The sequence below is a fragment of the Nipponia nippon genome, unplaced genomic scaffold, assembly GCF_047370975.1.
Source record: "Nipponia nippon isolate SJK-2023a ecotype South Korea unplaced genomic scaffold, ASM4737097v1 scaffold_5, whole genome shotgun sequence".
Taxonomy (NCBI): domain Eukaryota; kingdom Metazoa; phylum Chordata; class Aves; order Pelecaniformes; family Threskiornithidae; genus Nipponia; species Nipponia nippon.
The window spans coordinates 90,894,299-91,006,702 of record NW_028262369.1 but is presented as its reverse complement, the minus strand read 5'-3'; the positions used below and the strand labels follow the sequence as shown (position 1 = coordinate 91,006,702).

The 112,404-nt window shown below is 39.1% G+C and overlaps 1 long non-coding RNA gene across 1 annotated transcript; it reads right to left on the bottom strand.

Moving 5' to 3' along the window:
• Positions 1–2,442: 2,442 nt before the first annotated feature.
• Positions 2,443–83,481, bottom strand: LOC148052384 (uncharacterized). Its single transcript, XR_015699317.1, has 3 exons — positions 83,343–83,481; positions 26,009–26,117; positions 2,443–2,559 (listed from the first exon to the last, which is right to left on the bottom strand). It is a non-coding gene; the product is annotated as an uncharacterized LOC148052384 (long non-coding RNA).
• Between the last annotated feature and the right edge of the window lie 28,923 nt (positions 83,482–112,404).

Genomic DNA, 112,404 nt, shown 5'->3' with positions numbered 1-112,404 from the left:
AGGCCCGGTGCCGTGAGAAGGCATGCATGCTGCCTGGCCATCCCCAGCCCTAGCAGCTAGGAGTCATAGGCGTTATTACTCAGTTAACGAATATAATGATGAATTAGTATAGTCAAACATGGTTACTTGCTATACTAACACCCTAATTCAAGATAATTTCAAATTAATGACATTTCAATGAACCATTTCCAAAATCAACAAAAATAAGACTCCTGGAAAAGGGAACCCTTCTGAATTGTGGTTATTTCACCATGTTTTGCAGATGCTTGCACAGAGGGAAAGGAACACATCCCCTGGCTTTGGAGGGGTTTCACCACAGAGTACATCTCACTGAAGATCTGGTCCATTATGGTGTGTTTTCTGTTTTCCTGAGCTTTTTCTTATGGGATGTTGTTGGTTGTTAGGTATGCCTAATATTACAGTATTAATTAGAGGTTCTCTACCAATGACTACTTCATCCCTCTCATATGCAGAGCTGATTAACTTCTAGGTATGCATTAAGCTAAAAGGCATATTAATTATCATTCTAACAATTTATGATTATATTATACATTAACAATAATATATTTAATTGCAGTAATCATGATGACATTGTGTGTGGGTGGCACTACAATTTAATACATTTATGTTTTTCAGCCGTAAGACTTATGATCTAGAGTTCAGCAACTCCTCTCCAATAATTGATGTAATTTTTGTGCTTTTCTTTAAAGGCAACTGCTAGCTATTCTGCAGGAATTCTTCAATTCACAAATGGAAGCTGCAAGTTTAAACTAAATTTCTTTTTCAGATAAGATTCCTACCACACACAGAGATGAAATAGGTCACTGAGTATAAACTGTGCAAGCTAAGAGAAAAAAACCAAAAACCTAAAAACATCCTTGCCGTTTATTCTTAGTCTACTGTATTTCTTTGATAGATCTTTCATGCAGTAAATGTTATTGATGTCTAGATATCTTATCTTGTTTCTGGCTTATTGTTACAATCTCTAGTCTTCCTCTGTCTAGCTGCAAAACTACCACAACATCCTACTAAAGGCATGCTTAAATGTTCGGTTGACCTAACATCAATACTTTTTGCTTCTGTTCCTCCTCCCACAAGATCTTCCTCTGATACAGTATTATTTAGAGACTCGCTGACTCTGTACCCAATCCTAATCCATCCTGTTCCATCTCCGAATGTAAAATACCACAGGCAGTATCTCAGCAGGCACAAGGACATTAAAGTTTGGTTCTCAGAAAAGTGAAGTATGCCATCAGTACCCAAATGCAGCACATACTTTTTTTTTTTTACAGTTAATAAAAAGATACTAAAAATGACAGGAATCATCATCTTCCTTTACAATGAATGTAAACCAGTTACATTTGCATTAAAAGTTCTCCTACATGCAATGGACAGATCTTCTAGCGGTGTCATCTCCCACCATTCTGATACGCAACTGCCCCCAGGAAGAACTAAAGGCAGATGTCCTGAATGCATAACACAAAGTTGAGACTGATTTCATGCATGTGAAGCCAGAAGCCAAATCCTGCCAACATTTTGTCCTTTCTCTCCATCGTACAGTCAGCTGTCCTTTCTAAGGCCCTTTAGAGACTCCACCTTACCTAACACATTTCGAGCCCTACCACTACTTCAAGTTCCTTTTTGCTTTTTTTCCTGCTGCTTCTCATAGTATTTATGTGCTTCATCATTTATAGATCACTACTGGAATTCAAACATGAATTATTTCATTATTTTTTGTGACAGCATACAGTCTGAGGGAAGCAGCTGAAGTTACCCAATGTGTCTAAAACAGTTTTCTAACAAAGTTCTTGTAAACAACATTAATCCAGTTCTTGTTAGAGCAGTTGTTTGAAACTATGTTTGCATGCACATACATTTGGTTTCTGTTCTACTGTCAGTACTGCTCTTTGCAAAAAGGTCACACACAACAAAACCATAATGATAATAGCATGTTATTGTTGCTTTCTATCTTCACTCCTAAGCAGAAAGGAATAAGTAACTATAATTTTTTTCCAGGCTTATATAAATCCTAACTACCTTGAGAAATTCTTGAAACAAGCCCATACAATTTAATAGACTTTTTTTTTTTCATTGCTGCAAAGAACTGCAGAAGCCCACACGCCCTACCATAGGGAGGATGTAATCCCATAGCCCAGAGTGGCTCAAAGCTGGCAGTCCTGTGCAGAGACCGCTAGACCCACTGGCAAGGGACTGAGCCAACAGCAGGGGTTGCAGGCAGAGCAGACCCTGCTCAGGAATGAGAGAAACCATCACTGGTGATGGTCTACAGGATCGTACACAGCAGGTTTATCACATTGTTAGTTAGCAGCTAAAAACACGATGGATCTACTGCAGTGCACGTAGCGTAAGAACAGCCAGACAATAAATCAGGAGGTCAGGATATAATCTTACCTGCACACTGCAACCTCTAAACCAGGGAGAAGACAGCATCTCATCTCTCAGAGGCCTGCAGGAGTTGATAAAGTCTATGATACCAGGATCTTATTCATGTATCTGGCCTTGTCAGATTCATCACACTCTTATCCTAAGTCAACCTGACTTTAGAAAAAAAAGTGAAAGTTATTTTTCTTAATGCTTATTCTTTAAAAATTTAAATTTTGTGGCTATCAATGAATATAAGATTAAGTTAAATACCTGATCCAACAAGAAATTTTTCCTGGCATTTATCTACTTAATACAAAAATAAATGTGTAGGTGTTTTTTTGAAATGAAAAATTACTCAGGTGCCTTAGAAGCGTACTTCTTTGGAAACATGTAAATGCCTATGTTAGCTTCAGAAATTCAATTCAATTCTTTAAGTCACTTGGGCACATTTGAAAATATTACCCTTGATCTAACTCTTGATAGAAAGATATTGTTGTTTTCATCAAACTACCTTGTTGAAATCAAACCTGCTAAGTTCTCCATTTTGATGAAAAAAGCTATTTTTCTCTGAAAAAAATATTTCAAATTAGTTTTCACTCGCTCGATCAAACACGCATTATGTGTATATTAAACACTTGCAATGCCAAAACAAAGACAACTTTAGTTAAGCATCACGTCTCAAAGTTTTCCATTTTAGAGGGTTATTATATACAGCCTTTCCCATACATATCACTCTCATTTAGTCATAATAATTCATCCATTTTCTATGTCTAATTTGAAGGAGACTGAGAATTTAGGCAGTTTAAATCTAAGTTTATTAGCAGATCCCTAGCAAAAGAATCCCTCTCCATATGAAGAGGTTATTGAGTAATTGGCCATCTCTGTTCAAGTCATTGAAATGATTGTTCTTTACAGTTATTACCCTGTGCTTTCAGTTTACATAATTTTTCCGTTTAATACAAGTAGTAGGTAATTTACCAAGTTGGCAAACAGCATTCTGATTAGCAAAAACATTTTGAGCTAAGACAAACCAAACACAATTATTAGTACAACCTTATTACGATGATAAATCTTTAGACAAAGTTCCGACAGGAGCCAGTAGCTTCTATATATGATACTAAATTTAATTACACCTAGACTATTAAATGAGAAAGACGAGGCTAGGCTGGGAGCTCGTGGTTTCTTTAAGCCAGCGCCCAAGAGAGTTGACAGGTATTAATCCTATCCTCCTAGTCTTCCTGCACAGGTTTGGTGAATGGTGAAAGAGGGGCTTTGAAGAGGACAGAAGGATGAAAGGGATCTGTTCCTGCACTGTAATTACAGCTCCCAGGGTATATCATTTAGCATACTTAGTATGCCTGGGATATGGGACCAAAGGCCCTCCCATAGCAGGGTGTAACTGGCTGTTGTGGGTCATGGTGAGACACAGACGTCTGCCCACTCCCAGGCACAACCCCATATACCCAAAGCTGCTCCTGAGCCAGTTCTGCATTGTGGCACATGTCACTCAGAGCACTAAGCAGACTCACATCAGCCATAAAATAACCCAAGACTGATTTTATAGAGTCCTCTGCTGAGCAGTTAGACTGCTAATACTGCCAGCCTAATGAACATGCATTTTAAAACTCTATATTGCATACCAGTTACCAGTGCTGTTGTAATCCTTGTCAGCCTTTTCTTCTAGCATGTTGCATTTCTGGTAGTGCAAAGCCAGAAAGACACAGCTCAAAGGTCTGTTCTGCTGAAGCAGATCCAAAGTGATCACCTAGCCCCAGGGCTTGGGTCACAAACCTTGGCACCATCTCAGACCTCTTTTCTCACATATGCTGCTACCTACAATAACATCCACCTTAAAATAATAAGCCAATTCTCTCAGATGTTTACACGTTTATTTTCAAAGACTTTGTGGCAATCAGATTCAGTAGTGACCTACTCTTGCTTTGCAATTATCTGCCGTAGACAGCGATAGCCCTGGCTCACCACAGTGGAGAACTAGGCAGGATCTCTTTTTCTGCTTATCTGAGTACCGTAGAGGCAAAGTGAACCAAATCCTGCCAGCCAGTAGTGGTGACTGATTTACCACAATCAAAGTATGAGCGACAAAATTATTTTCTGAGGAAAGAATATTGCAGATGGAACTCAATACACAACCTCAAGTAGTTCTGAAGTAGAGAAGATATGAATACCTAGGGCACTCACATCCTAAGTAACTGATGGAAGCCAAGGGCAAATATTTGAAAGAGAAAAGACACTTAGAACTTAAAACAAAAGCAAATGCAACCCATTATTGAGTTTACATCTGCACATATTCAAGCTTTATCTAGCTGGCATGTTAACTATACTGGGAAACTTAAGAACACATTTTATGGACCAAGAAGGTCTTTCTGATTGTCTAATGAAGTCAGTATCATTATACTCTTTCATTTCAGTGCATTCTTGGATCATGGGTGCTTTTTTATTTATTAATACACACTGATGGTTTCATAATGTAATATTTTTTCAAATAATCCAAAATAACACTCTGGATTTGTGCATAGTTGTAGTTTTCCATTAGTGAAAGAGTCACTGGTTGTGGACAGTATTTGCAAAACTGTCCCCGTTCTAACTGCTGCAGAGCATATAAATTATGATACTGTACTTTGTTGGAAATCAGTCACTACTGAAATTAACAACCTTCCTTATCACCTTACGCTTTTAGCTTATCACATCATTGACTAACTGCTTATAATGAGTAACACTCAAGGATTATTGTTACATATACAATTTACAGTAATTATTAGGTCACCGACAATGAAATGACTTATTAAAACTAATAGTGCATCTCTTTTTCTCCAGGTTCAATTTAAGGAACTTTGCCGCTCTCACTCCATTTTAAAGCGTCAATAAAGCTGTTTCCAAGTTGAAAATTCATTTTCATTTGTACATAGGTTATACATTTCAAAGGACAGAAACCCATTTCCGTATTAGCCACAAGAACAAAATGATTTGTCATTCACCCTCGAGTTTATTAAAAACAAAGTGCTTTTAATGTTGGATGAAGATGGATTAAAAACATACATTAGCTTCGAAATTAAAATGGAGTCATTTTATTTCTTTATTCTACAGTCTGAGGCAGCATACCATTAGAAGTGTAGAGTTTCAACAGATATTTTTGAATTGCAATTACTGCATTAAGAGGCAAATCTGGACTTCAAGCAATTAATGCATTAAGAGATGTATATAGACTATAGAGGTGGATATGGATAAAGGCTTAATTATAATGCCTTATTTTTCTTCTTTTTAAAAATATTACTGCAAAATACTCATTGAGAAACAATTTCCTAGACATCATTGATGTATTTTCCTGGTTTTCTACCCTGCATGAGAACACTAAAATCCCTAAAGTTACTATTTGGCAATAAGAATCGAAACATCTCCTTCTACAAAACCCCTTCGCAGGGTTGCCCACCAATAAACGTGCTCCTTCATGCATGTAATTCTTGAAACTTTCAACAGAAGTAGTTCTAGGTCCACTGTCTTTTGCTGCTGTCAATCCCCTCTAAGCATTCCCTCGAGACTTGCAACAGCTCCAGGAGAAACCATGACCACAGCTCCCACCTTAGGAAAGCTAATAGGCGTGAGGACACTTCAATGCCTCTGTCTCACCCTGTACCACGAATCTGCCTCTGTAGAGGTCAGCAACCCGAACCACCTTGCTTTCACTCTCTCTTCCTCTCAGTTGCCTTTAGCCATAGCTTCTAGAAGAGCACAAATGCTTTTCCTTGTCTAGGCTTCAACTAATTTGATAGTCCTCCTGCAACCCAGCAGGTCACCATGGGCTGCCGTAGCAGGGAACACCTACTGACTACCAGGACAGTTTATCCCACCATCCATCCTCCCCCAGAGATCTCTCCAGCTCTAAGGAGCCAACAGATAACTGCTCCCTGGCAGTAATTCCCACAGGTTCCCAAGAAGTCCAAGCCAGCTGGCTTGCCCTGAGAAACAATTCACATGAGCTGTGGTTGCCCTTCCTCCTCCTCCTGTCTATTGGCTTCTGGTCCCAGGCCCTTCCAGGATGGGCTGACGTATCCCACAGGAGCTAGAGATGTTTTATCTTAAAAAATAGTAATTAATCTGACACTAACAGACACAGGTGATAATTTTCATGCCTATGTTATTCTTATTTTCTCACACAAAGAAGAATATATAGGATCAGGATCATTATTTCTTGGCTATGGATTGATTATACAGACTAAAATGCAAGATAAGTCTTGCTTTCAAAACATATCATTATTTTTAGCCAATTGTATACACAAATTAAAGCAGAAGGAGCAGTTTAGTTTTAAACATGCCAAATAGTTCGCGTGTTTCAACACTGCATGGGAATGAGCCAGGTCAGTTTTTTTCTTCTACCATGGCCAAATCGCTTCTTAAAACTCAATAAATCAAGTCTGCTGTTTATAGGCAAGATCAGGCTGAGTAACTTTATTTTTGATACATCAAGGACGATGAAAAAATGGGAACATAACAGAACTATATAAAGTGCAAAGATGAGAACTGGGTCAGAAAGATATGCTGCGATCAGGGAGACTGCAGTCGGAGTGACGTGGTGGAGTAGGGGCATACAGAGAAGATGGTTCAAATGGGTTAGGCTGCAGATAGCGATTACCAGACACTGCTAGCCAAAACAAACTAGACAGTATTTGCATGGAATAGCACAATCTATGTTAGCACATAGGCACACATTCTGCAGGTGCAGAACCCCAAGAAATCTCATTTATTAGGTTTTTTTTAAAAAAAAAAAAAGAAAAATGACATGCTAGCTGAAGGTTGATGCGAGTTAGACTCTCTAATAGGTTGGGCAAACCCATGGAGGCTCTGTGCTCTTGCCTGGCAGGACACTAAGAACTGCCATCCTGGCTAAGACCAAAGTGAACACAATCCAGACTTGTGTTCCTTGACAAGCAATGAACAGAAACTGCTTAGGAAAAGAGCATAAGCAAGAGAGGATGGATAATGCCAGCATCCCCCCTCACATCCTCTGCCAAAAAGCAGTTAATAGATTTGCTGAATTAGAAATGTAAATAAGACTCATCATTTTAAAATAACAATTAATGGACTTATCCCTCACAAATTTATACAAACCTCCTCTCAAATATAAGAGTAATTTTGACTTTCAGAACACCTTGTTGTAGTAAGCTTAATGATTTAATTATTAATTTTCTTAGAAAAAAAATTACTTCCCATTTTTGGTCGTGAATCCGTGACTTAATTTCATTTTGTGTCCTTCCAATTACAAATCCATGCCCCAAAGTCTTTATAAACCTATGTATCTGTCACCTTCAGCTCTTCTGGAGCTGTCACCTTGTAAGGAGTGGGAACAGAGAGCCTGCAGTAACCTGACAGTGCCACACAAATAATCCTCACCCAGTTCCCTGAGATTACTACAGTTACATTGGGCGTAACAATTTGAATACCATTTCCTGAGAGGCCAACGTAAAAACTACGTTTAAGAACAAATTCTGGAGTCAAGTCCTGAGGGCACACAAATTGGAGCTGCTAAAGCAGTGTTTTTATAAATAGCCAATGAAGAATTTAGGAATTTTTTGCCATAAACTAGCTAATGTCAAAAGAAAAGGTTTTCTAAAACTTCGCTCACAAATATAGAGGAAAAAAGTGAATTGATGAACCTAATGCCAGTAAAGTGAGCAAGAAGCGTATGAACAGCAGCATAAGGCGCAGCTTACACTTCTTATAATCCCACAAAAACACCAAGCTGTTCAAAATGCTGTCTTTCAGTCGAACAAAAGCCAATTCTACTTTTATTCATCCTCATCACTATTCATTTTTAAGCACTTGGAATGAAAACAAACAAAATCCAATTATTCTTTCTGTTATGGTAGCACATAAGGCCCCCTACCAGGACTTTAATAGGTGAGGGACTCTTCAAACACAAAGGGAAGAGACCTCTGCCTTGAAGCTCTTACAAAATAAGGTGCCGAGAAATCCGACATGAAGGAGAAAAACAGAAAGTGAGACTACAGTCATCAGTTTTTTAGGTGCTTTTCACAGTGTTGGAAGCTATTTACTAACTCACAGCCATTCCTGTATATTCAGAACAGTCACTTCTGCTGCTGCCTATTTCAATAGGTAGCCATTGGCCTAAAATTTTTATTTTTATATGTGTGCATATATATATATATATGTATATATATATATGAGTCAGTTCATGCTTTTACTCTGGTCTACAAATAGTTTGCTTTCAGTAGTAGTTCTGTAAAAACTTACACTTGCTTGGTTGAAACAAGTCATGTGGTATTTCTTAACCAAGTGACCATAAGGACCAAGAGGGACTCTGAATCAGACAAGTGGGTCACAAGGTCATTCCCAGAGCATGTCCCTGCCCAGGTAGACCAAACACGTGGCCACATTAACCCTAACTTAAGGATATCATGGATTTAGAGACAGCATTCCTGATATCATATATATTAAAAAAAAAAAAAAATAATATCTTTTTGTGTCCAATGTTTAAAAAATCAAATACAATGCAAACACAAAGCAATAAAAGATGAAGTATGAAACTCAGCCAAAGTACATTACAGTGAGTGTAGCTGGACATCATAAAGAAGGACAAAGCCAGATCCAATAGGGCATTATACAACTTCTAATTAAACTACCATTTAAGAAAGACAACATTACTAATTTTTGATCTGAGATAGCACTTGCAAATTTAAGTAAATCCACTCAACTAAACTGCAAAAGTACTTCGAAGAGTCAGGCTGACTGATAAAATCAAGTGCTGTCAAGTGACCTGAAAAAAGGCAGACAGAAAATACCATAGTTAGACTTTTATTCTGAATTTGTCCATGAAGGCACATTCAAGGTTGCGATTCCCCTGTGCATCCACTATACTATTAACAGTTACAGCAGCATTACTGGCAAAATAGAATAGGAACTACAATTTCAGCAATACGTAAATCAGCAATGCAGCATTTGAAGCAAGTAGCTGTCAGAAACCTCTTTCACAGCCTCCTTCAGCATTTCTGTTATTGACTTCGTAAAACAGATGATGCCATCTAGTAGCCAGAGCGCTGTGATGTCCTTGTTTATGATTGCTCACATTGATTCCACACCATTTAGCACCTCTCTAGCCAGAGTGTAAGGAGATCAAAATATTTATATAAATATAATAATAGGCAGTCTCAGGGACAAATCTGGACAGTGTCTTTTGAGTCGTAGAAATTCATTGCAGTCAATAGAAGATAGCCAAACTCATCCTTTATTTTAGGACTCTTCAATCAATAACTTGCACCAAGAGTGAATTTGGACCAATACCTTTAGGTCTATGAATCAATTCTTTTTCTGTCAGGTGTGATTTGAAAAAAGGACTGAATCAAAGACCATGGGATCTAATCAACATCTTGAATTCTAATTGCTGTTATTCAAAAAGCTGAGGGAACAGGGCAATGGAATGTGGTTTGTACAATTGCCATGTGTTGCTTCCAGCAGGAGTGACAGTAGTACTTTGTATCCCATTTGACTACAAAAAAGAATTTCAGAATCTTTAACGCAAGACAACTGCAGTAGAGCCACTAATATTTAAGTTTCCTTTCTTGTATTTTCTGTGCAGTCAATGGAAAGTTGACTGTTTTGTATTAGGGTCAATAATTAAGTGTATTGAGAGCTTTATTGATTTCTCAACTGAATTTGCATTTTGCATCTTCCTAGCTTACCTTAGGAATCACAAAATGGGTAACAATTTTATTCCAAAATGCTTAAGACATGCGTGCATTATAATGTTAGTTGTTTCCTATGCAATCTATGCTTACGCTCAAGATTTGGAAAAGTTGAATCACTGTGAGGAAATACAGTCAAGCCTTTTATAACCAAATATGTACAACAACAAGTGTGCTTGGACAAATTCATGGAGCATACGCTGATCTCAGACTCTTTGGTTAATATTAGCATCTTCTGAATGGACTACAGTAGAAAATAAGATTTTACGGGCATTACCCATGAGACACCTAACTTTTACCAGCATCCTTAAGAAATTACAACAACTGAACAAAAGGTGAAGGAATGAGACACAGAACAACACAATTTACTGTAATTAATAATACGTTAATAGTATGCATTTCATAAACTCACTGAAGCAGGAGCTATTGCTTTATTCCTGGAATACAGTGCATACTGGGGCATTGTGTATTCAATGCACAATGGTAGGTATTGGTATGCAGTGCTGCAGCACTCCAGTTGGCAGGTGGCAGGCAATGAAGGGACAGATTACTATGGTCAGGTGAGCAACTTGCTCTTGCTCTTATTATAACCGTCACACCGCTAAGGTTTCTGCTCCCATGTCTAAAGCAACAGTTCTGTTCCTCTTTGCATGGACAGATATTCCCCCTCTGTCACTTCCAGGTAGCTGTTTTATTTGAAACAAACACATAAAGGGTTACACTAACCACTGAAACAGCAAATCTGGTCATGAGCAAAGCGTGTTCTTCTATATGCTATCCTGTTTTGTGTGTGTTTGGTTTTTTTTTTAGGGGAAAACAAATTAGTTCTCTAACACAGGAACCTAATTTTTTGATTGGGACTAAGACACAGATATATAGATGGTTTCAATTTGCTTCATTTACATCCATACTATCCTGTAACTCATTAATCAGTATTGCTAAGATAATTAGTGGAAAATCCATCATTTTATATTTAGAACTAATGATTGAAATGAGGGATCCTCCATTTCCCCTTCTCTAGTCTCTTGCTAACATCCTCCAGCTCCTTCATTCGTCATGCTTTTCAGCTCTTCTGTCCTTTTGTGACACTTTTGAAACTTTTCAATTGTATTTGTTCTTGGCACATTTCTTCTGGAAACAACTTCTAAATATATTTCTTTCAGCATATTCCAGCTAAGATAATAATTGCAGGTAGAACTACAATGTTTTTTTTGGGAGCCTTACAGCTACGCTGTTAACAGAAAATTACAAACCTAGAAATTGTAGATAAGAAAGTCTACACCAAGGACTTCCACCTGATTTTCTGAAATTCTCTTCAGAAAAGTAAAATGGAAGATATATTCATAAACTAACGACCAAGTTATGGCCATACATTAGATCTAGTGCAGAATAGGCTGTCTCCTGGGAAAGCAGACCTACAGTGCAGCAAAAGAGCCACAGCCTCACCCCCTGCAATGCTCATGCTTAAGAGCCATACTCAACTTCATTCTGTTATAGGAGATATGTGTATACAAGTACATGCACATAATATAATGTTCTTCATTTTTAAAGACATATGACAGATCTTCCTCATTACTTTATCAACTGCTTATGAACATGTAACACTTTTTTTCTTTAGATAATTAATAAGGCTCACGGCTATAAATTGACAAAGTTCATTTACTAGTCTGATTAACAGCCAATATTTATCAGACACTTAAATTTCTAAGGTGAATTGAATCATCCACTGATCTGTTTGCTGATAAGTGGGAATTAGACAAATTCTGATTTAAATGAGGAGCAGGCTGATCAATCAGAGGTGAAAATGATATTAAATGTTAATTACTATAACAAATTGATACAACAGTTTTCTAAGTCATGTATAGGACTGAAAATTTGATTCCTTTTGTGTGCAAGGCTTGAAGACGTTCATTAGCTAGCTTGAGAGAACACGGAAACACACACTTTGAAATCATTATTATAACCAGCCACTGTTCTTTCTAATGAAAAAACATTATGCTTGATGTAATTCTAATTACAGAATTATTGTATGCTTATATCACTATGCATTTTTACAGTACGCTAACAAAATGCAGTGTGCTACAGACTAGGAGTTTGTTCTGCAAATAATTACACACTCGAGTAACCTTCCTCTTAGGAGACGTTCCACTTCAATAGCTTTAATGAGACAGGTCATGTGAACAAAATTCCTCTTACATGTATTAGAAAATTTCTCTCCTTAGTATTTAACCTTTGGATTTGGTTTGGGGTTTTTTTGCACATCATTAGCTGTTTTGAATTTCTGTTTGGGAGGGTTCCCCCAAATTTTTTTTTTTTTCCTTTATTTAGCTTTGCCTGTTTTCAGTAAATCAGCACAGACAACAGTTCTGCTTGAAACAGAATTTCTGAAAGAAAAAGATATTTCATTGCCTTTGTATTTTAAAACAATATCCTATTTCACAGAAAACCAAAATAAAACAAATATTAATCCAGGGGAAAAAAAATGAAAACACAGAAGTCTGAAGTATCAAAAGATTAATACTTCATTTTTATAATAATGTTTCTTTTTATCATTTCTCATTACTAAAATATTTGATGTTAAAATTTCAGTTTCTTAACGTCTTTTATTAGATATATGGTTTCCACAAAGCTGGGCAACCTTGTGTTTTAACTATTCAGGACAAGCTGATGTCCTGATTTCCCTTTTGGCTTGACATCCAGCAGAGAACCAAGATCTGGAACACAACAGCTACTTTCACCTCTCTTTCCCCACTTGAGCCTATTTACTTCAGTACAGCAAGCATCCAGCAAACAATGAAAAATCCAGCTGCTATTCTCAGCATACAGCAGAATAAATCTTGAGGTTGCATTGAAAGTGACTAGACGTTATCCTTGAGTGAGTGAAGATTTATCAGGATGTGGTTGGGTACTTTAGCCCCCCTCTATCCTCCCAACATATGATTAAAGAGATGTGGTACGGTCGTGAGAGGTAGTTGTGAGCAGTGGCCACAGGGTTCAGCCAGAGACATGTCAAGTCTGCCCTGGTATTCAAACAAGACTGCTTCTGTATGGGAACAGCAGACTCAAACCTCTTAAAAAAAATATATATATTTGAGGACATGGCTCACGAAGTACATTTTCAATTTGGACTGGAATATACATCTTCTCTTTAATCAAGTCGCTCAAAACCTACATGTTGCCGCATTTCATAAATTGTTCACCATAACTTTTCCAAAATCCTTCCAGAAGGTCCAACCCTAGGTCTGAAATATTCTTGTACAACTCCAACTAAATTCAGTGGGATTTGAACACTTAAATCTCTGCAGAGACTATGATATTTATATTCTAACTAAATTCAACATTTATAATGTCAGGCTATTTATTTACTGTTGCCCATAAAGAACAGCACCCTAAAATCAGTGTAAGTTATCTTGTATTTCTGATGTTCGCTCCATTTTTGCTTAATTATGAAAATAACTTGTGCCATCAAGAATTCTGTTCATCTTTATTAAAGATTAACCAAAATTACAACTATAGAGAGAGAGATCAGACTTGCTGACCTGTGACAGAGTGCACTCATAGGGAAAATAAATACTAGTTTTAAATTATCATGTGTACATACAGTACAGGCTAATATTTTTACACAGCCTTGTATATTTATTTGTTTGAATGAACTTGAGCAGCACTTAGGGGCAGTTTATATTTACCTCCAAGATAAAACACCTGGGTCAGGCATTGCCAGAGGACCTACAATATTGTGGAAGGGTTACAACTGGGTTCACAGTGGACTACATGAAAAAAACAGAATTTTCCTTTTTCTCTGTCTGCCAAAGAGCAGAATTGATTTAGGGGTTCATGAAGTGCCAGCTACTAGATGCACCAAACCATAAGCAGACCTGGAGAGAACAGGAATTAGAAATAGCAAAGGCAAATCACGTATGGTTTGGGACTGAGAGGGAAAAGGAATGAACTGGCATTCAAAGCAGAATTACTGAATGGGGAGCCAGGTGCTGCAGCACTTCTCACTGGCAGAACTGAGGAAAAAGCTTCTGGGGACAAACTCAACAACATACTCAAGGAGGAGCACACAACTACCCAGAGACCTCTTACGACCACTGTAACACACAACCGTTAGCAGAGGTGTGAGAACACGACATACAATCTGGCAAAGGACAAAAAAAATGCTACGTTTCCTCTATACAATGGGGGCGGGGGGGGGGGCAGGCGCAGAACACAAAGTCATTTTTCCAGTCTTCACCAGCAGTGGTGCACAGGGAAACGCCTGCAGGATACCACCCAGGCAGGTCACAGAAGATTCCAGGGGTCTTCAGCTAGCAGACGAATTAGCAGCACAACAAATTTGAAATTATTTTCCTAAAGATCTTTTCTGAGCAAAGCAAATACTGGAGGATGGACTGCTATCTTCACACAAAACTTCATGGAGTTTCTGAGACTAAAAGCTAGAAGTTTTGGCCATGAAATATCAATCCATTTTCCAGGTGAAGAAAAGGCCTGAGGGGCCTTTATCAACCAGAAAAGGGGTTAATGTCTTCTGTGGACTAACTGGAACAACAAGGGACATTTTAAACTAATAGTATAAAGTCAAGCTGATAAAGGAAACAAATAAAGCACAGAGAAGTGCAAGATTTCATGAATGAGGCCAGCTGAAGCATGAAGAAAAGACAAGAAACACTTCAGTTATCACTGTATCAATGACAGGAATTTGCAAAACAAAGAAAGAGGAATTGGAAACTCACCAGTGGGAAGAAATTTCATATAATCAGCATTAGTGAAGCCAGATGGGATGGTTCACAGCATCACTGAAATGTTAAAAATCTTGTTTTATAGCCTGCTTAAGGGCAAACCGGGTGATAGAGGTGGAAGTGTATATTAAAGACATCATTACTTGTTTTACGGTTATTGATTACTGTGGAGTGTCTGGAATGAATACGTAGCAGTGTTTTCAGCAGCAACCTCCCAAAAGAGGAACTGGTGTAGTAAATGGGGCTGGAGAACAGGATAAGCATCTCCTTTAGCATCTACCTACAAAGACATGGAACAAAGCGTCTAATAGGGGGCTTCAATTTGAGCTGCCTGGCAAAGGTTACACGGGCCTTGTTTAAAATTTGTGCGAGTTACTAAAAGTTATGCTTGAGGACTGACATTAAAATGAAGCAACCTAGTATTAGTTACCTAGTATTACTTAACTCTATATGCAGCCACCTCCTGGTGGAAAGAAGCCATGCTTAATCATGGCACTGAGGTCTGAATTCACCTGGGGACAAGTCATCACAAAATACGATGCACGTGAGCAGAGGAAGGTAGAAAAACATGGCAAAATGTTAATAATTCAGCGGAGTCTGAAATACAGTTATTCCAAATGAAAGACATAAAAACTGATGGATTCTTTGTTTCTCCATGCTATCTTCACAAGATGGGAATTGTTTCTGAAAACTAATGGACTCCTACAAGGCATGCCATCTTTAAAGTATTGGACTTGGAGCAAGATAGAATGGAGGACACCACCGTTCTTTTCTGACCTTGGCTTACATCTATGGAAAATGTCAAAGTTCAGAGAGTTGTATAAAACAGCCATCAGATCCAAGACCCACATAGCAGATACAGTGGGTCAAGAAAGAGGACATGCTACTTTTCAGGTAGTCCCTACAAAAAGCAGGCACGGTCTTTCTAGACTCAATTTCACCATGGTCACTCGCATCACCCAGTTGCGCCCAACACAGAGCACCTCAGGGACTCGTTTTAAAGGTAGAATCCAGATCTGGGAGCAGAGTTCGGAAAAATACTCCATTTATTACCATGACATTGCATAGTCTAGTTTCATATGTTCATACCAGAAAATTTCTGATGTTAACATAAATCAGAGTTATACAGAATGCATTTGACAGACAGTTGCAATGTGTTCAGCTTTTCCAGTGTGTTTAATGACACATGTATTTGTGATTGTAACTGGAAAACTTATTTATCTAGTAGCTTGTTTTAATAAAGATATTCTCATTGGTTATATAGCCTACACAGAATTTATAAGCAGAAAGTAACTGATGAGAAAAGCTATAAGGTCTTATATATTGTCCTGAATTATACAACACCCCAAGGGAACTCACCATGTAAAGATTACTATGCACTATGAATAAGCACCCAACACAACACTTACACTTTGCATTTCAGATTTGATAATCATCATCATTGGAAGTCTTAGCTTCACCAGAAAAATGCATTGAGTTATACAGTTCAAACTTCTATGAAATCTGCTTGATAAAACGAATACATATTCCATCTAGTTTTCCAATATAGTCCCCACAGTGAAAACTCAAATATGGCATTGCATGAAAAATGTATTTTGTGCCTATACAGCAGAAGCCCTAAAACCTATTATTATTGATTTCTTCTGTTCAATAGAAGGAACTGAGTTACAGAATGACTCTTAACTGGAAACCACAATGTTACAGTTATTACTTTGAAGACAGCAGGTTTTGCTAAGCAAATATTACAGCAAAACCTAAACAACTCAAGCATGTCCTAGAAAGTTTATCTCCAAGGTTATTTTAAAATAATTCATTTTAAAACAGCAGAAAACACCCCATTTCAGTGTCAGCAATCATGATTGGGTACTCTGAAGGCAAAAAAATCAATTTCATTAGAATTTGGGTTGCTCACAAGCATTAAGTTCTAGGGTTTTTGCTCCTTTGTCAGTCCATCTCTGTTTGTTATCCCTGTAGTGATAACAATAGGAATTCCTTAAGGTATTTCTGTGGGATGCTGACTGACAAGACATGCACAGTCTTTCTCTCTGACCACTAACCCTTCTAGACAGAACACAAAAAAATTACAGGGTTGATATAGAATAGAATAGTTCAGTTGGAAGAGACCTACAACAATCATCTAGTCCAGCTGCCCTCCTTTTAACTCTCTGGCTCATGTGCTGTCAAGATGTAGTTGGAAACTGGAAACTATAATTGAGAACATCAAACTATACTGAAGTAGAGCAGGATAGAGCTAGGTTTGGTCTCTATGTGGCCTTACAACCATCACTGAGACTGAACCTTGAGGGACGCTGACCATCCCTTCTATGTTTGTACAGCCCCTGCCACTAACCTCTGCATCTATGTTATTAGGCTCCTCCCTAATAATACGACAAGAGGTATTTCCACATCTGTCCAAAGCAGAATATCAGCCCCTTAGATTAATTAAAGTCTGAGCAACAGGGCTGTATACCACACCTGAGGTGGCCAGAAAAGCTGCCATAGGAAGATGGTAACCTTTTGCTGGAGAAAGTTCTAATTGCAGGAAGGATTCCTTGAGTGGACTATCTATAACTATCTCTTACGAGTATGATTTTAGGAAGTGAATAGGAAAAATGTAATTCAATAAGCTGAAAACATCTAAAATGAGAAAAACACTTAAAATCTGCTTGAGACAGACTTTTTGTTTTACCCACATTTTTAAATGCCTTACAATCATAGAATCATTAAGGTTGGAAAAGACCCTTAAGATCACCGAGTCCAACCGTTAACCTAGCACTGCCAAGCCCACCACTAAACCATGGCCCTAAGCACCACATCTACACGGTTTTTAAATACCTCCAGGGATGGGGACTCAACCACTTCCCTGGACAGCCTGTTCCAATGCCTGACTACCCTTTCGGTGAACAAGTTTGTCCTAATGTCCAAACTAAACCTGCCCTGGTGCAGCTTGAGGCCTTTTCCTCTCATCCTATCACTTGTTACCTGGGAGAAGAGACCAACCCCCACCTCGCTACAGCCTCCTTTCAGGTAGTTGTAGAGAGCAATAAGGTCTCCCTTCAGCCTCCTCTTCTCCAGGCTAAACAACCCCAGCTCCCTCAGCTGCTCCTCATAAGACTTGTGCTCCAGACCCTTCACCAGCCTTGGTGCCCTTCTCTGGACACGCTCCAGCACCTCCATGTCCTTGTAGCGAGGGGCCCAAAACTGAACACAGCACTCAAGGTGCGGCCTTACCAGTGCAGAGTACAGGGGTGCTATCACTGTGGTCCTGCTGGCCACAATGTTTCTGATACAAGCCAGGATGCCATTGGCCTTCTTGGCCACCTGGACACACTGCTGGCTCATGTTCAGGCGGCCGTCAACCAACACCCCCAGGTCCTTTTCCGCCAAGCAGCTCTCCAGCTCCTCCTCCCCAGGCCTGTAGCATTGCATGGAAAACAAAGTCCTTGTCCTTGAAGTTGGAACAGAGGAGAGCAAATAAAAGAAAGAGGAGCAAGTGTTCTTAACTGAAATTACAAAAAGGGAGTTTAGGCAATGAGGAGATTAAATGACTCAAGATGAGGAAAAATGTCTGTGGTTTAGTAAGAAACTGTCATTTAAGATTTCCCAGGTCCTAAGCTGATGCTATAACTATATTCCATCTGTTGGAGCTTTTTGATAAATACAGAGTTTGAGAGGCTTAAAGCACTGGAGGTTATACTTAACTAACTAATCTGCCACAGCTTTATGCTGCTGCCATTTTAGATAAGGGAAATTAAGTGGAAATATAAGCATATTCAGATTTCCAAAGGGTACTTTGATGAGATTTCACATTCAAGATTGCTTAGCAAATTGGGAACCACCAGGTTAATTAGGACATTTGGCTCTATAGGCAATGGCTCAAGAGCAGGAAGGAATGCATTAGCAATTCAAAAAACACTGGAAAGTACAGGAATCATTTGAAAAACTCTAGAAAGTAACAAGAAAAAAAAAATACATAACAGGCCACATCAAGTTGTCAAGAGAAAAGCATTGAAGAAATGTTGTTTAGGTTTTTGTCAGGTTTTTTTTTTTTGGTGTTTTTTTTTTGTTTTGGTTTGGTTTGGGTTTTTTCCCCCCTATTATAACCTATAAAGGCCACATAGCTAGAGAAGTTTTGTAGCTTCACAGCTAGTGTAGCAGACCTGGTGGTCTCCTGTGGCAAAGAAGAATGGGTTGCCCCAGCTACCTCCCTCCCAAATCATAGGAGTAATAGGAGCAGTCTTGGAGCAGTCACCACTCTTTCTCTCTCCCAGGACAGTCATCTGAAAGAAATACCCAAGTGAGAGTACTAACAAATCCTTTAAGTGTACATATCACTGGTTCAGCATCAGTCTGGAAGGATATCAAGTGGGGTCCTCTGAGACTGGGACCTGTCCATTGCTTTCATTAATGACCTTGATGGCATAGTGGAGAACATAGTTATTAGATCTCCAGGTGGCACAAACTCATAACGGCTGTAAGCATGAAAGGCTAAAGATGAGGAAAGACAGAAAATTGACACATTGGGGAAGAGGTCAAAAATAAAGTACAAAATTCACTAAAGAAAGGTAAAAAACAATACATCAGAGAGATATGCATCTGTATGAAGTTGATGGGGAAGAGCTGCTTGATCACAGTGTTTTAGAAAAGGACTAATCATGGATGACAAGTGAGCATGAGTCACTAATACCATGCCATCGGGGTGGGGGGGGGGGGTAAGATGCATCATAGGAGGATGCTCTCCATCTTCACTGTGGATTACATGAAAGTAACAGGCTTGAACCACAGAAAGTAACTATTTAGGTTGGCCATCAGGAAAATGGTAGTGTAATTAGGACACAAAAATCAATAGTTTGAGATGCAGTCTCGTCATCAGTAGAAACGTAAGAACTAGTTACTCAGTCATTTCTTAGGAATGGCTGCTTCTTCGTCCAAGATTTAAGAAGAAAATAAGTTACAGAAGAGATCTGCCTTCCAACCTCATTTTCTCTGATTCAGTCAGGGTGGCCCACACAACTTACACAAGGTTTCTCTCCCCATTCCCTCCATATGGCCGGTGAGGAAAACCAGGCTTCTACAGGGGACAGCTTAGAGCCCTTTTAGGCCTTCACTCTGAAGCACTTTCCAAAAAGACTTTCTCACTCTTTTGACTACAAGAAGCCTGGAGAGATGAATTGTCTAATTTAGGACATTTAGGAAACACTTGAATTTAAGCAGTGTGAATCCTGCACTATGGCTCTACCTGGATCGAAAGGGTTTGTGTTTGTGGTACAGGAGTTAGCTAAGACCTCCATAACTCCTTTAGTATACTTCTAAACTATAAATTTGACAGAAGTTAACAGGGAAAAATAAAAGTTGTCACAACAAACAAAGATAAGAAACCATAAGCCTCACTGCTAGAGAACTCATCCCAAATCTACATGAACTACTGAATACTCTAGACAAAATACTAAGACCCAGACAGATTGTAAGTATCTTGGTAAATGGTGCAACAGAAGGAGAATGTAGTTCAGCGCAAATTAATTTAGAAGCAAACAACCAATCGCCCTATACGCTAATCAAAAAGGGTTTGAAAGGTCTTGTGAGAAAATAGTAACAACTGGTAGTCAAACACCCCATTGCAGTTTTGTTGGAGTTGCTGTGTTTTTAATAGTAGAAGAGTAGCACAGCTGTCAGATCCACAGCATCCTGGACATACCACTATTACTGGTTTAGCACCATATGACATCAAAACTTTACAGCCTCTGAAAAATATAAAGTGTGAAAGCTATTTAAAGGAGCTAGACATTTGGGGGGGGGGGGGGAAGAACCCTGGGCTGGCCTAACATGAAAGATGTATTTAAACAGTAAAAAAAAAAAAAATTTAAAAAGGTTAAAAGAAACAAAGTCAGATCATCAGATGGTGTCAACTGGCAGAACCCCATTGGCTTTAAAAGTAACTGCACTGATTTATGTTAATTGAGGATTTTTCTGGCCCTTAAAATACTCCATTAAGAAGTGTCAGTTCTTAAAAAGAAAGAAGGGCAACCTGTTAGCACTGGTCACTGTACAACATACATGGAAAACAAAAATTTGGAATATAACTGAAGCAAGAAAAATTAAAGATGTACCTGTTTGTTGACAAATACTGTTATAGTTACACTTTGATAACTAGACAGACAGAGCAGAGGAGGAAGAGGAAAAAAATATAGCCAAGAATATCAAGAAAAAAATCATGCAAAAATCCTACAAATATTTCCAAACTTAATACAAACTAAAATTATTTTATATGTTTAGATTTAAGTCAGCATGACTCAAATTTCTCCCTGCTTATTTGCTGGTATTATCAAATATCCACAGTATTGGTTTTATCTTCCTCTTACTGAATTTTACAGTAGAGTTTCTAGGGTCTCTAGTAAGAAGAGCTTATGCTGAACACATCTGAAAGGTATTCCCCTGGCAGAAAAAAAAAAAACTCTGTTTCCTAAGGGTATTCCTCACTTAGCATTTGTCATCCTCTTTTTGGAGCTCTATTCTCTTTTCTGCTGGGAAATACTTACTGCAGGCCAAGATCTTTCCATTCACGTTTATTACAAATACCAACAGACTGTGTTTATTTGCTATGGCGGCTCTTCTGAGATAATCCAAAAACAGAGAATAGGTTTTGGAAGAATAAATCTCTTTTGTTGCTAACCTATCAAAGAGAGTGTTTCCTGAATTACATATAAACACCTACTAGTACTTACTCTGTGCTTTGGACAGATACTATAAGTAAGGCATATTTGAATCTAGCTTTCTATGATCATTTTGCTCATACTATATTTCCAGTTGAATACCACTATATAACCATGTCCTTATGGCCCTTACTTTTTAAGCTATTTTCAACATTGTACAAATATTATAAATAATTTGATACTAAGAGATCAGATGAAATAGAGACATTTTCTTGCTATTATTAAAGGCCCACCAAAAGCAAAATACAAAGCTGTTGAAAGGAAATTCAACCTTTTCCTTTTCAAATGAATGAAGTGAATGTGGACTATGATCAAGAAAACCAATATTGCTGAGCTCCTACCTCCTCTACTTACACTGTACCTTTCATCCACCAGGGATAAAAGACAGCAAGGAAGACAGGTGCTCTTAGCACCATTTCACTGATAAAGAAACTAAGCAACAAGAGGACAGAAATTATTTGCACAAGTAGGGCAGAGCCAAACATTGACACTAATTTCTTCACTCCCAGCTTTATGCTGCATGATACTTATTTTCTATTTTCCTTTTTATTGTTTATTGCATCCTAAAGCTCCATTGCAGCACACTGGTGAAAATCAGGATACACCACTCCATGCTTATTAGGACTCCCAAGGCCATACAAATAGTTAGTAAGTTAGAAAAGACTTTAACCTTTAATTCATTGACTGCTAACCTAAGTAGATGCGTAGCTCTGGGACAGACTGACCTCAAATGTTTTAAAGAGTCTTTCATCCTTTTCTTTTTTTTTTTTTTTGTCCTTTGTTCTATCACCTCAGCCTGCCTTGGTGGATAGGATGACCCGCTATGGTAGACAAAAGAATGTCATTTTCTTGATCATGTCTTTTAAAATAGATTACATTTTTAAAAACTTAAAATACCCCAAACTAGCTAGATATAAGTCCCTTCCCATTTGTCCCATCCACTGTTTAGGTTTTTTTCCCCCCTTTGTTAAATTAATCCTGGCAGAAAGCCCTCTCTCCCCTAGAAAGTCTTTGTGCATAGAGAGATGCTTTTTGTCCTGGCCACCAACAGATATATGCAATCATATTAGGCTTCAAGCCACAGGACTTTATAAGCTATACAAGACATTTGCTATGCTTTTCATTTAATTTCCATCTAAGCTGAAGATCTTATTTGTCTTTCAGAGTAAATTCCATTGAAAAACATCTAGTTCCACCCAAAACAGGACTCCTGAGAGTCCTACATATCTGAAAGAAAAGAAATAGGGATATTTTTGTGCTTATGCAACCAAAGTGTCAATTCAGCATAAGAAAAGCATCTATCTGTGACAAGAAAGATTCCTATGTCTGATTTTATTCTCTATGCTCAGGAGTATCCAAAACACTAATCATAACTATCTCTGTATGAGCTGACAGACTGCAACAATGTTTGTCTCAGTTGATTACTTATCTTTGCCATGGTTCCTGTTACCTGTCGTCTTGACTCTGTCTGCCTTCCTTTCTTTTGAGAGTTTGAGATTTATCTTTTTTTCCTCCCAGAGTTACACTCACTACTGGGGTTTTGTTTGGGTTTTTGTTTGTGGGTTTTGTTTTGGTTTTTTTTTTTTTTAAAGAAGTCTTCAGAGCCTGAGAGCAGACATGTCCAAACCAGGCAAGGTGACAATTCAGAGTAACTATGTGGTCCACAGACAGACGAACTAACAAGACGTGGCTTTGATATTTTAGATATAACCAACAGCTTAAGACCAATAGGAGAACAACAGTTTAAGACTGATAGGAGAATTGCTGTGACAACCACCAAAACTCACCTGTCCAATTTCAAGATAAACCACAGTTTACACACAAAACAAATTTTCACAAAGTTTTATGCTCTATTTTTTTTTTTCCCTGCAGAGGAGGAGATATATCCAGAGGTGATGTTTTTGCTGACATCTGTTTTATTTATTTTTATTTGCATCTTTTGATCTTCAAAAAGAGAGGGAAGTAATACTCTGAATTCAAAAGCCACCCCAAGCGTTTTCTGTCTGGTCATGTCAGTGAGGACTTGCCCCAGGTGAGAAACTGATGTTGGCTGGAAGTCAGGTGTGGGTTCTGTGTGGCCCCATTTCAGCTACTGTTTACCTTGTTCCAGAACCTGGCACGAGTTTCTCTCTGCTGAATCTTTGCATTGCATTTTGCATGTGTTTCAAAACATTTTTGTGTATCTTGTATTATTTATTTGTCTACTCCAGGATTGAATGAGTCATTTATAATGAAATCCCACCAATGGGATTTCAGCTCCTTTTTTGTTTGCAAATTGCCTGTGAACAAGTTGCAGAAGCCTCCAACAGATTTATTATTCAAAAGTATTGACAATTTTTCATATGAGTAATTAATCAGATTTGCAAGCTGCTCACAAATATTTCACTGAAGTTATACATTCCCTGCTCTGCTGGTTAGTTTTAAAAGTTATATCATACTGCTTCTATTCTTATATTGGGTCTCTTAAGTATGGTAGACTCAACATCATCTAACTTGAAAATTATGCATCTAGTCATGAAAATAAATTCCAAATTATGTACTTGAACATCAAAATTGAAATCCACAGTTCAGAACTAGAATTCTCTCTCCACTTCAAAGCATGTTGCAGTATTTGAGCTTAATACCGTATTTCTGCTAATCTTCATGTTGCAGTGTTTCCACACCATCACAGAAAGCAGCTCCCAGAATTACGGGAATGTAGCGAGGGCAAAGTCATCTTAAAGTTTAAATGCATATGTACTATTTCTATTCTGTGCTATCTCTCACTTTGTTTCAACACCTAAGCAAGTATGTGGTGAATATGTAATTCATATCATTAAACTGTTTTTCCTCCTAAATGATTAATGACTATGTTAAACAGACACTTAATTTCCTTTTCTTAGAATATTTAGGAAGACTTTAAGCCACGTTTCAGTTCTCACAGCTATGTCAATCTGTTTTTTCTCAACTAACATCTTATCATTGTTAAATGTTGGCTAAAATCAGGCAATTTAATCTGTCACATGCCTTAAAATCACTGATTTTCTTAATTTAATTGTGAAAATCATCATGTTATGTTCAGTTATTTGCTCTTCGTAAAAGCTAAGCTTTTCATAAAATATCTTCATAACACTCAAGTAAAAGTAACAGCCAAAATATTAAGAACCCAGTTATTTTACCCAAAACAAAGAAAAGGTCACACATCTGAAAATAAGATATAGCTTCTATATCCTCTGACAAAAAGTGAAGTTTTTTCCTTCCCCAATAAAAACCAACCCACTCTTCACAGTAACAGAGGGCTACAAGCTGCAGCAGCTTCACACGCTGCCTTTGTGCTCTTCCAGTCTAATCTTATCTAGGTTTCCTCAAAGGCCCAGAGATTCACTATCAAATCACCACCATTAAGTTTCATGCAAGTGCAGTGTATCTCAGGCAGAAATAGCCTAGTTCGCCTCAAATCTTGATATTTTAGTTTAGGAGCTGTCAGTCTAGTTAATTCATTTATACATTTCCTAAATATTTTTAAACTCTGTTAAAGTCACACAATCAGCTTTATGAAAGCCACCTTCTTCTGTTCCATGGGGACAGCTTACACCTCAGCATCCTCAGCATTAAAAATACCACTACCAACATCCCTCCGATAGCTTCTCTGAATTTCAAACATCATTGACAGACCTTGTATTTTGGAAATAGAAGATGAATCCTCAGAAGACAACCACACAGCTTTCTCCTGCAGCACCTTAGTTGCAGTGGGAGTCTGAACTAGGAGGATCCTGACCTGTTAGAGCAGGTGTGTGCCAGACTGTTTTTTAATTTATCTGAAAGAGCTAGAGCAGGAATGCAAGGAGAAGAAAATAAGGCCAAACTCAGAATTAGTCCCACTGATAATTTTTGCAGTTCAGAGAAGATATAACAGAGGAGAAAGATCATTCTTCCTTCCACATAAATACTTTTAAATGTCTGGAAGCATTTCTTGCACATGATTGTAGGCAGTCTGGGGAGCCCATAAAAATAGAAGCTAGTCATGAATAATTTTCCAAATTGTACAAGGACAACGAAGATAGAGAATTAGGTTTAATAAGCACTACAAAGAGGTTCCTTCATAGAACAATAACTCTGATTATGATTGATAACATCTAATACCAGCAGAACTAATGAAATCCAGTTTCTCATACATTTGTATTCCTCGTTGCTACACAACCCCACAACATCAGACTCCACACTCTCCCCCCGCCGCAGCAGTACCCCATTTCCCCCTCCCCAGCCCACGTGGCCCCTGACACCCTTTCTACCCACGCAGCATCCTCTGATTTCACCAACAGACCCCATTTGCCAGCAGGGCAAGGGCGAAGCTGGCTCAGGGCTGTGCGAGAGCCATCGCTGCACACAGGCATGATCGGACCCCGGCCGCAGCCTCTCTGCGGGAGCAGTCCTTTCAGACTCTGCCACCCAACTGCCAAAACTTGGGGGAACTTACCTGTCTTTGAGACTCTTTCCTCCGTGTCAAAAATGGATGAGTGTTCAATGGTTACAGTCAGGAGGAAGAACAGAGCTGGTGATCAAATAAGCCTTGTTGTCTTAGGAAACTATTAAAAACAAAGAAAAAGTAGATATTAGCATTAAAAAAATGCCTAGATTTTGCAGCTCATTGTCCAAAATTTCAAATTGCATTGCTGAGCAGTACAAACATCAGAAGCATGGGAAAGTGACAACATTTTCAGAGCAGTAAGACCACCAAAAAGAAAAACAAAAAACAAACAAACAAACCAACCACAAAAACCAAGTTGGCCAAAATCAGAATAGCTATATTATGGTTGAAGTTATCCAACAGCTTCATAGCCAGCAGCTTATCAGGATGTGGAAATGAACAGATGTATAAGCAAAGAGTGAGTTTATGTGTGTCCATGCTCTAGAAAGCCAGGCTAGAGAGCAATCTAGTGCTTACTCAGAAGTGGAGCATGAGAAGAACTTACCAAAGACAACATGTAAAGGCTGAACAAATTGGACCCTGTTAGTCAATAGAGAAAATGAAATCTCCAGCATATTTCTTGTCTTAGGAGAGAGTATAACAAGATAGGATGATTAGAAGCTGGAATTCAGACTGAAAATAAAGCATAGATTTTTAAACCACTGGAGTAGTTATAGAAAAATATTTTTCCAAGAGATTGAGTAGGTTCTCCACCTTTTGAAATATTTAAATAATCAGTGGATTACTTTCAAACAGGTAATCTCTTATCCAGGAATGAGGTTGTGTGAGCTGGTACAATAGTCATTGCTTGGCATTATGTGCTACATGAAATTGGGATGATCACAGTCTGGCCTTCAGAACTTGAAATTTATTCATCTGTTGATACAGACACACATGAAACACATTTCTTTTGTTCCTTCTAGCATGAAAGATCAATACCTGTCATGAGATGCACTTATTTTGTTTGAAGAGTCAGAAATCCTATACAAGACAAAACAAAGATCATGGCATGGAAAACCAAACTTATCTGAGGCTTGGTTCTAATTGATAGTTACCCTAACAGAAATGCAGAAGGATGCACAGCTTGACTGGAAAACAGCTGAAATTGTTGAACAAGATGAGCAGGGGCACAACAGAAAACACACAAAGGGAATTCGTGTTCTGAAGCTTTTAATTTTTTTGCATATACACACCAGGAAAGCCAAACAGGAACTTCAGTGAAGACTAATTTCAACTAAAGTTTTGAAAAAGTGCTTAAGTGCTTTTTTTTTTTTTTTTTTAAGTCCAAATTTTGGGTGGTTCCCCTGCATCCTTAAATGGAAATAAAAATTATTTAACAAAAAGCCCAAAATTCATGTTTTATCTTTCCTTTTGAGGTTGTGATCCACACGTTTACCTTTTATTTCTTTTGCTGAAGTTATTTAAAACACAGGATGGGGGGTAGGGAAATTCCATTTTTGAGTGCCATTTTTCCCAACGAAATCAATTCAAGTAAGTATTAAATGCTGAAGGCAACACGTTTTCCCTGAAAGCAGCAAGAGGGGTGAGTTCACTGGACTGTATCAACCCTTCTGCTATGAAATCCAAACCTATGAAACCAACTCCCTGCAGAGCCCAAGATCACCAGGAGGAAGGTTCAGGGGACACCCAGACTGCAGACATAACTCAATCATGTTATTAGACAGGGGCTGTGTATTCTCCATCAAAGCACGGTGTGGAAATACATAAGACTGAATATAGAAGATTTCTTTGGGCCCCGGTAAATGCCAGCAATCCACTTCTAACGAGGGCCTTGGACCTTCTGCTCCTTCCTTCCCAAGCAAAGGTATTAGAGCACATTAAAGTAGGTTTCTGTGAAGATAGAGGTGTGAATTTGAATTCCCCCTCTGGATTTGGACCAGCATCTGCCCTTTCAAGATGATACACATGGAATTAATACCTGGTCATTCAGGCTAGGAAATCAAAACCATCACCGTATTGCTTTTTGCTGACTTTTGGGAGTGGCGAGTTCCTGACATTGCCCTGATGAGCCAGGACAGGCCTTTGACTTGACCATCACTTCCAGGATAACTCTCTTTCCTAAATACATCATGTTTTCTTCTGATTTCATATTAATTGGATCTAAAACCCTTACATAAAGTGATAATCAAAAAAGAAAACATACACACACACTACACATAGTGCAGCATTGGAAGATGGCATGCAAGCACGAGGGGAAAAAAAAAAAAAGCCATTTCCATGAATTAAGATTTCCAGCACTCAGTTATTTTCTTTGTATGAAGGAAAATAACATTTGTTCACTTAATTTCCGTAGTAACTATAGAGCAAAAAACCATCTTTGCTTAATGACATTTTTAAATCACTTAAGCCACTATTTTATTACTACCTGACAATTCAATTTGCTTAGAGAGTATTATTCCAATTTATACTCAGTATGCTGAATACAGTTTTAAAAAAAGCTTATTTCCCTTTTCTTCCCTATATTCTTATGTGTTGGTTATTTGTTTCTTTTTCTCTATTAGAAAATTAATAAAGGATTATTCCTTTTCAGTTATAGTCTATATGGTAATGTGAAAATTGTAGGCTTGGCAGAACTAAAAGGCCTGCAGTAAAAGAAAGCTAAGTGTTGCAATAGTGGGAGTAAATAATACAGTCTTTAGATGAAAAAGAAGCATCTTATTCAATTTGGACTGGTTAATAATTACATGTCTTAATACATTTTCAAGACAGAAATTCCCACTGAAGATCTGCACTAATATTAAGTTAGACAGCAACATAATAAACACTAGAAAAAAATAAAGAGCTTACAAGTGTGGATAACAATTTTGTAGATAAAAATTTCTGTATGTATTGTACAGCTGCACATGACTTCTGTTTCACTACAAGTATGTTACTAACTCTTAGCTGTAAGTAAAACAAAATGATTGTACAGTTATATCATTATAAGGATTAAGTTTTTTGATGAGATACACAAAGTTTATGTCAAGTAGTAATATGTTAAGAACCGCATCTGAACAACTGTAAGGCTTCTAACATCAGTTACAGGAACATTCCACATTTCTTCCAATCTCAGATAAAAACACTCCTTAAAAATACAATTTTTCATATGTGGTAAATAGCATGAAAAAGCTGAAGGACCACGGGCAGTGAAGACACATGTGAAACACATGCGAATGAAAAGCAGGTACGGTACCCAGCCATGCGCGTGGGGTTTCATAGCTCTGCCCTGGAGCTTCTCACAGAATTTGGGCATCAGGGTCCAGCCAGGCTAACAGTTCCTACCCTTCCCATTCCGGGAAACGACAGTGGATTTCTGCAGCCTGGCAGACAGAAATTTGCATGGTTGACTGTTTGCACAGTTGTTCCACTGAGAGGAAAAGTCATCATTGTTCTAGGAAGCACAGAAAAAGTAACATAAATTAAAATTTATATATATACACACACACATTTATGAGTGCTAAGACAGCAACTACTTTAGGGTAATTAAAATGCTTTGACTACTCATTGTTTCAGAAAAACAGCTAGGCAAGTTAATTCATCCTATCAAGTGCCAAATAATAACACAGAAACTTCTATTAAAATGTTATAGTATTGATTAATTTGCTAGTTCTAATTTCCACAGACAGGTTCTGTCGTGTGTACATATATTATTCCCCTAGACATTAGAAGAGGTAGATCCCACTCCTATTGATTTCATATCTGAGGCAAAACCCACTGAAGTAAAGATGACAACTAACTTATTCACTTCATGTAAATAAATATTCTACATGAAATTAATAGCCAAATTATATTTCTTTAAAATATCTGGTTATTACATCAAAATTGTTTCGTACCTCACTTCATATGTATAGGTCAATATTTTAACTTCGAGTTTTTCATCTTAATAACTAGCTATTACTGCATATTACAGATTTTTTTTTACTATAGCAGAATTACAGTAATTAACTTTGTACCAATTACCAGGGTGTATATTAATATTCATATACTTTTACAGAAAGAATTATCTTGAAATCTCTTAGCAGGGATGGTTAAAATGATTCATTAATGTTCTGCACAGGTTTCTTTTCTAATTCATTAAGAAAATATTAGCATAATCATGTGAAATTAATTTTCTTAAAAAGGTTGATATAAGCAAGGGATTAAGGGGACTGCTGCTAATAAAAGAAACATAGCTTGCACCATGCTCTTGGTCTCCAGAGGCTGACTATCATATTTGAGGTATTACTTGCCAGTGCACTTTGATAATGAAGAAGAAATCAGAGATAGATGGAGCCAGTTGAGCTGAGGATTTCATTTTCACATAAAAAAGGAAGTCTCATGCATCCTGTTCTTATATTTCTATTTTGTGAAGAGATAGAGAAAAAAACCCACATTACTCAACATGAACAAGAGGCTGAAAGAAAATAAAATGAAGCAATAGGCTACAGATGAGAAAAGCATCCAGAAAATGGAATACCTAATGACAATAAAAGGTGAAGAGAAAGTTCAGCAAAGAGAAGGAAAAGAGATCCAAATAGAAAGGACTAGAGAGTGAAAGTTAAACAGCCTCTCCAAAAAAAGTTTCAAGGAAAAAGAAAAACCAATCTCAATAACAAATGGCAGTGAGAGAGTAATAGACCTCATTCATAGGTTCACAGAAAAAGGCATTTTAAGTAGGAGGACATTAAGATATCTTGTGCTATAACCTGAAGTGCCTCTTGATAAGTCCCACTCTGGTGCACCCAGGGCGGGGAAGGGGAAAAAAAAAAAAATTGAGTTGTGGAGTCTACACTGAGTGAGAATAATGTCACCGAAAAAAAAAAAAAAAAAAAATCAGCAAAATGTGTGCTGTGAGCCAAGTCAAGGCTTTTTGTCAATACTACATTACATATGGCATTGCTATTCCATTTTCCTCATGGTGACTGTTCTTTCAAGTCAGCTTTTAGCTCCGTAACAAAACAGAGTTCAATAACACTCGAATGTGCTCCAGAGACAATAGAGAATCGGTCCTCTACCAAGAAAGGCAATAGAAGGTTTTTAATCTTCTTTGCGAGGACCATATCAGAGAAGTAGTTTGTAACTGAAGGGTATTCAAGGAGCTCATTATAAAGATATATAATTCTCCCCCTTGGGCTCTGTTCCTCACATCTGATCTCTGTCTGGAATAGGCCCTGGTGGACCACAAGGCAGCTCCTCACAGGATGGGAAGTCTCACACAAAGTGACATTGGAAATTGGATATTACATTGTCATTAATGACTTTCTGGCACTTGAGCCTGAGCTACCCCACCTTCATTCCCACAAACTCCTTAAACACACAGATTCCTCCTGAGTAGTTTTAGGGCTTTGGAATGCATAGGAGAAGATAAGCCAAGGATGTAGGGAGAGTTCAGATCATACAAATCTAGACCTGCAAAAGCATGTATGCTTTTGGGCTCCCCTTCGTCTCCAAAACATAACATTAAGCCTTTGGTTTCCTTCAGCAAGTGATTGCTTGCCTGGACGAGACAAGGCCGTGCAGAACTGCACATGTGGATGAACCTGCACAGTCTCAGACCACTTCAGTGCTCCTGGCAGCCTGCTCAGAGACGTACCAAAACTCCCAGAAACACACGTGTGCCTTCATAAGCAAAGCAAAACATGGGTATTGTGTAACGCATTGAGTGCTGTAGAAAGAAATACTCACAGAGGAAAATAAGGGTCCTTAATAGACCCGACTGGCTGTCATGACCTGAACACATGAGCTCGTTTGTCCATTAAACCTATTACCCAACTTCCAGCTATGCCAACTTACTTACCCCATTTTCACAAAAGTGCCATATTCAATACTAAACTAGTGGAAACAGATACAAAACAATCATTTTTATAATCCTTTTCAAAGTTACATAGCACCTGGATCTCTGAACCAAAAAAAGTGCACGTGGACTTAACTCTTTAGCTTTGACATCCTGAAAATTAATTTTTTCTAGTGTTGCTTTGTATCAGTGATGTAACAGTTAAGCCTTGGTACAACTTCCCTGTGCATTCCATTATTTGTTGTCACTGAAATTATTATTCTATGGCATATAATTTACTTGTGAAAGGTTGGACTATATATGTACATAAGTTCCACTGATTTATGACAGGCATCAATTAATTCTTATATATGCTCATATTATTCAATCTATTGATGTGAAAGGGTCATATCTCACTTTAAGCAGCAAATCTATACATATAGACAAGTAATGTAGTAGAGTAAGGACCCATGACATGACGGGGGCAGAGGGAAGAACACTGTTGGATAGATGAACCACTGAGAGAAGAGAGACAAAGAACAGTGGTGCAATTTATCCCTGCTCCACATTAATGTAATTTTAAAAATATTTTGCAAGTTTTTTTCTTGCCTTCTAAATGTTGCTTTAAGTCTACAGTCTTCCACTTTAAAAAAATTCTTTATTCTTAAATTTTAAAATTTCTTCTTTATTTATTGAAATAACAACATAATCACTCCCCCCTTCCTCTTAATCTCAACTTTTAATAATTTTTTCCCCTAAAAAGCATTAATTTAAAACCAATATTTGTAGGTATCAATTCAGGGCTAAAGGTATTTCTCCAAAAAGTTTATATGTCATATTTTATTGAACTTTTTCCTTTCTCCTATAACCTCAATATTCTGGTTATATCCACTACTAAGTGACATCATTAAACTCAGCGATTTTAGTTTTCTACCGTCCATATTTTTCTGTCATTTTAAGTAAACTACCTTTAACACAGAAAAAAAAAAAATAATTGCTTCCCCTAACTCATTTTCTCAATTTATCCTAATTACAAAGGCTTCTTAAAAACCTCATAACATTATTTCTCTTCTGAAGTTTTTTTTCATCCAGATAAAAGTCATTGACAGTAGAGCTGCCGTTCTGAAGGTTTTAGATTTATATGGATAATGTTCAGTTCAAACATATAACAAAGATCCTCATTCTTCTATTGACATCTCTGTTATTGATGGTTTCTGAATAAGGAAAGGGAATACACTTAAAATATATTCAAGGGCACCCTTCCATCTTTTTTCCACATGGTCTTTTCTCTTGTAATGCTTTTTTCTTACAACTTCACCTGCTTGCTGGTGGGAAAGTATTTTTACTGACATGAAAAATTCCTTTAACAAAGGAATGAAAACCACTTTCTGAAAGCTTTCAAATTATTATTGAAAGACCATCAACAGGAAAAGCTATGTAGATTACTTTTCCTCATTAATAAAATCAGAAAAAGTTAGGAAGACCTGTACATACCTCTTTTAAACACTTTTTCATGAAAGCGGGTTGTTTTGGGGTTTTTTTGTTTTGTTTTTTTTTTTTTAACGAACATTAGCTTCCTCCATTTTTATTAGCATGGTATTGCTTTTTGTCTCTGTTATAAAACTCAGGCTTTTAGCTTCACCTAATAACAGCGTTAGCAGGATTTCCATCCTAATTCATGATTCATTAGCTATTATTATATAGAGATTTATTTCAAATTGCTCTTGAAGAACTAGACAGCTTAAAAGGAAGGGGAAAAAAAAAAAAAAAAAAAACAAATCAAGTCCCGCATCACATACAGAAAGAAGGCATTTTCAAGCAGTCTTAAAGAATGAAGATTAGACTCCATTGCTGCACTGGCAAGTGGGCCAGGCAGCCACAGAGGTAATTTACTGTTAAGCCCTAAGCAGATCTAAACTTTTGTGTTACCTCTTTAAAGCCTTGTGAACACTTTAATTATAACCATTCTATGAATAAAATTGAAGCAAGTCAAAGGCAGGCTGTAGTTTTAAGGACAGGTTACATAAAGATAGCCTCACACTGCAAGGCACCACCATAACAATAAGCACTCAAAAAAAAAAAAAAAAAAAAGAAAAAATCAAGCCTTTCACATATGTAGGCATACATATATGCACATAAGGAAGAACATGAGTAATAAAGGGCCCAGCTTTACACAGAAGTGTTTGATGTTACATCAATATCCTGTAGCTATATGACTACTGTAGTCTATACATGCAGAAGGGTATCCAGCTATCTAAATATGCATAAAGATATAATGTCAGAGCTTACATACCACATTTCTTTGGCCACTGCCAAGAATGCTAGCAATGACAAGTAATGATAGTGAAATGCCAAGGATTTGGACTTTAGTCGCAGCACTCAGTGCTACTTAGTGCTCCTAGTGCTGTACAGAGCTCAAAGTGGTTTAGCATGCTTCATCCAGAATCAGAGAGTTATTGCATCCTTATCTCACATATTTGGAGAACAAAGACTTGTTTAGTGATTCTGGGCTTCGATTTGTTTGTTTTTACAAAAGCAGCACAAGGTGAAGGTGTTCGAGTTCTGTTAAAAATGCAAAAATACTGCATTTATCAAAGTACTCTTCACTGGTTACTATGGCTTTGCTGCATCTTGCTGAGCTTTGCAGAAGTCCCAGATGCCAAGTGATCCTGGGCTTCTGGTCTCTTAAGGTTTTCATTTATCTCACCTCTAAAGTTTTAAGTGACCACACTGAAGTGGTAGCATGAAAACAAGGGTAGTAAAACAACTCAATTAAATAATCCAGTCATATAGAGTTTTCTACAGATCTTCTATCTAGACTGCTCATTTTCCTCATTTATCAGCACCAATGCTTGAAAAATTGTGTTCATTCCCGTTCATCAACGCTTCTCTGACAACCTTTTAGCCAATTCTCATTTTAATCATCCTATTAATAACAGCAACCTGATTTCCATTTTTTATGTCAGCTATATCTATTCCCTTAAGAGTCTGAACAATTCTTCTTTTCTAACTTGTTATCTAGGGTCAATGCTTCGTGTTTATTAAGTCTTCTATGAAATCATGGTTCAGTGTCTCCTCACTCTCTCTGGAGGTTTTCTTTTTGCTGCACTATTTTCTCCCTCCTTCTCTACCGTTTTGCCACGATTTTTGTGGGTTGTTTTTTGGGTTTGTTTTTTTCTTAGTAGCGCACTTCATGCCACATCCTGTCTTTGAAGCCAGCTGATATCAGCTGCAGACACAGCCATCTTCATATAGCTGAAAATGCATTACACTGAAAATATAATCATGAAAATTATACTGGAAAGGGCTCCACCTAACTATATAACATTTAATAAACCAGACTATCAAGGGCATGCAAAAACCACCCTGTTTCAGAATGCATTCATTCAAACATTCCTCTCCAACATCAAATATTATATGCATCAACAACCAAATGCTCATTTGTGAGATCTTCAGCTGTTACAAAATGAAATAAGGAACATAAAGCTGTAAGATGTTTTGAAATTGTTATCCTCTACAAGATAGATGCCAAGAACAGGATACTGAGGATAGGCTGGCTTCTGTTTGGGTACTTTTAATAAATTTCAGCAGTGCCTGTGTACATAGTCAGTATTACCTAGCGAATTCCTAACTCGCATCCTACTCTACTGTGAAATACAAGCCCCTAGTATCTATCAGGAATAATATCTCTCTGTGTGCATAAGCTTATAGTATTGATTACAGAGAACTATTTAATTTATAATTAAGCATTTTTGTCTTAATAAATTACAGAAAACAAGTGACTTTTTCATGTGGAAGAACCCAAGAAATTTAGATAATAAATTAATACCAAAAGGTAAAATTCTATCAATGAATCAGACATTAGTTCAAGAGAAAACAAGAAATTCAAATTACAGCCTGGTTTTCAGTCTACAGAGGAGCTTGCTTTAAAAGCTGGTGTGAATTAAGCATGCAGAAAATACGTAATGAAAAACAAATAGATACTACTTTCTAAAACCAAAGATACGGACAGTAAAATGGCAACCTTTCCTAACAGCAGATTCTGGAGACTGGTGAAGTCTCACAGATACCGTGTGCCCAGCAAATGGATTGCATCAAATTCATCAAATACGTAATAGAATCATGATCCAGAAAAGTACTTTCTTGATTAAGTATTCCGTGAAATGATGCTAATGACAAAGGTTTCTCAATATACAGAAGTGTAGTAAAGGAGCAATTTGCTCATATGTCATTGTAGACAACCCAATTAAAATATCCATTTGATGTTCAGTAACAGGCAAAAAGCTAAAGATGTGAAGTTCTATTAAAAATGGATGAAAACAGCCTTGAAAAAAATAGAATTTTTACTTAGATTTCAGGTGCACTCTGACATTGAACTAGTGTCTGATTTTGGTTATCTTATTTCTAGAAACAGGGCCCTGGAGACGTTTCACTAGGGTAAAAGGTGAAAAGTAAAACTAAAAAAATAGAAGCCATTAGAAGAAAAAAAAAAAAAATACTAGAAACCAGACAACAAGCAGGCAAACACCAGGCAGGATACACATTTTTCCTCTCACGTGCTAAATAGAACTAGGCAGAACAATACATCTAAAAATAATGAAAGAATTTAAGTGTTGTATTGTTATATTGTGATTGTGACGAAATAACGACCCAAAGAAGTTTCAAAGAGGTGATTCGATATTTGTAAGAATATTAAGTACGTCATCCACAGTTAAATGAGCTTGAACAGAGACATTAACTACCATGCATCTAAAAATGAGCAACAGTGTAAATTAGTAGTTAGGCAGGCATGTTATTAGCATTATTTGAACGTATCACTACAGGAATTGTAAAGTGTAAAGCCAGAAGTAGGCACCTCTCATCATAAGGGCATAACTGTTGCTTCCTATAACATATCTGCACCCGGCAGGCACAGAATTTCTGCTCTTTTTCCAATATTCATCACCTCCCAGAACGCAGTAACAACATATCTTCCTATTTCTACTGTGTGTTACCACTACTAAATATTAACTATTATAAAGCACAGTGTTATCTCATTCAGCTTCTAGCCTGGAGACCTTTAGAAATATTCTGTATTAGGTCCTGCACACACCCACATGCATCCCAAAGCTGCTTGAAAGGCACATCGCTGCTGCTCACTGAAGCATCAATGGGTACCCACTTTACCTCTCAAGAGTAAGAGCTTTGTAGATCCTCAGGGCGTTTTTTGTTTGTTTGCTTGGGTTTTTTAATAATAAAGCAAAATATCCTGCAGTCAAACCCCTTCCCTCTTTGGAATTTCTACATAGGTTCTAAACCACTTTGCATCTCAAATGCAATAAGTATCCAAGCTCCTGAGTGGACTCAGGAACTCCTGCCTGCAAAATTACCCATTGCAGTATTTCTGCTACCTCCTTTTCACTCAACATTGTAAATCCACGTTGCTGTAAATTCAAGTTGGTGAGTTTGGTTTGGTTTGTTTTTTTATTTTATTTTTATTTTTTTGTATAAACCATGTGGCAATACAATCCACTGGAGACAAAAATAAGTGAGAAGCTAACTTGATCTCATCCAATGAATTGGACTGGAACTGCCACTTGAAAAATTTTGATTCTAGAAAGCTGAAGTTTCCTCATAAATGGCTACATGAGACACGTATGCTCGAACTTCTAATTCTTTTATTTGCAGCCATCACCTTGAACGGATAAATACAAACATGCAGAGGGACAGGTGGCTATGCAGCTGCAGATGTCACTATGAAATAGATATGATCAAGCTAGATTTAGTGATGACCCAGTAGGAAATGAATTAGAGATTATAAAGGGGATTGTAGGCATTTTTAACAATCTGAATGACATTTAAAATTGGTAAAATCTTTATGCAAATTTGTGCCACTTTCCAGCTTCAATAGAGTCATTTCATACCTATTTAAAACAATCTCAGAACATAACATTACCCCATTACCCCATTGTTCGTTTTCATGAAGTACAGGATAGTGTTATGGTTTATAGCAAGCCATTATAGATAACAGGACACAATTGCACTGCGCATTGTCATTACTGGAGACACCACATTTTGCAGTGCCATTGCTCACAGTAACGTATATCTGCTTACCAGAGACACCAGGACAGTGGCAATTTCTTTTTGCTATTTTTCCCTTCCTGTTTGTTAGCCTCACAATTTGTTATCAAGACACTTTTCAGCTGTTTACTTCTGAGCAGTTCATTCTTACAATATATGACATTACAAATAATTCAACTTCCCGTTGCATTATTACATCAGTGTGCAATAGAGAAGCGACACATGGCACATTGTAGGGTTATTAAATCACAGCACTATCTCCACAGCTGCCATAGACATGCAAACAAACATAACTTATTTTTCCCCCCCCTCTGTTTTTTCATTTACCCTCACATCTCCCTCCTCTTTCTACCTCACTTTACTGTGTTGTCTTTCTAACATAGATAGACAATGAAATAAATAACTCCAGAACAACATGTGTTATTTCTTATGGGTTACATTAATCTAAAGTGACATTATGGCAAAACCCTCACTGACTTCAGAGGTGCCAAGACAATTCTATTTGTCCCACAGACGTGCTCAGCCAACATTACATCACTAGGGTTTCCAGTATCCTCAAACATCTCAGTTTGCATCCTTGCAACAGCATCTAACCATTAGATCCTATACTCAGAGTTGCACTTAGCGTAAATCTAAAGCAATTCCAGACTCTAGCCCCCAGGTGGAAAAAAATATGTTTTTATAGAAAAGCTGGAGAGAGATTATCAACTAGTCTTAAACACTGGTACGGTTTCTTTTGGGGTATGCCTATGTGACACAGAGACGCCAAGATTGCTCTGATAATCAAGTTTGGGAACCAGCAGCAATATAGCAGCATTAGCCTTTAGACCCACTAATTAGCCTCCCTGAAAGTGGGATATATTAATTTGAGCAGAGCACTGTGAACTGGATCAGTCACGGCATTTCTATTTGGTTGTTGGCAGTTGTTGATGAAAGCAGTTTGTTTTTATCTGATGTCTGCTCCTTTGTAAAAACATTTTAGTTTTTGTTGGGGACCTATGGACAAGTATTTCCATTACCAAAACCTGCAGCTTGTTAGCCTTTTTGCCTTTAATCTCTTAAGAAAATGGAGAAAAGGGTTTTTAATCCATGCCTACATGTTCCCACAGATCAAGTTCAGGCAGACCAATACGGGAACAGACAGTAGAGGAAAGTTGATCGGGATTTTTTTTTGTTTTGTTTTGAGTTTGTGGGGTTTTTGTCACCAGCCCTTTAAAGATTGCTGCTTACACAAAATAGTGACCTGCAGTTTTCAGATATCAGTCTAAAACATATCACAAAATGAAACCCTCTGAAGAAAGCAGACTGAACAAATGCGCTGCAAGTGCCAGGTCACAAAAACTTGACCAGTTCTGACATACAGGATTTTTTTTTTTTTTCTCTTCCTAATCCTTTTCACCGGCAAGATCTTTTGCGATACATGAATTAAATTCAGTACTTTTGTAAAGGTAAAAAAGGATCATTTCTAAAATCTGTTCAACTTTCTTCTTTGCCTCTTTTGAATGGTGCACAAGAGAGCAACTGCATGGGCTCAAGCTTCCATTTAACATATTTTTGACATTTTGCTCCTCTGGTGGTATAAGGAAGGGCAGTCAGTTAACTTCACTGGAGCTCACAAAGGAAGAGATGTCAACAGAGCTTAGACCATTTCTTTAGAACTGACATCAGTCTTCAGAATGCCTGGGAGGAAGCCACATGAAGTATTTTCTCATATCATTTTTCTTATTATTTTATTTTTTAAATCCTTCAGTGTTCCCTGATGGACTTAGGGTTCATAATGCTGTATGTCAATTTATTTGATAAAGCTAACTCTCAGTGCTACTACAGATTATTTTAAACGCTGCCTTAAAATATTAAGTAGCAAATTGAGTCTGCACAAGGAAAAAAATTATCACCTAATCACAGTACCATTGAATTGCAGAAATTAGAGATGGAAAGGAACATTCACTCTATCTCCATGCCAGTGAAGGATTGCCCTCTAGAGCATACTTTCTACTTCTTTTTCACATCTAATTTTGAACTGTCTTACGTGATGGGTCTTTCACCACTTCTTATTCTTCTCTTCTGCATTCTGAATTTAGTGTCATGAAGCTTTATCATGGCATTCAGCCCACATTTTATTTTTCTTAATTTCAACCCATTACTCTCAGTTATACCCCTCTGTTCCTCTCCATAGTAATTCTTCACCATCATTGGTCTTTACCAAGCAAGTATTTCAAGATAGTTATCATGTCCTCTGCTCTATTTGCATATCCAGTCTAAATATATTGCAGTCCTAATATTGCCTTATAAATCAGATTCCTCCAGTCACTTATCTTTCTGGTTGCTCTCCTATAACTTGCCTCCAAACTGTGCACAGGCATGAGGTGGCACAGGCAAGGGCATGAATTTTGCCTTCAGGCTATGCTCAGCCTAAAGCCACCAAACCAAGTCCTGGTGTTATCTTACCAATCTCCAAGAAAAATGCAACTTTTGTTTTCGTTACTGTTCTCTGAGCCCTGTGTTTTAGCTTGTGACAGGAGAAGGTATGATGGACAACCTGCAGACAAGTGCTATGAAATGGTGGCAAGGATAAAGGGAAAGACGAAAGAATTTTGGTGGAATGGAAAGCAGCAATGCACAAGAGAGAAGATGGAAAAAAGAAAGAGGAATATAATCCTTTGTTAACATATTTGGTTTTTTTCATAGGCAAGGTATGGAAGAAGCAACAGATGATTGAAATATTGCTTTTAATAGTTATTACCGTAGTAAGTAGGACCAAATTTCCAACAGCATAACAGAAAAATAGTTGAAAGGTAAAACAGTAGTAGAGGGTGACAGAAGAGCAGTAGAGGCATGGATATCAGAGGTCCCTCGCTGGCTAAAAGATAGCTGGTGGGCAATGTAGTGAAGATCCCCTCTGAATCATGGTAACCCTTTGGTTTTCAGCGTCCTGAGGGATAATATTAGGAACTGATTAAATGAGGTCAAATACCTTTCTGAAAGCAATTATTTATTTTTTTAATTTCTTTTAATATGAACCCTTGTTGTACTGCTGTGCTCTACCTGAAAGAATTTGGCACTTGTTTTGTAGACAAATATCCTGTTCACTTTGAGTAAGCCATAAATTAACATGCATTCCTTTCATGAAGGATTGAATTTGTGGCAAACCCAGCCATCAATCTGGTCATCGGTAAATATGCTTTTTAGTGAATTAAATGTTAGCATCTTTAATTAAAAACAAGTTTATATCTGTTGGTACCAGTACACTTTCTCAAGTATGCTTTTTTTTTAATAATTTTTATTATTATTCTTATCACCTGAATTCACTGTTCTTTGGAGTGGAAAAATGTCCACTTAAATTGACAAAAACATTCACATACGTAATCAGATTTTAATCTAAAAAAAATAATCTTGTGTACAAAAGATCACGGGAGCTGGGTTTGGGAAAGTAGGGGGTTGCACAATTAGCAAGACTACTAGGGTAAGAAAAATAACAACCTTAATTGAAAGAGAAAGAAGAGACATCAGCTCAACGCACCAAGGCAGAAAACTCCCCAGCCTCAGGAAATGTTTGTGTTTGGTTTTTTTTTTTTTTTTTTTTCTCCTCTAGAGTGGCAAAACACAGCATTTCCACATAGCTGTGAAGCTTGGAATCAGACTCAGTTGAGATTAATAGCATCAAAGGGATATTATGTTTAAAAACTATAAATCTTAGAAGCATTTGCTGGCTAATTTCACTAGTCAACTTTGAAATCTCCACCAGTACCTCATTATGCCTTAGTTTACCCTCAGTAATACAGGTAGCACACACTCTTCCATCCTGCCTTTCAAAATAAAAACACTACAATACTATTTCTTCTGTAGAGTCAATTAACTTGGTACTAGTTATCACACTAAACCCTTGTTCCTAAGAACACATATGAGAGAATCCCAATTTTTCCAACTTCATCTTCTTACTCCCAACCTCACCACACATCCCTGCCTTTTCCTCTACACCGATTCAGACATTTAGGGCTAAGCTCCAGACAAAAACAGGAAAATGGTTTGGTTTAAACTCAGACCGGCCCCTTTTCTCGCAAGGTTTTTAAACCAGATTGTGGGACGCTATGTTCTGTCTGCGAAACAAACAGCTGAACTGAACAGCCTAGGGCTCAGAAGGGAAACCAAGAGAGATGAAGTTTTCCTAGCCCTACCAGACAATTGACTACAGTTTTTAGAAAAGTCTCAGAGGTTTCCAGCAGGACCCACCACTACATCCTGAGCAACAAGCTGGCAGGCTTAGAAGAGGCAAGGGTCAATGATCAAAATCTTAGAAACATTTCTTAAGTATCACATTACACTCCATTAAAGCTAGTAAGCACTTGGTAAATCGGTCAAATTTGTTGTTCTCCATTTTAATCCAGTTCACACTTCACTGTTAGGAAAAAGTGGGTATTTCTTTTCTACTATATATATTTTCATGAAACATTGTTTCTATTTTATATATGCAAGCATTAAGATTTCTTGCCTGACAAGAATATGCTGTATAGCTAGAGTGAATTTCAATATTGTCAGGTTTGATTTTTTCATTTTTAAACAAAAAATGAACACAGATTACTCCCTCTCTAAGTATTGTTCATGTCACTGTGTAAATCTGAAAATTACAAACACCACCTCTGGGTGTTAGACAGCCTTCCCCCTTATCTGTCCTGAAAAAAACATTTTGTAAAAGTCCAGAAATCTCACAGCTATTTAATGCCTTTGGTCCCTAAACAATAGTGATTGATTTTGTTTGGTCTGGCAAACACAAATTATCCCATAATCATTTTATCCTGCCAACCATGCTTCCATGCAGTTTAAGAAGAAAATTCAGTGATTGTAATGAAAAATGGAAAGGGCTGGAGGCAAATAAAAGATTTCTCTGCTGCAGAAAATGCATCTACTTTAATTATCTACACAGCCTAGGCTTGCTTTTTCTGTGAAAACAGAATGAATTTAGAAATAAAAGGGCTTTCCTTTCCCTTTAAACTTACCTCACAACTCTCCAGGGCTTTATTTCCTCATTTTTCCTGCTTTATGACAAAAGAAGACACAGACAACAGTGATGTTTCTTTCGTCTTTGTGGGTTTTTTTGTTGGGTTTTTTTTTGTTGTTGTTGGGTTGGGTTTTTTTAGGACATAAAATTATTTGAAAAGATGAAAAATGGAACATAGGATTCAAACCTTCAGACTCTTAAAAGAAGCTTTGATTGAGATAACATGATCAAGAGTAAAGGGATCACGCTAGGACAGGGTACGCTGATGGCCACAGAAGTTTATACATTTCTTAGGTGGCAGGCTGGTGCATTTTGCCAACAGGCTCAGGAGTCTAAAGACCAGGTCGGGATATCAAACAAATTTGGCTGTTGAACCTTATCAGGGACTGATGTCTTCTCCTCTACCATACAGCATATTCATCCTCTTGGAACAGAGGATACTTCCTAAATGAACTCCTACCAATTGCAGTGAATTAGGGCATTGCAAACAGGGCTGATGACGACTTCTCTCCCTGTACTACAGTATAACCATGCCTCCAACATCTGAATTACATAGCTTTAGTCTATGATATGGATTAAGTAGTCATTTGTAGCCTATGGTGTTACTGTAGGTGCTTTTGGCTACTACCAACTGATGGGAATGATGGTTTTCTTCACGCTAACATTCCTGGGAGGGAAGGACAATTCCTGGTAAACCCTGGTCAGGAGAAATCTTCCTCAGGAAAGTCAGAGCCTCTTACTTTCACCCCACCTTCAAGAACACATCACTTTTCCAAATATAAACAGGCAATGAGCTCGTAAAGGTATGGGAAATGGCACTAGGAGAGTGGGAGGAAAAAGAGCACACAGTTTCTGGTCAAGGTTGGAAATTCAGTCAGGAAGAAAGTCTGGGAGGAAGAAAAGGAGGGGGGGACAAAGGAGAAAGAGAAACACTGAAAAATAGCAAGCAGACTCTGCTGTTACATGTCACTACTGTCCTTCAGAGAATGAATGGGATTGAAAGAAAACAATAAAAATTCACCAAATCTATGGGAAACTGGACCAAAAAAAAGCAAAAAAAAGCAAAAAAAAAGCAGCATAGCAAACAGAAGGCTCAGGGAAAGCAATGAAATCCACAGGTTGTTCTTGTATGGGTTAATAGACCTAAATGTCAACATTTGAAGCATACTTTTGGGTGACAGGATAACTGACAAGGGACAGAGAGGTGTCTGTGGAAAGATGATAGACTGTCTTGAAACCATGTATATGGCGCTCTCAAAGTCTTGAGCTGGAAACATTGGCATGAAAACAAAGTAGATTCCTCCCTTTTTTCTTCCAAAGTTATTCTCAAAGTCTTACACAACTTCACAGATAAAGTGTTCCTTGAAAAATATTTTTCAGGGAATTTATTACTAGGGATGGAAAAATTGCTTGTGTTCACCTAATCTCATAGATTCCCCTTCTGTGTAAGTGCCTGCAACAAGGCTCTACAGGTGCCTTGGGTATTGGTGGAGAAATAGTCATGGGAAAACACCAGGCCAATGTGAAGAAAGTTTATGTTGAGAGACAACACATGAAAGACTCCCATGGACCAACAAGCTCAGGAGAGTAGCAGTCCTGTTGAATCCATGAAAACTGATAAACTCAGAATACTGAAACTTGGCCAGATCTGGACAAAACCATCAGCATGCCCCAACGTCAACAACAGGCTGTACAACATCCAGGACAAAGTGGTGTCTGTTGTGTGCACAGACTACAGGAACATACACATGGAGTAAAGCAAAGGGTATCTGAGCAAACAGCCAGGGAGCTGCAAGCTGTTACTACAACTAGGCTGAACGTGAAGTCAATGTGATGTGCAAATAGCTTTCTGCCTTTGATAACAGCTTTATTCTATTAAAAGTAGCTTAATAAAAGGTGTTCTAATAATACAGTTTCTGATCTACATCTCCACTCCCAGCAAAATCCCCCATTAGGGAAAAGGGAATTTCCAGCACTTATATTAAGTCCAGCTATAATCTTACTAGATTTTGATTCTTTTATGGTTCTCCAATTTCCTGTCAGCCAGATAACCCCCACAGCACTTCTCTGAAACAACAGAAGGGATATGCTTGCACTCACTGATAGTAATACATCATATTTAAGAAGCTTTGTTCAAAAGCAGAAGTAGCCATTTACAAGGAGTTATTGGATCTCTGTTCTTGAAGACCCCATAAGTTGGAAGGAAGCAAAACTTTAAGTGCAATAAATCTATCTTTAATGTCAATACAAAACTCATTGCTGTGGTCAACAGCATTTCAGAGGAGTTTTAGGAGGTTCGGAAGCAAAACATTCCCTGGAAGTTCCATCAAATGTAGCTGCTATGTCAAATCAGCAGTTTTGAAATGCTCTATTTGGGAAAATAGCAAACAGCTATGGTCCATCAGATTCTTCTGAGCAATTCAACCCGACAGTGATTCAGCACCCACTGTGACTTCAGCCAGCCTATTTCAAGCAGAGCCCCCTGCACTTTGCTTTCCCCCCCACCAGCCAAGCACGACTCCAGGATAGTCTGAGCACAAACACACTCCCTTTAGCTTATTATTTTCAGCTTATTAGATTATACAGTCAGCTATTAAGGACGGACAAATAAGCCAGTGTTGAGGAAGGGTGATCATATAGGTGTCACACAAATTTAACTCCTCTCTATATCAAGTCACCCTGCAAAAAAATCAGGAAATAATCTTTTTTAATTAGGGTTCTTTGGTTTTTCACTCCAGTTTACCCCACATGCTACATCAGCCCATCTTACCATCCAACTTTTAATTACCACAGTACTACACTTTTGCTTTTATAAACATCTAGAAACAAGCAGTTGCCCTGTAATATATTCTTAAGTGTTGGGGAGTCTCAGCTGCAGATCTCCTCCTTTAGGTATGCAGAAAGGCCTTTGAGGTAGCAGGCAAGTTTTAAGAAAGAACATCAGAAGGAACAGAAATAACTCCAGTGATGATGCTTTAAATCAGTCTTCTGCCTCTAGATCTATGAAACACTGGAGTCACATGTCAACACTCAAATCGCAGTTCAGTAGGTGGGAGGAATCTAAGTGCGTTTTGGAATCCTGATACTCCACCATTAGTTTTCTTTTAAGGTTAGGATAGAAAGTTGACAGTGCAATTAACCTTTCATTAAAATGGAAGCTTCAAAAGAAATGCGTCAAAACACAGAAAAATTTTGTTTTGTCTTAAACCCAAATATTTTAATGTTCCTTCAAATTATTTATATTAGTCTGCTGAAGTGAAAGTTGATCCAAAACTCATCTGCATTTTCATACAATATTTACTGACTGTGATGTGTTATTTTTTTTAAAGCATATTTCCTGTACAGTGATGGACAGTCATCTTACCCCCATCGTAGAACAAGCAGTAACAGCTTGGAAAAATGGAAGCTCTGAGATGCAGAAAATGCTTCCGTGAGGCAAGATAATAGGGTTATTAAATGCAATTCAACTTTTTAATCAACTGACAGTGTTCAGTTTCCAAATAAGTAAATAAGCTAATAGGGAGGAATTGATAAATCTGTAGATTTGACTTAAAAAAAAACCAAAACCAAACAACCCAAACACACAGCTAACCAGTTTACACACACAAAAAAAAAAAATCTGATGCATTCTACTCTCCTCTTTCCTCCTTTCCCGAAGGTTTTCTGCAGAACAGCCCCCCAGGTAATAACAGAGTGAAGAAGCGGGTATAACTTTCTCTTTCTAGATCACATTTTTACCATGTCTCAGAATATCAAGAAATCTATTTGGAACAGTATATGCCTCCCTCAGTAAAGCTCATCTAAAGCAATTCAAGAACTCATCAAGCAGCCAATATAAACAAACTACTGTAACACCCACATTGTGCTTTAAAACCCATGGGCAACTGCGCGGCTTCTAAGCAAGCTGCACTCGGTGGGTCAGTCGCTGATAACCCAGAGAGAAATGGCAGTAACTGCAATGCCTTGAGAGCACACATTGCCTCAGACCACAAAGCTGGCTCTATTTAACATATAATTTCCCAATGATAGGGTGTGGTGAAGAAACAAGAACATCTATTTCATTTCACTCACAGCCTGTAAGAAGGTGGCCCAAATGAAAGAAACAAGAGAGAAGAAAGACTTTTTGTAAGTAGTTTTCAGTCCTGCCAACAACAATATCCCTGTCTCTCCTGGTTTGAGAACAGGCTCCCTTGACATATCCAACCTACAAAGTGCAGTTCGGATGTTCACCCAGAAGCAAGCTCAAACCCTGACAGCAGAGCATGAAACATCTGAGCTGTGTCTCAGGATAGCAGTGACCTTCTGCCTCCTAAGCTCCCTTATGCACTGCCACAACCAGCACTTTCTTTGATAAGACCAGCCCATGGAAGCTGCCAAGTCTCTTATCAACTTAAGTTTAATGAAATTCCACCATCTGACCCAAAGCAAAATTAGCAAACTGAAGTCTAAGACTTGCTTTACTCTCTGGAGCTAGTTTATTTAGTTTGCCCAAGAGTTCACCATTATTCATTTTAAATCCCACCTCAGTGATGTCCAGAGTAACAGATCATGGGTAGCCCTTCCGTCTCACCACCAGCAGGACTGAAACCTACCCAAAAATACTTCTTTTTTTTTTTTTTTAAATGTCCTTGAGGGTCACAGCCCTTTCTCACAAAGAAACGCCTGCAAAAGGGAGAGCTGACTGTGCACCATCTCAATCCTGTGTCACTGAGAATCTTGTAACTGCATGGGATTTGACCACAGTTTAAACTGATAAATGTCACCTGAGAGCCTGGCTTTAAGTTGGCAGCACTCAGCCAAACTCTCTGACAGCAGCAAACAGACAGCAAGTGCTGCTACTTAATAAGGAGCTGTTAGCAGCTGGACAGCATCAAAGTTTCAGGCAATCTAAATAAATGGCTATTAGAGTTGCGATTTCTCCACTGAACGTAGCCAGAGTCCTTCCCCTTGCCCTAAACTTCTCTATTACCAAGTCCCACAAGCTGTTCTGATGAGAAACACCATGGACATTATGGGTGGGTACTGAGCATTTCATTTAAGTTTATTAGAAACAAAATGCAAACAGATTGAAGCCCACTGCAATTAAGCAGCAGCCACCTGCATCCTCTGAGCTCCTCAATTGCTCCCAAGCAGCTCAGCACACATCTTGGTGGAGCACGGAGTCCAGCAAGGCAGAACCCCGGGGCCTAACAACTGAATTATTCACAATTTTCCCAGGAAGGCTCCGAATACAATACTTCTCAGCAAGTACCTTTTCTAAAGATGACAAAGGTTACTTATGTTTCATCTTCCACGCTACTGAAGTTATCACCACCCTGCAGAGGCAAAATAAAGTGAACACTGCACTCCTTGAATGGGCACTGCATTTGCACAATGGTATCAGAGCTCAGAAAGACCCTGTGGTTTCTTGTATCCACCATCCTATATTTGTCCTTTGATGACAAAATATGCATCTCTCTAATGTTTCAAGGATGTTCCTTAGGGCACCATTATCACAGATACAGAGGATTATCAGAATAGTCTGTGACTTCATAGCTACACAACTGGAAAGATCTGCAGGAAAAGAAAATAATCGGGAAGGATATTAAGAGCAATATTGTACATCTACCCGTCTCTTCAAGAAGCATCTTTAAAGCCACCGATACCAAATTATTTGCTAGCCCACTGCTGCAGTTTGCTATGGGTGAGCTACTGCCTGGCTTGCGATCTCAGCTGGATGAATATTCCCCACTCTCAAGCCAAATAGCACAAAAGCAGTGGGCAGGAGCTGACAAACCAGAGGGCAGCGTACCCTGCTACAGTGCTGTGGGAGTTACTGCCTCTCACCTTTGCACTGGAGAGCAATTATCCTGTCGACTGGTGGAAGGTAACCTGCTTTTAGGGACAGCAAAACCAGAGAAAAAAAAAATAGACAGACTAACCACTGGCCTACAAGTGTAAAGTATTTTCAAGTATATTCAGCTAAAATACTGGATTAAAATTTTTTAAGAAACTGTCTACTGAGCAGGATTTATTTATTTATTTTTAATTCTTAAATAACTGAGGGCGTTAGTTCACACTTCCTAGCAAACTATCACATCTTGTTTAGATACCAACACAAAGATAAAGAAAATACGCATATTTGCCCACAGCTATGCATCAAATCCAACCATTTTAGTTCCTTTATGATTTATGAAAGGAGTCAGGCTTGGAAGAGGAGGGGGGAGAAAAAAAAAAAAAAAAGAAGAAAAACACACACCAAAAAATGACAAATACAACATTTGAAAAGATACAGTCTCAAAACTAAAGAAGACAAGAGGACAGAGAAGCAAGTTGCTGTGACCCACAACAGTTTTCACAGACCTAAGCTCCCAAGGGTTTAGCAGAATAGAAAAAGAAAGCGGCAGAAGTAACAAACAAAAGCCATTTCTGATTGTTGGCGACAATACAGGGGAACACAATCATGTTTTGCAGTGTTATTCTAATAAACAGACAATAAAAAGCAGTGAAATGTAGAGGTGGGACTGAATCCCATCTGCAAATGTAAATGCATTCAGATACCTCAGCTGTTCACAGCATTCGTATCCTCAACTCTAGTTTCCTCAAAAATGATAGTAGGGCGCCCTACCATGGAAGAAAAGACCATCAAGGACTATTAAATACAAAGCTACAATATAATCGCCAGCTCAGAAAGTCAAAACTGCAGATTGGCAGAAGCTAGAAGAGTACATCAGAGCTGTGGGTTTGATTTATGGCCGCACGCTTCTCCTAAGCATCTGCTGCTGGCAGCTGCTGATGGTGAGCGGTGGGGCTAGGCGGACCTTCCCTCTGCCCCGCTCTGGCTGTTCTCACTTCCCAGACTAGCTGAAGGGTCAGGTTTTGAATGGTGCCCCCAGCCCCCCAAAACATCATATGGGGGTGAGGAAGAGGATAGAGATACTTTTACAGAAGGAAGTGGAAGGGATGGTTGTTATGACCAAAAGAAAATATGGCATAGACAAAGAATGGTAGACAGGAAAATGAGACATGGATTTTTTTAGTAAAATCCATAGGAGGACACCTGAACACAATGCAATCCCTTCAAAGTAAGGGGTATTGACATGGAAATACCTGCCAGGGAGACACCAGAGGCATCTCTGACACAGTTAATACCGCCTTTGGTTATTCACGAGACCAACATGAAGCAAACCTGTTTCAATAAAGCTCTTACTGAGAAAGCAAATGGGAACAGATTTATTGTGATCTCGCAGTTGCTGTGATCTTGCAGAAGCAGGCAGTGTTTTCACAAGGACAGTTTTCATAAGGATTTATGACATTTCAGCACATCTTTCTTGGCATAAAGAAGAATTAGTCTTTTCAGAGTGAACAGCTATGAAAAGCAACCTGTGCATGAAAGCTTGCCATAGCAAGGACACGACAGACAGGAGTACTCAGCTCTCGGCTCCTACGCTTCCACCAAGTGCTCTCAGCAGAGCTTGAGGAAAATCCTTCAGTCTCTCACCAGTCACTGGATGACATCTTGAGGATGAGGAAAAATAAAATAATTCTTCACTTCTTCCTATCCCTAAGCATCTCTTCACAAGCGTGGAGAACACAGTGCTTCAGTGCTGTAAGTGAGCAAGAGCTTCTCCAAAACTAGAGCTGCTAAGTGATGTCCATAAAGAAGAGAAATTTAAAGATTTCCATTAAAAATCGTTTGTTATTTCCCACTCAAATGCACGTTTTCTACTTTAAGCTGCAGGTGTTGCTGTTAGCTGGAGACTACACACATGCACCAGGGATGAAACATATTTTTCTGCTTCCAATGATGTACAAACCAGGATTCAATTATAACGATACCTCCCACATGTACAAGGAGAAAAGCTCCTGAACAAGGTGTTCTGCTTAGTAATATTTAATTTCCACAGAACTGCAAACACAAGAGACCTGAATTATTATTAGGATTTCCATAACTCAGGCCAGTAAGTATTCATAATTAACTGCTGCCTTGAGTAATTGCCCACAAGAATCTCTGCTGCCATGAGCAAAGTAGAATCCACCCTAAAGAAATAATACAGTTGTTATCTTTAAGGTAAATGGAATTAGAAGTATTAAAAAAACACAAAACCAAAAACCCAAAAAACTACAACCATAACACAGGATCAAATACTTAAAATAGGTTCTCTTTCTTTTTTTCCCTCACCTTTTTTTCTCTGGCAATAAAAAAAAAATACTAGTCCATACAATATGAAAGCACATTATTTCTTTCAGAAAATGCAATGGAAATAGGTCATCATCCATAGGGGAGAAAAATCCCACCAAGCAAGTTCCTAGGTGTTTCTAGGACAGGGCCCAGTGTCAATAGACTTGGCCCCTTGCACAACAGCCAGTGCTGGAAACTGGGTTTTCTGCAGTCACAGGCTGTGAGTTCAGAAGAACCCTGCTACTTGCAAGGTGTAGGAAACCTTTTGTGATTGGAAAAGTCCTTTCTGACTGTGGAATACCACAGCAACTCAGTACAGCTCTGTGCTCCTCCAGACTCAGCAGTTTGAGTTATAGTCCTACACAACTATCCTAACTCAAGGATTAATTTAATGACTGCTTACATTTCATCATTTCATTAATTCCCTAGGGAGGGTAGGAACAGGGGGGGGGGGGATACTTGAGTCATCCAGCACTGGGAAGGGCAAACAGCCCCCATAAATAGAAGAAAAAACAAACAAACACCACCAAACCAACAACACACCACCAATATGCAACATAAGGAAAATCCTGTCTGGTATAACTACAGTAATGTGAATCGCAGCTACTGAATGGGAGAGGAGGGAGAAACTACTGCAGAAAGAAAGTGACTGATAACGGTGCCCGTGTCCAGCTCATCCTCAAAGTAAGCAGCAAAAGGCCAATACCATTTTGGGAGGCAGATAGAAGAGCATCATATGACTAAGTGCTCAGAGGAAAAAAAAACCCTCTTTGCACCAAATCCAGTCAATCAATGCTGAACCTCTACTGATCAGAGCAGCTGTGAAATGCTTCAAGAGCAGGTGTAATACTGAGACATCCTGGCAGCTCACCCTTTTAAACAAATCCACAGAGAAGTATAGCAAGGTACAGCCTAATCTTGCTAAGGCATTACAACCACATCCTACAGCAACAGGTACAACACAAAACAGGCAGTAATGACAACCTCCTTGGAGCAGAATGTTATCATTCAGTTATACATGTATCTATAGGACACAGTACCATGGGAACTGAAGAACCAGACTGGCAAAACTGTATCAAAGCTCACAGCAACCTATTCAGGTATAGAAGTTAAGATGGGCTCCACTTTAACACGATTTTTCTCTTCAAAAATGTTGTTGTTTCTGTTAAAAAATAAAAGAGCTTTTTGCTTCCAGAAAGTCTGCTGGCACAGTTCTGCTCTCTAGTTGAACCACAGCTTGTTTACTTTGTGGCGTCCTAGTCATGACTAGTTTTCCTCTCTTCTGTCCATCTACTTGGATTTCCTCTACATGAAAAAAGCAGAATGATCCATACCTAGGGTCTTAACTTAGAGCTGAGACATTGCCAAGGCACATACTAGGAACCAGGAACTGAGAAGCATCTCTGGGTCCCACACATTAGATTCAGTTTATATTTGTTACTGATCACGTATTCATGCACATACATGCAAAAAAAAAAAAAAAACCACCAAAAACAAGCAACATGCAAACTGAACTTCAGCTTGTTGAGTAAGCACAACTGATAATAGGGTGCTTAGGGTAAAGACTGTGTCATGGTTTAACCCCAGCTGGCAACTAAGCACCACACAGCCGCTCACTTACTCCCCTCACAGTGGGGTGCCAGGGAAGAGAGCTGGAAAGGTAAAAGCAAGAAAACTCATGGGTGGACATAAAGACAGTTTAATAGGCAAAGCAAAAGCTGCGCACACGAGCAAAGCAAAACAAGGAATCCATTCACTACTTCCCATCGGCAGCCAGGTGTTCAGCCATCCCCAGGAAAACAGGGCTCCATCACGCATAACTCTTACCTGGGAAGACAAACACCATCACTCCGAACATCCCAGCCCTTCCTTCTTCTTCCCCCAGCTTTATATGCTGAGCATGACTCCATATGGTATGGAATGTCCCTTTGGTCAGTTGGGATCAGCTGTCCCAGCTGTGTCCCCTCCCACCTTCTTGTGCACCCCCAGCCTCCTCACTGGTGGGGTGGGGTGAGAAGCAGAAAAGGCTTTGACTCTGTGTAAGCACTGCTCAGCAGGAACTAAAACATCCCTGTGTTATCAACATTGTTTTCAGCACAAATCCAAAGCATAGCCCCATACCAGCTGCTATGAAGAAAATTAACTCTACCCCAGCCAAAACCAGCACAGAATGGCAGGTTTCCATCCCAGGAGAGACCCAACACTCTTGGGAATACTAGAGCAGAGCAGAAATATTGCTACTGAATCAGTGTCAGGCAAGCAAAAAGATATCACTGAATATGAATAGGCAGAGTTTTATAGCCAATTGAAAAACACTAGGCAAGAAACTGATTTGACAAGAACCCCTTAATCAATAAGCCCTTCTATTACTTGGTCAAATTTCTGACTCAAATACTCTTATATGCACGCTGAACAACTCCAAACACTCCCCGAGACAAAATAAACCAAGAAAAAATTGTATGGGTCACTGTCCGTAAAGAGTCTCCACTTCATACATTTTACATAAACCTTGTGGTTTAGAGCTTGGAGAATTTCATGCATCTTGAAAGCTCGAAAGGTTTTTGCTGAATAATTATCATCTCAAAAGCACAGAGCCATCTCGATCACTATAGTCAAGACCTTGTCATGGTTTAACCCCAGCCAGCAACTAAGCACCACACAGCCACTCGCTTGCTCCCCCCTCCACCCAGTGGGATGGGGGAGAGAATCAGAAGAGTAAAAATGAGAAAACTTGTGGGTTGAGATAAGAACAGTTTAATAATTAAAGTAAAATAGTAATAATATTAAGAAAAAGAATATACAAAGCAAGTGATACACGATGCAATTGCTCACCACCCACCACCTGATGCCCAGCCAGTCCCCGAGCAGCAATCGCTGCCCCCCAGCCAACTCCCCCAGTTTCTATACTGAGCATGACGCCATACGGTATGGAACAGCCCTTTGGCCAGTCTGGGCCAGCTGTCCTGGCTGTGCCCCCTCCCAGCTTTTCATGCACCTGGCGGAGCATGGGAAGCTGAAAAGTCCTTGACCAGTGTAAGCACTGCTTAGCAACAACTAAAACAGTGTTATCAACATTATTCTCATCCTAAATCCAAAACACAGCACTATACCAGCTACTAGGAAGAAAACTAACTATCCCAATCAAAACCAGGACAGACCTTAAAAACTCAATTATTGCTTAGTTAAGGCAATTGGCTGACTATAACAGGACAAAGTTTGTTGTTTTGTTGTGCTTTGTTTGAAATGAAAAATTTCCTTTTACTTAAGTAGAAAGGTAGAAAATAAAAAGCATTCATAAACTGACTCAAATTCCAGTAGATCTTCATCTCCAGATTGCTGAATGATCTTCTCTCGAGTCACAGTAACTCAGACTGAGACACTTAACTGATTTCCCCCCCTTTCCAATATTTCAAAGGTAACCTCCAGAGTTCCTCATATGGAGCCAGCAGCTCAAGAGTGAGAGCTACTCTACCACAGGTAATGGGCCACTAGGGACTCAAATAGCAAAGCAAAGCAAAAAAAAAAAAAAAAAAAAAGAGCAAGGGGGAAAAAAAAGATTTATTTTTTTAAACTGTAAATGTAAGAGAAATATAAAGAAACAGATGTAGGGAGTGTGGGGAAAGCTGTGGAGATTCATCGCAAGAGCACTTAGAGCCAAGAGGAAGATACTTAAGAAGATATTAATCAAATCTCACTTCTTCCCTTCTGCAGTTAGCTTTCCTGAAGAAGGTTGCTGCTTTTTTTTTTTTTGTGTGTCCTTTGGTGCAAAAAGTTACCAAATACATACACTTTTTTTTTACAATAAATTTTGGAGTTTAGCAGTAAAGCTTCGCTGACATTTGAATCCTATTGTTTCTTTGTGGGAATTACCAATGAAGACCCAAACCCAGTTTCTAATGTGTAAAACAAACAGCATATTTGCATTTAAAAGATTAAAGTACTTTGGCCATTTTTGTATAATATAGGGGAGAAAAAGAACTTCACATCTCATACTCTAGGCAGTTTTCTTATTTCTACCAGCTATTCCATGGTGATTGTAAATGAGGGTTATATCTGAAGAATTTAAGATACAGACACACATAAATCTAAGTTTAACACTATGATCTATGGGGCCAATACAAAGAGGATGAACACTGATGGCACAATGGGATTAAGTACAGGTATGGTGTAAGCATCAGGTCCATCCACATATGGAGAATATTTGATGCCATGAAATAGCTTCAGAGAAAGTCTAGTTCAAAAATAAGAAGACAGAAATCACATCAAAAAAATGTTTGCACAGAACATTTGTCTGCATTCACTGTCTAATCAGGACAGGCACACACTGCCAAAACAACCACAAGAATAAAATTGAAGATAGTGCATCAACAGAGGAAGAAAGCAAACCTACAGCTATCCAAAGATAGGAAACCCATATATTATCCCTCTGTTGCATTTACCTTTCAATTTGAATGGGAAAGTACAGCCTTATGGTTTTTAGCAGTTTGTCCTATATGCAATTCTTATTTTCCAATGATTTTCTGTTGTAACCATACTTTGCGTGAAATAGCATACAATAGAAAATAATATGTATGCCCATTTTACTATCCCAAATTGGATTTCTGTGCCATTTCTTCTGATAGACCAGTTTTATTTCATCCCATCATTATTTTACCTTATCTGCTCTCAGTCTTCATTTTGTTTCAAGGAGAAACTCATCCTTATGCAGGAAAGCCAGCATATGATATATCCAACATTAAAAGCTCACTGACGCTTTATTTGGAGCACATAGTTCGCAGCACACGGATGAACTTCATCCTCAATAAACACTGAAGATTTCTGGCCAAATAAGGGAGAATACAGCATGCCAGTATTCAACATGTTTTCTTCAAAACAGAATCAGTGCTTCATTTCTGAAGTGATTTGTGGCCATATCCTATTCCTGACTTTCAATAACACCTGAGCGTTTTCTCAAACGAGAAAATAGCTGAGGTTACGATATTGTCTGTCAACCAGCTCCTGTCACAGAGTCAAAGGTACTGGCAATGTAAATTAGGCTCACATTGACTACTGGACCCTTTTTCAGGGGGAAAAAAAAAAAAAAAAAAAGACAGACAACTCTATGCCTCCAAAGCTTTGTCATGTAAACCAGGATATAATCACCTCCCCAATTGTTTGCTGTCACAAATACAATATATCTACCTTCTATGCTTAACCCAGCCCACAACTGACTCCAAAATTAAATTCTTTAGAGAAACCCAAGTATTTCTTCTTTGTAATTTTAAAAAAAGATTTCTGTGTATAGGGGAATATCTAAAAATATCTGCCTCCCTAAAATGAAGTGTGGTCAGGAGAGGAATCTGCAGAATATATGCATTCCTTCAGCCTAAAAATAATTGGAGCAGAGCAGTAAATGAGTACACCCCAGAACATCTTATATGTGGTCATTGGTGAAAGGACTGGACACTCCACAGAAATAAACTCATATTTTTCAAATTATTTCATTTCTCAAAGTGTTAATAATTAACTCGGTAATTAGGACAGTCACATACCAGGCTGTCTTTGGGGGGAGAAGTGTTCAGTTAATGTTATCAGAGCTGACTGCTCTATCCCTCCTGGTCTTGTTTACCTCCTTGCTCAAAACCATTGCATCCATGGAGGGGTTACTTAAGGTCAAGCAGCAGCCAACCTCTCAAGCTAAGAGAGTTAGCATCTCCATGGGATGCTCCAGGCTACCCCCTGCTCTGCACCGTATCCCCAAGCCAGCTCTCCTGTAAGACACACACATCCCCTGCTTCCCCTATGGCTTCCCAAGGGCTTCTTCAGACCATCTAGGCTTACCTCACTCAGGGATTCACCTGGGATTTTCTAATTTTAAAACGTATTTTCCTTTTTGAATACACAGTGGTATTTCCAAGCCTTGCCAAGCTGTTTCCTTTTTCTCCTCAACAAGAGGCAACACCTCTAAACCTGATATATGAACTGCAAACACAGTCTACCATGATGAGCTTGTACTGAACTTCAGGCTTATTAAATAACTCCTACCTCTTCAGTCAGTTACATTTAACCGCAAATACATCGTTCTCGGGGTTTTTTGTTTCATTTAGTCTTTTTTCTTTTTTCTGCTTTCTCATTATTTTAGTTTGATATGTAGCTTGACATCTTTTGTTATTCCCCGAGACCAGAAGGGGCATCTACAGACTTGCAAACTGAAAATGAATTTTATTAGGCTCAACAGGGAAAAGGCACCATAGGATTCATCATGGGTTTGTATCAGAGAGACTAATTGACAGCAGACTAAAGGCATTACACGGTTCTGATTTCATGATTCCCACCACAGCTCTGCAACCACTTCTTTCTTTTTTTCTTGGAAAGCAGAAAATAGTCATTAAATTCAGCACCAAGCAGTCAAAAGAAGGAGAGAACTAAGCATTTATATGAACCCACTTATTGCGAATATCTGTGCTAAACCACAGCAATTTCATGCAATGCAATAATTTAATAGCTACAGTAGAAAGGAGGAAAGAAGGGGTTCTTTAGTATTTGCAAAAAAATAATTATTACTTACTTTAAATATGAAAGAGTGTAAATGTACACAGACCAGAATTTACCAACTGTGTTCAAGCATTAATTTTAGTGGCAGGAAGGACATTGGGATTTAACCTCAGACATTTGAGAACAGTTTTGAGTAGGAGGTTAGACACAGTCACAGGAGCTTTTTTTATATATATATATATATATATATACACACTAGCCCGTTTCCTTATCTCTGCTCTGTCTCATTTGGAAATAATATTGTCTTCCACGAGTAAGTACATTAGTTCCTCCTGAAAGTCTCCCTGTTCCACATTCAATGCACACACACCAAATCACCTAACATGCAATGACAGCTGCCAAACTGCTCTTTCTTTTCTGAAAGATGGGACCTGTCTCCTATTTCAATCTGTTAAACCTCACAGTCACAGCACTCCTAATTATCCACAAATTATGGATCACCTTTTACATCAGCTAGATAAAGCAGTCACTGCAACTGCGGCCCTCCTCGGTGACTCTCGGCCATCCACCCAGTCCCAGCGGACGGGCCAGTTCTCTTCCTCTTAGCTTCTGTCAAAGCCATCAAGTGCACGCAACACAAGTGCTCAAAACTTGCTATCTAACTACTGTCCAGCCAACATTAAAAACTATTTTCTGGTTGGTTGGGGTGGCCAGTGGGTAGGGGTTGGGGTGGTTGGTTTTTGTTTGTTTTGGGTTTTGTTGGGGGTTTTTTTGTGTGAGGTTGGGGGGGGGGGGTATTTGCCTTTTTAAAAAAACCTCTCTCATAACAACAAAAATATTAACATGCCAGTTTCCTACAGAGATTGGGACATTCTCAACATCTAAAATTTTAATGCAATTTAGAAAAGTCTGTAACTCAAAGAGAAGGGTGGGAAGAGCAGAGAGTATAGATTAGAAAACATACTGAATACAGGCGTGTAGCACTGGGACACAAAAATCTAGGGCTTTTTTTTTTAAGCCAATTAAGCTGATAATTTGCCAACTTTATATTCTTGTCACTAAACCATATATAGTGTCAGGTGTCACAAATAGAGTCTCTCCCTTGCAAAAACACATCAGATAGAATAAAATAATTGCAAGTCATGTGTGTCGCTAACAAAGAGAGGAGAACCAGGAAAAAAAAGTAAAGTTCAATTGCATGCGACTTTGGCTTTTTTGGTAATTTTGAATTGTCAGTGTGATTGTAATGTGTATTTAGTTTGCAGTGCTTGTTGTTTTACATTAACATTACACTTCCAGGAATGTTAATGTAACATAGATGCAAGGTGGATATAAATATTTATGATGCTGTAGGAAACACACAACACTACTCCCATTACTATCTGCTGGGAGCAATGTATTATACACCTTGTCTATGAAAGTGTGCAGAATAGTCACACTGTGAGATGAACCAAGCAAGACTTAGGTATTACAGAATCCAAACCAATGCAATCATCACTAAACATCCAGAAGGACCTTGCCTTTCAATGCTGACACCTTCCTGAAAGGTCTAAAGGATATTTCCATAGCCTGCAGCTGTGATGCCCAGGGTCTCACTAACACAATGCTAGAGACAAGTATCACAGCACATCCAAAAAACTATTGACAATGGCCTTCTATTAAAATGGTTCATCAAGTCATGCCACTGTGGCTGGATCAATAAGGTGTAAACCAGTCAATTTTTCACACAAACGAGAAGTCAGTGTCACCTTCATGGAGGGACTTGGTCACACAGACAGACAGTCCAACGCTAAACCACCTCACAACAAATGGTGGCCTTTCAGGGATGACACATTTAAAATGAGGAACATTTGCTGTTAAGATAGCAAGAGCAATGACCGAAACCACACGGTGTACTAGTACTCTGTGATTAACTGTCGAGGGCAGAAAGCACAGAGGAAACATGCACATCCAAAAAGCCTACATAACACCTAAGAGGCCATGTGTCTTTCACAGCCTACTTGTTGCTTTGGATTTAAGGGCTGGAGAAGTTTCAATGAGAAATCTCCAGAAAGGGAATGAAGGAGAGCACAAGAACCATGTTGACTACTATTAGCTGGTCTTGGGGAAAAAAGTGCCTACTATTAAAAAGAACTATTTAGAATTCTCCATTTTTCTAACAGTTTTTGTTTCTCTGCATCTGTCACCAATATAATAATCATACTTGGAATGATAGCACATAAATATATGCTTTGAAGTTTTATTATTTCTCAGCACCATGAAACATCAACACCATTTACATGTTTATCCTGAATTGAAGCTATGCAAGCCATTTTGAACTGCTTAATATTTTATGTAGACAACAATTAAAAAAAAAAATCACAGAAATTCTTTTTGAGTACTGAAAGGCTCCACAGGACATGTGAAGCTGAGATTTTAGGCTATTTCAGAATAATTGCAGAAACAAATAACTGTCGCTTCCAGGAAGCATTTCACCAGTTACACAGCCATGACGGGCAAAGGCAGTCCTGTTCTTCCGAGTAGCTTCAATACCTCCCAGACAGAGTATACCTAAACAATAGCCACTGAGCGCAGGAGCACATGAGAAGATGAAAAGACCACCTGTTTGCCCATTAGGTACAAGGGAATGCTGCAAAACATATCATTTTAAAGAGAGCTTTCCACCTCCACAAAAATTAGGACAACTGCAATAGCTGTTATGCCACCGCTAGATACAGCAACACATCCAACTGTACAAGGACTTATTTGTCCAATTATTTAAAAAGGGAATTTTACTTTCAAGCTGCTTAACAGATATATTAACTGTTATTTAACAAATTAACAATATGATCAGGAATATCTGTGGCTGGCTACACTATATTTGATGGTGCCTGAAAGAGAAAAGTCAATAAATCGATTAAACATTAGCAGTAGGAAGTTGTCATTTTTTTTCCTCACTACAGAGATGCTTGTAAGCCTTACAGACTTTAGTGTGAATTTGATTTACTGAACAAAATTATGGCACAACAGGAATGTCAACCATATGAGCGAAGCGGACAGATGCAGCAGGTAGCATTAATAGCACTTAGTCTCAGCATTGTCTTAAGCTGGCAGACTTTATTTCAAGTGTCATGCATCTCACGCCACTTAATATTTCACAGCAACTCTATTTTTTTTTCCTCCATACTTCAGCACCAGTCATAAACCCTATTGGCATAAAAAGCCAAATGAAAACTACTTTTTATCCTTCTCTCTTGCAGCATGTATTTGATATGCAGCCCTCAATCAGACAGTGGGGCTCTTCTTGTTTGGATCAGATCAGATGAGCAAAGCATTCCTTTTTACAATTTGTTTAATCCAAAATTGAATGAAAATACATCTTTTTGTCATACAAGCAGTGATTTTGTGTGGGGAAATGCAACTGCAAAGGTTGATGGTGTGTCTATATGTGTAGGTTGATTAGATGAGGTTTTTTGTGTGCTCTGAACTCAAATAGTCTCTCTTCAGAGATCTCTGCTCAAGCTATCTATTAGTCACGGTTAAATGAGCAACAGTTTCAAATATACAGAAAACAGATACACTTAAGTCATAGAAATTCTGTGTGTGCAATGCTCAACACCAAACACAACAACAGAGGTTATCCAGAGCCAATGAAGCTTGGCTGAAGCTGTGGAAGGAGAAAGGGAGGCTCTCCTGCTCTCACCACAGCAGAGACACTGAACAGCAATCCCACCTTCCTGCTTGAGGCTTTGGGGCATTACAGATGGTCCCTTCAGAAGTAAGCATCATATTCTACAGATCACACTTTGGAAGCAGAGTTTGCACCACTATGGTTTAATTGTAAGATTTAATAACACACAGCATATCTGCTGCAGGGATTTCTGGTCACAGAGCTTTATATTTACACTTTGCTTCAGTGATTTCAGAACATAATCAAACTCCTGGTCTACAAAATTCAAGAATTGAGGTCCCAGAACATCTGTGCAACCTTTCTACTCTGTATCCCCTTTATCAAGCTGATCTTCCAAGCATGATACTTGATGCCCCTCACCATATATGAAATACCACAGGGTGTTGCTTGACAGCTACCAAACAGTTACTGCGATCCTCGGAGTTTTCATGGACCGTAAAATAGAAAGGATGAGTAAGGAGAAATAAATGTGATGTACCAGGATTTAAGAAAAAGAAAAAGGTCACATGTGTGGAAATGCAGCACTGTGAATTATAAAAAACTACAGCTCTCCTTTTAAAACACGGATTTTGTTTTTATACTTATACAGTTACAGGAAAAATAGTCGTAAATGGAATAATGATTTATATTCTACATAAATAGTTCTCCATAGAAGCCTAAATTTGAAAGATACCCCAACTAGACAGAGCAAACTTCTAGGGAATGAAAGGGACAATTTTGCATGCATTTATCACATGAAAGTGTGCAGAATATGGGGAAGATCAGTGATCACATATAGACAGCAATACATGTCATTAATCCTAATAATTCACGTAACTTTACCACATTTGTTTTCCCATCTTGGGGTGCTGGGAGAAGAATCTGGGTGAAATCCACCACCCCCATCCCCCAATGAAAACTCAGTTTCCCAAAATTATCATTTTCTCAGAGAAGTATTCTCAACCTATAACCGTCACTGTTGAAATGACTAGGAGGCACTGTTCAATTCAGCTACAGTGAAGAAAAAAAAACAACTTAGAAAAAAAGCTTAGACTTTACAGCACAGACACCGAGTCCAAATTTAAATCTCATTGTGGGCTTATCCTGAGAAGCACTCTCAAATTAGAAGCAGTACCTGGTGAATCAGACTAAGGAACCAGACATCACTCCTCCCTCAAGTGCCCTCCATCAGCAGATGTTTAATCATGACCATGTTATCCCACATGAATGCAGGTATTTGGAAGTCAGGAGGACTGCAGTTCTGGGATGCAAACATCCCCCTTCTCTCCAAGGTCTGGGCTTCCTTCCAACACCAAAACTTCGATTATTTGGTGGTTTTGACCAAGGCACTGGAGTGCATCAGTCTCTGTGTGTGCAGAAGCAGAAGTAGCCACAAGCAACCTGAGACATCCTTGCCCAGCCAGCAGCCTTCATCCCCACTCAGAACCAGCTGAAGGTGTTTCAGCATGATCTATCACGTACTTGCAATTTAAACAGTTGATGTTTCTCCAATACTGAGCAAACACACAGACATTGAAATACAAGAATATCCCGATAGACAAAAATTCTCTTAATTTGCACTAACTTTACTAATTCGAAAATGCTGGTTATGATTTCATAGTTAAAGCAAAGCTTAGCTTTACTTTCTTCCACCATGCTATGTAAAAAGAACAGTGTGTCCTCCCAAAACTGCAGCATAAATATCACAAAGTATTAAAAAATAAAAGTCTACAGTTAAATCTAGAGGGGACTGTGAAATTAAGTGCAATGACTAAGAGAAAGTAGCTGATATTTTCCTCTTCATGCTTTCTAGAAGTAAATCACATCAAACCCAACTGAAATTATTTTGTTGTTTGTCAGTATAAGCCAGAGCCAACAAGGCGCATTCAGAGCGACCGAACATAAACACAGTGCTGGTGTGAGAAGTGGACTGTCATGCTGCGTGGTGGCTCAGACTTTATACTCCCTGTGACCACTTCAGCCCAGCCGTGGTTTGGGAAGGAGACCAGGGTGGTAATCGTGTTCGCATGCTCTGGTGCGCCTCAAAGCTCCAAAGCATAGATTTAAAGAGTTGCTTGAAAAGAGAGAAGAAGGTACAGTAATGAAACTAGAGACCGAGAAAATCACAAGGTACAGGCTTTTCAGAAGCGCAGTGTGATGTATGTTTACAGAAGCCTCAAATGCCCTTTTTCATAACTCTGTTTATAGCTCATCTGTGTGCAGTAAGTCTTGACCAGAATTGGTCTTTGACACAGACTGTAAAATACAAATCTTAAAAGGACCCCATGGAAAATAAAAGTCAGTATCACGACAAAATGGATGATTTCTGATGTAATCTCTTTCCACTCGTGCCTTCCATATAAAGGAGATATGGAAAATATGTTTCCCACTATAGAAATTAAGAATTCTACTTCAATAAAAACGCATCTGGCTGCTATGATGTTGAAATAAGAGCTTATTAGTATTACTGTTGTTATTACTCTAGCTGCTCCCAAATGAACACACAGTCCTCCTTTTTAAAGGAGATCTTCCTGTGCTGCCTGTTTATTTGTCAAGCAGAGGGGCAGTCGTTAGAAAAGACGGTAGCGGCATCACAGCAACATACCAAAATATTACCATGAAGACAAGCTGAATGTGGCAAAGATGCTGCTGAACCATGTAGAGATAAATAGGTATTTTATCTGTTCCAGATATTTTGACACCAACACAGCTTGATGAAAGAGACATTTAAAAAGTAGTCTTCTACACCTAACAACTTCCATGACAGAGGAAGCTTGAATAGGAGAGGAAATACAAGTAATTTGTTTTCTGGGCTGTCAAGCCCTTTGTCTTGACCCAACAAACAACCTATTGATCTACTTCAAAGCACAAAGGGAACAGTAACTGTCATGATGGTATGACACAAACCAGATTTAAAAATAAAAAGAGAAAAGAAAAAATAGCTTGTTTATACTTTGGCAATTGTGCGCTCTGGCATTCCTCCTCCATCATTTCACACGCACTGGCGAAGGAGATGTGACATACCTGTCCCGTGTGGCAGTGCTCTCCTGGGTACCACTCAGAATCCCCTCTCCTCTGTCCCGTGAGCCTTCTTGCCCGTTTCCTCAAGGAGGACAGCACTGAGAAAACATAATAGTGCAGCTCACCATTTACCCAGGCAAGGCAATTCTCAGCCTGCTTTGGAGGATAAATGCCACAAGAAGGTGATGGTGCATGCTGTGAGCTCAGCCACATGTCTCCAGGAACAAGAATCTACACATACAATTCAATCCTTTCTGCTGGACATCTCCCAGTAATGGTCGGGGTACCACATTTTCTCTGCACTGCCAGCGAGCAGCACATCCACTTTATTTCCATTCCCCATCCCTCAGGGCTGGAATATCCACAACTTTCAGTCAAATCCAGATGTCTCTTTCCATCTGGCTTCCCTGCAATACAGACCAGCTTGGCCAGTGTCCTCACACCACCTGTCAGTGTTGCAGTAGTAGCTTCCCTAGACCTTCTCCAAGTCTATCTTCTTGAATAGCACCAGAAAAACTGCTCCCTCAAACACACTGGAAACAGCCACTTTATTTAAGACTAATCATATTTTCCTTCCTCGTTGAAAGAAACAGTCTAACAAACTTTTGGCTACCCTGCCTGACACATAAGGAGGGCTTCCACCCTAGCCAGTGCCCTGTGGGTGGTCCCATGCCACCCATAAGATCTGGCAGATGTGACCATACAAGAGAAGGCCTCCAGCACAAGGACCAGTTTCCAGCAGCAACAGTACAGGATGTAGAGAGTTACAACTCAGCACTGCTCAGAGCAAACTGAGAAAATAAACAACTGATGGTCCCAGAACAGGGCTCTGTGACCATTTTCGGCATTTAATGTGCAGCCAGTGGATTCAAGTCATAAGTATATTAAAATATCAATCTTCAGAAATCCTACAAGAGGCTGACGAGATAGGGTTGCAAGATTCAGATTTAATAACGCAGAGAAAGTTAGTGACAAAATCTAAATTAGGCGTCTCATTAGGGGTATTTGATGCCCCACACATATATCTGCTTCTTAACACTAAGCAGTGTCCACAAATAAAAATACTACCATAAAAGTCTCCACATGGTCCTTTCTTAAAGTTGGCTTATGTAATTCGTTACTAAATATTCAGGTGATAAATGTCAGAAAAACTGAGTTTAAGGAGAAGTGAATTATTTTGCATGTTGGCCTAATTCACCAAACAATATTAGTTAAACCCAGTGATTCTGGAGTTTTGTTTAGTTGCTGTTGTCATCATAATCTTTAATTTTTTTTTTTTTTAAATATTCAATGCATTTTGGTACTTACAAGCAAACTACCTTCCTCGATAGTTCAATCTTTTGATATTTGATAACAAAGATTTCACGTAGACTGCCTGGCATTTTTGCTCTAAGAATTGTATTGGAAAAAGAAAAAAGTTAAATAAAAAAAGAGAATGCTTTACTTTGCAGTTGTTCTGGATCAGTCCAAGTTTGATGAATCAAGTATCCCAAAAAGTTTCTCTCTCATTTCAGCCTGACTTGTTCCCCTCCACAATTATTGTTTTGACTGTGAAACAAAAATATATTTCCCAGCTGTATTAATCAGATATTGGGGATATTCCATTATTATAGCACAGCTATAGAGACAGTCCTCTCAGGTTTTCTTTTAACAGAAATGAAGTTAAATCAATACTAAGCAAATTTCCCAAAAGTCAGATTCCCCAGAATTACAGTGAGAATGGATGAAAAAGTATTATACCAGGTAACACTGCAGAACACCAGGGCATGTGGGGCATGTTTTCCCATACCAGTTAGAGCTGCCCCTTTGAGCAAATGGGCAACTATACAAAACCTGAAACTTTCAGTGGTAAGTAGAGCACAAGGCGGTGATAAAAGAGGCTATTTTTTCCCCAACACCAGTTTAATCTTGTCTCTTTTTGACACCAGTAGACATATCGGGACTGGTGGGTTGCATGCATTATGATGCTCATCTTTAAACCCTGGACTGAGTCTGCCAGATTGACTGTATTTTCAAAAGGATACCAAAGGGTACCCAGACACAGCCCCAGTGACAAAGCAACATACTATATGTACACAGGATGCGGGACTTCTTGCTTTTCAGTCCTCAACTACTCCCACATAGTTCTTACTCCAAAAAGCCGTACAAATCTTAATCAGGTCATTCAGCAAGCATTAGCCAATATACCAAGACAAGCTGCAAGAGAATACAACCCTATATACTTTTTTTTTTAAATAAGAAACTGCTCATAAAATATTGTTCTTGCTTTCACAAGAATACTTCCATAGAATATAAATTTTCATTTATCTTCAATTCATGCGGCAATAAAATACTACTCCCTCCAGAAAGGCATGCAAGTACATGCTAAAATTTAGCATGTGGGGACATGAATTGAAGCACAAAATAAACACATTTTAAAACTTTGTTCTCAAAAGCCTGATTTAGCTTAATGAAAATAATATTTAACTTATACTTTTTCTTTGAAATTTAAAGTGTCAGTATAGAGGAGTTAAGAAACATATTCAGATGAGTGAACGTCCCAGCACATCTATCAAGGTGGTTTCACTAAACAGACACATGCAAATTAGATAAGAATTAGATAAGGTCTGCAGTATTCACTGTACCTCGAAAGGCAGGATTTATAAAACTTTCAGTATAGACAGTGACAGGAATAGTAAACAAAACAGATTAAGTATTTTGTAAGAAAAAAGTAACTTATTTTCTTTCTGTAGGCAATTCATGTTACAATGTTTATTTTTATGTATTTCTCAGTTTTTGAAAAAAATCTACAGCTACAGTAGGCACTATTTCTTCAGTAAAAGTGGCAAAACAGCCTTGGATATAAATCTCATTTCCAGATGTACACAATTTTCAGACATGGCCGCTCCTGTGCTCTGTGTCAGCAGTCTATGAGTAAAATGAATTTATTGCTTCCCTCATGTCAGGAGTTGAGTAACACCTCCCTGGTTAGCTTGCAGCTTGGAAAGAGAACACTTTTTCCCACTTGGTTAAGCTCTAATCTCCATCAGACACTACCTGCTCATGGAAACTGAGGTCTTATCAGGGAATCTCACATTACTAAATATTACTGAATCATCCCTATAAGGCCAAAAGCCCAAAAAACAGTTGTTGTTGTTCTTGTAGGATGGGATCCTATACGCTCTTTAGTATTATTTTTCATGGGGGTGAAGCCTTTCAAACTTCCACTTATTTCCTTTCTTGCTACAAAAGCATAATTTATAAAGTGAGCTAATTTGCCAATAATATCTCAAAAATTGCTACTGAGCTGCCTGAAGCTCAGCAAGCTCAGAAAATGTAGTCTGAAATTCCCAATAATAAAGATATGGTATTTTATCTTTTCTCTCTGGTTCTCCGATCTGAAGCAAGAGTTCTATAAACAAGGGCAAACAGTCTGGATCACACCTGTTGAAAAGCTGACAGCAAATTTTAGGTTCAGATAATGTATTCCTGCTAAGTTACATCCTTAAATTAGACAAAATTCAATGCAATTTGCAGATTCTCTTGAAGAAATGGCTTATACTGAAATACTCAGAGTTGTACTAAAAATAAAAACTCATTTGGATAAGCACAAACATTTAAAAATACGTAACCCGTAGCAGAGTAGGTTAAAACCACGGCAAACCAAGAAAAAAAAAAACATTTCAAGAAAGTGATCCTTATACACACCAGTCATTTTATCCTGTATTACAATTACCAAGATCATGGCAACTTCGGGCATAACTCTTGTTCACAAGAACAGCAGCTGCGAAGCCAGACATGAAGAGAGAGAAGGAAAGAGACATTTAATGGAAACTCCTTTGTTTTGGGAAAACCTACAGAAGTGCTGAAAAGTCAAAGTATCTTTTTTCCTCCAGACCCCCATTTCTGGTATTGCTGCTGCCTGCCGACTTTGGATCTGAGCTGTAAGTAGAGGAAAAAGAAGACAACGTGCAAGGAAAAGACGACTTTGCTTTTTCCCTGTATGTCGCTGGTTCTTTTACTCCTTTCTTGCTGTTTAAATGTGCGCTATTATGCCAGGCATATCTGACTAAATCCTAAGCACGAGGCACAGAGAATCAAATAGTATAAATCACACAACAAAAACATGCACCACAAAACATATCTAATAAGAGCATATTGCACATATTTAATAAATTACTATATACCTGGAGGTGAATAGGTGTGTACCTGTCACATCCAGGAGATATGTATATGGGAGTTTTACTTCCATATTCAGATATTGCTCAGGAACAGATTGACAGGGAGCACAAAACAAGCTATAACCAACCTTTCCCTTTTATTCTTGGATGCGTCATGTAAGGTGGGAAATGCCCAAACCAGGTAAAAATTGAAAAATTATCATACTTAAAAAGTTTAAATGATTCATTCAATGGCATTTCTGCAACCCTCTGTGTAACTGAACAGCTTTTCTTCCACCTTTCTCCTGAAAAACCCTTAATTGTAACTATTGAAAGGAAATAAATTTCTGGCTATTTTACAAAATATATGTGGTGTTATGTCTCAGCAGTCCGCTCCCATTTAACTCTGCAATACAGCTATAAAATGGTTGATTTGGTTTAGTGCCTTACATCCGAAGTACCTCACACACCACACGAGGCAGCAACCATGAGGGAGGTCCAGATCACAGATAGAAATGCAAAATCTTGAATAAATCCCCTGTAATGAGAAACTTCTGAGGGACTTCACTGGTGTTATTTTGGGAGAGGAGGCAAAGCCACTTTGCAAGCCTGCAGAGAACTTCAGTTCCCATTAGTCCAAAGTGCCACCAGCACCACTTCAGCAAACCATTCATGGGCCAACTGGAAAACAGGGGAAGTATTGGGTTTTTTTTCCCCCTCCTAATCTTTCCCAAGGGATGGTATTTCTTTCCAATTTTCACCCCAGGCACTATGACAAAGCACGGTAAGAGTAAAAAGGATATTTTTCCCATCATAATTCAGCTGCTTGCCTCCTGGCTTACTTTCTTCAGAAGGGCTCATCCCTGCTTCTCCTTCGCCCGCGCAGTGCTCTGCAAACCGACAGCTGTTATCCTTGTGCATCTTTGCAGAGGATCCACTTCAGCCACACAACTAAAATGGGTTAGGCAACTCATTCACACACACATCTCATTATCGACTCGGTCCAAACAAGTTGATAGCCCTGATGCTCATTTACACTAAAGCCAATTAGCCTGAAATTTCATTTACTCTAAACTCACACTATCACCCTGGCAGCATAAAGGGGCTTTAAAATGAGTCACAGTGTAATTCATTCCTCCTTTACGATGCCAGAGAAGCATAAAGTGGCCTAAGTGCAGACAAGATCGTAGCCAAATGACTTCTGCCATTGATTTCGTCAAAGTAGAATTTGACCCGATTTTAGCATTTATCGAACTGAGCTTGAAACCCAGCTCAGCTGCACTGGTATCAGTGAAACTGCCAGTTCAGCTCAGCTAGGGATGTACACCAAGATATCTGAGCATCTCCGGGTGCTTAATTTAAGAGTCTCAACAAGGTGTGCTGGAGAAAAGAGCCAATTTAGAGGGTGGATATGGAACATGTTGCAACTCAAGTCCTTCTATTAGCTCCTAAGATGGACACTAAAACACAGAGGGACCCAGGACACCCAGTTGTTCTTGACCTTAATTTCTTGTCCAGTTTTCAGCTACCATTATTACATTAATATTAAGCAGCTAAGCACTGTGCTTGATATCACAATATTGCAAGCTGCTATATTTTTGAACCTCTATTTTTCATTCCCCTCCTCTTCCTTCCCTGACAGCGACTGGAGCACAAATGAGACCAAGAGGCCTTTGGCAAAGGCAGTTCCATGTCTCTTCTCACTGTACACCTAAATCAGGCCTATGTTGCTCTAAGCTGCAAATGGTTATCACATAGTAAGCAGCAGAGAAATCAGAAGATACTGTCAGTCTTCGTCTATTCCAAAAGCCTGTTGTTAATAGCAATTTTCCCCAATTTTATCTTGTGTCCGCTTGTAGCCCTCTGATACATCAGAAAGTCACTGTTTGAGGGGTTGGGTTGGTTTTTTTTTGCCATTTTTTGGCATCCCAGTTGTCACCATCCTTAGCAACCCCATGGATGGAATAAGCATGAACTAGCCCAGCATTCTCCTAGTTTTGGCTCCTGGGGAGCACAACCAAGGTAGGTAAGTTGGGGGATGGAGCTTTATGGCTACTAAAGGCTATGAGCTCTGCCCAGTTCTACCCACGTGATTCCCCTTTGCTGGGCTTGCAGTCCAACACAGCAAGTTGTGGTTGCCACCCTGTTTGTATAAATTCATAGCCAAAACTGCTTGTAGTCTAGGCACATGCAGTTTTTGTCTTGAGGTTAGAGTGGCTAGACTAAAACTAGATCAAAAATTCTTAGTTCATTTCTGTTGTCTCAGATAGCCCCAAACCACTGATTTTTTTATTTTTTTTTTCAGACTCTTGGTCAGAAACCTGCCTGTGATACTAATCTGTATGTTATAAAGTAAACTCAGTTCAAATGCTCTGGATACAAAATTACATAGAAAGTACCTATCAGTAAGGCGTCTTCCACAAGATATAGTGCCCCACATAATAGCATTTGTCTCTCAGTTTTGTAGCTGGACAACAACTAGATCAGACTGGATGATTCAAACGCATTCTAAAAATAAAGTTACTGTGAATGCTTGCAATGCACTGTCTCCGAGACTGCTGGAGAAAAAGTAACTTTTCATGCATCAGTCCTGCAGACAGTTTAATGAGCAAAGCAGAGCTATCTTCATTTTCAGCATGTATTCAGATCATTCCTCTTTCCTGTTCAACTATTACAGCTGACATATAACATGACTAATCACTATTACCATCTCTGCACAGAATAAGTAGACTGTGTGTGGCTTCTGACTGGACCAGAATAAACATTTTGAATGACATTCAATTAATATCAAGCTCAGTTTCATTAGAGGATATGACATGTATATCCTCTAAAAAATAGTAAGCCTTGGTCAAAAGTGTACTGCTTGCAAACTGAAATCAGTGTCTGAATTGTAGTTGTTCAGAAATCAGTAGCTAATGAAAAATAGTGAGAGTTTTGCTTAATACACATAGTAAAAAAATATTTACTATCTTATCAGAAAAAAAACATAAAATTTTAAGTTTTCCTTACAAACTTCTGTTATTTAAGAAAGAAAAAAAGAAAACAGATTTCCCACCCCACTCCACCCCCCCTTTTAAAAGTCTGGGAAAAAATTTGTTTTATCCACTTCCCAAAGGAAAAAGAACTGTTCATTCATTAAGAAACGTTTTCCATTCATTTGGAAATAAGCTTTCTAAATAGAATTTAAGTAGAGAATTTGCTTTTTATATTAAAAAAAAGAAGTTTTTCATGTTAGATGTTTACTCTTTCCAACCAGTAAAATGAGCTGAAATGATTAGCAGCAGTAGTACACAAATGAGACCTGTCATATACATTCAATCCCTGAAATAATCCTCAACCCAGATCATATTTGACATCTCAACTATGTCATTTTTGTCTTCAGCCTTTTTTTACCGTTTTCCTCATTACAGACTTTTGGAAACAACACACATACCTTAGCCTCTTTTCACACAAACATGCCTCTTAACAGATCCAATTAACCACAAGCTATGCGGGTCACCTCACTTTCATAGAGTCATAGAATCGTTAAGGTTGGAAAAGACCTTTAAGATCATCGAGTCCAACCATTAACCTAGCACTGCCAAGTCCACCACTAAACCACATCCCTAAGCACCACATCTACCCGTCATTTAAATACCTCCAGGGATGGAGACTCAACCACTTCCCTGGGCAGCCTGTTCCAATGCCTGACTACCCTTTCGGTGAACAAGTTTGTCCTAATGTCCAACCTAAACCTGCCCTGGTGCAGCTTGAGGCCATTTCCTCTCATCCTATCGCTTGTTACTTGGGAGAAGAGACCGACCCCCACCTCGCTACAGCCTCCTTTCAGGTAGTTGCAATGATATTTGAGCAATATGAGCAATTTGAGGTAGAGCAATGATATTTGTTTGTGTTATTACAACCAGCATCATATAGCTCCTTTGTAACCTCCAGTTTTTGCTCTCCATACTCCTATTTGAGGGCATTTCAATAACCATTTTTCTAAATCTCATCCTAAAACCTGCCTACATGCATTTCCAGCCAGTTTATAACTGTTAAGTGCCAACATTTTACTTTAATTTAAAAACTCATTCATTTATGCTTTTTTAATCGTGTTCTATAAGCAGCAGTGAAAATGTACAGTTAGGTACAAAAAAATTAGTCTGCTCCAGGTGCAATCTTGCAGCCTGCAAGCCTTACTTGGATAGGTGTGAAATACTGGATGCCTAGAGCCACATACTGTATATGTTCTTGTAGAGGCCTCACCAGTCCTCAGGCACCAGTGCATCCCAAACCCTCATGGAATACCTGTCCTAATTCATCCTCCAGTTGCATTTATCACCATCACATTGGCGTCTAGTGTGCTTCTGTTAGAGCTCCCAACTTAGACCAGCAAATATGTCACCATTCCTGCAGTATGTATGGCTTTGCATTTTGTGCTGCTGAATTTGATCCTATTCTTACTGCCCTCTTCTCCAAGATCATTCATTTCTTGTGTATGAGACCCTTTTCACGATTCAGTCATTCCTTTTAGTTTTGATCTGCCAGGAATTTTCATTAGCCCAAGCAGATTTTTTTGGTGCCAAGCTTATTTCATTACCAAAGGAAGAGAAAAAGGAAAAAAGATATGCTATGCAAATGCAGGGTTAACTTCAGTTTTATCACAGTTTAGTATAAGAATCTCTGTTGAACCCTGGCTTTCTGAGTTTATTTAAGCAGTTATATTGACTCTGTTAAGACAATTCCTTTGAGTACTACAGTGTGTGATGTAGCCCTTAAAAAAAAAAAATGAAAATATGTATCTCTTGAACGTACATTTAGATAGTTTAAACAAAGGTTATATCCTGAAGGGCAACCCCAATCTCTAAGAATCAAAATAATTAGTGGCCTCCCATTTGCAGAAAACTTGTATATACAGTATTAATAAAGGACAAATTACAATGCATATTTTACATGCGCCATTAAACCAGTAGGATTAAGTTTGCACAAAACGTAATTGCTTTTTGATGTGAATACAGCACAAAAAGCCCAATCAGATGCAGCACGCTCTAATTTATGACACAGCCCTAGAATTTTTGGTGATTAGTGTCACAACATCACAAGTCTAATATATTACAGCGTTAAGAGGTACACAGCCCTGTTGTAAATTATTTCACATTTCCCTCCTGTACATCTGAGGTGACAGAATGAAGGTAAATTTCTTCCTGACCATTTAGACAGCTCATTATTTCCCCAGAACGCTCCTGTGCCATCACTAATCTCTGCAATGTATCATCATTCATTTAAAATATCAATTTGCTACAACCAATGTTAAACAGCACATTTTGTTTTCTAATTTTTCAATATTTTTGAGGACAAGTTCTCAGCTCAATTCTCCAAAGTCTGAAAAACTGGAAACCCCCTCAAAATGTGAGGGTGACACACGTTTATGGGCTAGTTTCTCAGGTGATGGAAGTTGGATTTTCTCCATTACTGTATACCTTACACTGGGGATTGGGTTAGCTCTCACTGAAGCGGAGGGACACAAGAGCCACCTTTCTCTTGATATAACCTTAACAAACAATAATCATCTTCATATAATAGGTCAAAGGACTCACTACCCAAAAGCATCTCCCAAACAAACTGTGCAATTCTAGCACACATATTGTGAGCATAATTTCTGGACCTCTCCAGAGGTGAAAACAGAGATTCAGGCATCAGTGAAGAAGGCAAATGAGTGCTACCAAACCAAAGTACCCACAAAGCCACGGAAAGAGTGTCTCTTCAAGGATCCAGAATTAGATCAAGAAGTTGACTTGGGGGGGGGGGAAGAGTCAGGTCTCAAGATTTCCGAGATATTCATGTGGAACATTAAAAAACAAACAAACCAACCAAGCAACCAACCAAGCTAACCAGAAATAGCTGTTTATGAAACACCATTCTGTATCAATTCAAGATTGCAATTAAATCAGCGGGGATCTTCCCAATGATGTTGATGGGAATGGAAACATTTTTCTCCTCCCTTTTATCATCAAGGGAGGAGGAAGAAGAGTAGCCAGTCTGAGAAAGTGGCATTCAATTAGTTGCATTTCTAATATTAAAATAGCGCACTGTCTGCATAACAGCAGATCACATCACAGCAACTCATATAAATGAAATTATTGGAAGGATAAAAAGACAAAAATACAAGACAATAACTCAGCATGTCAGTCAGGAAAGGGCAACACATTAACAAACCAGTCTTGGCAGCTAGAAATGCCATGAAAATAATATTTTTTTAAATAAATTAACAGAGTAGGGCTAAATACCTATAGACACTATAGCTGGGGCAGGGTGGGGGGACAGGACATAGGTGTATTTTCAAGTATTTAAAAAAAGAAAGAAGAAACCACATGCATTCACTAGATTGTAAGTCTATGTCACCAATAATAGTTATGTCACTAGTTACCTACGCACTTCTCAGCACCCAGTTCTGGTATTGTACCTCATATAGTAAAGACAAGAAAAAGCCACTGAGAAAGTGATTGGAATCTCATGAAAAACCAAAGCTGCATTGCAGCAACAGCTGTCCTACTGAAGCGGCAGAAAGTTACGCGACACATAAGGGGATCGTTGGTCTTGAAAAGTCCTAGAGGTCAATTTTCAACAAACTCATGCCACTGGTTAACCTGTTGGGTAGCTGTTCACACTAGAAAAAGCTTTTTGTTCCCAAGGGGCAGTAGCAGAGCCCATGCCACAGCCAGTGGACTCACGCTGGTATCAGGGAGTCCTGGATCAGGCCCTAGAGCACAAGAGGCATTTTCACTGTAAACAAACTGCATCACATCGTATCCATCTGAAATTTAAATTTCAGACTCCTTCCTTTAAAAAGGGGATTCTTCAGTTACCCAGCATCTGAGCACTGTATTTCTGTACTGAGGAGCATTGCACATACAGTTTGGTACATGAGATACTTGAGTTCCCAGTGACATGTAGGGAACAAGTCTTCAGGTATCACCATGACTGCAGCAGTAACCAAATCATCACAAAACGGTACCAACAGTTTGCGGGATCAGCCCTCTCTATCAGTAGCACAAGCTCTTTTCAAGAGGAACGCCTGGCAGACCAACGATGACGCTTGGGGTTGCGCTAGGGAGGGCAGGACAGGACAGATGAAGCTGACAGTATCAACCAGCGAGTTCTGCTCAAACAGGAGGGCAGGTTTGCACAGCCGCATTGAGAAAACACAGGACTGTTGCACAAATGACAACTTAAGACAAAAGGGCAAAAATAAGAGTTGAAAATCAACATCAGTGCAGCTTGGACTGGATCCTGGGAAAGGTGCAGCTTTTGTCAAAGAAAACTGTTTTGACCCTCGTTGGTTCAGGTCTTTTTATGTGCTTGTGGGGAAGGCTGATAAGATACTGTGTATGAAAACACACAACAAAGATTTGCACTGGCTTGCTGCAGCACCAAGTGTCTCTGCAGACAGAAAACTAAACTAACATCTTTACTAAGCATTTGTATAACAATAACAAAAAAAAAAAAAAGAATAAACCGCAGTCTTATTGAGGCAAATAAGGGACCATGAAGAAAGAAAATAAGCAATCAGGGTCAGAGTAACTGAGCCTGTGCAGGAGTCCTGGAGATTGCTATGTGGGAAGAGAAATGTTAAAATATCAAAGCCACCACAAAAGCAGTCCGAGAGCTCAGGGCCCAAGCCACACTCAGCACTGCCACAATTTTAAATATCAACTACAACCAGCAAAGACAACAAAGCCTCCAAATAAGCCATTGCCAGAAAAAGATTTCTTCTGTTTTCCCATCTGCAGTAGAATCGAGGTCAGGTGGGACCATCACGTTCACACAAAGATAACCTCATAAGTAACTTCGTAAAGCAAAGGATGCAACAGGCAGCTGCAAACTAGCTCAAACACCAAGTTGTGCAAGAAAAATGTTTTAAAGACAGACGTGGCAAACAACTTCCCCATGTCCTCTGCTGGAAGGAATTCAGGAGAATAGCAATGATTTGCAAGTTTAACTAGTAGACAAATTATAAATATTCAGAAGTATGCATTATGTAACATTTGCCTTTTATCATTTGAAGAACGGTGATTGCCTGGGAAAGGAGGCAGCAGGATTGGCACAGTACCTGGGAGAGGTGCTGCAGAGGTACGTAAAAATTATGTATTCAACTAAGGAAGGACCTCTACGCTTCTGGAACCCCAAGTGGTTTTTTTTTTTTTTTTTTTTTTTTTTTTTAAACATCTTCTTCATTACACACCAAGTTAAGTTTATCTAAACTTCTACCATCTCCCTTTTTCCCAAGAATCACTACTGTTCTTCGCAGTCCAAATTCAATTGTCAGTTTGTCCAGCAACATAACTGTGACCGCACCAGCATTTCTCAGCATAACTAGGAGCAAAATTTTGTTCAAAAGAAAAAGACAAAGCTGTTTACAGAAGATTTCTTTACACATTCCAATTCAATTTTTCTAAATTTAGAAATATCAAGAGAATTTTCTGACTGAAACTTGAGGCCTCTGCTTACAAGTGCATTCACTTAGTCATCTCCCAGTGCCAAATGCTGAGCCCTAATTCCCAAGCACTTTCATAGCATTTCCCCCACCCCACCCCCCCACTGCAATCCTGCGTGCAAAATAAGCTGCTTGGCCTGATGTACGGTTACTGATCAGGCAAACATGAGGTGAACCCTCACCTGGAAGAGCAGCTACTGCCCCATACAGCTGAGAGGGACAGCGATGCTGCATGGGGCCATCGAGTCCATTCAGGGACACCTCCCCAGGCTACAGCCTCAGCTCTGGGATTCATGTCAGCTGGCCTCAGACACACACTGCCTCAAAGGGCATAAAGCAGGGAACAGCCATTCTGTGCATTTCCCAGTATTTAATAGAAGTGCTTAAACAGTTCAAAATAATTCCTATTGAGAGAAAATGGTGTTTTTCATTAATCAGCCAATTCAGCTCATTGAAGAGAGTCATACTCTTGAACTGCACGGGCTTGAGGACACAATTGCACAATGAGGGCAACTGAGGGGCTGACCCAGCTTTGCCCAAAATCTGCTTAATTCAGTGGAAACTAGGGCAACTTCTGTGCCAGAGATAGTATCACTTTCTGTTTAGGAACATCTTTTCTCTCAGGATCTCCACCCAAAGAAATTTAGTTTTAATCCTCCCTTTTCGATGCAACAAAGGAAAAGCTGCCAGCTCACGAACACCTAAACAACATTCTTCAGCGCAGAGCATTCACTTATTCATCAGCCTCTGGGCAGCATAAGAATTATGCCATCTGACTGCTTTCAAATTGGATTCATAATTTTCCTGCAAGAGACATCACATGTTTCTCGATACTGGATGTGGCAGATAGAGTGAAGACATTTTGTAAAATTGACCAACTTTTTTTTTTTATTGGCACACAGTATAATCAGCCTACTCACACATCAGGCAGAACTTCTATTAGGCAGAGCTTTGCAGGCTTTCACAACACCTTCAGAAAAGAAATGTGTCTATCAAGAGCAGCGACAACGTATGTCTGCTTTAAGCCATGAAGTCCCTGAAAGGCTCGATGGGTACAAAGGCACGTAGCACCACCTGCTAAATGCTAGAGCAATGCAAAATTTCTGCTCCAAGCCCAGGCACAAAAGGGTTCTTTGTATTGCACCCACCCTGGGTGAAGCACAGAAGAGGAAAAGGATGACCATGATTTTCAGCTTTTAAATATATTCCTAGGCCTTGTGTAAAGAATTCAGCCTAGAAGAGTTCAACAGAAGAGGCTATTCATCCAAGGTTATACAAAGAGGTTAATCAATTTCAGCACTCTCATAGGTTTTAATTCCTTATACCAAATAACTGTTCAAGCCATGAACAGTTTCACCAATGTTACTGAGTCAATATGTGAGGGAGGGCATTCATTATGACTTAAGTTATCAAAGTCAGGACCTTAAACTCCTGTAGGTTTGTTTAATTTCACTGACAGGGTAAAGAATTAAATTAGTTAACGCAACCTGCCTGTTGAAGATCCATTACAGATTTTAATTAAAAGTGAGGAGACCATAGAAACTGTTTTACCTATGCTACCCTTGTCTGATTGAAAATTCCTCCTAGACAGAAAACCTTAATTCTCTTGGATAGCATTATTCCGAGTTGAGCTTTCTTTTTCCTGAGCAATTGCTTTAGCCGTCTACAAAGTTCTCCTTCCCGGAGAGTGCTCATAGGCACCATCGTAAATACACAGACTCTTTTGGCTGGTCAAGGTCAACGCATAGCTAATGGATTTTCTTGGGAAGGTGTGCCGAATCCTGTTGTGAAGAAAGCAAGAACAACTATTGCCCAAATCAATTCTGACTGAACAGATGAAGCTTAGTTTAAAAAATTTATTCTAGATATGAGAAAATTGTCACATAGCACCTTGTTGCGTAGATTTCCTTTACTCACATCGGGCTGCTCAGGTAATCCCCCTGCAGTAAGCCATGGTTCATATTTATTAGGTCTAAATAAACCATCCAGTGTATTGACCTAACCTGCATAATTGATGGAAAAAAGTCATACCAAGTTTTCCTATTTGAATTCTATTCAAATTCATAAATGCTATTTACAAATGTAAACCTTAGCTGTTTAGGAAATATCAGAACATCGAACAGATGTTATAAACTTTAAATGGGCAGATTTTCCACATTGATTATGCATTGAAATATTCAATAATCAGCTGCACGGTGTAATATGCACTGTATCTTCCAGGCCAGAAATAGCTGATGGCAACTATTATAAGCAATCTTGTTTTCAAAGGGGGAAAATTAGAACAAAGGGAAGTAAGCTGGAACAAATCACATCTGCTCTGCTTCCCTGTAAGAACGTGCACTGGGGCAACGGAGAAAGGAAAACCGCGACCAAGGAGCTAGGGTTAGCTTTTAATAAAGTGTAAGTTCAAAGCCCAGAAGAAAGTATTTACTGAGCAGCAGAAACACTTTGCCAGCGGGTATCAGCAAGCTGAGAGGAAGCAGCAGAACAAGCTAGAGGGCTTCTACAACGAGCGAGCAGCAGGATTCCCTGCTACCAGAGCGGGGGAACTGTGCACAGATACCTCATTTTGGCCATATCTCCTGCACTTTGTCAATGACTAAAGACCATTTAGTTCATAAAATCCTCTGCAAAAGCTCTGTTTTCTTTTCTTCAATTGTTATACATCCCAAAAAAATAGAAATATAAAGTGTAGTAATCGGGAGCTGAAACTCTGCCAAGAGCAGGGCTGAGTGATAGCCAAGTCCTGGAGATCGATACTCCCGCTGCAGGTGCCATTGCCGAGCTGTCACACCAGGGAGAGCAAGCATCAATCTGCGCCCAGCAAACCTGCCTGCGGAGCTGCAGACAGAGATTATGACTAGACCCATGACAGCTCAAGAAAGAAAAAAAAAAAACAAAACAAAACAAGAAAACGGTCACACAGCTCCAAAACGCAAGTTTCAATGCAGTTGTTCACAATCAGATACTCAGCTGGGACTGCGAAGGACAGGGCATACAGGTTTTAAATAAGCTCCTTGCTACATTGAAACACTTGAACCATATTGTGTGAAACACTAAGTTTGAGATACTAAAATAGACGGGCACTTTTTTTTCTTAAAAAAAAAAAAAAACAACACACTCAAACCTACAGGATTGAGCCTTTAAACCTCAGGCTGGCACCTAACAGAGCAGCTCTCCTGCTGCAGAGCTACTGGAAACAGCCTGCCCCCCTCATTAAGACATTTAATTTAGGTACCTAAACATGCATTTAGATATCTACCTTTGGGCCCTAACCTCCCCGAGATATAAAAATGAGTAAGTTGGATTTCAAAGGAAATCTGCTACATTTAAGCTGAAAAGAACAGCAAACGGCAGCTGGATGTGAAGGACGAAGCCTGGTATGCCTTAGGGCAGGGCTTGCAAGAGCAGTGTTGACAGACCCTCAGGAAAAGCAGCATTAATAGGGGCTGATAGAGCATCCTGTAAGAAACAGTCCTTATCCAATGACATCTTTTTATTTACTAGTGGAGTCTATGTCCCCTGCATATGTTACTATATACAGCAACCTTTAAAGCATATGCACAGCCTTTGACCAGATGCACTGAGAGGAAAGACAGCAACAGGCTAAATCAGAAAAAAAACCCCACAATATTTCCATGTAAAGAAGATGAATTCATTAAACATCAGAGTACAGTAACAGCATTCCTAGACTGAAATGTTAGGGAGAAGATATTAGACCCTTATTCTGCCCAAATTAGTTTGCTCAGCATATCTAAATTCCGAGTTCTTAAAAAAAAAAATTCTATGGAAGTGCAAAGATAATGCTTCAAGATAGTTTTTTTTTTTGTTATTAAATGGATCTGTCCTTTTTATCTATCCCTCTAAGAGAAGTAGATACTTCGTATCTTGCATAGTATTCATATTTTGTTCTGCAACTTCAGTTGCAAGAACAGAATGCCCCCCTAAACCACAGCTGATAATAATTAATTGAACACAGGAGGATTAATCTCCTGACACCTTAAAAAAAGAGAAGGTGGGAGCACTGTCCATTTATGAAGGGGAGCAGTGTCAGAGGAAAGGCTGTATGGAACAGGCTCCGGTCAATGCCAGACTTAGTGCAATTGCTACAAGAGGGTCAAGTAATAAAAGCCACTTAAAATATTTTATTCATTTTGTGTCCCACAGTTCTTTACAACTCTTAAGCACATGCACTGGGATCCAGACAAATCACAACTGCGGGATGCCCAGCTGCACAGGTTGCCTGTAATGCTTTGGGTTGATTGTTAAAGGATTGTAGCCCTCACAGCTTGTGCAGTTATCTCCAAAACTACACAGCTGAAGAACATTTCAGTTCCTGGAGAAAACGCTGTTTCTAAGGCTCACTCACCTTGAAATGAATAAGCAAATCAAGTTCCACACTGAGGCAACTTTCTGGAGGACAGGTGTGAGAAATGCAGTTTATTGCACCTAACAAGTGTTCTGGTAAATTGTTGTAATTGCTGCTTAGTCAAGTCAGTGCTGAAGTGGCAAGGGAGTCACAGAAGTCTGAGTCTGACTTGTTATTTCTTCATTAGCACCTTAATATTTAGTACAACACAACTCCTCTGCCGATAGTTCACAATGAAAACGCAGATTTGATTTAAACCCCATTGCACACTCAAATTCAGTTACAGGATTTGTTCACCGACACCTCACGCTTACACCATCTTCTGCCCAGGCACAGCAGCTCAGGTCTGCACAGCGTTATAAATGCCAGCCTACCACTAACATGACAGTGCTCTGTGAGCTTTGCATCTCTTTGAAGAGATGAAACACAAAACACCTGCTACAAGACATTTCTGGGGCAGAGTCCCTAAAAAGTCCTAGCAGATCCTCAGCACCCCATAGCACACAGGTATTGAGGAGTACAAGCACAGCAGCCTCACAGAGAATCCAGCCCCAAATGCCTTGCTATTGCCTTAGAGTGGCATTTGTCCTCTCGGATCGTACCAGGGTGGGGGGACATGGTGGGTGGTTTCCTCCTTTGCCAGTGATATTCCAGCTGTTAAATCCTGTGTTATGTTTTGTTTATTTTGTCTTGCTTATTCAGACTTGAATGACGGTACAAACAAAGCTACTGTAGAGGGAACCGTAATACGATGAAAACTTACAGTGGGTTATACAAAAGTCAGGAGTTGTTTTCACGTGCTGCAATGCAAAAATTACATTTTTGGCTACAAGTAACCTGTCCTTGTACTGAAAATGTTATTTGAAAAAAAAAAAAAAAACAAACAAAAAAACCCAACAACTTTCATCATTAGCCATTTCTATTGCAATAAAATCTTGGAAGATATAGTAATACTCAACAAAAGTCTTTAGTTAAAGCAAAGATGAAATAACTGTGGAAAAAAGGAGAAAAGGCAGAAGTCTGGCCTCAATTATTTTATAGTTTCTGTCAATAGAAGTAAGAAATCCTGTGGGATGACAGAAAGCAGTAGGTGATTTAAAGGGTGTAATATCTCTTATTTTGTCCAAGAAAAGATTTTTATTAGTTTTGCTATTGAGTGATTTTTAGAAGTGAGAGGAAAGGAACAGAAATGAATCGATGCAATAATTCTAAAAGAAAAGTCAAGTTTAATAACAAGCAGATGTAACGTATGAACAGATACAAGAACAGCCTTCAGGATGATAGTTCTGTGTCAGCTTTTGACAAGATGTGGTTGGAAGATTATATATTGCATTTTGCATCAGTTTTTGTTAAGTGGTTACAGCAAAATTGTGTAGTTCTCCCCGTCTCTTTCTAGTATGCCACTGTTAGGTGAAAGTGGCGCTTTTATTTTTTTTTTTTTTTTTTAAACTTAACTGTGCTAAAATGTAACATTATACCTGGGGAAACATCAGCCTCTCCACTGCTTTTACTTACAATAACCAAAAAGAGAAAGGCAGATTAAGACAAGCCAAAAGCAGTAACTATTCACACAAATAAGACATAGGACTTAACACAACAAAATACATTAGTGTGCTACTGCTACACACAAGTCAATAGAAAAATTTAAGTGCTACCTTTATAGGTCACTTGCCCAGAGTCAGTCCCCCTTATTCTACCTATTTCCTTACTCTTTTCTTTGTTCACTTGATGTGTAAACTACAGCTTGGACTCCTTGTCAGGGGAACAGGGGAGGAATAAGTAGATACAAGAGCAGAGACAGAGGGGAGAACATGCTGTTGCTGTATCTCAAAACTAGCAATTCAAATGGCACAGAAATTCACAAAGATATTCCCAAACTCCATTTGGTTAGATTAGATCCAAAGATCACAGGATTTTTCCAACCTTCTTAACTGAATCCAGACTCCCATTATACAGCCTGGAAGTTCCCTATCTCCTGGGCCTCTTGGCTCAGTAGTTTTCTTCACAACTTATTTGCTTATTATATAGTTGTGAGCTGTTTTGGCATCCCTGATAAAGCACTTCGTTCCAGTAAGCTAAGCTTTGTATCTCATTTGTCCCTGCATGAGAGCTTTTGGCTCTCCTTAGATAGGCTCTACATGGTCTTACAATTAAATCACTAACAAATATACAACCTACTTTAATCCACTTTTACGGTGCAGAAATACAAATAAGCACCAAGAAAAACATTTCACAAATAGACAAAGTACCTCTGCATAAGCTTATAACATCCAGTAGAAGACACACCCTTCACCTTGTAGCAGGCAGCTCAGCAAGCAGCATCCTTTACCTCTACTTATCAAAGGGGAGCAGCAACAGATCTTAGAAAGCACTTTGGGTCAGCTCCTACTCGCATCTCAAATACCACTCCTCTAAACCCGACCACTTTCTATGCACACCCCCCTCCAAACCTCCTCTCCTACCAGGAGCCTGGGCCACCTCCTCCGCCCCCCTCCACAAGGTGCAGGTGATACCAGTTTTCCAAGGCACCCAGTAATTAGCATTAAGGGGTCCCAGCTGCCTCTGGGGCTGGACATTAGGGTCTTCTCACATGCTCACGTTATTATATGTTTAATCTAGGAGTACAATGTATTCCTACAGCATCAGATACATGTTATCTGATGCATTACGCATCCCCCCTGAGCAACTGTCCCTGTCACAAACAAACGAAATAAGCTGTGCTGCTTAATACTTTTAGTTGAACTCAGCAAATACCTTGGATCCCACAAAGTTATTGTGAAACACTACAGAGCAAGTCCTTCAGATTCAAATACTTCACTGATAAGTCTTCTAAATAAAGGATAGTGGAAAAAGAGCTATGCAGGAAATATTATCTGCACTTAGCAAGTAGAAGAAGAGGATGTAACCAAAAGGAACATAGTTCATCTGCTTACAAAAAAAGACTCATCACATGATAGGCAAGCACCATCTCACTGAAAGGTGAGTTGGCTAGCAAGTCCTGCTCAACTAAAAAGGAAACCATCTCAGCCTATAAATACTAAATGATCAAGACTTCTGGTTTATGTGGAAGATAGTGGATTAAATGGCACACACAGGCCTGGTTTGAAATTTTTCATGCAGAAGAAAAACAATGAGTGCCTAAGCCCTTTACATAATATAAAATAACATGGCATAAGCATCTGTCACTCACTACAAGATGCCGCAGGTATTTCCCATGACTGAGAGCACAGCAGCGCGTGTGCAATGCAGTGGGCATGGTGACCCAGTGGGGCTGCATTTCATGCCGGTTACCTGGACATCCCAAAGCTGCTGACCAGTCTGAACCAGAGTGGTAGAACCAGTAACTTCCTTCCCTTTCCATCTCATATTTGTGCGCTTAACAGTGTACTGTCATCAACAAAGTGTATCTTCATGCCTACCGTACATGAGGATAGAAAGATTTACCGATGTGCTTGAAAGCAGGAGTTTAAATTGAAGTTTTACAGCAGGTGATGGGCAGAAGTTCCTTGCCCTTTTCTCCTCTGTGTGCTTGGAATTGATATCCCTTAATTTCATGCATTTGGGAAAAAAAAAATGTAATTAATAGTCTCTAGACGGTGTGTATTTTGGAGCATTTAATACGCCTAGAGAAGCATCGTTGGCTATTCTTGTTGAGCAAGCACTACTCTCTCAGCTCTCCTGAGCAACGTGCCGGTATTGCCAGCCCGAAGAGTTCAACAATCCTAAGCCGGAAGCTTCAGAACTGTGAGCTTTCAATTAAAAATTACAATTTTTTACTCGTTGCTTTCTGATTCTTATTTTCATCTTCAAGGTTCAGTCAATGCTTACTTGCAAGTTTCTTCTTCACAATCCCAAGAGATTAACAGAAGCTGAAATTCTCATATAATTGCCAAGAACTGGAAACTGAGACCTAAAGCAGAACACTAAATACTGTAACAAAGACAGAACTTGTGCAGTCTGAGCAATTCATGTTCCCAAAACAGGCTTATGACTAAGCTTTCGGAAGTTCTAAATGATTCAAAATTCACAGCTAACACAGGTGTCTCAAAGCTACTCCCAGGCTTCTCATTTTTGCTGCAGGGTTTGAGATCCCCACTGAACATAACTGGGAATTTGTATGGTGATTTCTGTGGAGCTGTGTTGATTGACACCAGAAGCTGATCTTAAAGTTCACCAGAAAGAGAGGCTATCTTCAGTAAAACTTCTGTTCAGAGCTAATAAGAATCTTGGAAGTGCCCATTTTTACCCATAGAGCAGGATCTAAATACATCTGCACCTTGACCCTGCTTGTCTTGAAATGTCTGAGCTTCCTTTGATAATATCAAGTTCCAGCACTTCAGAAATATATTTCTCAGTCTTTCTGGGTTCCTGCTTTTGGTGACAAGCTTTTTCCTTTGATCTTTGTGTAAGAGTTTTCTCTGGCATGCTCTTTGCTTCCACCTTTTTCTGGTCTACTTCCAAAAACTGAACATTTTTAGTTCTCCCATTAGATTTTAGCTTTTGTGTATTTTGCTTTATTGGAACTGGCAACATGGTGCTATTTAAATGCAGCTCCATCTGTCAGAGTCAAGTCCTGCATGTAGGGTGTCATGTTTGATTTCATGTTATCATTTGTTGTGTAGTCAGAGCTAAAGAAAAAAAATGTTTATTATAAAACAGTTACTTTTATAAATTCCTTTGAGAGCTCCTTTACTGTTGTTGCGGGACCTACTTGTGTCCTTATGAATACAGCCCCTTCTACACTGCCAGAGAGAAAACAGAAGGGGTGTGCTCAGTCTGGCTTTGTTCGCTGGCTTTCCCTCTTCTGCTCTCCACATTGACTGTACGTCCTAGGCATGTACGTGAATTTTATGCCAGCATTAAAGCTGATGGAAAACACTGTAGGCCTAAAATAAAGCTGATATTTTGGAGACTGAGTTTTCAGATTTGAAAATGAATGTACTTATCTTTCATCACTCAGCTCCAGAGCTTTTGTCTGGTATGAGGTTACATCTGACATTGGAAGAGATATGGTGGACTTTTATCCCAGCATGATAACAGTTGTACTTCACAGTCAGTGCTTCCCAGCCAAAAGGGGACTAGATGGGAAGAAATGCCTAATACAAACATCATTTACTGGAGCCTGGTGCAGCTATCAAATAGATCTGGTGAACACAATTATTTCCTTCCCAGTCTCCTAGACTGACATTGCTTCTTCTGCTCCTTTTTCTTCTCAAAAAGACATAACCTCCAAAAACCTCGAAAATATGATGCTGGCTATGGTCCAGAGATATTTATGACAGCTTATATAGAAGCCTTTGCAACCCATTAGAGTGCTTATCTTCTCTTTTCCATTCACAAACAATATGCACATCTCACCTTGCAGGTCTCGCTAATCACATTTGCTTGGGAAAAGCACTGCATGCATGTTTTAATTTTGCTTTATTTTTGGCACTGCATCAACAGTGTTTTTCTTCAGCGATCTAAAGATGGCTATTCAGGTGTAAGAGGTTTCCTGAGTTTCTCCCTTCTCCCTTAAGCAGTTCTCCTTAAGCAGCATTAATGCTTCTAGCCTGAAAATTTCTAAAGAAAGATAAACCTGCAATATATACTGCCTGTACAGCTTCACCAAAGGCAATGGTGTCCCGAGGCGGAAAGCATGGCCAGCTTTTCTCACGCCCTCCCACTTTCAGAAACACCGCAGCGGAGAGCGATCAAGTGCTGACAGACAATCCACGTTGCAACAGCAAGAGATCAAGCCGTGGAAGCACTTCACAAGGGGCAGTCAGGTGTTTCCTCTTATATTTCCTCTTATCTTTCCTACCTGAAAGGAAGTGGTAGTGAAGTGGGGGTTGGTCTCTTCTCCCAGGTAGCAAGCAACAGGATGAGAAGAAATGGCCTCAAGTTGTGCCAGGGGAGATTTAGATTGGATATTAGGAAAAACTTATTCACAGAGAGAGTGGTTAGGCGTTGGAACAGACTGCCCAGGGAAGTGGTGCAATCACAGTCCCTGGAAGTATTCAAAGAACGTGTGGATGTGGTGCTTAGGGACATGGTTTAGAGGTGGACCTGCCAGTCAAGTTAACGGTTGGACTCAATGATCTCAGAGGTCTTTTCCAACCTTAATGATTCTGTGATTCTATGATTCTCTATTAGGACGGGCTCAAGTGCTGCGAGAGAGGCTGTTACCTTATGGAGGATCCAACAGCATGGGAGTAAATGGCACTAAAAGGGGTGACAATCTCACTGGGGCTTTCTGCTAGCAGCCATGAAGAAAGGCAGGGCAGCTTTCCTGCCATGAGCACCCAGCAGACCTTGTTCAGAGGGGCCGTGAAAGAAAGCTGTAAATGTCAACACAGGGAAGCGTGCTGCAGCCGGAGGGCTGGGAGGGCTGAGCTGCAGCCTTGCTGCAACCCTTGCAGATGGCCATGCCGCCAGCTGGCCTGGGCGCCTGCTTCAGCCACGCGAGCCCAGCCTGGCTTTCCACTTTTAACAGCAAACAGCTGGGGAAAGGCCACGTCTTAAACAACCAGAGCTCCTCTGCTCAGTAAATGTGAGGCATAAATTTGAGGGCTTACACCAAGACTGGCACAGCTCACCCAGCGCTAGGCTGGTATCGTAAGATCTGTGCTTTTAGTGCAAATAAAGTACCGCACCAGGGGGAGGAATCAGTTAAGCCCTCTGCTATTACCTCTGTTGTCATTGTAAGCGCTTTTCCAGGTTGTGCTGCTGGAAGCAGCTATTTCAATTCATCCACAAATTTTTCTAGGGCAGGTATGGCCAGGTTCTCCGCTTTCGATGGAATGTAAACCACCAAAGCAGATGGACAGAGTGGCCAGAATATAGGGCATGCACAGAAACTCTTATTAATGGCTGTATTGAACTGGAGGTTTGGAGAGCACTGGTGTGCCAGATGTTGTGCAAATAGCACAAAGAAATTATGTTCACAATATAAAATAAGAAGCAAAATTTCAAATGGATAGCTCCTATCTTCACATGTAACCAGTGCTCCTATTTAAGCCTCCAGATTAGAGCAATCCAAGCCTGACCTATTGCACCAGAGTTACGCTAGCACTGGCCTTGCCCAGGAAGGCTGCTGGGGTTCCTGGGACCGTATTTTCTGGCCTAGCAAGTTAATCCACAGCCACCTTCCTCCTTGGTTAGTTAGTGGCTGTCCTGCACACATGGAAGGAATTGTGGACAGCTGGAAAGCCCTCACCCTGCAGCGAGCAGCTACCAGAACCGCATTGGTTACAGCCTGCAATGGCCCCATAGCCCGAGCCTGGCCTGCAGTGATTCCTGTTTCTAAAAACAAAAGGAGACAACAGCAAACTCTGGGTCATGTACAGCTCCTGCAATAAGCACTCAAGCTGATAGCACAACACTGGAATTAAAGAGATCTTTTGTTTTGTTTGCCTTCCTAGTATTTCCAGCTGCAAACATCAAAGGCTGACTCACGCACAGACCACAAGGAGGTTTAAGTACCGGGATATGCTAGAACAGCTGCTGCCTGATCAGGAGAACCATCTTGCAGGGCCATTGTCATTAACAATTCTGCAATTTATATTGATGGCAATGCAGGGAAACAAAAATGCCTGTTGCTCAGGCACTAGCAGTCCTCAGCTGGACAGCTTGTCTTTCTCCAGGAGCTGTGTGTAGCCTCCTCCAGTTTAGGGAGGGATGGAAAAACAGAAGATGGGAGCTGGAAAGCAGCTATCTGAGTAGGAGTGCACCCCGCACTGGCATTGGTAGATTATAGCCTACCGTAATTCATATTTGATGGATTTAGTAATTAACGTAGTAGTCAATGAACAAATGCATGTTGCAATGGTTTGCCCAATTTCTGTAGGCTATAAGTTGGACCGTTTCTTTAATGGACCAAACGGTTCATTTTCTGCTGCTTGATAAATGGTTTGTGCACGGCCCCCCTAGAAGTCCACCTGAGAGAACACCTCTGCTAGGCACTTAGTACGTGGCCCAGGTTCTACAGATGAGAGACAAAGTGGGGGCCTTTCATCCTGCCACCTGCCCGTTTTACAGATGACGGTGTCTCTTGCACAGTCAGGTGCTTCCTCTCTGCTCTGTCAGCTGCAGATGGGCTCAGAGCCCCTGTCCTGTCCTCGGAGAGAGCTGAGCTAAGGATATCACCAAGGCAGACCTGGTTTGAACACCCATGGTCCCACCTGTGCCTCAACCATCCAGATTACATGGGCTAACTCTTGGGTTTGCCTCAGAGCACCAGCACTGCTCAGGCTCTTTTTTATCAAGCATTAGAAGCTCGAGCTCACCTTTTGCTTGCTTTTAAATAATGTGGGGGGCAGTTGAATCAGGATTTGGTCTGAGACATCTGTCTGTAGCAATCTGCCTGATGTCACTCAAGAAGGATGTGACAGACTTGGGAATTGACACCAAATGGCCTGAGCACCTTCACCATGGTGCGAGATTCTGCACGCAGTGCTGTATCTACAGACCGTGACTTCACACCAGGGGACTAATTCCCTGCAGGGATTGTACCAAACGCTATCAGAGGGTTTCCCTTTAAGAATTGCTTTCTGATCTTCATCCTTACCTCTCCTTTATTCAGCCTTAACTTCTTGCTTTTGTTTCACTGTAAGTCATCTTTTCCCATATAGATATTTTTAGCCTCTAATACTCTAGACACCTCTATTTCCAGGCAGTGATGAGCTCCTCCTCACAGGTATATTTTGTCTCCTCTTTGTCTGCAGCTTTTGACGCTGTGCTGCTTAACCAACATGGGATTAAAATAACCAGAATAGCACTAGCATTTTTAATCAAAGAGACAACTCTGGGAACAGCTTCAAATGCCCTGAACAACAACTTAAGACTCCTTCCCAGGTTTCTGAAACAAAAGAAGCTGCAGCTCATCCTCCACCTTACTGTAACTTACACCCACTTCTCAGTTTTGGGGTGAGAGGCCCTACCTATAGGTAAAACAGATGTAAGTAGGTCTGTGGAAATAAAACTGAATCAACGGATATAGCTCTAATTTTAGATATGAAGCAGTCAACACATGAGATATATGTCCTTCCTACTCCACAGTCATTTTCTTTCCAGATTCCTCTCTACATCAAACCTATCTGAAAATCTTCTCTACACCAAGGCAGAGGAGACTGCTGTGGTAAAAAGATTATATTCCTTTACCCTCATATTTCCCTCCCATCTCACTTACCTAAGCACACAGGCAATTTGGGTTTTTTTCTTTTTCTCATACACATATGCCAAAACCCAACCACGTCAGACTGCTTAGTTGTTGTGCACAGTTACAGTGAATTTTAATTTCTGCCCAGGGCTTGTTGTTCATAAGTTCTTTGATTTCCAGTTAAACTCCCTGCCTCAAATTTTCACCACATTCCTGCACAACCTCAGCATGGAAGGAGATAGAGCACCTGCAAACAATTAGTCATTGGAAATAATAACATGATTAAGGATGGAAAAGCTGGTTAAAATGGAGGGATGAGTTGGCTGCTTCCATGTGGCGCCTATTCAGCAAAGTCCATACCAGTGCACATTATACCTCGCTGCCTGTGCTTCAAAGGTAGGAACACTGGCTAGATACAAAGTTGGAAGTTAGGTTCAGAAAGGGAATGGGAAGGAAAAAGAAAAATGTTCACTGAATGTGGGGAGCTGCTTCTTAGGTTTCCTTCTGAGATCTGTAAAGTTAGAGCCCAGATCTGATAGTGCCGTAAAAATCTGTTCTCCTGAAATACTCACATTTTTAAAGTTAACAAAAGCCAAAAGGATATCTCAGACCTGAAGTTGGTTTTGAATTGGCCAGTAGTTTGGTGTTCAGCATTTTTCTAATACTGAAAGAAAAAAACAAGAATGAGGTAAAAAATGTGGAAGCCTTTCACTAATTATAGCAAGTTACAGAAATAATGTTGTCTGTTCTGCACAGGAAGAAGCATACTATTACATGACTGACATGACATCCACAAAAGAAATTAGCTGGGCATTAGATCCTTCATTCTGTTCCATGGGGATCCTTTCCCAGTCCTCCTGTTACAGGAATGATTTTCTAGCTACTGATAGAAAGTGCTGCTGATGCAGAGAATTATTCAAACGCCATTTTATCATGTAACCCACGGTGACAGTGGGCTGTGCTCTGACAAGAAGCAGCAGGACCACCTTGCAATCCACAAACATGCAACGTTTCAGGAGGAAGAATGAAAAATTGAACCTACATAATGTTTTTTTCTCAAAACTGTATATTTCTTCTTTATTTTTTCTCTGATTCTCTTTCTGTAGAACTGTAAATTAAAAACCTCAGGTGCAGCAGTACTTTGGTCTAGCATGTAAAGCTTACTCACTGACTCAGTGAAGCAAATGAACAGCCTATGCTTTTTTTTTCCTGTATACCTTGTAGGTATATTCTCCATTGGTTTAAATAATAGCGAGTGTACTGTGTTTCTACTCTTGCATTGAAATTTTAAATATTTTTTTTGACAGGAATTCTACTATAATATCTTATATAGCAATAATTATTATTATTATCATCATTTCTTTTTTGATGGCTACTGATTGGCCCATCTGTCAGGAGTGCAGATAGATTTTTTTTGTTTCTTTTGAAATAAATGTTTCTCAGCTCTCAGGAAAGCAGAATCTTTCAGAATACACCAAAAGTTTGCAAAAAAACCAAAATTGAACTACTGTGGGAAAGGACTAATAGAGAATATCTACTGCAGTAAAAGAGAAAACAACAAAAAACATTGCTTATATAAAAAACTTTTCCATTACTAGGAAAATGTTAGCAGTATTTTAAATGCTGTGGATTTCTTAATTAGTGGTGCTCATGAATGCAGCAACATTCATTTTGTACAAAAACCTGAACTTAGGCAATGATGAGATGCTGAAAACGTTTTAAGAAAGAATGAGATCAAGAGAATCAAAACCAAAATGCATTTGGATGAATGGTATTACTCTATGATGTGAAGCTTGAATGTTAGTGGAGAACTCCCATTACTGCAACTGTTCACTGACACGTTCACTTTATTAACTCCATTGAACACCCAGAAATCATACTGCCATATAAGAAGTGCTTGACTTAAATATTACACCTATCAATTTCACAAGTGAAAAACTAAACTTCTTATGTTTTTACACCAGGGTTTGTGCCAGGGAGCAGCAATGGCTGGCTGCTGCCATAAGGGAAGGCGAGTGGGAGCCAGGGATGACAGCAGGGCAGGAGGGCGGAGGGACCTCACCGAGCAGAAGGCAGGGTGCTGAGCGGACAGTGTGGTCAGGGTCCGGCCCGGAGGCACTGATCAGCATCAGTCTCAGTCCCATCATCACCGGGCAGACCACAGGGAGAAGGCAAGTCTGAGGTCAAGCCGGGAAGCCAAGCCAACGCTGAACGCTCTCAGGCCGTGCTACCACATATATGCCACAGACTGCTCAACACTAAGCTACTTAAAAACATCTTATCCATTATTTTTAGGATTATTTTAGTTTATATTATGTTTATTATTTCAAAGTAGATTAAATTCTTAGCTAAATAACACCTTCATTGCAAAAAAGGAGGAGAGTCATCACCGTTCTTTGAGAGCTGTGACCATGTTTCCTATGTGCAGTAGACAAGAAGCACACGCAGCTCTTGAATATTCGTATGCATCACAGAGATGTCATAAAAGAAAAAAGAAATTCCAGATTCCTCGAGAGCCCAGTGTGGGGATGTTTGCCTGTGCTGTAGGAAAGCCAGGGTTAATTTTCTGCTGTGCCATCACATTATCACAGCTAAATGCCTTAACTCAGAACATCATGACTGCTCTGGGACTCATCAGCCAACTTTAGAAACCTTCTGTCCTGAGAACGCTTTCCCAAAACAAGATTATCCAAACTTGCACAATTTCAGGTAGGGATGGCTTTTATAGATATTTTCACTTTTAACAGATCAGGGGTGTTTTGTGGGGGAACAGGAGTTGTTTTTTAAGAAATCCAATAACTCAAAAGAAAAAATTCTGAAGCAGCTCTAATTCCTACACAGCATAACTCACAGCCTAAATGGGCAAGACAGATGAAGAACAGTAGAAAGAATTACTCTTGACAGGAGGGGAAGAGAGAGGTAAAGTGACTTGCCCAGTTTAAATCTTCTGGGTAACCCTCTAGTTAGCAGCTTACTCGGAAGGCTACTTAAGCTTCTTAAAATGCATTCTTTCTTTCTTCCATATAATAAACACTAGACAGCTGCTTGCATTCTCATAAGCGTGAATCTTTAATTCTTCTTCTGTCATCTGTTTTAAACAGCAGACTATGATTTTGCTGTAATAAAGTTCTGGAATCATAATATATAAATCTGTTTGTGATTTGTAAATGTCAGTACATACGGTACTCAGGCATTTGATTACTCACTGCTTCAAGCATATAAACTAGCATATTAAAACCTTAGCATTCTTGTCAAAATTAACGCATCTTAATGCTTCTAAAAACATCTCTCCCATGCAGAAGTAATTTCTCTCAATGTTTTTTAAATATTCTTTCATTTAAGCTACTCCACTTTTCCTTGTAAATGGCAGAATTTGTTTCAAAAAGACCCAGCTGACAACAAACTCATAGGGTCACATGCTCAAAGTATTTAACATCTTTAATTTTGAGGAACAAATATGAAACAAGCAGAAGTCTAAAAGTCTTCAAAGGAATCCCAGTCAAAGTCATATACCAGCATTGCATGCAACTCCCACATTTGTGAATATAAATAGGTATTCAGGCTAAAGCTGTGAAGTAAAAAGAAAGCTCCCTCCTTCCCACCTGACAAAATTTCAAATATTCACAAAAACTTAACAAAGAAATATCACCTAGTCTCTGCTGGCAAAAGAACTGCTCTCTCCTTAGTTATCCATCTCTTGCTCATCTTGTCATTTGATGGAGCCCCCTCTCATCCTTCTTACTCAGATTCCTCTCAGTGGAATTCACCTTTGCCTTCTTGCTGCTATCACTGCATGCCTTCTCTAGCAAAACTCTTTTTGGTTCAGCACAGACAAAAAATAAACATCATCTTCAGCTCCACAGGGTTGCAATTTAAAGTAACCTCCATGTACCTTTTTTTACTTTCTGTATATTCAAAAATTGGCATTTCAAGCACCCTGCACTGCCACAAAGAGATGCAGAGCGGTGCAAGCTTCAGCGCCTCCATTTCACAGAGGTACAAACACAAACGGACAGCTAAAGCACCTTCCCTATTAAGACCTGCTCTTCTCCATGTGTTCCAGTCTGTTCTCTCCTTACACTGCTTGAAGACAAACGTTATAAAGTTACAGTGCAATACAAAACCATTAAAAGTATAAAACACAGGTATGTACCGTATTTTTAAACAGAAGGCTTGATTTCTCTTCTTCTTGTCTAATCAGGACTACTTTTTGCATACTAGAGTTTAATTCTACTTTTCTCAAAGCTAATTCAGTAGTAGGAGGATTAAGCATTAACTAATGAAGGCCAAAACATACTTTGAAACTAAATGATGCAGTATGTCCAGTAAAACAATCACTCTTGGATGAATGCAAAACAATTTATTCAATAAACTGTATTACAAAGCTGAAAAAAAAAAAAAAACCTCTAACTTCCAGGAATTTACTCATTGTTATATTTTGTGGTTTGGGTTTTTTCTTGTTTCTGAATTTTAATTTTGAGCAATAGCAAGGCAACCCCTTTGTCCATTTAGTTTATAACTGACAGCATGACACACCTCTGGAGAAGCCTGCCCACCGAACATTCTCTTGGATTTGATTTTAAGGTTGTTTTTTTTCCCCAAATGAAAGCAAGGGATAGCTAACGACATAACATAGTTTTAACCAGTTGTCTAAAATTCTGCAATTTGTAGAAGCCTCACTGGATCCCAGAAGACAATAGGAACAGTCCCACATATTCACTTTCAATTAAATGAAAAAGCCGTAGGAATCCTACTATTCTGCCATGGGATAGTGGAAGGCTTCCATGGTCAGTGCAGTATGTAATTAGTGAAAAACATTACTTTGGAGTACATTGTCAGCACCCTGCAGGGGGAATTAGATGTTCACAGCTGCCAGTATGCCTAATTTCTCACATGCTGCATGGAAAGTTTACTCCACTGTGGCTTGAGACTTAGCAATGAACAAGAGTGAATGTACACATGCATATTTTTATTCTGTTTTTCTGATGAAATTAGAAGTAGAAATTGCAGCGTGATGCAATATTAATGGACACATCCATGTATATGTTCAACTGGCTTACAGAAGTGTATAATCTCTTTGAAAAAAAAAAAACACAGTAAGTGTTAAAGCAATAGCTAAGAATTCAAGAGATACAGTCATACTTGTCTATCCAGCAAATCACTAGATTTTCCACAGGAGTCTGAGGAATTCAAAAGCTATTGTGGATGGGTTTGATTCTTGCCACTGTGTGTGCCTCAGTTCTCTTCAATAAAATGAATATAAAGTGACATCCTTGGTCTACAGGGCCTGCTGACCATTGCAGTATCTCCACGGCTGCAATGGTATCTTCCTAGGTAGAGAGAGAGAAAACATTTCATACCTATAGCAAAGAGACCTCTGCACACTCCCACATGAAACTCTTGTAATATCTCCCTTCCTTGGTTGTCATAGCAAAGGGCACAAGTTCAGTTTGGACAAACTGGACCTAAGTAGAAGGAGGGGGTGGGAAGCTGAGGTGTGAATCAGAGGTAGCTGTTCCAAAAATTAATACTGAAGCATTGTAAAGTCAGCTAGTAAAACCAGTGATATTTCACTGTTCTCTCATGGATGTAATCAGTGCGTGGTAAGGCCAAGCTTTGCTTACCCCCTTGACATAAGGAACTGTTGCACGTATCCAAACAAAGTATATAGATTACACAAAGCTTTCAGAAATGAAGAAAACTACCTGCAACTTACTGCTTGCACTCCCAAGGAACATAGCACAGAGAACCACATATTACGTAGCTGGCTGCGTGCTAACTTTCCTGCATAGAAAAGCTGTAACTAGCACTTCTAAATGAAGTGCAGCAAGGACAAGCATTAAACACCCACAGAGACTTGGATTCAGTCCTAGTCCATGGACAGGGTTTTTTTGCACCTAAAAGGAATACTGAATCCCTGTATAAGAAAAGGACTAGGACTGAGTTTCTATAACCTAGGTTCATTTGGTAATGCAAAATTGGCTGACTGGGCCCAGCAGACAGTCTTGCTCCATTTGTAAGGACGTACTGATTATTTTCGTTTCCTTTTTTTCTTTCTGAAGCTAGGACAGCCCTTGGAAAGACCCATGCTGGGATGAAATAATCACAGAAACTTTTTTCTCTGAAATTCAGAAAGATTTAAAAAAAAAAAAGTTCTCAGGTACTTTGCTTGTCTGAAAACTAAATGAGTATGACTGAAAGCAAATAAACACATACTTTTGCACTTAATTACTATTTGTACAATACCCATTTACGAGACATTCGTCATTAAGAAATTAAATTAATTGTTCAGCCTCACCAGTGAAATTCTACACTTGTGCATCCTGTGATTATAGCAATTTCAAATTAATGACATACTGATTCCTGGTTATTAACAATTTAACAGTTATGTGATTAGCATTTTCAATTAATCGTGAAGCTGATTAAGGCAGCAGCACTCTCCACTGTGCATGTGCTGTATATACAAGCTTGAGTAATCACCTGCAACATCTAAGGAGGAGGAATTAGCCTCTAGGCCACGTGCCTCATGTTGGTGATTTAAACCATATACCAGACTTTTTAGTGAGGACTTTTTAAAATTGCCATAGACTTATCATATATGGATCCCTAGTTATTACAGGTTGATGCACATTAAGCACAAAAAAAGCTACAGAAACAGCAATTAAAAGAAAGGACTCATGATATGAATATCATTACTTAGCCAAAATTTTAAATCCCTTAAAATCCAACTAGTCTCAGCGGGCTGGATCTAGTCTGTTTGTTGTATTACAGAAAGCCTACAGTATCATCTGTTTCACGTTATGTTAGTTCATTAAGGGATAACATACACTGTGCCTCCAACAGTAAATCTGGAGAATTAATCCCTACTTCCAATGAGCTTGAATGACGGTAACTTCTCTTCAAACATCCCAGACAGTAAAATTCCCAAGAGTAAATATCCCTTGTTTCAATACCGAGGACTCAATTTCTAGGACTTTGCAAATCCGGAATCCCTATTGTATGTACTATCAAATTATACATTTTCTTACTACCCTCGTACTGTATCAAAGCAAAGTTTTTTGTGACGTATGCCATGAACTTCCACTGGGCTATGGAAAGTCAATTTGATTATGTCAATCAGCCATTTTTATGGACAGCCAAAACCAGGCAAAGAAATACTAGCTCTGCTTCCTACGCTAGACAGAACCTGATGACTAGAGCATATGCTGCATTGAAAAAACCCTGTAGGACTTTCAGAGAGGATCTCTAATCAAATACAGCTCATTAGAGGCTAGATACTTATTTTAGACTTCATCAGGGATCTTTCTGCGTTTACATCAGACTTTACTTACCCATTATTTGCACTAATAGAGGCAGTACAGGTGAGGTCCATTCACATGGCATGACCATTTCTACATAAATAGCAGAAATATTCACAGAGATATAGATCTTTGATTTAGCCCTGCCCCCATGTGGTCTCTTATGTAGTTTTCTTTTATTAAAAGTACCACTACCAAATATTTAGTAAAGTCAAGATATTTCTTGCCACCTTCTATTCCTATTTTCAGTTTTCCCCATCCATTTGTTCTACAGTTTCAATTTAGTCTACCTACCATCTCCACTCTTTCCCTTTTCTCATTCTGTTGCAAGTCTTTCTAACTATAACTGGCAATTTCTAAGTAGATCCACACAAATCTTCCCATGATTTGTCTATGATGTATGATTGAGTCACTGCATTTTGATAATCATCTGGTTTGGATGAGCAGTGTTATCTGAGGTAGCACTACAACTCAGAGGAAACATAGCACAGTTATAACACTGGGTTGGAATGAGAAGTGGGACAAATTCTCAGGTATTGTTTCTGTGAATGAGCTCTGCTCTCAGGAATCTCTTTCCTCCCCCATGTACGATCAGTATAAAGTAGAGCAACAGTAATCCCACTAGCCAAGGAAATTCTGAAAAATACTGGCCTGTAAAATTGAAAATCTCCCACTTCGTACATTCTGTTGTTCTGATCTGCAGATTTTCACCAAAATCCAAATGGTGTTTGAAGTCATAGCATGAAACAGATGGACACACTGTCCTGCATCAAGGCACTGTCCTTGCACTCAGAGATCCTGCGAGATGGCACGTTCCCCAGCTTCGTGCTTTTCTACCACGAGACTCCATGTGGAAATGAAAAGAGGAAGGTTGCAAGATCTGTTTATACCAGCACAGAACAGGGAGACATACTTGTCCAAGGGATCCACAGCTGAGGAGAGAAAGGAAGTTATATGTAGATGAGAAATAGTGCAAGTAAACACCATTTGTCTGCCTTACATTCCAGCATACAGATACATCCACCAATGAAATTCACAGCATTTTAAAGTGAAATAGAGCAATTATTGACACAAATGTCAAAAAAGTATTCATATTTGAAACTCAAGGTTAGACTATGCAAAGGTTGCTTTTGTAGTGGAATCTATAGACCCTGAATCAGAACTTTCAAGTTACAGGTGGACGTCTTCAGAAGACATGAAAGGCAAATGGGACAAGGTGCCACTCCTTATATAAGCCTGGAGAGGCTCTATGTCATGAAACTTGTTCTACAGTCTAGTAGATTAGCCCCCTGTGTATAATAGTATATTGTACTTGGAAAAAAACTGTTGTTCACTGAACAACTGTATATCTTTGATACATACTGGCAAGTTACAATTGACATCTGAAGCTACTTTTTTCCCTGACTGTTACACCAGATGTCTACAGATCATGCCCGTCCTTGGCTGATTACTACTACACATCTTGATGGCACAAACACTTTTGAGAAGGTCTGATCTAAGAGAAGACTTTCCAAATCTGGTACAGCACGAGGTCCCCTACTGTGTTTCTGCATTCAGAAAGAACAATGCGAGAGGAACCTCGGGGCTGCAGATGAAGCTCTTTGAAGGCTGGGTCTGCATGAACTTCTTAAAATTGTTCCCTGGTGTAGACACAAACAGCAAGAAACTTCAGATGAAATGGTTCAAGGTTGGCAAAATTATATGCTTTTGTAGCTAGAAACAGAGGGCAACACTACTAATAAGGGCTATTTCCAGGCTGGTTGCTAATATGCTTTAAAAAACAACTTAGAACATGTCTTAACACAACATGTTTTATTTTGTGTTTGTTAGATGGCGGGAAATTAAAGAATGAGATAAACTTTGATGTTTTAAATTCTCCTTTTCACCTGATTTTTCAGGTTCATATCAGCTGAAAATTTGGTGTCTCTTCTTAATGATATGGTGTAGGAAGCACCATTAATAGTTAGCAACACCTTATTTTGCTCCCAAATTTTCCACCTTCCAGCAACTGAATTGGCACTGTGAATTTCATTTTATCAGAGAACGTTTTTTTGTGTTTGCAGAACAGTTGACTGGTTAGACTGGAGTTTAACAAAGAGGGATTCTGCTGATATACCCTAGTTGTGTTCTTTTCTTCACAAACTCATCTGGCAAAATATTGTATGATCTTACTTACTCAGCTTCAGTTCACTGCAACTCCTAAAGTTCACTACAATTTCCCTACATTCAAAGACTGCATTTAGGCTTCTCTAAACCATTTTAAAGAGTTTTGATGTCATCATCTCTGGAGACGCCATTCTTGCTATATCCCAGTCATATACCAAATTTACTTCTAAATAATGGTAAAATGTGCTCATCAAAATAATTTATTTTTCTCAGAATACGCAGAACCCTTTTCCAGACACCCACCTGCAAACTACATTCCTGCCTTCTGTCCTGTCCTCTTGACATCAGCTCTAAAATTAAAAACCTAGGGATGAAAATGCTGCCTGTGAAGTTGGCTGACCTCCTACTCTGGTCACCAAACAGAGGTCAATCTTTCCTTTTTGCTAGCAACACACCCCTTTTTGCTGATACCTCTGTAGTCCCATGCCCATGGATCTCTTTGCTGGAGGGATTCCACCTTTCCTGATTCCACTTTGTATCTTTGTAGAAAGATTCTGCTCTCCATCCTCTGCTCCAGCTACTTCACACTGCTCTATCTCCACAGTGGGCTATTACGGTCAAGGATCCATGGCTATGCTTCTCTTCAGGGTCCATTTCTTCACGAACGTGAAAACTTCATGATAGCTTGGAACAAGCAAGGCAGAAAATTTTCCCATATGAAATAGAGTATATTCCTTTTCCCTTAAAGAAGTAGGCTATGTAATGCCCCTATGTAACCCTAGTACCAGTCAGAAATAGTTATAAATAAGTACTTATGACTACAGATGCTGACTTCTGATGATAAACTACTTAATCATGAGCTAATGGCTCTCTTACAGTCAGTTATTCCAGTGCCAGAGTCTGCTGGCTCAAGTTGCCCTATATGCCCTTGTGTTAATTACTTTGACTAACTACAGGAGTGACTTATTAAATTTACTGATTGCACTGTCCATAAACCAATATTTTCTAATTCTTCTACATCAATAACCGGAGTACTGCTGTCTTTAACACTGATAATTTTTCATTGGCTTATATTGTTTTTGTTCAAATTCAGTGAAATTTCCCTTTGTTTACAGGGCCAACACAGCACACTAAGATTCAGTGACTAAGTTGTGCACGTTTTTTTATAGCCCTCTCCAAGGGGCAATTTTTCTTCTAACTCCACGGTTTTAAACATTTGGCAGTCAGTAAAACAGACAAATATTAGATACCTTTGATATTTAGATATATGGGACCATCAAAATATCTACCTTACTCCATTTACATCTTCTTCCAATGCCACTGAACCATTCTTAAAATTTGCAGAGATACTGTAACAGTTCAGGCATTATTAAGTGTTCCATTTGAAATTTCTTTCAAGAACAAGTTAATGTCATTATCATCACTGGGTGTCAGTACCCCCCTTGATCTGTCAATTATGAAAGGAAAAACCTAGTGAAGAAGTCAGACATGTCTTCAGCATTACTAATTTTAATGCCAGTATATCTGTTAGTCTGCATATGTGTATCAAAACAAATTATTTCAGTCTGCTGCTTCTACATTATATTTTCCATCCTCTCCCATCACCAACTAATTTCTAAAATTCCTGCTTATTCTCTTCAATTTACCACAGGTTATTGCATTTTGGTCTTCCAAGACCACGAATTTAAATATCCTCCTTGCTTAGTGTGTCTTGAAGCAGACTAAAAATGTCACCCTTCTGCCAGGTGCATTAAACTTTGGTCTCTCAGGTCCAGAGTTGGTGACTACCTTTCTTCACTTTTAATTAGTATAATTACTTATCTCTGTGCTTCACCAGTTACTGCTGATAGAATCCAGAGAAGGGAGTGATACAGTATTGCTTTTATTACTACAAGGTAACAAAGGCAAGGTTTCACATTTATTTGAGAGACAACATGAAATGGAACAGAACTCTAATTTCTCGTGTCTCTAATGCATTATCTTCCCTACATGTAATTCCCTTTAGCTCTTAAGATAGTCATCTTGAGTAAGAGTCAGTGTGGTAGCACAGCATAGGCTGCTCAGTACCGGAGGATTAAGGGGTCATTAAACACCCTGGTACCCAGTTCTGGAGGGAACACAGCTTAATTAGGATAAGGACCCAATGCTTTCTAAGGTACAGTAACTTCCCCAGACTGTTTTATAGCAGTATTGCCTAGAATTTCAGCAGAGCTCCAGTCCTCTCTCTAACACCCTTTGCAGTTCAATTCCCCTCATGCAGCATGCCACATACTTTGAAAAGGAGCTTTCAGAAGGCAGCATCTGATTGTACCTAAGCTGAGACAACATTTCCATGGCCAAATGAGAGATTCTTAAGAGTCATTTACCTTTATTTGGAGTAAGAAATGTAAAGAAGAGGCAGAAAATGAGGATTTCAGACCTTTCTCTGTATGACAAAAATCACAATACATTTTAAAAGTTGTAAGGTTATTTATATTGAAAATATTTATACTGTATTCCAAACATGGGAGCAATTGTAGAAGAATAAAACCAAAGAGCAATTTACTACACTGCAGTTTTGTCACTGAGCTGCTATTTTAGCAGGCACTGGAAAATGATAGCTACTCTGTATCATCATGCAGCCAGAGTTTTGTGAGTCCATGGTGTTCTGGAAGTAAGCCAGGCAATAAAATAATGAGGGATTTGGACATGAGTCAGAAACAAACTATCCTGAATATTAAAGAAGAAAGAAAGAAAGAAAAAGAAATATAATTGACCACACCAGCATAAAAATCACAGTGTTTTAGAAATTACTGGTCATTTTTCTAATACTGCAGCTAGAAAGATATTGAAGAACCTAAACCAAAATGTCCTTATTTTCAGAGATTCTGAGCATTCATTCACACAGCTGGAGCGGTTTCTGCTCAGTTTATATGCTATTTCTTTCCTTGTAAAAGAAATAATTTCCCACACTACTGTCTGTCACCTCTCACAGTATTATGACTACAAGCAGTCAAACCATATGATGAAACAGATTTCTGTTAGAAAAGGATGATTAGTAAAAAAAGAAAAAATGCATGTTTCATGGTGAAGGCTCAATTTTCGCAAATTTTTTAATGCTTTCCTTCTGGGAACCTAGGTCAGGCTTTTCAGCTTTGGAGGAGATCCAACTTGCAAACATTTATAATGCTTCACCCAAGGAACCAGAAGCCTTATGAATCCCACCGTGAATCAAGGAATTCAGGGTCAAGGCAGTGCTTGGCATTTAATATGTCTGGTTTCTCTGTCACAAAACTGTGATCTTAAAAATTACAAGCTTTCCACTCCAAGATAGTGATATTAAACAAAATTCAGAAATCTCAGGCCTACCAAAACTTTTATTTGCAATTGTGTAGTCACAAGATCCAATTATTCAGTTGCACTGCTGCTTTTTGGAGAGAGAGGTTTCACCTGAAATGAGAAGAATCACATTGCTTTTGGTTATAATCTCTTGAAGAGCACAGGGAACACATTTTCATTTCACAAAATGAAATTGGCAGGGTATCAGTTATAAGCTTTTTTCCTCATGATTTTGGATTTCAACTCTGGACCACACATTTAAGAAAAAAACAAACTGTGGAAAGGAAGACTCACAGCCAGCTTTAGACAGCAAGATCCTCAAGGACCACTGTTTCTTTATATTTCTGTAGAGCTACAGGGGGACTTCTTAATTGGATGCATAAAAATAACCATTAATATGTCAGAGCAGAGTTAGAGAACTCCCAAGACACATGTGTAAGCTGATTTGTAAGGAGAAGAAGATAAAGATTTGTGCCTGTACCTATTTTTCCTTTGAAGAGAAGTCATCTTTTTAACAATCCACATTCAAAACAGTCAAATGATGTATTATGGAAATTATTGATTAATATATATTCCATTCATATTCCTTAAGTAAGCCCTTCCACTCTATTCCACTTTAAGAATGGGGAAAAAACTTTTTCTTGATTTAAGCCATGAGGACCACCTATGAGAACAAGCAGAAAAACTGCTACCTCTTCCCCCAGTCCACCTTGCCTGAAAGAATGAAAGGCCCATATCCTAATTTTCCTTCCAGGCATTTTCTAAAGCTTGCTCTGTTTTACTTCTGCCAACACCTCCTAAACTATTTGATCAAAAATATCTCCTAAAAAAAAGCAAAGGTTATTGACTTCTAAAGCCTTCTCTCTACAAATAGATCAATAAAGCCTTCAATGGCAAAAAGTAGCTCATCTTTCGTTCTCATCACTGTATTTGCATTTGCATCCACTGAGAGCGATCAGAGAAACAGGGACCCTGCTGATCTTGTAAACTTCCCAGGACATGTGCTAGAGGGAATAGTGTGTGTGTGGACGGATACTGGTACATCAGAGATCTCCAAAAACACAGCATAAAAAAATTAGCTAATACATAGCCTAAGTAGGAGAAAAGAATGCCTTTTACATAAATTTTGTCAAAAAGTCCTCAGGATGCATTTCTAAAAGTGGTTTAAAACGTTGTCTGTGGATTTCTTTTTTCCTGCTTCTCACTAGTTATCATTGATTGGCTGGGCTTCATATAGCACTGTGTATGCAAACTAGTTACAAAATTGTTGTTAGCACTAGAAAATCACCTGCCGTTAAGCTGCATACTGTGGATGCAAATTTAGCATGCTCATAAATGGAAAGCTTGAGAGGAGTACAAAATGTCCCTACAACTACAGCTCAGAATATTAATCAGTTTGAAATATGTTTAGACTGGATGAGCTGGGATTAATAACATTGCAGAGATAATAGAACTTTCTTCTTTAGATAATCGATCCAGGTTTTACTTTATTACTGTTTTATAGCTGCATGGTGGCCAATCTGAAAGAAATCGGAAATCCGAAGTTTCCTAGTGAATGGCTTTGCCTACATTTCAAGATCTCTCATCTCAAGCAGTACTTGTCGTCCCAGATGAAAGGTGAAAGCCTGAGTGGGCAAAAGTAGTCCAGGGTGGGATTTTCAAAGGCTGGCTCAGGGCATTGGCTCAGACTCAGAAAGCCCCTTTCTTCCCCCTACCCACATCAGGGCTGGAGAGCTCCTCACCGACTTAACCAGGGTTGCTCTTCCTCACCACCCCAGCACTGCCAAATTCTCCACTGAACATCATCATGGCTTCAGCAGAAAGGGCTAAGAGAAAGGGTACCTCCAGAATCCAGTGGTTACAGTGCTCTCCTGGGAAAAGGAGGTACAGACATAAAACATTTCTTTGCATGTAAAGGGCAATCTGCTAAGCCAGGTTTCCTGATATGTACAGCCCGTGCATGAGGTCATAGGGCTCATGCCCTCTCCTCTTCTTCCTCGACTGGAAAGTGAGGTCACATACTAAGAGAAGGTCTAAGGTACTGGATGGTACAAAACAAAATGCACCACTACACCTGTGCTAGCTCCTATGAATCAATCTGAACTATGACATTGTTGTCTCAAAAGGTTGAAATCCAGCTCAACCATCTTCTCCTGTATTTTAGTTACATGCTTCTCATATACTCTGGCTCTAACACTTGTCTTACCCCACAGAAAGCCAGTGCAACTCATTAAACACAAATGCTATTCAGTAAGGCAGAAAGTAGAGTCTATTTTGTTGTTGTTGTTGAGTTTGGTTTCTGTGGGTTTAGCAAGCAAAATGGTCTCAATAACAGGACCAGAAGATCACCAGAAATGGCACCTCTGCTTAGAGGAAGTTACATTTTGGACTAAGAGGGTAGTTTAGCAGTCTCATGAAACCTTCCCCCAAATCCTTTTTTAGGTCTGAGTCCAAGACTAAAGACACTCTGCTTCCCAGTGTCCATCTAGGCTTAGGCAGCTCTCTAAGCAGCATGATCATACTTTATGGTCCCCCCTTCATGTGCTTAACTCAGCATTCCTGAATCTCCTGCAGGCACTAGGCTACGCATTTTAACAGTAGCTTTGCCATACCCGAGACTCAGATCTCTACAGGCATTTACATGGATGCCTCCCACTGTTTTCAATTAAGTGAGGAGCTTAAATACCTCTGAAAATTTGATCCTCTAAGTCCTTGTTTTGTAGCCTCAGCCCTTCAGGTGTTAGTTCCTATGCCAGGAACTATCATTTTTAGTTACAAAAGGCTTACATTCAGACCTTACTGATGGCATAAATACAAGATATCAGTTTCTGAGAAGTGATTTTGAAATATGAGATAAATATGCCACAGCTCCTATGCAGCATGGTTTCCAACTTATTTTACTGCTGACTATCAGACTAAAATGAGATTTTATACAACCCAACCTAAAAATGGAAGTTTATCATAGAAGTGCTGATAGACGCTTTGTAATATGTTATGTGCTAATGCTTTTAAAAGTCCTTACCAGCAATCTAATTTAAAAAAAAAAAAAGAAACAGAGAAGAATGAAACATGACCACTAATACAGCCTTTTCACTGTGAAAAGATCTTAGGATATTTCCACATATATGCGTTACCCGAGGGTAATTCACCTTTCAGTTGCCAGTAAAAAAATTGCTATCTTCATAAAAAAATTTGCCTCAAGGAACTTGACAAAAGTTGAACTCTTCCATTAATGAGATTTTAATCAGCTACCCAGTGAAGATGAGGGAATTACACAAGGATTTTTTTTTTTCTGTTCTACAACTACTGTTGTATCACAATGGACTAAATACATCTCCACGAATACATCTGTTGTTCTTCATGGTTTTGCAGTAGGGCTAAATTAGACCTAATACTTTTTGTTGCAATTCAATAGTGCTAGTTACAAAAACACCTTTATGCTTTCCTCTCAACAGCAGAAACTTTGTTACTCCAAACACTGAAAGTCAACCCAGTGGATGCATCTTCAGAGGCCATGTTTTGCTAGTGTTGGCAAAACAACCTCAATGCAGGTTTTCTTTCTTCATGAAAAATTTCAACAAAAAGCACAGCTTTGTCTCAACTTTGAATTTAGTTACAACACTTCAGCCTTTTATCCCAGAAATCAAAAGGGATCTGCTTCTTACCTCCTCCCACCTTTGCTGTCCCAAACTATCAGCTTATTTTGTCAGTTTGCTCTCCTTTGAGGCTGGACACTGGTAGGTTCAGCACACAGGGATGCACAGATCAGAGATGGCATGAAGAATCCTCATTCTTCCATGGTTTGGCCAATGTATCTTGTTATCAGGATTATGATCATACAGATTTGGGTTCAGAAACAAATTTTCCTTAACGTGGACTGACAAGGATCTCAGGATAGTGAGGCAGGGAGGCAAGAAAGACAGAAAGAAAATTCTCTCCAGCACAGGGGTTGAAACCTGTCACATATATTCCCTTCTTACTGCAGGAATAGGACACTGGAGCTCCCTGCTCTCTGCCAGATAAGCCAGTAAAGTATTTCACCCCAGCTAAAGTCTTTGGGCTTAGGATAGGGGTCAAGTAGCAGCCTGAGAAACAAGAAAAATCAGATTTGATGCAATAATGGGTTCTTTGAGTTTCTGTGAAAGCTGGGCTTGAATCATACAACCTTAACTTTATCAGTCATATAACCTTATCAGATTGCACCAAGCACAAGACTTGTTAACTGTGCTGCCAATGTTACTGGGTTTCATTTGACTCAAAACCACCTAAAACCTCTGTTAATGTCCCTTTTTTCTGGAACAAAACTAAAATATTCCTGTAATGAGTCATAAGTAGCATTGAACATCTCTGACTAGAGAATTATTTTCCTCTTTATTCATGCCTTTTGATAAAGCTCATTTTTCTTAGCTATATTAACTAAGTTTATGAAAATAATCAGGCTACTGTGAATGGAAATAAGCAGCAATGAAAATCCTTGGTTTAAGAGAATTTTTATGCAGATATACAGTATAATTCAGCTTAGCAATACTTACACACTGGAAATATTATTTTCATTTTAAAAAGGTTTTTGTCACATACTGATAAAATTGTTACATTTGCATTATTAAATATTTTTAAGAAAAAATCTGGATATTAGTAAAGAGAAAGGTATACTGGGGTATTTCTGGTTATTGAGAAAATAAAGTTTCTGAATAATAATACTTTCTGAAAGTAGTTATTTTACTTGGGTTTTTTGATAAAGAAATTCTTTTTTTTGACTGACCAGTTGGTATCAGCAAAAGTATGGACTGAATATCATACATATGTAAATCGATAAGCACAGATGTAAAAAAGTGTTATGATACATGTTTCAGAGATAATTTGCAATTGAAAAATCCATGAACACTGGGAAGGCATCTGGCATATGCTGAAATAGCAGGAGTAAGACAGGAAATGCATTCGACAAAAATACCATTTTGAGTAAAAAGAAAAACAAAAAAAAATTTAAAATATCTTCTTCTCCCTACTGTTAGCACACTTGTTTTACATGAGCTTATCACAACCTAGCACTAGCTCTCATTCAAGTCTTTCATGTAGTGAGACACTACAACATCTGTAAAAAAGGTGACTCTGCCTGTGAAGAATGAAATTTGAAGCTGAGTAGACCTCCGTGTATCATTGATATTGATGTCTGTAGTATCTCAGAGGATAAGGAGATGAAAAACTCAGTTTTGTTAAACTCCTCAGCAAAGTGTACCAGGCTTCACTTCCACAAAACATTTAAACATATACTGAAACGCATTAATGTCAGTGGGACTTAAAGTTGTGCTTAAACTTTGCTGAATAGGGATGATGAATTCAACAAGGCTTAGGAGTGGAGAAAGGGCTGCCCATAAGAACTGAACAGCTGAAGTCAATTTAATGGTAATTTACCAGTTCTTGCTGTCCCCCAATAAACCTACACTGAAGTGAAACACAGGCAGTATATCAATACAGCCAATGCCTGTTTTATACCATCTTCTGCCTACATATAAAAAAAAAAAAAAAATGAACCAATCTCATTTGTCACCCTCCATTCTACTTACTAGATCTGTGTTTATAATTTAAAACAGCTTCAAAGGACTGGGGACTGAGGATAGTCTAATCTCAGAAATTTCAGGTAATACTCATGATCTAGATTTTCTGATGTTGACTTCAAGTCATTATCAATATTTTGGATATTTACTTACATATGAACTCCTTTAGATGTTTATTCTGCACCATGAAGGTCTCCTTACCATAGTATCCTTGGACTTTCCAGTAGTACATCAAATGCTGTCACTAGCATTCCTCTTCTCCAGCTCATCCTCTCCACATTCTCTCCCTAAGAAGGAAGATGAGTTCATGTGGGAATGGGCTGCTGTCGGTATTCCCACTCACTGTAAGATACAAAATAACAAATAATTCTTATCTGGCACCTATCACATCCGTTTTAAAATCCAATGGGATCCTCAACACTCACCCCAGTTGCAGTAGGAAAAGAAGTAATATTTTATTATTTAAAAATCAAGGAAGAAGGAGAAAGCAACTTTTCTTTAATCAACACTATTTTTAGACAGCTACAGATTTTACGTACTTTTAATCCCAGATCCTCTCATCTCCTGCCCTAGCAATTTTTTTTTATATAAATAAATAAATAAATAAATAAATGTTACCACAAATATAAAAGAACTCCACATATTAATTACACACATAATTTGTGAGGAAATTAAATTGCTGTGATCAGTGACAGGGAAAAACAATACATGACATGGTATTTGTTCAGAACAAATATAAAAGTAAAAGCCAAAACCAAGCAAGAGTAACATTTCTCTTTGAACTCATAGATTGCTTGTTTTAATTAGAAACTAACAGGCAGATGCAGCAGAAGCTGACCACCTCAAAGAGATCAGAAAGGACTTCTTCAGAGAATATTTACAATTGCAAATCAGATCATGGAACAAGCACAGAGGAGTAACAGTAGCCTCCTCCAGTCTGAATAAAATCCAGCTCTGTGACAGTATTGAAGCTATGTTAGGTATCCTGATTTAATAACCTCTCTTACAACAAAAGCAACAATAAAGAAGGTTTAGCTACTGATTTTTACTAGGTATCTTAATATGTAACTTTCAGGGAAGTTTAGAACTAAGGCAATTGCTATTTCCTTCATTTTACTGAAGCTATGGCACAGAGAGCAGCAGTGTGCTACCCGAGGTCAGGAGGGCTGGCAGCAGAGCTGGAACAGCAGTGCCCAGCTGAGGGTAATATTCAGTGATCCCCTAATCCAGAAGGCAATCAGAAAACAGAGGCACCACCAGCCCTTGAGAACCAGTTTGCCCTGAAGAGCTATTTGCACCTCTGAAAACACTCTTGATCAGCTAATCTGGAGGTCATGCAGTGAAGAATCAGAACCAAATAGCACATTTAAAGTTCTTATCCTGAGCACGTAAGTAAAGAAAACAATAAACCTCTTTCACTGCATCTCCATTTTTCCTTTATACTTGTCTACAGATGCACCCTCTTCACCATTCTCCACCTCATTTGGTGTATATGTGTTATTCAAAAAAACAATAAAACCCAAGCATGGAAATAGTTTTTCATAAACATAAAATCAGCCCCTCTTTAGGATGACACTATGTTTCCAGTGTTTGGTTTCTCCATTCCTACACACATTACAGATATAGCCTAAAATGGCACAGGGACTCTGTTGGGTATGATTTATTGCCTTGATTTATTGAACTGAGCAATGACAGAGCTCCCGCTTGACAAGTTTTCGTTTCTTCATGGCAAGTAATTAGCCTTCATATTGCCAAAGGGCTCTTCAGCTGCCCTGTCAGTGCTGTTCCAGCCTAATGAAAATACACTGTCTTATCATAGTAAGACATTTACATTATTCACATACTGCTTTCCAGTGGCCTCTCATTAGCTCCAGCCTGCTTAACTTTGCTGGTTTATTTGCTGCAACAGAACAGAAAAAATACAATGCTCAAGGAGGAGAGGAATCATTCAGCTGCAATCTCGCCTCACTGCTGGGTTAACACAAGGTCTTCTGACACCCCCATGCCAACGATTTTAAAGAGAGTGTGTGAGGATATATAACACAGCACACATTTTTGGCTATGTATTTACTCTTTAGCCTTCACAGAGCTGCATCTTGCCATTAAGCACAGCCCCAAATAACAGGTAGCGTTATAATCCACAGCTCATCACAGTCATAATCTCTCTCCTACTTCTTCCTCCTGACAGGTAGTTTACAGCTATCTGATCCTGATACTGAACTCTCCTGCCAAGCTGCCAGCACTCTAGCCAGCAAACAAAATCTATAGCCACATCCCTGCCTGTTCCCTAACTACCTGGGGAGAGGGTAACTGTCAGTGGCTCAACAACCTCGCTAACTCTTTCAGGCTGGGACCAAACCCTGCAGGCAGACAGTCCAGCTGGGATGGAAGAGATGCTGTGAGGGCATGCTGTCCAAACCACAGTGTATACAGAGGAAGATGGGCTGATAAGTAATCCCATCAAATCCCACAAACAGTGCTTTGTCTGGTGTGGCATTAACATCGCACTAGATATTTGCAAACTGTAAAGTGCCTCAACACCTTAGCACATATCATGCACAGACCTACCCAAACTAACTTTAATGCAGCCAGTGCAGCTGCCAAGAGCAATTTTCTCGAGCAGCAAGCTCTTCAGCAACGCTGTACAGGACCACCTGGGACCACTGGTTAGGAAGACAGTCAGATTTGTGTGCAAGGAAAAGCATATGGTGAGAGTGAACAGACAAGCTGCCACAAAATATACATTCAGCTAGGCTGTCTTATCAACTTTCTAGAATGATACTAGATCCTTTCAGAATTTTTTTAGCATTCCAATCCACAGATTAAGATTACATTAGAGCACACCAAATCATTTCATCCTTTGCCTTGGCTTTCTCTTGTCCTGTTTTCCCCACCTTGCAATAAATTTTGCTCCTGTTTCTCGCACAAGGAACTCTGTTCCTCATCCACACAGGACTGGTCTTTCCCTTGACTGAGTCTGGACTGCCAGAGAGAGCAATTAGGAAGCAAAGCATCATTATGAAGAAAACATAATTTCTTCACTTGGAATGGATGATGGAGAAATATTAATTTTACCTTGGGGACTTCAAAGCTGTCAATGAATTGCTTAATACATAGCCAACAATTTAGGCCTACCAGCAGCAAGTAGAAAAAAGAGGAATGAGTTGTACTAGGAAACCAGCACCTGGCAAAGACACTTCTACAGAAAGCTGTTTTCTTTGCAGAGGCTATCTTGCTAACTGGCCAGTGGACTATTTAGTGTGTTTACATTCAAGAAGACGCTAGCTTGCATCCGGACTGCTGGAGCCTTTCTTGGTTGTCGTGGTTTAACCCCAGCTGGCAACTAAGTACTACACAGCTGCTCTCTCGCTGCCCCTGGCCCAGTGGGATGGGGGAGAGAATCAGCAGAGCAAAAGTGAGAACACTTATGGGTTAAGATAAGAACAGTTTAATAATTGAAATAAAATATTATAATAATAATAATAATAATAATAATAATAATAATAATAATAATAATAATAATAATAATAATTGTAATGAAAAGGAAAATAACAAAAAGACAGAGAAATAAAACCCAAGAAAGAAAAGTGATGCAAATGAAAAAGAATTGCTCACCACCTGCCGACCGGTGCCCAGCCCATCCCTGAGCAGCGGCCCCCCCCAGCCAGCTTTCCCCTAGTTTGTATACTGAGCATGATGTTATATGGTATGGAAATAGCCTTTTGGCCAGTTTGGGTCAGCTGTCCTGGCTGTGCCCCCTCCCAGCTTCTTGTGCATCTTCAGCCTTCTCAGTTGGTAGAGCATGAGAAGCTGAAAAGTCCTTGAATAGTGTAAGCACTACTCAGCAACACCTAAAACATCAGTGTGTTATCAACATTATTCTCATACTAAATCC